We start from the raw sequence: 120,741 nt of genomic DNA on the forward strand, positions 1-120,741 counted from the left end.
TGGGGCACCAGAAAGATGATATTGCCCTCTACAGTAATAGGGAAGGAAGGGGGAAGATTCAGGGGAAAAGATAGTCTGTTTTGGATTTAATGAGTTGAAGATGTGTGCTGAATGTTTAGTTCCAGATGTGTGAAAGAAAATCTGAAATTGGAGGTTATTTGATGGTCACCTGCTCATGTTGGACAAGAGAGAATGCTCCAGAGGTACAAAGATAAGTTGAGGGGAGAAACTGAAGCTAGAAAGTAAAAATGGTGGGGAGCTTCCCATCTTCTAGAGAAGATAAGGAATGGGATCAAAGGTACATGTACAAGGGTTTGTCTTCATCTTTTGTGTTAAGACAGAAATGAAGGAGTTCTGAGGGAAGATATCTGAGTGATGTGAGATGAAAAGGAGGGATGGATGAAGGAACTTTCCTTTGTGAAGTATTAGGGAAAGTCCTTAGATGTCATGGGAGACTTAAGGATGGATAAAAAAGTTTGAAATAGACATATTGTATGAGATAGTTAATTAAATGGGGAGAAATAAAAGGATTATCTTGCTGCAGTGAGGGCCCCTTTTGAGGATATATAATTTTAAAAAATATCATTCCTTATTTAAGTCAATATTTTGTCCCTATAGTCACTAGTTGCTTCAATTATTTTGATGGGATCCTATTCCCATAAATCTTTTCCTTATCCTCAATCTTTTTTGTAAGCCCTTCCCTTTATTTGGGGTGACATATTTAATTTAATTTCTATTATTTAATTAGTTATCTATTAGTTACTTAGTTATCTGTTAGTACTGAATATAGAGTCAGGAAGATCTGAGTTAAATCTAGTCCCATATGCTTACTAGCTGTGGGACCTTTCCTAACTTCAGTTTCCTTATCGGTAAAATAGAAGTAATAACAGCACCCAACTCACAGGGTTCTTTAGAATTCAAAGAGATATGCAAAGAATTTTGCAAACCTTAAAACATTATTTAAATTTTAGCTATTATTACTATTTTGTCCCTTTTTTTTCCGTGTCAGTTAAGTAGGTAGACTTAATCACTGATTGGGCTTTGCCTCATTTGAACTAAGACCTGGCAAAAGACCTTACCTTAAAAAGACCAAGGTCTTCCACTACATCCAGGGCCATCTCCAGTCGTTCTGATCAACATAATTTATGGTTTCATTAGCACAGGTCAATAAGGCAAACTCAAGAAACAAGACAAAGGAGTTCATTAGCACCCCAAGGCAGCAAACAGTTGAAATACAACCAGCAAGGGGGCAGCTAGGTGGTGCAGTGGAGAGAACACCAGCCTTGAAGTCAGGAGGATCCAAGTTCAAATCTGGTCTCAGACACTTAACACTTCCTAGTTGTGTGACCCTGGGCAAGTCACTTAACCCCAGCCTCAAAAAAAAGGGGGGGGAAAAATACAGTGTTTTTTTTTTTTTTTTAAATTTTTTTAAATTTTTATTAAATAGACAGGAATAAACAGTATCCATATAAGGCCAAAGGTATGTTTATTGGTACCATTTAATAAAGAGATAGAATTTGTGTGGCCCCATTTTCAGACTGCTATCTCTTAAAAGCTAGCTGTGTAGAGATTTCTTTTTTTCTTAGAATTTGGCTGTGAAAAGGAGAGACCTAGGATGATAATATGAAGGTGAAGTGTCTGAGAATCATAATTCATAGTTACTTTGAAAGAATTCAAAGTCTTATAGTGACAAAAGACAGACTTTATTGATGAAAAAGCAGGCAGACCAAACTCTGAAAGAGATAATTAGACAAAATTTGGGAGAATTTTATATTCTGAAAATTTGGAACTTGTCTGCAAGCTAATAGTCTACAAGTTTGTAAAATGTAAAAGAGAGATAAGGAAGGAGTCAGGATTTTTTTTTTTTTTTTTTTTTTTTTTTGCAAGATACTGTTATTTAGGGAATAAGTCCAGATATAGCTTTTATAAAAAAGACAAGAAGTCTGGATGGAACTTTCATAGGTGATAAATAAGAGCAACAGATAAGAGGTTTTTGTATTCCATATTCCTTAGCTAGATGTGTAGTTTTGAGTAGACCCTGGGCTCTGACCTATCATTTCCTCCCCTTTCTGTCTTTGGGAGAGGATATTCTAGGGACAAGGAGACCCATCAAAGAAAAGGCAGGGTAAATTGAATGTTTCTGACCATGTTTGTAGATAGCATGGAAGAGCCAATTAATAAAGAGAGACCCAAGATTAAAGAGAGTATGGTGATATTGACAGACTAAGACACTGGGCTGAATTTAACAAAATAAAATTTAATAGAGGTAAATGAAAAGTCAGCTTTACAAATTCAAAATGGGAAAGATATGATTATAGCAAATTATCTGAAAAAAATATCAGGGGGCTTTGATGTGAGCTCAATATGAATCAGCTGAATGATATAGTAGCCAAGAAAGATGTGAATTTAGTTTTGTATTAATTAATGATTGAATAAATGGGAAAAAACTCCACTTATTAAGTATTTATTATATGCTAAGTCCTGTCAGACTGTATCTGGAGTATAGCATTTAGTTTTGTGGGCCATTTTTCAGGAATTACATTGATAAATTGGAAAAGATTCATACTTTAGTGCCATATTCTTGTATGTTTCCTCTCTATAGCCATTCTCTTAAATAAACTGGGATGCTCAGAGGGATAATTGAATCCTTATTTCCTCAGGATTCTAGGGGTTACCCTGAGGGGTTATAATTTCTAATACTATCACTTATGAACCCCTATTAATATGTTCCATATTAACAATTAGTTGGTAGACATCAATTAGCTTTTAGGAAGTAGTTAAAGTCCCAAAAGGTTAATGGGGTGAGCAGAAAGAAACTGAAGCACTGATAAAATTGATCCCTGGGTCAGGCAGGAAGAAGGCTCTGGTAGAGATCAGTTTAGTTCCATGGTCCCACTTTCTATGGAAGAAATCTATCTAGAATTCAAATTATTTCAAGTCCCTGAGACTTAATTTTCTCTATAAATCTACCTATAGCCCATGCCAAATTTTTGCAGAATCTTCTTGGGTCAGTCCATCACAACACTTTGTTTCATGGTGTCATTTCCCTTTCCCTTCTCTAAGGCCATGTGGTGTCTCTCCTAACCCCATTATGGCTTATGGTATCTCTCCTTTCAGACCCCACTTCTCTTTTAGGATGCTAAATCCCTTTTAGGATTTAACCTGCCAGCCAAGGGTATGCCCCAATTTTATAGTGTTCTCTTCTCATGGGTAATTGTTAAGTTCCACTGAAGAACTTGTCCTTTTCATCATTAATTATTAAAACCCCTTTTTATGCTCTCCCAATGTTGTCATATTTGCCATTCCTGATGCCTATAGTATTTCTTCATTTTTCTGTAACTTCTTCTCCTAAATATACATACCCTTTGCCAAAGAGAAAAGCCATTGTGAATTGTTCACAAGACTGAACCCCAATTTTTGGTGCTCTCCTAAAGCATATCACTTGGTGCTATAGCATTTGCTACATCAGCCACAGCATAAGGAATTCACTAAGAAAGTGTAGCAAACTTTGTACAAAACATTCCCCTATAAGCCTGAGACATACTCTTCTACAAATACACAGAACGTCTATGGAGAGATGTATACTAATAAAGTTCAGTAGTAATTTGGCATAAATGTAGATAACACATATGCAGAAGGGTACCTCCTGACTGGAAGGCCCTGGAAATTATTTTTTCCCTGCTTTGAGAGTACATTATAGAGCATGGAATCAATGATGAATAAATAATTCTTCTGAGCTGGCCTTTACCAGGGCACGGGATTCCTTTTTGTAAGGTCAATACACTTCTAGGCTGGGTCTCTCCACTATCTTTTCATCCTTTTCTGTTCAGCTTGTTTGAAAAAGGAAAAGATGCTTCCTATTATACTCCAAGCTTTGTAATGTTCATATGGTTGTTATCTGGGCATATTCATCTCAAAGTTGTGGCTATCTATGTCTCTTAATCAGAAAACCAAATAAGAAAGAGAGAGAAACAGCTTCCTGCCCTTTTTTCATCTAGTCTATAGAAAAAGAGAATGAGAGTTAAGATGGTTGCAGCTTTGAATGTATATCCAGTTCTGACTTTGGAGTCATCAGTTTTTTGAGGTTAGTTGGAAAATTTTTTATCATCATATAATATAACAGCCCCTCAGTCATGCCTTCCAAAAGAATGATTTCACCACAAGGCTACTTAAATTTCACTAAATTATGACTTGCCACTTTACACACACACATACATACATACATACATATATACATACATCTCTTCCCTTTGCTATCTCAGAAGCACTTAAAGATGTTTTTTCTGGCTTTTAAAGTTTGTTGCCTAATATCTTTAGAACTACAAAAGATTAGTAATTCCTCAGTTTAAAAAAAAAAGTAAATTTATGAAATTAGGTTTGCCAATTAAAGAGTAGTCATTTTGTTTGTACCCACTGGCTATATTTAAATACCAACAAACATTTATAAATCACCCTTTAATATATCATAGCCATGGGTAAGGGGCAGAAAGGTTAAATAAGATGCCCAAACAACCATGCTGTTGACAATTAGGAGTCAGTCAGTCAAATAGCATTTATTAAGTGCCTGTTATGTGCAACCCATTGTGCTAAGGCACTGGGGAAATAAAGCAAAAAATCATCACACTCTAGTGTGGAAACAATGTGAACACAGTATATACAAACAAACTATAAAAAGGATAAATTGATGAGAATTTCAGTTGAGAGGAACTAAGAATAAAGAGGACCCAGAAAGTTTCCTTGTAGAAGGTGGGAAATGAAGGGAGTCAGGGAAACTAGGAGGTAGAGGTGTGAGGAGGGAAAGCACAGGAATGGGGGTGGTTTAGGAGGATTAGCCAGTGGAAATGCCTGGAGTACAGAGTCAGAATGTCTTGTGGGAGGAACAACAACTGAGTCAGTGGATTGTAGATTATGTAGAGAAGACTGAGGAATAAAAGGCTAGAAAGGTAAGTCCGGTTATGGAGGACTTTAAAAGTTACACAGAGGATTTTGTTTTATCCTGGAGTTAATGGGGAGGTAACATGGTTAGTTCTTCACTTTAGGAAAGTTAGTTTTGCATGTGTTTACGAGTTGTATTAAAGTGAAGAGACACTTGAGGCAGAAAGTCCAGCCATCTGGTTATAGCAAGAGTTCAAGTGTGAGGTGATGAAGACTTGCACTAGGAGAAGGCAGTGTCAGGGGTAGCTTTGTTCTTTGTCCTTTGTTCTCGAAGAACATCATGACATCAGGGATGCCATGATATATGTGAGTGGGACTTAAGTCGCCTGCCTCACTTTCCCCTCCTGAGCCATCTGGGTCCAGAAGCCAGATACTGATCAGTATGATTGGAGATGGCCCTGAATGCAGTGAGGGACTTCGGACTTTTTAAAGGTAAGGTCTTCAACAGGAATCAGTCTGACTGAGGCTGCACCCATTCAAAGATGAAGGCTAGGGAGAAATTGATGCTTACTATAATTAAATGAAACTGAGATAGAGTACACTAGAATTAGCAAGAGAAAGGCATTTCCTCCTCCTTAGTAGTACCTCGGACCTGATGGGAATAAATATAGCTAACCTTGCTTTAGGGATCACTCTCACCAATTTGAGTAAGAGAGGGGTTGAGGATTCCCAGAGCTTTTAAAATTTCACACATACAGAGCCATTGTGCTGACTTCATTGTTGTAGGCCTATGAAACTTGGAATTATACCAGCACCATCCCAGGAAATTGAATCACTTCCACGTGAATTGTCTTGGGAAGAGTCTGTAGATCACCTGGCAGAATAAGATACCAGACACTGAGCTCCTTTCTCGAACTAAACTGCCAGGCGTTTAAACTACTGCCAAGACCACAGCTCTGTTGGGCTGGCCACATTGTCTGAATGTCAAATGTATGCTATTTATGGAAAGACTTATACAGAGCACGAACTCACAAGGTGGTCAGAAAAAGTAATATAAGAACATTCTCAAAGTCTCAAGAACTTTAGAACTGATTGAATAACATGGGAGGCACTGGCACAGGACTGCCCAGCATGAGGCAATGGGAATGTACAAGAGATAATATAGAGGTAGAAAAAGCAGGACTTGACCACTGATTGAATACAGTAAGGTGTACGTGAGAGAGAGCTGAGTCGAGGATGACACCTAGATTAGGAGTTTGGGTGAATAGGAGAATGATAGTGATGTTTCTGTAATCTCAGGGATATTATCCCATGGCTCCAAGTTGTCTTGATTATTTAGTTGTCTTTAAGTATATACTTTTTGACTCCAAGATGTCTGCTTTGGGAATACTATATCTTACTTTTAGATTATTTTAGTTTATAATCTGATTTTAATCATAAGAATGCTGATTTTATTGAGTTAGTTTATGAAGGCACAAGAAGGCTAATTGTATGGAATTAGGTTATGAAGCAATGTTGGCTCCATAAAGGTGCTTAACCCTAACAACTAACTTCTCTCTAAGCCATAAAATTAGTGAAACAGTCAGTAGATATTCCAGAATTGAACTATTAGCATATCAGTTGCTTCCATATAATTAACAGAGGTTTTTCTTGAAACTGAGATCAAGCAATAGAAATTAGTAACCTAAAATGTATAATCTCCCCCCAAAACTTTTACCTATATAAATACACTGTTCCCTACTACTTTGCTAACTTCTCTTGGAATTTAGTTAGCCAGTCAATGACAAAATAATAAAATCTTTGCCTCTTAACTTGAAGATACTCTAGGCCTACAAATTCCTTTTTTTCTCCCTGAGGCAATTGGAGTTACATGACTTGCCCAGGGTCAAACAGTCAGGAAGTGTTAAGTGTCTGAGATCAAATTTGAACTCTAGTCCTCTTGATTTCAGAGCTGATGCTCTATCCACTGCGCCACTTAGCAGCCCCTACAAATTCTTTTAGGACACCTGTGATACTGGACTAGAACTCAATATTGTGTATGGGAGGTGGAGATTCAGTTTCTAAACCTCAACAACAGTACCTTTGAAGATAATGAGTTCAGTTTTGGACATATGGAGTTTAACATGTTTATGGGACATCCAGTTTGATATTAGGACTAGACAAATAGATCTGAGTATCATCAGCATAAAGATGGTAATTGAAACTATGGGAAATGAAATAAGTAAAATTATAAAGAGAGAAAAAAAAGAGGTCCCATGACAGAATCTTCGGGTTTGCTCCTTTAGTTGGTATTTACCGGGTGTGTACTTTTCTTGGCTCTGAAGGAAAGAGGGTGGTGACTTTGCACAGCCCTCTCACTTAAATCCAATTCACTTGCAAATCATATCACCTTCTAGATGTCACGGTCTTCAGAGAAAGAACAAACAACATTCCACCAAGAATGCTCTCTTCAGATCTCAAACTAAATTACAAAGCAGCAGTCATCAACCATCTTGTACTGGTTTTAAAAAAATCCATGGACAGAACAGACTATATATAGAGTATCTGAAACAATGGAACTCAATAAGCCAAAAGAAAGATTAGGGGGGGAAACCCACCTCCGATATGTATAATAAAACTAGAAAAATTGTAGAATAGTCTGACAGAAATTAAACTTAGGCGAATACTTTGCATCATATTCTATATGGTTTCAGGCCCTCTAGGACTATCATAGTACTCCATACACTGCACCATTTTCTTCATTTATGTTGAGTCTTCTCCAAAAGCATGTAAGCTCCTTGAGGGTAAGGACTATTTTTATGTTTTTGTTTTCTTTCTAACATTTATCATAGTTTAACTCTTTAGTCTTAGAGAGCCTGAAACTCTCATTTTTTTTTTTTTTTTAAACTAATTTAAAATGGTTTTGATGACTGCGGCTTTGGAATTTAATTTGAGGACTGAAGTGCTATTCTCCTCCTTTGTCCCTATTGCTTTCTATTTCCCACGATTTTCTTTTATTTTTTCAAATGCATTTTATCAATTTTTATGAAGTAGATAAGTTCCTTTAAAAGTATAAATTAATTTTAGTGGTATTGACTTTATCATTCTTGGAGAAAACAATGAATGACTGACATGATCCAGATCAAACATTCCTCCAGTTTCTAAATATGCTCTTTATTTCTATAAGAAACAAATTAAAAATATTAAAGCATTCTACATGTTTTGGTAGAATGCTAAGATATTTTGCTTGTTTTATAATTATCTGAAATGAGCTTTCCTTTTCTATTGCTTCTTAGATTTTATTATAGGATAGTTAGTTTTTTGACTTTTTTTTTGCTGAGGCAATTAGGGTTAAGTGACTTGCCCAGGGTCAACAGCCAAGAAGTGTTAAGTATCTGAGGTCAAATTTGAACTCAGGTCCTCTGGACTTCAGGGCTGGTACTCTATCCACACTACTAACTAGCTGCCCCTTTTTAAGGATTTCTATTGAACTAAATGATATCTTTGCTGATTGTAGAGACACTTTATAATACATACTTTTAGATACTTATATTTTTTAAAACGGTCCTTATACCTTGATGGATTTTGAACATAAGATGGGTTTTGTACTTTGTTCTTCCTTTCATTCAGAAGTCTTAATTTTGTCTAGTTTTGGTAATCTTTGGAACTAAAGGAGAATTTGGAAGTAATCCACCTTGCCCTCATAAGACCTCTCAGAAGCGCAGTTTGTGGCCATGAGTCTTGGGAATAGTGAAATTACCTTGTTCAGTTTAATGCACACATAGGAGGTTTATACTAAATATTTGCTGTTGTTGTAAACAAATTTACATTAAGTATTTCTAGGTGAAATTAAGAGCAATGAATGTGGAAAACAAAATGGAGTCTATTTGAAAAACAAATTTTTAATGAATGAGAACAATTTTAGCACAAAAATCCACATCAATCTCATAATTAACCAATAAGTGCCAAGCTCTTCATCTACATAGAACAAATAACAAGGATATAAAATACATAGCTGCACAAGCATCAGTATCTACCTGGAATGTAAATTAAACTACATCCAGTTAGAAGGCAGGAAGTAGGAGCACAGTAATCTTTTAAAAATAAGGAAAACAGGAAAGACCATCTACTGAACTGTTTAAGGTCATGAGAATCTATATTCCCATCAAGATTATGTTATATCTTTCTTTTTTTTTTCCTCAGGGGGAGAAAGGAAAAGAGGGAATCTTTTTTTTTTTAAAGTTTTCCTTTCTGTCTTGATATCGTTTGATGGCTGAAAGAACAAACTATGGAAGGAAATCAAAAGTGGCAGCTAAGATAAACTGTTTGGGTTATAATGTCAAATGAGAGCAATAGAAACGGAAAGCCAAGAAAGGATACTGCAACAAAGAAAAATAATTATGACATCTTTGTCATTACCAGCAAGGGCTTCAAAACAAACTATTTCAAACAAGTGAGCCACATCTCTTAAAACAAAAAAAGTACTTTTATCACAATTAGAGCTTTTAAGCATACAAAAAGTTACTTTCATTAGAATACTAACTTAAAAATTAGGGATCTAGTATATTTTTAAAGCTGAATTTAGGGGTAAAGGAAGAATAGGACTAAAAATGAAAATAAGGAGAGAAGGAAAAGAGGTGCCAAATTGTATATCTAAGAATCTAGTTGTTTTAAAAAGTTCTTCTAGCACATTATCAATAATCTTAAGGGAAAATGTTATTAGATTGACAATGATGAAAAAGAAAGATGCCAAATGTTGGGGAGTATGTGTGGTTGGAAAGGCACACTAATGAACCATTGGTGGGTTGGTAAGTCATTCAAGCCATTCTGAAAAGTAATTTGGAAATACAGTAAAAAAGGTCACTTAACTGTGGACTTTAAATCACTACTAGGCTTACACCCAATTGTAGAACAAAGAAACAGGAAAAGGATTTATATGAACCAAAAAATTCTCTAGGAGCTTTTTATATTAACAAAGTACCAGAAACTAAGGGATGCCAATCAATTGGGAGACGGCTGAACAAATTATGATATATGACTATAATGATTGTAATACAACTGTGCCATGAAAGTGTCAGAAAAACCTGAGAGGGCTTTTGTGAGCTAATGAACTAACGAAGTGAACAGAATCAGAAGAACCATTAATACACTAACTACAACATCATAAAGAAAAACAATTGTGAAAGACTTAAGAATTGTAACTAATAGAATGACTAATAATTACTATAAGAGTGATAATGAATTATACTATCTACCTCTTGGTAGAAAGGCAATGGATTAGAGGCACAGAATAAGACATGCATGGCGAATGTATGGATTTATGTTGTCTGACTACAGCTATCTGTTTTAAGGAAGGGTATATTTTTACTTTTTTTTGAAGGGAGAGTATTATTATGGAAGCAGGGGAGAGTGAGATACCAAAAATTAGGAAGAGTTAATGAAACATTTAAAAATTACATATAAGAAAATAGAAGTTCAGAAGGGGACATAGACAGGATAGTTAGAAATAACATATAAAATTTAATATGTACTTTTAAAAAAACCAGCTGTCTGCATCAGAGATTCATAGTATCATGTACAATCTTCTTTTTCTTTTCTTTCTTTTTTTTTTTTTTTAACAAGGAAATGTCCATATGTGTTGCTGCTTTGTCAGATCCATAATAACAAAAAAATACTTTTATAAAGGGCTCTTTAAATGCCTGCCAAATTAAAATGCAATTATTTCCTTAAAGTTACTTAATTTAACTGTGTTAATGAAGGCATACATTTCTGATATAAGATAGTTGGAAGTTAACACATTTATTAAATACCTACTATGTGCAATACACTGCCCTAGGTGCAGAAATAAGTAGCAGCTTGAGCAGAGTAGTATTTTTTGAAGGTCAGGTAAACTATTCACCTTGTTTTTAAGTTCAGGTGACTGCTACTATATTGCCACTAGTAGAGGCATAAATCAATGACAATAACAGTGTTTTCAGAGGCAAGAATACCACCTTTAAAAATAATTTGACAAACTAAAATTATGACTTGAAAAAGTTGCCACAAGTGATACTTCTCCCCTGTGATACTGAATAAAGCTAGAGTGTTGGACAAAGACTGTACCACAATCATTAATCCCTGCATTTTGTTTCCAGCATGAATTCTCTGATCTTGAATACTAGATGCCTTTGTACTAGCTTTGCTCCACATTTATTACATTCATGAGATATGAATTTTCTGATGTCTAATGAGGTATGAGCTTAGAATGAAAGTCTTTCCACATTCTTTACATTCATAAGGTTTCTCTCCTGTGTGAATTCTTTGATGTTGAATAAGGTTTGAATATGCCCTGAAGATTTTCCCACATTCATAACACTCATAAGGTTTTTCTCCTGTATGAATTCTTAAATGTTTAATGAGGCCTGAACTCAGACTGAAGGCTTTTCCACATTTGTTACACTCATAAGGTTTCTCCCCAGTATGAATTCTCTGGTGATAAATAAGAGATGTGCGATCACTGAAGGCTTTCCCACATTCATTACACTCAAAAGATTTGTCTCCACTGTGAACTCTCTGATGATTAATAAGGTAAGAATTTAGAATGAAAGTTTTCCCACATTCCTTACATGAATAGGGTTTCTCTCCAGTGTGAATTTTCTGATGTTGAATTAGGTTTGAGGAGACATTGAAAGCTTTCCCACATTCACTACACTCATATGGTTTTTCTCCAGTGTGAATTCTCTGATGGCGAATTAGACTTGAACCCTGGCTGAAGGCTTTACCACAATCATTACACTCATATGGTTTTTCTCCAGTATGAACCCTCTGATGCTGAATAAGATTTGAAGATGCAATGAATGTTTTCCCACATTCATTACATTCATAGGGTTTTTCTCCTGTGTGAATTCTCTGGTGTCTAATGAGGCTTGAACTCTGTTTGAAGGCTTTCCCACATTCATTACATTTATAGACTTTTTCTGTGCGCTTTCTCTGACGTTTAACATAAGTTGAACTCTGCCTTAAGGACTTTCTGTATATTTTAGGTTTATAGGATTTCCCTTCTGAATGATTTTTCTGATGTATGATTGGGTCTGAATTCTGTTTAGATTTTTGGCCCATATTATCACACTGCTGAGATTTTTCTCCTGAAGAAATTCTAACAGGGTTAGAATTCAGATTGAGGTTTCTTCCAAATTCATTATATTTCTGGTCTTTATCTTCTTCAGAAGGATTTTGATCTATCACTGTCATTGATCTCAAATGTCTCGTCTGAGAAAGGAATTTACCTGCAGAAGACTGTAAATCATCCTTTGACCTGTCATCAGATTCATAGGCTTCTCTATATATGGGTCCATGGGGAACTTCCCCCATGAATCTTTCAAGTATCATATTCTGAGATTCCACTTCTTCAGAAATTTCCTGCTTTATCAACAGCTCCTTATTCTCAGTCCCAGTCTCAATCTGGGATAAGGAATCTGAAATAAGGAATAAAAAACCCACAATGTTTCTTGTTCTCTATTTCTAGGCAAAGGAATAAAGGAGATGGAAAAAGAATAATCTCCAGGATACATATTTCCCATGAGTGTCACTGGCATTAATAAACAAAGTTAATCAATTGATTGATTAATTAATAATAATCAGAGATTATTAGGGAAAGTATAGTTCCATTGGAGTAGGTAAGAAGAATGACCAGAGGTAAGACTGATCAAAGTTGAGAACTAATAATAAGCAGGAATATTAAAAACAATAAATATGGAAGGGAGAATAATAAGATGAGTAGGCTCTTAGATATCAATTTGTTCAACCCCACCTTATTTGTTGAAAAGGCAATTGAGGCCAACAGATATTAAAAGGCATATGTCCAAGTTTACAGATAAAGGCCATATGTGGAAGGCTTGTATTAAAATATGGGCACATTTTAAGAGGGACACTAGCAAACATGACAGTTATCTTGCTGTACAAGAAAAATCATATCAAGAAAGAAGAAAAAAAAAACTGAGAAGAAAAACAAAATGCCCAGAGAGAAGACCATGGGAGCTGAGTGGGGAACACAACTTAACATTTTCACTCTTTGTTGTTTGCTTGCATTTTCTTTTTAAAGAGAATCTTTTAAAATGAAATTCATTAAGTTAGGTATTTGGTCTCTGAAGTGTTCTTTTCAAATCAAGAAATCTAATTCTATATTATGCTAGATTAATACTATTTTTTTTTTTTAATAATTACTAGATTAGCAAATCAGTAGGTAAGGTTTTTAAATACATGTAGTCTAATGATCAGAAATGATCAGCAGGATGATTTCAGAGAGACTTGGAGAGACTTATATGAACTGATGCTGAGTGAAATGAGCAGAATCAGGAGATCATTATACACAGCAACAAGACTATATGAAGATTAATTTTGATGAATGTGGCTTTCTTCAACAATGAGACGATTCAAACCATTTCCACTTGTTCAGTGATGAAGAGAGCCATTTACACCCAGAGAGAGAACCGTGGGAATAGTGTGGAACACAACATAGCATTCTCACTCTCTCTGTTATTTGCTTGCATTTTGTTTTCTTTCTCAGTTTTTCTTTTTCTTTCTTCTTGATCTGATTTTTCTTGTGTAGCAAGATAACTATATAAATATGTTTACACATATTGGATTTAACATGTAGAAGGAGGGGAAAATTTGAAACAAAAGGTTTCACAGAGTCAATGTTGGAAAAATTACCCATGCATACTTTTTGGAAATAAAAAGCTTTAATAAAAAATTAAAAAAAAATTTTTTTTTCACTTACCTGAGCAGTCTCCTCTCATGATCTCTGTCTCTTTAGCTTCTTGCATGTCCAAGACCCATGCCTCTTCCTCTTGCTCCAAACAGGAGGTTACAGCAGGTTCACACGCTGGAAACCCTGTTTGTGAGGAAGGAAACAGGGCCTGGTGGTTTGTCCCAAGCTCAGCCTCAGCCCCTGCAAGGGACAGAAGGGATGAGAAAGGTACTATCCAAGGAGTCTATAACAGGCTGGACCTGCCTAAGCAAATGTCCAGAATAGACCTTTGGGTCCTGGGCCCAGAGTGCCTAAAGAAAATTTAGAAGAAGAGGTGCAAGGGAGAATTAAGGAAGACACCCATTCTCTACCTAACATAACCAGTCTTAGGGTTGGGAGAAGACAAATCTCCTGTCTGAATTCAGATATAATTAGGAATTTTTGATGCCAGAAACTAAACCAGAATAAAATGAGGCTTCTCTAGTCTAGGTTTATCCATAAAAGTAGAAAGTAAGAACCTCAAATTTGGATGGGGAAGAGACCTTACCCAGTGAGACTACGTTCTCATAATTCTCCAGCATCACGTCCTTGTAAAGGCCCCTTTGTGCAGGATTTAGAAGACTCCATTCCTCATGAGTGAAATTTACAGTCACATCTGTCAAAGTCACCAACACCTGAAATAATACATTCATGTTGCAGTCCCAGTCCTTGGCTCTGGGGATAGGGGAGGTGACATATTCAGTGGAATTGCAGAAAAGAGTTAGGGAAAAACATATCACATGGTACAAAATATGTACTATTCATAAACATTCATATATACATTCAGTATGTGTGTATTTATCACATGTGTGTATATATAAGAAGTGCAGAATATAATATACTATGGTAAAAATGTTTGCATGTGCATTGAAGCTAGGGGTATATGAATCTCAAACATGGTTGGAAGATAGGCCCAGGGAAATCAAAGGAGTAGATACGGACTTAAAAAAGTGCAAAGAAAAATGTACTAAATTCTGATGACAAATGATTTCATCGTGAAAGACAAGAGTCTAAAGAATCATATATAGATAACCAGGGAATATACTGATCAAATCTAATTTTTTTGAAAAGATGTATCTAAAAGTTGGAAGCAAAGGCAGTTAACAGTATGTCTACAAAAAGGAGGCTTGGTCTCATAAGAACAGAGTGAGGGATACTAGAATTTAGAATGAGCTGAGGGTAGGGATAGATACTAAAAACAATAAAAAATGTTTTTTAAAGCTACATTCGCTCCACAGGAATATCAAAGATGAGACATGAGTGGTGTTTAGGATGGGATGGTGATAATAATGGACAAATTCAAGAAGACAGAATTATTTCTCTCTGGTTTTGCCTCTTTTTTCCCTACTAAGGAAAATGACTAGAAAGGATAGTACAAAAATGATTAATAAAGAGTTGAAACCCATATGACAGATCAGTGATGAGAAATTAAGGGAGTTCCTACCTACCTTGGGCAAGTTCAAGGCATCTGTTCCAAATGAGAGTAATCAAAGAACCTGTGTCAATGATGGGTGAACTGTGCTCATAATCTTTGAGCAACCATGAAGAACTCACATTTATGAAACACTTTAAATTGAGACCTTAGAGAGATCGTCACTTTGCCCATAGTCATACAGCCAATAATAATCAGAACTGAGATTAAAATCTAGATTTTCCTAATTCTAATATTTTTAAATTAATTTTTTTTAAATCAGTAAAAATCCACCTTTCCAAACTCCTGAAATGAGAATCAAAACCAAATCAAAACCCTGGGATAAAAACATGCATAGTCAAGCAAAACAAATTTTTGCACTGGCCATGTCTTAAAAAACCCCCATAGTATGTATTTCTCTCTCTCTCTATCCCATTCTGCATTGAGTCCTTCATCTTTCTATCAGAAAGTGGGTAGTATGTTTCATTCTAAGTCCTGTGGAATTGTCCTTGGTCATTACACTGATAATCAGAGTTCCTAATTTATTTCAAAGTGGTTCTCCTTTACCATACTGATATTTTATAAATTGTTCTCTTGGCCCTGTTCACTTCACTCTGCATCAATACATTAAAAGTCACCTCAAGTTTCTGTGAAAACATTTCCTTCATTACTTCTTATGGTACAATTGATGGCACTTCTGTCAAATTTCCATTCTTTGCCATTTCAAAAAGAGCTATATGTTTTTGTATATCCTTAATTTATTTTGGTTAAACTAATCCCTCCAATTTTTCCTTCTTTCCTTTACCTATTTTCTTGTTGAGTGGCATATGAAATATATTTCTGTTTAACTGTGTTTTCTTCCTTCCTATGACTATTTTGGGTTACTAATGTTCAAGGGTTAGCTACTCCCCATTATGGCTTCTTCCTTGTTTATAGAGACTCCTTGTGCATTTCAATTATATAATTTTTCCTAACCTTTCTCTCAATTCCTCTCCCCCATGCATTTGTTTCACCCTTTCTTGAAAATATCAAAATTAACATTATCTCTAGTTTTTTCTACATGGATTCTATAATGTAATTGAGTTTATACTGTATTGATTTTATAACTGATCTATATATGCTTAAAGCCTTATCCTTGCTATATTCTTGAGTTAAGTTCAAGAATTTAGTTTTCCCTTCAGTTAGTTTAAAGGTATAATTAAGAGAAGTGATTATTTTTTATACTGGTAGCTCCTGGGCAATTTCCAAGCATCATAAGTTGCCATCGCTAAAACATATCCTCTGTCCTTGATAGTCCTTGTGAAATTTATCTCTTCTGAGGAGATAACAAATCTGGTAGTTTTGATCTAGCAAAGATACAAGATTGGTCCTCCCATAAAACAACGAACATTTCTTAACTGTCAGAGAGGGATATGATTAGCCTCACCTGAATGCCAGTCTGTTTTTCTTAGTGTTCCATCATTATCAAGACCTCCCTCTTCTCATCAGAGTCACTGGTTTTGTTGAGGTGGCCAGTCTCATCCACTTCATTAATAGTTATATGTGCCATTGTTAATAAACTGATTTTGTATACAGTATGTACCTCAGCTCACCTTTATTAAATTTATTGAAAATGTTCTTTTAAGATCATTGATTCATGACAGAACCATTTGTAGACTGTCTGTCAAATAAGTTATTCTATGTTATGATAGATGTAAAGATTGAGAAAGGACACGTGTATCACCTCCTAAATGCAAGCAATTTACCCTTGTTTAGTTCTTTATCATCTTGGTTTGTGTTTACCATTTTTTGTTACTCTTAACTTTTGTGCTTAAATTTCAAAGTTTCTGTGTAGTACTGGTCTTTTAATCAGAAATGCTCAGGAAAATCTTTTTTATTTCATTAATAACCCATTCTCTCCCTGTGGAATTATACTCAGTTTTACTGAGACAACTAATAGTATAGAGGATAGAGTGAACTATGGGCTTGGAATCAGGAAGACCTACATTCAAAACTTAGACATTTACTAACTCTGGGATACTGGACAAGTAATTTAACCGTTTGCCCCAAATTTCCTTAATGTAAAATGGGGAGAACTATCTTTCTTGGGTGTCATTGTGAGAATCAAAAAAGAGATTTGTTTAAAACAACAACAACAAACCATGGTATTTAGTACAGTGTCTGGCACATAGTAGGCACTATATAAAGGCTTACAAAGAACCCCCCTTCCCCAACCTCCAAGTTATTCTCAGATATATACCTATACCCTTTGTCTTCTTTATTATTATATTATATTTCTTTATATTATATATATTATATTATATTTCTTTATATTTGGTGGATGTTAAATTCCCCAGGGTCACACTGCTAAAATTTTAGTTGCTTGAAGTTCCCTTGCTCTCCCCTCCCCCCCTTGATCTGAAAGCTCTGAATTTTGGCTATGATGTTCCAGGGAGTTTTCATTTTTGGGTTCCCCCTCCCCACCCCTACCCCAGATAGTGACCAGTGGATTCTATCTATTTCTAAAGGCTCTGCATGCTTCTGTGTGTTGGTCTGGGCTGGAACTCTGGCTGCTTTCTTGGGAATGTTTGGTTATTCCCAAATAAGTATATCTTAGGCTGGGATCTACATGCTTTCAGTGCTCATGGAGTGATCTAGGGTAAGGTCTGATATTGAAAGTTCCTGACTTAGGTTTGGATTTGCGCAACAACAGACTGCTGCTGGACTCATTTGCTATCTATCTACTGAGTGAAAAATTCTGCTAGTTCAGAGTGGCAAAAATACAGGCTTCCATCTGGTCTGGGATTTGTGTCCTGGTTATTCTTTTGAAAGCTTCAAATGGAGCTACAAACTGAGAATGAGTCCACACTCTGTCTCTGAGATCAGAGCCACCTTCTTGTTGCTTCTAAATTCCTTCTTGCTTGGTATAATAAATAGGATCTGCAATCACTCCTCATCATGAGTTCAGGTCCCTTCCTTAATCCAAACTATTCTGTGACCTGGAACTGGGTAGTGGATGACAAACTGCTAGGGTTTACCTGTTCTTATATCCCATAAAATGTTATATTCAAGTGTGGATCTGGGACCCAGATGAGGTGCGGGAATGTTTCACAGCACACTCATAGTCAAATCCAATCCCTTATGCCTATAGATCTCTGTCTTCTTATGCTGATCTGGGATGGACAAATGCCTCTATTTCCCCCCTAACCTCCCAGCATGCCTTGGATTTCCCAATTAAAAATCAGTTAGGGAGCAGCTAGATGTTATAGTGAATAGAGCATCGGCCCTGAAGTCAGGAGGACCTGAGTTCAAATCTGGTCTCAGATACATTTAACACTAATAAGCTGTGTGACCCTGGGCAAGTCACTTAATCCCAACTGCCTAGCCCCGCCTCACCACAAAAAACAACAGTTGGGGGCATTTACTCCATTTAATTGGAGGCCCTTGGGAGGGAAGGAGGGAAATTGGCTGTATTTCTTCCTGCTATTCTGCCATCTTGACTCTGTCCCAAAAGTTCAGTAATTTTTTACTATACCACATCAAAGTGGTATAGTGGAGTGGAGATGGACAAATAACTCCAATTGCAAAATTTAGAAGGATAACTTATTAAGCCATGATATAAGCATGATGCCAATTTCTGGGGAAATATCAGGAAGTATTATTTAAAAGGTAGTTTATTATTACTTAAAGGGAAGAACTATTTTCTTTCCATGAGTCAGCATGGGTTAATCAAAAACAAGTCTCATACACGTATGGCTAATATATTGGTAGAACAGGGAAAGATATAGCCCTAGTATATCTGGTTCTTTCTTCTTCTTCTTCTTCTTTTTTTTTTTTTCCTGAGGCAATTGGGGTTAAGTGACTTACCCAGGGTCACACAGCCAGGAAGTGTTAAGCGTCTGAGGCCAGATTTGAACTCAAGTCCTCCTGACTTCAGGGCTGGTGCTCTATCCACTGCACCAACTAGCTGCCCCACATCTGGACTTCTATAAGATATGACAAAGTCTCATACAAGAATATTAGCTTCCATTAAAAACACATTTTGCTTTGAATTAGGGAGGTGAGAGTGATGTAAATTGTGTTCAGTGATATATACCACATTTTAGGAAACACAGAGAGATGATGGATTGTATCTCTAGGAGTGTGATCAGGTTGGGTAAGTCTTGAAGACTCCTGTCTTCAAGTCTTGTCAAAGCCATCACAAGGAAGAATATTAGATTCAGGGGGTAGGATTAGAAGCAATGAATGGAAGCTAGAGAGAGACATATTTAAGCTTAACATAAAGGTATATTTTTTTGTAATAAGAACAGGCCCAAAAAAGGATGAGATTTTTCAAGGGGTTGTGGATCACTGGAAGTCTTCAAGTAAAGGCTGAGATCCTGCTAAAGTGATTCCTGTTTAGGTTCAGATTATGCCTTTTGAGATTATGTGATGAGAAGAGGAACTTTTGAACAGTTTATTTTGCATGAGAGAGAGGAAGTTTTTTCCCTAGAGAGAGAATTTGGGATGCATGAGGAAAAAGCAGCTTTTTATTTTCCATAGAATGAGGAAGACATTCAAATAGCATCAAAGTAAAGGCATTTTCCCCTGTGTAATAATATTAAGATTGAAATAGAGCTTTTAAAGTTTATAAAGAATTTTATAAAGTCATCTCATTTCCAGCTCCATTATATGTACTACACATTATTCCCATTTTATAAATGAGAATGAAGTTCCAAGAGATTAAGGTATTTACCCAAAGTCACATAGCTGGATGTCCAGGGTAGGCCTTAAAATCAGAGAATTCTTGTCCAGTACTCTTCTTTGTGTTAGTAGTTCTCAAATTTTTTGGTTTTAGGACCCTTTACACTCCTAAAAATTACTGAGGATTTCTTTACAAAGTTACTGAGGATTTTGGAGAGCTTTTGCTTATTTGGATTATATCTATCAATATTTACTGCATTAGAAATGAAAATGTATTCCTGAAATATTAATTCATTTAAAAAACAATAATACTCCTATTATATATTAGCATAAATAATATTTTTATGCAACACAACTTTTCCAAAAGAAAAAATGAGTGAGTTTTTAAAAGTCTGGCTTCACAGAAGCCAGCTACATTCACCTATTTGATTCTGCATTCAATTTGTAGCAATATGATGTTTTGGTTAAAGTATGAGAAGAAAGTCTGGCTTCACACAAGTATGTAGTTGGAAAAGCGAGTGTTTTAATAGGCAAATAATGTCTTCATGTTTTTACAAAAATGGTTTTGACATCATGAACCCCTTCAAAGGGGTTCAAGGACTTTCAGGGTCTGCTACTCTAAGTCTTTCTGTAAATAGGGTATTTGTGGTTAATGACTTTCTGCCGATAATAAAGAAAAAATAATGCCCACCTAAAGTAAGCAATTAGTAGGGATGTTGGCTTTTAGAGACATGTAACAGGGGCATTCAAGAAAGCCTTCTGAGAAACTTTTCAGACCTGACAAACCCAACTCAAATGTCTTCTATTTTGTTTTGGTAAGTGACTTGCCCAGGACACACAGTAAGTGTCCTGACTCAGAGGCCACTGCTCTAAGTCACAATGAAGATACAGAAGAGAACTATAAATCAACCCAAATAAATGAAAAATATTAAGAAAAGTATTTATACAGGCTAAAAACACTGTGGAATAGTTGGAGAGACAGAAACACTAACATATTTTTGGTAGAGCTGTGAATTAGTCCAACCATTCTGGAACGCAATTTTGAACGATGTTCAAAAGGCCATTAAATTGCACATGTCCTTTGTTCAAGCTACTATCACTACTAGGAATATTCCTCAAAGAACTCAAGAGAAAGAAGGAAGTGAGACAAAGGTACAAAAATAACTGTAACAGTCCTGTTTCCTAAGAAAATAATTGGACTAAATTAATCTACTTATCCAGTGCCATATCAAATTATTATTATTTTACAACAAAAAATTATTGTATAGAGCTAGAAAAAAATCCTAACAAAATTCATTTGAAAGAACAAAAGGTCAAGAATATCAGGGAACAAATTAAAAAAAAAAGTCAGTGGAATAGATTAGGTACACAATACACAGTAGAAAATGACCACAGAAATCTAATGTTTGGTGAACACAAAGATCTAAGTGTTTGGGACAAGAACTCACTATGTGACAAAACTGCTGGGAAAATTGGAAGGCAATTTGGCAGAAACAAGGTATAGCTAACATCTCACATCATATACCAAGATTAGATTTGTATACCAAAATGTATACATGATTTTATATACAAAGGGAGATATCATAAGCAAATGAAGGGAACATGGATATTTTATCTGTCAGTTCTATGGATAAGGGAAGAATATGTGCCAAAACAAGTGATGGAGAGCATTATGGGAAGTAAAATGGATAATCTTGATTACATTAAATTAAAAAGGTTTTGTGCAAACATATCAAATGCAACCAAAATGAGAAGGAAAGCAGAAAACAGGGGAGTGAGCATTCATCAAATTAAAGAATAACTTTACAACTTATACTCTACAAATGTAAATGACTTTACATTTCACATTGCAATTAAAAAAAAAAAAAAAGAATGAGTTCACAGAAAGATTTATATGCAGAATGAAGTGAGAAAAACCAGAAGAAAAATTTATTTAACAACCAGAACACTGTGAAAACAATTGTGAAAGGCCCAAGAACTGACCAATGCACAACTGACAAGCCTTAAAATGAAGCTCTCCACTTTTGGGGCAAGAGGCAATAGACCATAGGTACAGGTATGACATAAACATTTCTTGAAACAAGCATTATTACACAAATACATTTTGTGTGACTCTTCCTTTGTTATAAGGAGGGCTTTTATGGGAGTGATGGTGGTGGAATGAAGAGAGATGAGGGTATAGTGAAAGTGATGCCAAAAAAAAAAAAAAAAAAAAAAAAAAAAAAAAAAAAAAAAAAACGACAAGAGAAGAAAGAAAAGCATTGTAGATAGGACACTAGAGAGTTTTCCGGGGGGGAAAGAGACAAACAAGGAAATATTAGTACTATTAAAAGAAATAAGCTGTATGTAACAGATTTGCAACTTCACATTCATTACAAATGTTTGTGTCTGATGATTAAAGCTAATGTACTAGAAATGATGATGCAAGTGGAAAAGGAAAAAGAAATGTCTTCGAATGATAAATGATGCAAGAATTGATGCTTCTAAGTAATTCACAAGACCAAATTAAAAAATCTTTAAGTAAAAAATAAATCCTTGAAGAACTTGAGCTAGAGATAAAAAATGGAAAGAAAATAATGAATTAAGTCATCAATATGGAGAATATAGTACTACCTTAGCACAGAAATAACCAATAACAGACTTAATGAATTACAGCTAATAACAAATGCAGTGGAAATAAAGATTCAGAAAACATTTGAATTATCCAAACAGTGGGAAAACATACAGATTCAAAAGACTGCCATAGAGATTATGTAAAGATGCAGTAATTTGAAGAATACTGATGTCCTAGAAAATTTAGAAAAATAAAACTATAAATCCAGTATTCCACAAGTTCTTTGTGGAAATATAGGAAAAAAGATAAATACAAATAAAGAATCCACAAAAATTCAACTGAAAAAGGTTCAGGATTCAACACATTTATAATTAGACCCTTATAAGAAAAAAATTTTCCAGGATGCCAGAAACATAAAAAATTACTTAACCAAGTTGGTTCATAGGAGACTTTTCAATAAGTACAAGGAAATGCAATAGAAATGGGATTATGATACACACAGAATCTAGTTACAGGGACATAAACCATATCCCCAAGAAAATTTTATATGAAGTATCAAGTCTGCTGTATTAAGGTCAAGAGACAGACATATGAGAAATATTTTTATTTTGAAGAAGTTACAGAAAGGCATATAAACTTCAAGAAAACCTTGAAGCAAAAGTTGTTTTCAAATAAAACAGGATGAACATTTAAAACTAATTTATACTTTTTTAATCATGACAAACTAGTTGCTACCAAAATGTGAGGGGTACAGAATATATTGCAGTACTTAAACTACAAAATATTTCAGAACACAAAAAGAGTGGAAAAGTAGGAGAAACATGAAGGAAAAAGGGAACAAAAAGAAGTTCATATTAAAGATATTAATTAACAGAGTTATTAGCATAAGCAGAGTAACTTTGATTAGACTGATTAACAACTAAAAAAGCTAAGCGTAAACAGACTAAATAACAAACAAAAAACAGGAAAAAAAGAAACTATATTTGATCTGACAGTGGTGGGGAGAAAAATTATAGATGGATGAAATTATTAAAGACAAAATTATGGCTTTGATAATACAATTTAGAAATTTAAAAATATTTTTGTGCAAGGAAAACTGGTAAAGTTAACTTGTGAAACACAATCTTTCAGATAAAATTTTAAGGGAAACATATAATATTATTAGGATGAAATAGAGACTTGTTCCTTAGATGAATGTAAGGAGAAGACCTGTTTAAAGAGAGAGAAATGACTATAGGAATGATCTCTGTAGGAAAATGTAATCAGACAGTTTACTTATATGTGATTTGGAGTTCTTAAGTTTATAACAGAGAAATATTAACTCAAATATCGTTTAGACACTCTGAAAGAAAAGCACTTTTACCTCAAGGTAAATTTAGCACAGTCACTGACTACTAGGAGGTTCCCTGAGAACTGTCAGGGAATTGATTTAGAAGAAATCAGAGAAGCAATAGAGAAAGCTGAGAGCAGGAGGACCAGAAGGACCAGTATGGAAGCATAGAAAGCTGTGAGATGACATAGCTAATTCTTAGGCTGACTTACAGGGAGCTAGCTGGGACTTGTTACTGTCTACCACCATTTACAGCCTAAGAATTGGGACATCTGGGCTGCCTGGTGGCCCCCTACTGCCCTTTCCAGTTTGAGAGGAAGAAATGAGGAAAGAAAGGCTTTACATCTGTTTTCTGTGAACATATGATGATTGCTTTTGTATGATCATCTGGCAAAATATTTTAGGTTTAAGAGATACCATTTCCAAACTCCACAAACTAAACTGCTGGTGTGGATGAGTCTGCCTAAACCTATGCTACACAAAGATAAAAAGATTTATGACAACAAACAACAAGGCCTCTAAAATTAGAAGAAAGAAAATGATTCAGAAAAACATTTGTAATAAATGTTAGAAAGGCCCGATATTCAGAAGCTGTTTAAAAAAAACAAAAAACCTATCTATAATATCATGACCTATATAAGATCCTACCTGTGAATCTCTAATTCCCTATGGATCAATGGTCCAAGAACATGTACAGATGATTTTCAAAGAAGGAAATATGAAATGTTAATGACCACATGAAAAAATAATCAATTACCCTAATAATCGATCTTAATATACTTTTGACTCACTAAAATGGCAACAACAACAACAACAAAACAGGAAGATGTAATATTGGCAGAAACTCATAGTTGGTGGGATTATAAATTATTATAAACATTTTATAAAAACAATCTGACAATGTACAAAAGTCACAAAATTAGTCATATTTTCTGACCTACCAATTCAATGCCAAAAAAAAAAAAAAAAAAAAAAAAAAGAACTTTTTGGAGAAAAAAAGTGCTTATCTATGTAAAAATATTAGCTCATTATATTTATTTACAATAGTGGGAAATGAAAAACTTAGATATACATGGAAAATGGCTCAAAAAATTATAGTACACTACTGTATTATTAGAAGAAACATGGCATAATGGATAGAAGGCTGGCCTTGGGAATTGGGAAAACTTAAGTCTTGAGCCTGAACAATACTGGCTGTAGCTATGAGCAAAGCATATAACTTCTAGGTTTATAAAGCAATTTTCTAGGACTTAAAAAGTTACAGATAAATTGCCAATCTTTATTAATGGAAAATTTCTGCATTGAATTTCTCCGATATGCCCAAAGTCCCAAACCTTTCAGAACAATACTGTAAAATGCTGTAAAAAAGGATGAATATAAATAAGAGAAAATGTGGAAAGATATGTTAAGTAATGTAAAGCAAGGACAGAAGTCATAACTCTATACAGTGACTACAACTCTATATTTAAAAAAAGAAAGAAAAAAAGCCTCCATTAGTAGAACTTCAGTTTTAGAAAGGAGAATAGTACAAAAGAATATTTGGCTGTCTAAATGTAATTTTCCTAACAGCTTTAGGAAAGAGCCCTTATTTTATGTTTATTTTTCCTGTTAGTTATTAAATTTATAATAATTTTAAAATTAAAAAATGAGTCTGAATAAAACTATCCAGATATAACTTAAGTCAGAAACTGTAGGGTATAACAGATATAATTAAGGGAAAAGAATTTCAGGGGAGGTGTCCAAAACTCCAGAGGATTGAAAAAGGAAGAGGCATAAAAATGGGACTAGTAGTTAAAGGTGATCACATACCAACGATCACAGGATGGGGAATGGACAAAGTGATTTAGACTGTGATGTAAATAGGCAAATATGATCTCATAGGTATCTCCTGAAACTTGATGGGGTGTGACTCATGACTTGAATATAACAATGGATGGGAACAATATGTTCAGAAGAGTAAAGCAGATAGAAGGCTGGCTGAATCAGAAAGATGCCCAGCTGTGTGAAAACCCCTCTGGGGAGGTGGTGAAGATCATGTGGATAAAGAAAAAGGCAATACAACCATGGAAGAACACAGAGAAAAAAAAAAAAGGATGACAAATTTCTAGTGGAGATCACAGAGCTGGCACAAAGAAGAGAATTTCTTTGAGTCAGCTGCTTTCTGAAGGTCTCTATCAGGGCTGAAGCCCTTCCATAGCTGTACCCTAGAGGTTACAGAACATATTAGTTGAGCAGAAGCACAGAAGGACAGTGATGGACATGATGTCCCACGGGGGTTACAGATATTCTACACAAATGAAAAGATGGAAGTAACATAGATCACTGAAAACATATAAAAGAAGAAACAGAGTTCTATAAGAACAAGTTCTATGAACTGGGACCAATAGTGTTAGAGGGAGAAACTTCCTAGCACAATACAACTAGAGAGACCTACAAATGGAAGGGGCTACCTGAGTAGATAAGTGAGTTCCCTGTCCCTGGAGGTCTTCAAAGTAAAGGTGATTACCTGTGAATAATGTTGTAGAGCAGCAAATCCAATTTTAGGTATGACTAGACTTTTACTCCTGGTTTTATGAGGCTGAGGGGAATGAAACTGGAAAGCAAAATGTGGGAAATGGGGAATGACAGAAACCTGGGAGCAGACTATATGGTTCTTCTCATCTTTGGATGAGAATCAGGGGTAAGGTACCTGGACAGAATAGCTATTGGACAATCAAGTTCCTGAGATAGGTAGGAAATGAGGGGTCACTGGGCACCCAGAAATTATGGAATCTCTGGTAGAAAGGCTCACCTGGGACCAGGCTGGCAGGAGCTCAGCTGCCATTACCTGGTCTCCCGGGGTCCCCTCAGAAGATGTGCAGGAACCTGGAGGGCAGGCAGAGCTGGGGGGGGAAAAAAGCAGTCATGATTGAGAAAGGCCTGCCCAGAATTCCCCTGATATCGCATGCCAGGATTCCACCACCCTCCCAACCAGAATTTCTGGGGAGTCACAGGGCCATTTAGGTCAAGCTGGTATCAAGTAATCATGAATGCCAACTCTGTGTGTGACAGATTATGCTTTTTATAACTGAGTATTACTTTTTTGTGGAAGGTACCCAGATGCATGTGGAATTATAATACACCATCAGGACTAGAGTGAACATTTCAGGTTTCACAATCACTCAACAGAATTGATTAAGAGCTAATTGTGTTCCACTGTGCTAAGCACTGGGGATACAAGACAACATGAAAATAACAATGTGCCAATATATAAGGCAATTTCAGAGGGAGTTCTGAGGGAGACTGGGAAGTCTCCTGCGGAAGGTGGGAATTGAGCTGAGTTTTGCAGGAAACTAGGTCAAGAGGGAGAAAATTCCAGACAGTAGGTATAATCAGTCTTTAAAGAGGTTGATGGAATGTCACATTTGAGGATTAGCAAGATGACCAGTGTAGCTAGATCACAGCAATTATAGAGAGAAATAAAGTATAAGGTATAAGAAGACCAAAAAGAAAGAGAAATTCCAGGTTGTAAAAGGACTTTATAAGCCAAGCAGAGGACTTTCTATTTAATCCTGGAGCCACTGGAATTTAGTGAGTAAGGAGGCAATGATCAAAGAGGTAAGGAGGGGGAAGGGTAGGCACAAAATAGGGGTCTTAAATGTCATGCCAAAGAGACTTAATTCTTCGGGTCAATGGTTCTCAGACATTTTACAGTAGTAGAACTCTTCCTTTTAAACACAATGGCAATCTTGCAGGATAATCTTTTAAAATGATTTTAAAATGGACTATACTAATGGAATTAAATAAAATAAGAATGATTTGAAGCAGAACATAAGATTTTGGAGCCTGGGTGGAGAGGGAAAGAGCAGAGCAGCCATCTAGGTCAGAGGTAAAATCAGGATGGATCTCAATGGAAGCTTTTTTGAGAAGAATTTGCCCTAAATTTAAAGATAGTATAAAAACGAGAGAAAAAATGTGGGCTGCCCAATGGAAGAAGAGACAAGAATGCTGCACTAACATCCTGATTATTCACAGGAGCCCAAAAGAAATGTATCAGATTTCCATTGTACTTTGCCTTCTCTATGTCTAGTTTAGTTGAATCAACTTACCTACCATTCACAAAAAGCCAATTTCTGGAGAGAGGTTAAGAGTATTCTATTCATTCAGATTGGAGAACCAGGAATAAGCAGCTTCACAGAAACTAGAGGAAATTCTACTTGCTCCAGAAAACTTTCCTTGATTTTTTGCTACATTTCTCATCAAACTCTACATTATATTTTGCTTTGTACATCTCTAATGCATAAAGTATATAAGATTGTATATTATGGCTCTACACTTTTATTTGAAAACAAAGTAGCTTCTTGAGGACAATGCCCAAGTCTTATCCAAATTGTGTCTCTTTCAGCACCTAGCAGTGCTCTATATAACTGTATACTCTATATACAATTTACTCTGACAGTTTCATATCATTGTTCTCTAAATTAGACTGTTTATTGCTTCCTGATCTTAGTCTGTCTTTCTGGCCTTTATACATTTACACATGTCATCAATCACAGCATGCCTGGAATATTCTCTGTCCAATGAAACCTGGCTCAGATGATATCTCATCATGGAATCTTCCCTTATTGTTCCATTAAGAACTGCTCCTTCTCTCTTTGGATTTCTCATGACTATTAGATATTACTTTAAGCCAGAAGTGTTAAACTCTTAACCATTTTAAGGCAGGCTCAGACTACACTAAAATATAATTAGGAAAATAAAAATAAATATTGAAAAACCCCCAAAAAAGTGAATTTGAGGTCTTGCAAGTCAATATAATCTATTTTTATTTAAGTTTGCCATCACTGCTATAAGATATATATATTTTTTTATATATCTTCCTTCCTACTTGACTGTAAACTTCTTTAGAGAAGGCATCGAGAGTTCTCTCTTTATGTCATTTGGCCTACCATGATATTCCATAAAAGATGTTTAATAATATTTATTGAGTTGGACTTGTCCCTGATAAAAAAAAATCTTGAGCCAATAATATACCAAGAAGTCCCATGAATTAATAATCAAGAAAACTTTAAGTTAAATTAGAGAGATATGGGAATATTTTTTTATAAAATAAAGCAAGAACAGATAAAAATTCTTTCAAGGTCAGCATAGGCAAAAACAGAGGGAAAAAAGGATGTTACACATTTTTATTACTAATTTATGATGCAATGACTTCATATCTTAAAGTTTAGTAAAGTCACTTAAGTTGCTTATATTCCTGCCTCTAGCTCATATGACTGAAGCTACATCTATAGAAGTAACTTACTAAATATACTATTTTCTGATAAAAAAAGAACTCTGTAACTTCCCAGGGAATCTACAACTCCCTCAGCCTTATAGGTCCTGTGCTTTTTGCCCTTACTTAGAAGGAGATAGCCAGGAAAGGAAAAGGCAGCTGGAGATCCTTGTCTAGGGTTTCTATCTTCAAAAGCTTACCAGGTAGAAACTTGTTTAGGAAGTACTCATGGATCAACAAAGAAGTTAAATTCATTTAAGTGAGGAAAAGAGCCTAAAACAAGTTAAAAATTTAAAGATTGAGACATTATAGTTAGTAAGTAACAGTATAGTTAGTAAGATTTAAGGGTTGTTGCCAAAGGAACAGTTTGCATCAAAAGATGAAATCTTAGTGGCCAACTCTCTAAGGAGAAGGAAAAGACTGCAAAAGGTTTTTCTTCTGTATCTGAGGCAGGTAGGAGAGAGTCAATGTAAACAGAATGACAAGTCAATTCAGCAGGGATAAAAAGCAACTTGCTATATACAGATCCAAATGGTTTGGATCTTTTAATTTCTAGTCTTCTACTACTAGGTGACCTAGTATTATGTAGTTCTAAGAAAATGTCTTCAAAGTGACAAGATCACTTTCCTAAATCTATCATAATAAATGATATGAAAAAATGGATTCCTAAATGTACTGCAGGTAAGTAAAAACAAAATTCTATGGAAACAGCATAAGATGAGAGTAATCCAGAAAGGGACAGAAAAATGTTTATTTGTACTTTGCAAATTTTAAAGTGCTATATAATTGCTAGCTTTTATTAGCTATTAATTCAAGAGGGATTTATAGCCCATGCCTGCTATATGTGAGGTTTTATATTAAACATAAGAAGGGGACAACAGCAGTTTAGGAAGAACCTAAATTTCACTGGTATCAGGTACACAAGGATAAAAAGAAATAAACATGACCTTTCTTCAGGAAGTTTATATTCTACTGGGCAAAGGGAGGTGAAATGTTAATGTGCCACTGAAATCTACCATCATCATATCACATCTGGAGTACTGTGCTCCATTTGAGGCATAACATTTATGAAGCATATTGATTCCTTTATTCGACAAATATTTATAAAACTGGAGAATATCCCAAGAAGGATTATCAGGATTGTGGAATGCAGAATAGTAGTAAAATGTGTTTTGTTTGACCTCGGGGACAAGGGTAGAGTGGGGGTAGGACAAGAAGCAAAGAAGAATTGCTGAAAAGCAACTTTCAGCTTGATGGAGGAAGAAGTTCCTAGTAATTAGAATTCTTCAAAAGTGCAATGGGCTGCCTGACAAAGGGTGATTATCACTTGTCATGTATGTTGTAAAAGATTCCTATTTAAGTGTGAGTTGGACAAGATGCCTTGGAGTACCTTTCCAAGTTTTACTCTATGAATACTAGATTCAGCAACATTAACTCCTGGATTCTACTTAGTTCCAAACAGTCTCTGGATGTTAAAACATTAAGTTCTATGGATTCTATAAGAGGGTTTGAATAAGCAATAGCTTCCACTCTGTGGGGAATTATAAGTTATATTCTTTCCCAAAAACTACTGGCCCACTATTGTTGCCTCTCTAATCAGAGGAGGTAGAAAGGGCCAAACAAATAGCAGATGCTCAGAAAATGAATGTTCAAGAAAAGTTCTCATTCACTTACCTTTCTGGATGTCTTTCCTCTCAGGTCCATGCATGATTACATCAGGTATAGTTAGACATTGGACATCGGGCTTGTGGAAAAGGAACTGGGGGCCTGATGGTTTGTGCTTAGGATATAATTATTGTTCTGAACTCAATCTTAACCTTTGCAGGAGGCAAATTGGAAGAGAACAATGTGCAGAGAAGCTTTGATTTCAGAAAGCCCAAGAAAATCCTACATGTAGTCCAGAAAGGGCCTCACAGTTTTGTTCTCTAGAAGAATAGCATCAGTTAATTGATGATTTTGGATAACATAGAGAAAGGAGAAGCACCTATGTGTATAAAAAAATTTACAGCAGCTCTTTCTATGGTGTCAAAGAATTAGAAAACAAGAGTATTGCTTATCAACTGGGGAATGGATGCACATGCTGTGGCACATGATTGTGATGTAATACTACTATGCTATAAGAAACAGTAGTTTCAGAAAAAACATGGCAAGATCTATGTGAATTGATGCAAAATAAAATGAGAAGAACCAGATCACTGCATAGCAAGAGCAATATTGAAATGATGATCAACTGCAAAAAACTTGGCTGCTCTGATCAGTACAATGATCCAAGACAATCTGAAAAAAACACAAAATTAAAATATACTATTCACCTCTAGAGAGAATTGATGAACTGAGTGCAAATCAATGCATATATTTTTCTTGCATTTTAAAAAAGAAATATGGAATTTTTTTTGTCTAATTTCAGAGGTATAACTGTTATCAAACTGTTTGCTTTTATGGTCTCTTCAGATGGAGTATTACAAGGCTCTTTAAGCTAGGGAAGTATCCTTAGTAGAAGTTTTTTTTCCCTCACTCCCTTGTTCATCTCTTTATTATCTTTTAACTGAATGACTATAATATCATTCTATTTGATGTCCTGGTCTGAAATGTTTCCTCTTTCCCAATCTGACTTCCAGACAGCTGTCAAAGTATTTTTCCCTAAATCCCAGATTACTCTATTTGATAATCTTCACAGACTTGCTATGACTTCTGGGATCAAATACAAACTCCTCTGTTTGGGATTTAAAGTCCTTTGAAACTTTTTTCTCACTTACCTTTCCACTCTAATTACACGTAATTACTTTCTTTTGTGAATTCTGGAGTTTAGCCAACTTGGCTTTGCTATTACTTACACAGAACACTGTTCTGCCTATTCTGTCTCCAGGACTTTGCACAGGCTATCCTCATGACTAAAATGAATTCCTGTCATCACCTTCATCTCTTGCATTATCTAGTTTCTTTCAAAGTTCAGCTCGAGGGGCACCTTCTATATCTTGTCTTTTCTAATTCTTCCTTTCTAGTACATCTCTCTCCCACCAATTATCTTGTTTTTATTTTGTATATATTTAGGATCATACATTGAGAGGTGGAAGAGGACTTTGGGGTTGCTGTGTCAAACCCTCTCCCTCATACAATTAAAGAAACAGATCCAGAAAGGCTAAGTGACTTGCTAAGGATCATACAACCTATAAGTGTCTTTAGTGTCTTCGGTTGGACCTGAATTGAGAACTTGATTGAGTCTAACCACTGTCAGAAGAGTCAAATTACAGTGCAATAGGATAAAAATATAATTGGGAAATGTTTACCAGAATAAATAAAATTACAATAAAACATAGTAATGTTATTTGTGGTTTTCTAACACAATACGCTGTGGGTAGGCATTTGTTTCTATGTGAGTTTAAAACCACTGCACTATAACATGTTTCTATGCAGACCTAACCATGTGATGACTCATTCTGAACCTACCCAGGCATGTCTGCCACAAGGGAGGTAGCTAAAGTCTTTCATGCTTGAACCTGCCAAAGCTGTGACCTCACTAGAACCCTTGGTCATATCCATGAAATGACAGGGTGTCAAAATAGAGCTTTAGTGGAAAACTCAATAAATCCTAGTGGGAAAATTGGATAACAGAGTAGAAAAAGTGAATTTAGTTTCCAGCTCACATCAGATCATAGGTGGGTAGTGGAGAAAGTACTAAATTAAGAATCAGGAGTCCTGAGTTCAAATATTGCCTTAGATCCACATCTGTGTGTCACTTAACCTCTATTTTTCTCAGTTTTCTTAACTGTAAAAGAAAGGGGATAATATGCAAAGTACTTTGCAAATCTTAAAGTGTTATATAGAAAGCATCACATAAAATGCTATATAAATGTGTTTCTATTTGAAAGTCACTTAACCTCCACCGGCCTCAGTTTCCCCAAATGTAAAAAGGATGAAGATAACACAAGCAGAATTTATACTAGATTGCCTTATGAAGTAATATAACAATGACTTACTAGCCGAAGTCACTTAATTCACTGCTTCGGTTTCCTCAACCATAAAATTACATAAAAATGTAATTGTGATTACAAATAAAGTCTCTGCTATGTAAATACTAGCTATAACTAAATGGGAAAAAGTTAGAAGTAAAAAAAATAACCCCAACTACAGAGAAAATCTATTGAACAAGAAGAAATTTTTGAGGAAAAGAACAAGATTACATTATTAAAGGGCTATATCGTGAACTGCTAGAAGAGAAAACGGTGACTACTAAGAACCCACAAGTTTTTTTCTGACAGGGCTATTTGAATGGCAGATCAAAAGATGCCAACAGACTTAGCCTTAAAGAGATTTCAAGGAAAGCATCAATAAGAGTCTTTCAAACTATCCCAGTAGACAAAACGAAGAGAAGAGATGAGGGTACAATAGGATGGAACCCAAGAATAGTTAGGAGCGTTTGATACCAAGTTGGCAGGTCTCTAGTGGAGTGCCCCAGGATCTGTGCTTGACCTTGCACAGTTTAATTAGGAGAAAGAAATAGACGAAGATGGGCTCCCCGCGTTTGCTGATGAATTACAGAGCCTGGAAGGTGAAACTCACACGCGAGAGCCAAACGAACCCTGCCAGGCCGGGACCTCGTCCCCAGAAGGACCCGTAACTGAAGGATGCATGCAAAGTCTCGCATTTTTGGTTACAGGATGGGAAGGGGCGGCTGAATAGCGCGAGGAAGAACTGGAGAGGTGGAAGAGGAATCCACAGGATGAAGGGGGCCGGCGGGCGGGGACATTCGTGTCGCCACGGCCCGTGGGGTTAGGCCACAGCCGGGGGGAGCGGGCGGCAGGCGCGTCCCCCTCAGGGTTCCATCCCCGGACGTTCTCCCCACCCCGCTCTGGCGCGCCCTCCGCTCCGCAGCCAGAGGCCCTCTCACCCCCAAGGCCTCGGGGCACTGGCTGGACTCACCCTTGGTTCCGGGGCGGCGCAGGAGGCGTAGACTTGGAGGCGGCTCGGCGGCAGGAGACGGTACTGCCGAACCCCAGCGCATCCGATACCCCTGCGGAGGTCGCCCTCCCCGGCCGGAAGTACTGCCCCGCTACCCCGCCCTCGGGAGCCGCCCAATCCGGGCCCTCTACTGGCCTCGGGCCGCTCTATCCTTTGGAGGAGTCACGGTCTCGGTGGCTCCCCGCGCTTGGAGCTCTTTCTCCCGGAGCAGGGGGTGGGGTAAGGCCGAGCGCCTTCCCCTGCTCGTCTTCGAGCCAGGACAAAGCGAGGCCCTACTAGGAGGACGGCATAGTTGCTTCCAAGCCAGTCTTGGGTTACGGAGGTTCCGCGCGTGTAGGCCCGCAGGCAGTGGGTGAGTCTGGGCGGGCGGGGCAGGTCAAGGAGCGCCTCTGCCCACGGGGTCTCCGGGCCCTGCTCGCAGGGAGCTCCGGACTGATTGGGGTGGGGGGAGGGGGAGGAGAAAGTCTTAGGCCGGGGAGATGCTCCTTTGGGCCGAGTATTGTGAGACCTGAACACCGGGCACGGTGTGGCGGGGGTGGTAGTGGAGGGGTAGGGAGTGGGGATGAGCGAGGCTTTAGCTCTGGAGCATCTGGGAAAGCTTCGTGGAGGCTGCTCTCCCCCTGTCCGCTGTGCCTCATTCTCAGCCCTGCATTTCCCTGCCCCCCTTAGAATTCCGATCCTCCTCTGGACTTGACTGGAGCACCGCCATTCTGTAAGGGGCCTTTCCGATTCCTTCCCTTCGGCCGCCGGGGTATACCTGTGTATGTACGTGTTGTCTCCCCCATAAAATGTGAGCTCCGTTTGCGTTCCCAGCTCCTAACACCTTACCTGGCATATAGTAGGTGCTTAATAAATGCTTTCTGAGTGACTGTGTGGATCTTTGTTACAGATGTTCTTAAAAGCTTTTTCTTTTTTTTTTAATTTGGGTTTACTGGCTAGATTTCTTAATTAAGGACCGAGCCTTAAACAAAGACCACTCTGATTCTCATTGGGTTTGGGTCCTAATTGAGCAATCATTTCTTCTTTGACCAGAAACCCTTGGGTCTTCCTTTCCCAGATGTATTTAGTTATTAAGGTTGTTGTTTTTTTTTTTTTGACTAGGATAAAGAGGGAATTCTTTGCCTCTATTGCTACCTAGCTTTAGTTACTGAATGGGTGCGGCCTCAGTCAAACTGAGACCTGAAGCTCTCTCTCACTGCGTCCAGGGCCGGGTCCAGTGGTCCTGATCTGTTGGTGACCTTTGGCCCCGATGGCTCTGGAGGGGACAGTGAGGCAGTGATCTTGCCCAGCCTCCCTCACTGACATCCCACTCACATATCATGGCAGCACCTCCCCATGCGGTGGTTCTGTTCCAGAAGGAAGGCCAGACAGCCGCCGCCTGTCTCGAGGCTCTCCCCTCATTAGTTCTGCGGTAGATGCTGCCAGAATGCCAGTAGTGGGCCAAAGCCCTAAATGATCTAAACCTTCCTGCTTTCAAAAGCCTTCAGTGGCTTCCCAATATCTATAAAATCCCATCTCCTCAGCCTGGGTCTAAAGACACTCCACCATCTAGTTCCAGCTCAGGTATTCAGCCCCATTTCATATCATCCCCCCATTATGTACTTGATTACTCAAAATTCGCTGGCCATTCCCTGAATGGGCAGTCAGAATCTCCATGCGGAATGCTGGAATGCTCTCCCTTCCCACCCTGGCACTCTGGATCCTTATTTTCCTTCAAGACTTATTTCAGGGACCTTTTCTTCCTTGTTTATCCATTTATCAGTCCATCATTTATTAAGTGCCTAGTGGTGGCTTGTCATTGTAATAAGCCAGCCCAGCTGTTAATGTTCTTTTCTTTTTCACATTGCCTTCTGTCTTATATTTATTTTTCTCCACACCTCCCCAGAAAGTAAGTTCCATGAGGGCAGAGACTTATTTTTTGTCTTTGTAATCCCAGTGCCTTGCATATTGTTTGCTCTTAATGCTTGTTAAATTAAGTTGGACTTTAAGGAGTTGGTAAGAGAGGAAGAGTTCAACAGGGTTGGGAAAGAGTGGAAGCTATTTCAGGCCGAGAGGACAATATGACTATAGAAAGGAAAGAGCTCAGCTCCTGTAGATGGTAAAGTAGTTCAGGGGAGTAGGAGCATAAACTAAGTATAACAACAAAATAAAGGCCAGGTGACCCAGTGAAGAGAGCACTAGACTTAAGAGTCAGAAAAGATCTGCCTTCAAATCCCACCTCTGATACTTCCTACCTTTGTGGCCCTGGGCAAGCCACTTATCCTTGGCCTACCTCAGCTTCATCTTCTCTAAAATGGAGATAATAATAATAGCAATTACCTCTCAGGGTTTGTGGGATTCTCCTCCAGGATCAATGAGAGAATATTTGTAAAGCATTTTGCAGACCTTAGTGTACTTCTGTATAAAATATATAGATAAGTGTGTGTGTGTGTGTGTGTGTGTGTGTGTGTGTGTGTGTGTGTGTATACATATATATGGAGTGCTAAAGAAATGCTAGAGTGTTCTGTAAATATGTAGGTAAGTATATATAGTGCTATAGAAATGCTGGACAGGTTATTGTCACAGCAAATCCATCATGGAGCCTGGAATCAGGAGAACCTGAGTTCAGATAGGATCTCAGATGTTTAGTAGCTGCGAGATCATGTTAACTGTTTTGTCTCAGTTTCCTCATCGTAAAATGAATTAGAGAAGGAAATGGCAAACCAAGAAAATCCCAAATGGGGTAGAGAAGAGCCAGATGTGACTAATCAATTAAACACTAAAAATAAGTGCTACTACTGTCTTTCTATCCAGGTTACTTACACCTTCTGAATCCAATTCTTAACGTGCCACAAGAAAATGGGATTTACACACATATATTGTATCTAGGTTATACTGTAATACATGTAACATGTATGGGATTGCCTGTCATCTAACGGGAGGGAGTAGAGGGAGGGAGGGGAAAATTTGGAAAAATGAATAATAATATATATAATATATTATTTATATATAATATATTATATATAAATATAATAATAAAAGAATATAAAATTACAAAAAAATCACTCATGCATATGTACTGTCAAAAAATTTATAATTATAAAATTAATTAAAAAAAGAATTTGCAAAGGTCAATGTTGAAAATTTATTCATTCATATGTTTTGAAAATAAAAAGCTTTAATTAAAAAAAATAAAAATAAGTGCTAGCTACTATATAATGCTACAAGGATTGATTGAAGGATATGACCATGTTTAGGCAGAATAATAGGAGACTTCAATGGACATTTGAAAACTAGCTTTAAGTATTTGAAGGTTCATTAAATAGAAAAGGAATTAGACTTTCTGCTTGGCACCAAAGGGTGAAACAAAGGATCCATGGGAAAAAATTAGGGAGAAGCAGATTTATTTAGTTTTATGTAAAAGGAAAAACTCTATGTTTTAAACTATCCAAAATTGGAAAGGGCTGCTGGGAAATGGTGCGTTCTTTGGAAGTGTTCATACTCTATTTGTTGGATGTCTGATAAAGGGAATTTTTTGTGGTTCAGGCATGGAAACTAGATCATCAAACTAGATGATCTCTAAAGGCCCTGTAAACTAAAAATTCTATATTTAACAGGAGTTAAGTGAAACCAGGATTGGCAATATGGCTTCACTGGTCAATAAACTAGTTTTTATTAAGTACCTACTATATATTCCTGACATTATATTAAGTTCTTGGGATACAAAGATACAAATAAAATAACTCTTGCCTTCATGGAGATTCCATTCTATTGGAGAGAAGAAAGACAGTATGTATGTAGTCATCATTATCATAATAGTTAACAATTACATGATACTTTTATTTTTTAATAGATTTTGAAATCTTTTGTTTTTATATGGCCTACTATTTTCCCCTGAATTTTTCTTTCCTCTCAGAACAATCCCTAATAACAGAATTTTTAAAAGAAAAGGAACAGAAAAAAAAAATTATCCAAATTGATCAAGGAGGAAAAAAATCTGACTTTATATGGATTGTTTCTCACTTATGGACCCCCAACTTCTCTAAATGAGTGGGGAAGGAGGTATATTCGTATATCTCTTCTTTGAGGTCAGATTTGTCTTTGCAACTTTACAATATTAATTTTGTTTCAAAAAGTAAATTTTTGGGGGTAATTTTGTTATTATTTCACCTAAATTTCCTATCCTAATTTCCCCAGAAGCTATTTTATATAACAATTTTTTTTTTTTTAACAAAGAAAAACAGGAAGACACAAATCAGCAAACTCAAATCAATACATTGAAAAAATATCTGGCAATATATTGTTTTCTCACCTGTGGACTCTATCTCTGCAAAGGAGCAGGAAGAGGTAAAGAGGTGTCTTCACTTATCTCTTCCTCTGGCCAGACTTGTTCTTTGTAATTTTGCAACATTCATTTACTATTATTTTGTATTTCATTTTCATTTACATTGTTGCAGTCATGTCTATTGTTTTTGTGGCTCTGCTTTTATTTATTTATTTTTTTCCTGAGGCTAGGGTTAAGTGACTTGCCCAGGGTCACACAGCTAGGAAGTGTTAAGTGTCTAAGACTAGATTTGAACTGGGTCCTCCTGAATTCAGGGCTGGTGCTCTATCCATTGCACCATCTAGCTGCCCCCTCTGCTTTTATTTTGGACCAATTCATGGCAGTCTCTGATTTTTTGTATTCATGCTACTTTTTATTTTTTGACAGCACAGTAATAATTTCATTCAGTTCACATATTATAATTTGTTTTCACATTCCTCAATTAGTGGGCCTCTACTTTGTTTTCAATTCTTTGCTGACACAAAAAGCGTTGTAAATAGCACTTTAAGATTGCAGATTGCTTTATATCTTTTATCTCATTTAATCTTAACAACAGACCTATAAAGTAGGTGCTGTTATTATCTTCATTTGACCTGTAGGAAAACTGAGAGAGCTTAAGTGTCTTGTCCATGGTCACATAGCTAGTAAGTGTTTGAGGGGATTTTGAACCTAGATTTTCCTGACACCCATGTCCAGTTATCTAACCACTAAAACCACCCTGCTTTCCTATTCTTGCACCTGTACAAAATAAGTATAATTTAACTTATTAAATTATAAGGGTAGGTCCTGATAGCTGGAAGTGCCAGAAAATACCTCAATTAAGGAGCAGGGTTTGAGTTTAGCCCTGAAGAAAGCTAAGGATTCTAAGAGCAAAGGTGAGAAGGGAGAATATTCCAAGCATGGAGGCATGAAGATGGGAGATGGAGAGTTATGAATGAGGAACAGCAAAAAGGCCAGTTTTATTGGACCTTAGCATGTGTAAAAGGAAGTAATTATTCAGTAAGGGAGTAAAGGCCAGACTGTAAAAGATTTTAAATGCCAAGCAGAAGAGTTCATATTTGATTCTAGAGCTAATAATGAACTGGTGTTCACGGAGCAGGGAAGTCACAGCCAAATCTGTGTCTTAGGAATATTATTTTGATAACTGTCTGGATTTGGGAGTGGTCTGCACAGAGATAAAAATTGAATAAAAAAATGATTTAGGGTTTGTAAAATGCTTTACATACATTAGCTCATATAATACCAGTCATAATGTGGTGTGGTGATTAACTATAAGTATTATCCCCATTTTATAAATGAAAAAAAACTTGCTGGAATATAAATAACTTTGATGATCCTCTGATAATATTAAGTGAGACTTAAACTGGGGGAATATTTCCTTGTTAAAGGGGTTTGCCGTGGTGATAGATGTCCAGCCCCAATATTTATTACAAGGTTTTGTTGTTGTTGTTGTTCTCCCAATAGCTTGTTAATTGAAAAAAAAAATTTGAATAAAAAAAAATATCTAGCTCAGCATCCAATTGAAAGAAAGATTCTCAATAGATAGTGAGATCCATTTATATATTTTTTTGGTCAGATTTAACTTTAGGGCTGGTGGTCTATCCACTACATCCAGTTAGCTGCCCTACCATCTATATTTCTTATAGAACATATCAATACCCAGACTATTATACAGAGCCACCTAAATTAGATTCACAATCAAAAGATATTGGCTTAATTATCCACATTTGAAAAAAAAAATTGAGTAAAGAAGGCCTATTGTACAGATTGTGATACACAATTAGATGAATAATGTATAGAATGGTCCTTCAATACATACATGGTGAATAGATATGGCCAATAGAATTTAATTGGAGGAGGAGAGCAGCCCAGATTCCCTTTTGGAAATTGTATAGTACTTTTACATGATCTCAAGATTTATTCAGTCATTCATTAAGCCATTTATTAAATGTCTACTATGTATTTTGTTAAGTGCCTGAAAGGCAAAAGATAGTCTTTGCCTTTGATTAAGGTTCTTCATGAAACATTTCTATAAGTTCAGTGTACTTCTAGTAAAAATTGCAAGTCACAGAATTTTATAGTTTTTGAATAATTAAAGTGGATCACTACCCAAACATCATTGGAAAGGTTAACGGTAGGGATGAGCAAGGAGCAATCTGTACCAACACAGAATCAGGCAAAAGGAGTGGCATTAGGCATATCTATAGATATGACTGGAAAAAGAGTGAATTGGCCAAAGGGTGAAAAGCAATGGAGTGCTTGCAAATTCCCATTGTTTACCTATACAGGGTCTGGGAGATCCAAGGACGTGAAATGTTTTCTTTGCATGTTAAGTAAAATATTATAGTGGAGGATTTTATAGAAGGATATGCATGAGATTTTACACAGATGAAAAAGGCATGGATGGGATTTGTAAATCTGTACCTCTTGAAACAATTACTTACTTTGAGGAGGTCATAAATCCATGGAAATAAGTCTAGAATTTCAGGGACTTATATGGGATAAACACAGGGATTAACTATCAGAATCAGAAATGCAAAAATGAGATTTTCTCCTTCCTGATACTCAGTCTAGCCAATTTTCCCACTATATATCATACTGTCATGGGAATGAATGAAATTGTCAGGGAGAAAGAATGAAGAATAATAATAAAATAATACCTGACATTTACATAATAGTTTAAGATTTGCAAAGAAAATTTATATTTATCTTTTTTGAGCTTCGCAATAAAATCTAAAGCAATTTATTATTAGCCCCCATTTTTACAATTGAGAAAACTGAGTCTAAAAGTGGTAAAATGATTTGTCTGGGATCACATAGTAATGGCCTACGTTGAGTTTTGAACTCAAACTAAAAATAGAGTCTTTTTCGATGTCCATTTTAAAAGGCTGGGAAGAGTACAGATAGCATGAGTCATTAGAAAAGTAGGAGGAGATTAATATGGTGTCTAGCCCATGAAGGAAAGAAAATTTCCAGTAGGTGGAAATGACCAATTGTATCATAAACAGCAGAGTTCAAAGAAAGATGAGTGAAAAAAAAAAAAGATAATTGGATTTTTGTGATATATTGTTGACCTCTGAGAGAGTGGTTTTCAATGAAGAAATGGTACTCAAAGCCAGATTGCAGGGATTGAAGAGGCATTGGGTACAAAGAAAATGTTTTTATTAGATGCTTCCTTTTTAAAATGATTTAGAAATGAAGGATAGAAAATTCCATCTAACTATGGAATGGAAAGGTTGAAGGAAAGAATTTTTCCTAGGATTCCAGAGACATGACCATATTACAAGGCAGATAGAAAGGGATATAAGACAATGATCCTGTGGAGTAGAATGCATGAGAGAAGGGATAATTATTAGAATAAGGAGGAGATAGAGAATGGAGAGAGGAGTTTTATATGTTTGAAAAATGGAGGCTTGGGAGTGGGGAATGGGGAAGAGAAAAGGAAAACTTTGGAGTCATTTGGGGAAATGAAATAAAAAATTATTGCCTACACTAGCATTTCACAAACTCTTTTTTAATTGGAAACCTGAGATTCTCCAATGTAGGGTTCTGTGAAGCAAAGTGTCTTGATGGACAGCAAACCTATCCATTTTACTTTAGTTGGTGGTGATATATATTTCAGTTAAGTGAATATTAGAGATTGGTCGAAAATTGATCATGTTTACTAATGGGCTCGATTGTTAGTTTTGTCAGCCAAGTGCATTAAAAAATAACTAATCTATATTTAGTTAGGATTTTTCTTTTGTAGCAGGGTTCAGTGTGGGCAATTTGGTAAAACTAGAAAGTCTGAATAAAGAGTTAGGAAAAACTAAATAACAGTCAAGAGTTTGAAAACAAAAAGTGTTTGCTAATGAAATAAATGTAAAAAAATCTATTCCCAAATACAAAATAAATGAAACTAATATAATATTGTTGTTCAGTTTGCCTGACTCTTTGTGACTCCCAAGTCCCTGGGATTTTTCTTGGCAAAGATATTGAAATGGTTTGCCATTTCCTTCTCCAGTGTATCCACATTTTCCAGATGAGTAATTGAAGCAGTTAGGGGTTAAATGACTTAACCAGAATCACACAATTAGTAAGTGTCAGAGGCTGTATTTGAAACGAGATGTTTTCTGATTTCCAAGTCTACTGGCAATTTCCACTTCTTTCTTTTGGTTCTGCTAATTCTGCATCACTTCATTGCAAATCCTCCCATGTTTCTTTGAATTCCTCATCTTTGTCATTTCTTATAGCTCAGTAATATTCCATTCTCCAGTCACCAAGTACATGCCTTTTTTTTAGTTTTTTGCAGGATGAAGACTGAGAAAAGAATATTGTTAATTGAGAGATCATTGATAACTTTGGAAGGAGGAGCATCAGTTTAATTATGATATTAGAACTTCACTTAATATTTTTTATTTTTTCCCAATTATGTGTAAAGATAGTTTTTCAGCCTTCTTTTTTTTGTAAGATTTTGAGTTGTAAAATTTTTTCCCCCATCTCCCTTCTCTCCTTCCTCTTCTACAGCAAAACAATCTGATATAGATTACATATGTACAATCATTTTAAACATATTTCCTTATTAGTTTGTTGTGAAAGAAAAATCAGAACAAAAGGAAAAAAGCCACAAGAAAGAAAAAAAAAAACAAAAAAAGGTAAAAAATCATAATGTTTTGATCTACATCCAGTTTTCCATAGTTTCTTTTCTCTGGATGTAGATGGCATTTTTCCATCCCAAGACTATTGGAATTGTCTTGAATCATTGTATTGCTGAGAAGAGCTAAATCTGTCAAAGGTGATCACCGGATGATGTTTACTGTTTACTGTGTACGGTTTTTTCTCTTATTTTCTACTTCACTTAGCATCAGTTCATGTAAGTCTTCCTAGGCTTTCTGAAATCAGCCTGATTATATAATATGTTCTTATGAATGTATAGTTGGTCATTATCACTTTTAATCACCATTTGTATTTTTTTCCCCCAGAGTTAATATCAAAAATTAGCAACTTCTCCCAAGTTTATAATCTTGGCTTTTTCTTAGATTCACTCTCCCTCTTCCTTGTATCCAATCAGTGACCAAATCTTGTTTTTTTCTATCTTTAAACATCTTTTCAATCTGACTCTTTGAATAATTTTTCATATATTTGATTCCATTCTCTCCTTTGAACTCCAGAATCACCTTATCAATTTCTTATTGGACATTTCAAACTGAATATCCTAGAGAAATCTTAGACTTAAGAATGTCTAAAACTGAACTCAATATCTTTCCCCAAAAAATCTTCCCTTTTGAAAACTTCTCTGTTTTCAGTCAAAGGGCACTACCATCCTTCTAGTGTTTTCAGATTATTATCCTCAAACTCCTTACTCTTTCTTATCTTTACATATGCAGTCAGTTTGACAAAATCTTACTCTTTTCTGCCTTCACAATGTCTCTCACATCTGACCCATTCTTTCCTTACACATTTTCTTAATCCAGTTTTTTATTACTTCTCACTTAGATTACTTCAGTTGGTCTCTTTGCCTCTAATCTGTCACCACTCCATTCCATCCTACACACTGCTACCAAAGTAATTTTCCTTATGCACAAACATTCCATTTTCTATTCCAGTGTCTTGGTTCTGGTCTTTTCCCATGATTCAAATGAAGTACCTCATTATCTCTGCCTCTTAGGGATCATCTTTTCCTTTAAATAGAGTTTCTACTTGAATTCTTGCTTATTCTCCTGACAATGCCCTTCCTTCTCCTTATTTAACTACTTTGTATATATTTGTATTTATACTATATAAGTGTACAAGCATGAATCTATTTGTTATCTCCTTTATAATGTAAGGTCCTTGTGAGTAGGAATGATTTCATTCTTTGTTTTCTTTATTTTTTTTTCTTGAGAGGCAATTGGGGTTAAGTGACTTGCCCAGGGTAATGCAATTAGTAAGTTAAGTGTCTGAGGGTGGATATGAACTCAGATTCTTCTGATTCTAGGGCTGGTTCTCTGTCACCTGTACTATTTAGCTGCTCCTATTCTTTGTTTTTGTATTTTCTATTGCCTGACACACAGCAGATGCTTAATAAATAATAGATCAGCTGATGACTCTTATCTTCTTCCTCTTATTTATTTATTTATTCATTTATTCATTCATTCATTCATTCATTCATTCATTCATTTATTCATTTATTTATTTATTTATTTATTTTTGTGGTGCCAATGCTTGACCATCTCTGGCTTAGCTTTCAGATCTCTGTTTCACTTTGTTTATTATCCTATACCCCACTTATGTGGTGCTTTAAGGTTTATAAAACACTTTATGTACATTATCTCATTTGGTTCTCCTGAAGAAAATATATTTAATCTTTATATAGGACAACCCTTCAAAAACTTATTAATAACTACTGGCAAGTTATGTAGTGAGTATCAGCCTCACAACAACCTATAGATATTTTCATCCATAGATAGATATTACATTTTATTGAAAGACTACCATCAAGATCCCCTTTAAAGCATCTTTTCTCTAGGCTAAATATTCCCAGTTCTTTCAAACAAATGAATAATTCATATTCTCATAATATCATTTTCCTCCTCTTATTTCATCTTCCCTCAGTCTCTCCTCATCTATACTGAATAAACATGGATTTAGTTTTTTTTCAGGTTTTTCATACACTAATACATGTGTATGAAAAACCTGAAAAAAAAACTAAATCCATGTTTATTCAGTATATAGAAGACCTGGGAAAATTGTGAAAGGATATAACGATTGAAAGTATTAATTCTATTCCTTGTTCCTCTTTGGGGGTGAGGATTTTAAATTCCTATCCCCTTCTAAAGTCTATTTTATCTCTTGATTTCCTCTTGAGAAAGGAGCTTATATTAATATCTATAGACCCTTTATATTCGAGAAATATATAAACACTCATGTCAGTAATAGAATGTTCTCTCTTATCTTTTATAGTCTCACACATACTTCAAAACCCAAAGTACTTTTTTATTTCTCCCCTACCAAAGAGTGGAAGTTCTTCCCTTTTCCAACCAAGCCTCCATGAGTTGGAATGTCACTGTGACTATAGTTGAAATTTTTCCCCTCTAGATCTTGGTGAACCCCCAGATGTGGCTATAAATCTTACACAGGAAGAATGGGTTCTTCTTGACCCTGCTTAGAGAGGACTCTGCAGGAATGTAATACTGGAGAAATATAGGAACATGATCTGGCTGGGTAAGCCCTCTCTTGAGAAACTCAGATCTGAATATCTTGGTGTTCATCTGATCTAGTGAATCAAAAAGGTATCTGAAAAACTGAGATGGGTTTGCAGTCAGTTCAAGTATCAACAATTCTTAATCCCATCTAGGTTGAGGCAATCAGTAATCACCGTGAGATAATAATAAATAGAAAAGTTCCTTGCAGTAGTCTTGTGAGTTTGGTTGTAATATTAGCTCAGTTTTATAGATGAAGCATTTCTTTTTCTTTTTTCTTTATTAAAGCTTTTTATTTTTAAAACACATGCATGGGTAATTTTTCAACATTAACTTTTGCAAAACCTTGTGTTCCAATTTTCTCCCCCTTCTCCCCACCCCCTCCCCTAGGTGGCAAGTAGTCCAATATATGTTAAACATGGTAGAAATATATGTTAAATCTTTTTTTTTTTTTTTTTTTTTTTTTGAGGCTGGGGTTAAGTGACTTGCCCAGGGTCATACAGCTAGGAAGTGTTAAGTGTCTGGGACCAGATTTGAACTCAGGTCCTCCTGATTTCAGGGCTGGTGCTCTATCCATTGCGCCACCTAGCTGCCCCCTATTAAATCTAATATATGCATACATATTTATACAATTATCTTACTGTACAAGAAAAATCAAATCAAACCAGAAAAAAAATGATAAAGAAAATGAAATGTAAGCAAACAGCAACAAAAAGAGTAAAAGTGCTAGGTTGTGAACCACATTTAGTTCTCACAGTCCTCTCTCTGGGTGTAGATGGCTCTCTTCACAAGACCATTGGAACTGGTCTGACTCATCTCATTGTTGAAGAGAGCCACATCCATATTGTATTGTTGTTGAAGTATATAATGATTTCCTGCTCCTGCTCATTTCACTTAGCATCAGTTCATTAACTCTCTCCATGCCTTTCTGAAATCATCCTGCTTATTGCTTTTTATAAAACAATATTCTATAACATTCATATGCCGTAACTTATTCAGCCTTTCTCCAAGTGATAGGCATCCACTCAGTTTCCAGTTTCTTGTCACTATAAAAAGGGCTGCCACAAACATTTTTGCACATGTGGATTCCTTTCCCTCCTTTAAGATCTCTTTGGTATATAAGCTCAGTAGAAAAACTGCTGGATCAAAGGGTTTGCATAGTTTGATAACTCTTTGGGCATAGTTCCAAATTGCTCTCCAGAATGGTTGGATCTATTCACAATTCCACCAACAATGTAATAGTTTCCCAGTTTTCCCACATCACCTCTAACATTCATCATTATCTTTTCCTGACATCTTAGCCAACCTGAGAGGTGTATAGTGCTTAGGTGAGGCATTTCTATTCCTTTTTCCTAGGTTTCAGGCATAGTCTGTACAGAACTGGAAATGGACAAGCTTCCTTAAATCTTTCTGAATTTAAATCTTTTCTTTGTCTCTAGAGGTGGTCATTTTTCATGTTAATCTTAGAAGGAAAAATAAGTTTGCATTATATTCCCTTGATTCTCACGTTGCCAATTCTTTCTTGTTCTACCAGTCCTCTAGGAAGCAGGTCTGAGAACACCTGTGAGCAGGTGCTGTAGTTTTCTTGTGGATTTTTCTAGTCTCATTTCTCTGGACGTTATTCTTCTTTTCACTGCCATACTCTTTATAGATCTAAGGGTTGGATCTAGGTTTAGGACAGCTTTATGAACTTGGTACAAACCAGAAATCTTTATTTTCTTTTCCACAGGTAGGATTTCCAATAAAAAACACCTGGTGTGATTTCTTGGCTGGAGTGAGGGGAAGAATCATGGATTTAAGGCAATTCAGGAACTTAAGGAAAAGGAGATCCTGAGGAAAGACTCACTCAGGTGAGCAATGGAAAACCCCTAGACAAATTATGTACTTGGATTTCAGCAGTGCATTTGATAAAATTTTTTATTCTGTCTTTGTGGACTTTGTAAAGAAAGCTAGACTAGAAAAGAGTACTGTTAGGGTATTCAAAGCTGTTTGAATGACCAGGTTAATGATTAGCTTTGAAGCAGGTTTCTGCTGGAGTGATTTAGAGATTAGTCTTTAGTCCTGGGCTCTTTCATATTTTTATCATGGACTTAAATAAAGATATATCAGTAAGATTGATAGGATAACAAGAAAAAATATTTTTTGTATCTTATTTGATAGAGTGATGTTCTAAGTATCTCCACAAATCAGGCCTATGTGTGATTTTAGTCTAATAATATGAATCACACAATCATATAGTTGGAAGGAACCCTAGAGGCCATTTAGTTTAACCCATACCTATATAGGAATCCTAAACAAATTGTCAGCTAGGCTTAGCTCTAGCAAAGGGAATCAGTGACCTCCTGATACATCAATTTTCATTTTTTGGATAGGTATGATCATTAGGAAGTTTTTCCTGATAACTAATCCTAAATCTGGTAAATAAGCTGCAAAGATTTGCTAACCATAGGACAGGACTACGAGGCCAAAAACATATCAAGGAAATCAGTTCCTTGATTCCAAATGGAATGGTGTGATGACCCATTCCTGAATCCCTTTTTCAGTTAACATCCTGTTAGCTTGATCTTGTCCATAGATGCTTTTAGCACTTTGATAGTAACCAACTGTGACAACTAGTTTTATCATAGCAAGTTAATACAACTGCATTTTGTATTCATTGTTTCAGACTGAAACCAGGACTAAGAATAAGGAATTGTCTCCAAAACAGGAAATTTCTGATGAGATGGGGTTCTACTGCTCAATATTAGAAAGATCTACAAGAGATACTTCCCAAAGACCAAAATTTGAGAAGCCAGTGAACATGAAAGCATATCAAAGGAAAACTATTGGTCTTCTGCAGGGAAGAGAATGGGAAAATTACTTTATTAGAAGAGAGTTTTCAGATCAGTGACAATGATCCACCACATACCCTACACAAGGGTGACAGGTCAGGAACATAATGAATTTGTGAGAAGCCTTGGTCTGGACTCAGACCCTGTTGGATATCTCAGAGTTTCTTCAGGAGTGACATTGCAGGAGTATGATAAAATAAATCAGATATTCAAACCAAATCCAGACCCAGTTAAATGCCAGAAAGACCTTATGGTAGAGAACTCCTGTAAATCTGGTGGATATCAGAAAGCATTCAGGCAAAGCTCCACTCTCAGTGAACTACAGGGAATTCATACTGTAGAGGATACCTGTCAGAAGTCTACAACCACTGATCATCAGAGAATTCACTCTACAGAGAAACCCTATGAATGCTGTGAATGTGGTAAACACTATGCCAGAAAGTCTTTGCTTAATAGACATAAACAAATTCATACTGGAGAAAACCTTTATGAATGTACTGAATGTGGGAAAACCTTCAGTCAAAGCTACAACCTCATTAGACATCAGAGAATTCACACAGGAGAGAAACCTTATGAGTGTAACGAATGTGAGAAAGCCTTCAGTGAGAGTTCAAGACTCATTAAACACCAGAGAATTCACACAGGAGAAAAACCTTATGAATGTAAAGAATGTGGGAAAACCTTTAATGATCCCTCAAACTTTATTCAACACCAGAGAGTTCATACTGGAGAGAAACCCTATGCATGTAATGCATGTGGGAAAGCTTTTAGTGATGCCTCAAATCTTATTCAACATCAAAAAATTCACACTGGAGAGAAACCCTATGAGTGCAATGAATGTGAGAAAGCCTTCAGTGAGAGTTCAAGGCTTATTAAACACCAGAGAATTCATACAGGAGAAAAACCCTATAAATGTAATGAATGTGGGAAAACGTTCAATGATCCGTCAAACTTTATTCAGCATCAGAGAGTTCATACTGGAGAGAAACCCTATGCATGTAATACATGTGGAAAAACCTTTAGTGATGCCTCAAATCTTATTCAACATCAAAAAATTCACACTGGAGAGAAACCCTATGAATGTGGTGAATGCGGAAAAGCTTTCATTCTGAATTCATCCCTCATCAGACACCAGAGAGTTCACACTGGAGAAAAACCATATAGATGTAATGAATGTGGGAAAGCTTTCAGTCAGGGTTCAAGCCTTAATAAACATCAAAGAATACATACAGGTGAAAGACCCTACAAATGTAATGAATGCGGGAAAACTTTCATCCAGAGTTCAGGCCTCATTCGCCACCAGAGAAGTCACACAGGAGAAAAACCATATGAATGTAATGAATGTGGGAAATCCTTCAGCCAGAATTCAGTCCTCATTAGACATCAGCGAATTCATGCGGCAAAAAACAAGGAGTCCACAAAATGGAATGGTTTACCTTGGGAGGCAAAGTACAGGGGGGAATAGGTGGCTTTGGAATTTGTTCCCACTATGATTGGGGACACAGTTTAAACATCAGATTTCATACTGGAGGAAACACATGTGAATGCAGATGATATGGGGACATCGTCATTTGCAGGAAACATGGGAATACCTTCTTTTGTATAGAAGTTAAGAAAGCCTTCATTTATGGAGTTCCTACACCAGGAAATTCACTGAGACTCCGAAGTTGTTTCTAGAAAGCCATTCAGTAAATGGAATCTCTTATTCAGCATCTTAAAATTAACACTTGAGTCACTATGTAAATGAAGTATACTCAAGGCTTTATAATATAAAGTACTTTATCCAGTTTTATTAAGCATCAAATAGTTATTCTGGAAAGACAACCTATGATAAATCTTCCAAGTAGTGAATTTTATTTAGCAATTTACACTTAGTGGCTGTTTTTTGCCTCCTAGAATATTGCATATATTGCCTGCCAGTAGGTGGTACCCTTCACATGAACTATAGAACAAATGTCTTGACTTTCAGTGTGGTTCTATTCCAATTTCCACAGATATCATAAATTTTCATTCTATTATGCATTTTAAAAATCATTCAAGTTATGAAGCCTTAATCAAACAATAGACTTTGATATTTTAGAGTAAACATTTTAAGCTCCCAAACCCTAAGATGTAATTGAATATATTTCTTCATTCTATCTCTGTTGTAATTTTTAGACTTCTTCCTCTTTTTTTTTTTTTAATCCCTGTACTTATATGCAGAAAAGATTTTTTCTCATTTCATTCTCATATTATGATGTCTAGAGGCAGTTAGGTATAGTACATTTAAATACTGGATCTGGAGTCAAGAAGACCCGAGTTCAAATCCAGCTTCAGGCATTTTCTGACTGGGAGATCTTAGGCAAGCTACTTATGCCTCAATGACAGCCTGTTTGTAAAATGAAAATAATAATTATACCTACCTCCCAGAATTGTGAAGATGTAATATTTGTAAAGTGCTTTGCAAACATCGAAGTGCTATAGAAATACTAGCTATTATTATTGGTGAATTGGTATGGATCTGGAAGAAAATCTTTAATAACATCAATTAACAAGCATTTATTAAGCACCTACTATGTGCTAGATACTCTGAAGAGGCACAGAGGGCATAAAAAATCAGTCTGTGCCTGTAAAGGAACTTTCTATTGGGAAGTACATAAATAAATATAAACAAAATAAATACAAGGGGATTTGAGGAAGGTCCTAGGAGTTGGAGGGGGGTGGCTATTATTTACATAATAGAGCTAGAGCTGACTTTTGAAGGAAACAAGTGATTCTAAGAGGAGGAAGTAAGGAGGGAGTAAATTCCAGACATAAGGTCAGCCCAGTATTACAGCATTGAGATGGGAAATATGGCATCATGTATAAGGAATAGCAAAGCCAATTTGGCTGGACCATAGCATGCAAGAAAGTGAGTAAAGCACAATAGGTCTAGAAAGGTGTATTGGAGCTGGGCTATGAAAAGTTTTAGGTGACTATTTAATTCTAGAGACAATTTTGGAGCCATTGGAGTGTATTAATGGAGAAGGGGGATAAAAAGGATTAGATTGATACTGTAGGGGAAATTACTTTGCAGCTGTGTAGAGAATGAATTGGAGAGAGAAGGACAGAAAGACTAATTAGAAGATTTTTGCAGTGGTTCACGTAAATAGTGATGAAGGCCTAAAGAAGGGGTTAGTAGAAATAAGGGATTTCTATGAGTTCTTTTGAAGGTGGAATTGAAAAAAGAAATAGCAACTAAAAGGATGGAGGATGCCCCAGGATCTGGTTCTTGTCCTGTGTTCACTCAATCAAGAAACATTTAACAAGTGCTATATGCCGGGTTCAGTACTGAGAATAAATAAAAAAACATTCTTCATCTTACAGGAGGGAACAACATGTGTATAGAAAATTAAAACATGCCAAGTAGTTTAAGATAATTTTGAGGGGAGGGTATACACAACTGGAGAAGATCAGAATAGGGTTTCTGTGGCAGTTGGTGCTGAAGTTTGTCTTGAAGGAATTCTGTGGCATGAAGGGAAGGAAAAACTATTTCATGTTTAATTTTTATTTCAAAGCCCATTGGTATGGGTTTGTCCTTATTGGTGGAGGTGAAGGCCCTGCCTTATATGAGATAGAAGAGGAGTTGGTAAGAGGTAAGAAAATCTACCTTTCACAGTTCCCTTTGGGGGCCTGTCCCCTTCAGAGCCCTCCAAACTTCCAAGTCTTCTTTGGGACTCCAAGTGTTGAGTCACTTTAGGTGCTTCTGGTTTTCAGTTTCAAAATGGAAGATGGCAGAGACCATTTCAGGTTGCTAAAGGAAAAGACTCTGGAAGAGCATAAGATAAGCTGGCAGTCTTCATCATATCTCTATTCACAGCTGGCTACACTAGAGACTTTGAGTTTTCACCTTAGGGGAAATCTAGGACACTCTTTTGGTTCAGCTGACTTTACTAAATATTGTCTAGTATGTATTCTCCTCTGCATACTTTTCCTGATTTCTTTAAAAATTTTTTTTTTTTTTTTTTTTTTTTTTTTACAATTAGGATAAATTAGGGTTTTTTTTTTTTTTTTTTGGCTATTCACTATGGATGTTCATTGTAAAACTTGTATTTAGCAGGAAAGTGATCAGGCTTTAAATATAGAGCTTAGTGTTTTCCTTTCCTTCCAAAATGACAAAACAATCTGATTTCACACCTGATCCCCTAGATAAACAGTTTTTAAGGGAGCAGACAGAAGAACTTATGCTCTGCTACCCCTTCTATTTTTGTGGAGAGTCAAGTGGCCTCCTACCCAAACTTGCTGCTTCTCCTGGGAGAGAATGAAAATCTCCCTTGGAGAAGAGTTGGGGGAAAACAGGCTAAAGATGTCTATTTTTGCCTCCCATTGGGTTTCTGCTGATTCCTAATCTTGCATTTCTGAGTGCCTACCAGATATCTTGAACTGGATGGTTTATAGAAATCTTAAACTCAATATATCCAAAACTGAACTGATAATTCCTTCCCTCTTCCCAATCCTCATTGTTGAAAATATCAAAAATTTCCCAGTCATCCAAGCTTGTAACTTGTCATTTTCAAATCCTTACTTTTTTTTCATCATTTCCACCCCATATCTGATCTGTTGCCAATGCCTATTGATTTTACTTTCCCAACATCTTTTGCATATGTTCCCTTCTCTGATGTTGCCACCATCCTGGTGTGACTCATTTCCTCATACCTGGACTGTTGTAACAGCTTGCTGGTTGGTCTTTTCCCAACTCTAGTCCAACCTTCACTCAGGTGTCCCAATTGTTTTCCAATCATGTTATCCACCCCCTACCAAAAGTTTCCTACCTTCAGGATCAAATATAAAATTCTCTGCTATTCAGAGCCTTTTAAAATCTTTTTCCTCTTTCCTTTCCAATTTAATTATACTTTACACTACCTCTCTCTCTCCTTCCCTACCCCCAGTGTATTCTTTGATCCAGAAAACTGATCCTGCTGGTCCTTGAAAAAGGATTCTTTATTGACTTTTCATTGCCTGTCCTCAGTATGTGGAATACTCTTCATCTCTGTTTCCTGGCTTCTTTGGCTTCCTTTAGCCTCAGCTAAAATTTTCCCTTCTTCAGAAAGCCTTTATCAATTCCTCTTGATTGTAGTGTCTTTTGATTATTTCCTATTTATCCTGTAGATAGCTTTTTTGTACATAGTTGTCAACATGTTTCCTCTTTTAATTTATGAACTCCTCAAGGACAAGGAACAGTCTTTTCCTATATATCTCTGGTGTTTAGTACAACCATCTAACATATAGTAGAGGTTGCCTGACACATTTCCTTGTGAGCAATGTACTATGATTATTCCCATTTTACAGATGAGGAAACAGGATCAGATGTCACATACCTGGTAAGGATATGAGGATTCTTCCTGACTTCAGCTCTATTCTATCTACTTTATTGGGTTCCCTATTAGATCTACAAAAGAATTTCTCACTGAGTAATGATTACCTTGACCTCTCATTCTTATGTGAATCATTTATAGGATTCTTTGTGGACCTAGCTAAGACTATAAGCTGTCTAGCTTCTAACTTTTCCTTGGTAGTTATAACTATTGATATAGCAGTAGTTAATGACATGACAAGTAGGGGTGAAAATCATACTTTCCATGTGTTGCAGAGAGACAAATTGAATGGATAATTGTGTGTAATTTTGCTGTGGATTATCTAATCCACTTTAAGTTTTCATAATGTTGATGAAATATTTGGATGTGCTTTTTTGAAAAAGTTTATGCATTCCGCTTTTGACTGACAAAGGAATAATATGTCACAGAGAAGTATATCTTCTGGAGGAGACCAAATGTCATGGAAAAAACATGCAAAAAATTTGCAAACAGTAACCAAAAGTTGAATGAGAAAGTGATTATGACACTAGATATCTCCCTAAACAACAGGAAAGGGAATTCAGCAGAAGAAATGAACCACAGCTGCCATGAAGTAGATTATTTTCAACTGTATTGATGGCTACTGATATCAGAGGAAAGTAAATTAGTGACAGAATCCAAGGTTCAAGGTTTTAATGATATGAAGGCTACTAAGAATGGTTGTAGTAATGCTGCTGGTTTTCTGAGGGAGTATTTGGCACAGGTATCTGATCTTAGTGGTTAACATTTTCCAACTTATGACTACCAGAAATCTCAGATGATTCCCATGTACTCTGTCTGTCTGGATAAGCTGCACTTACCGACAAGTCTCTCTAGGAAAGTCAGGTATTCAGATGTAGAATCACACTGGAAACTTGCCCTGGGTGTGTGGATCATAGCAATTCACATGGTAATCAGCTAAGTCTATGTGTATGTAGATTGTAGAAAAAAATCAATTCTAGGACATCTAGATAGGGCTGTACCACTGTTTAGTAGTAGGAATGATTAGGAGACCTGTCTTACACAACTTACTGACTCAATGATTTTCTCAAGTGTTGTAGATATTGGTGAAAGTAAAATAAAATTGTGTTTGCTGCATCTACTGGTTGAGCATATAAGTAGTCTGTGATGCACCTAATTTTTGGATTGGATGCTAATGGAGTACAAAGTACCTTTTGAATCTTCTAAGATGTAAGTGCAAATTTGGCTGCAAAGAACTAGGTTCTTTTCTAGCCTCTCTCTGCACTTGTTCCCCAATTAAGTTAATTTTCCCTAATGGACTTGATTGATGCAGTGTGATAAGAGTTTTATACTGTGCTTCCCTTGACAACTTCTGATTGTATTGACATAACTTCCTGGTTACCTATCCCCTTACCTAAGGAAATAAAAATTTCCATTATCATAGGGTCAACACCTTTCAGGCCTACTAGATGCTATACCTGCTAACCATGTACATGTCCATAGAGAGACAGCAGGGGCCTTGTCTACTGAAGCTAAGTGCTTTTGTAGCTCTGTACAATATCTTTGCTATGTTAGGGCTAAGGATACATTTTGTCAATTATTCAATGATTTAATAATGCTCCTTTTTGTTCCAACATAAAATCTGAAACTAATAGGGTGACAGTCATGCTGTTCCTCCTAAAATTCTCATTGTATAAGTAAGTCCAGACCACTAAAGTTAATTTTTGAGATGAGTGAGTATGTATGAGTATGAGCTTTGTATTGGAAGAGATTTTCCTGGGAAAGGAAAATCATGATACCACAGGCACAAGTCTTCTTCACAAAAGGCTAGTAAGAATCTAGGTGCAGACCTAGGCAAGTATAAAACGAAATAGTTGTTGAAAGTGACTTTGGCTTCATTTATGCAGTGAAATACTTTTGTATATCTAAATGGCTTCATTAGGGCCATAGAGTAAAGAGAGTACTAATGATTGTATCTGGGAATGCTTAAAATATTCTAATTTCGCGACAGTAGCAGGAATTGGCTGCAGGACAGTCTCCTCCTCTGTCACTTACCATGTATTTTGGTCTCTTTGTAGCTTGTATTAACTGGTCACAGTTCACATCTCTTCTGACAAATCCTTACCATATCTATCTTATCTTTTTTTTTCCCCATGCTGACCCTAGTGTTCCTCCTATCTCCCACCCTTTTTTTTTCTTTTCTAAGCAAATCCCCCCCCCCAGCTCCTTTAGCCAATCCTCATAATAGCAATTTCAAGCCCCCCCCCCCTTTTTCTAAATAACACTTGGATAGGAAAAATTGAGCTTCATAAAAGAACCCTGCATGCAAGTTGGTTTTTGTAAAAAACTGAAGCTTTGATCCATTGAAAAGTATACTCAGCTTGCTGGGACAAGGAAGCTGAGACCTAGGAGATAGTATTGTAGCCAAATCATTGGGGAGGGAGCAACATTTCCACTTCTATGCTTGAGAATCTCGATATTGATTTAGGAGTTTGATATTTACAATCAGGCATGGGTGGGAGAGGAAAATGTTGACGACAGTAGGTAGAGTATAATCTGGATAACCTGGAAATCCAATTAGGTATTGAATTGTTCTAAAATAGTCTACCTTACCATTAACATGAATGTTTAATAAGAAACTACAGTTTCCAAGATTAAATTCGAGTTTGCTTAAACTCTTTGAGCTCATAGGGCTTGGTTTCATTCCACATTTGTGTTTCTGTTGCTGTTATGCCATTGTAATTTGTCTTTGCAAGAAAACAAAATTGTGGAACCTGCTGGGCATTTGTACGATGTAAACATACTGGCCAAAAACAAAACAAAACTAAAACTGAAGGAATGACTAATATTGTCCAAAGCTGACTGTTGTAAACACTTGTGACCCAAAAGGATGTGCCTAATCATTGTGGTGATGCTAGCTAGCAAAATCAGGATAATCTTGCAGGTGGAACTGAGAAGTTTATCCCTGGAGGAAGATGGGCTGGAGAATGAGCTGACTGGAGGGAGATGGAAACCAACTCGGTTTATTCCATAGCTATTTCAGCTTTACATAGAGCATGAAATTATACCTGGACCTTGTCCTTTGGGAATCAAGTCAGCACGTCTCTGCTTCATTTCCTCATTGGTTTTGCACATTGTTGGAAGGGTCTCATGGAGAATGTGCTGAGCCCAGAGCCTGCTTCTCACAGCAGCAAGAAAGTTGTAAGCTTTGACCTGGACTCGTGGCTTAGACACTGTTCGAGTCTTCTACAGGATAATATAAATTCAACCAAATATGAATGAACCTTCAGTACTTATGATACACCTGAGGATGTTGTATCTTCCAGGATAGCTGGAGTGTCCAAACTATGACTATGTAGATCTCTAGCATGTATGTCACGTGAAACAAGTAGTAAGATGAGCTCATGTAAAACACTGAAACAGAGCCTGCTAGGTTCCTGTTTACCTTGTCAACATGTTGCTTCTGAAACAAACACTAGTAAAGGGAGAGATGGGATGAGTTATTGTGATTCCAGACCTCAGGATACTCTGATACATGTTCATATCCTGAAATCAGCAGATTGCAAGCCTTGGTATGTGGAAAACACCTTTAGAACTGTTCTATTAGTGTTCAAGCAGATGTGTAATATTAATAGACTGGAAGTCTATACTGTATGCACTCAGCAGTGACTTATAGTTACTTGTGAATGAGAGTATAAAGGAGTCAAAAACTCCTTGACTTTGATCAATTGTAACCAACTTTGAAGTGGCAATGACCCTAGCTGTCAGAATTCTAATTATGGAAACTTCCACTGTGGTTGCCTCTTCACTTCTGTTCATGTGTCCAGGGATATATATAAACCTGTAGCTTAAAACAATAAGATGAAAATTACAACTTTGGAGCTTTGTCCCAAGTTCAGTAGTAGTTGGTATTTTAAATATACTATCTTGCCCAAAGAAACAACAACAACAACAATTGTCTATATTTTATAGTGCTTTAAGGTTTGTAAAGCACTTTATACTTTATCTCATTTGATCCTCACAACAACCTTGTGAGGTAGGCATTACAAGTATTATTGCCATTTTACAGATGAAAAACAGACTTAAGAGCAGTTAAGTAAATTCTCCATGGCAAAGCCACACAGTTATGGCCAGAAGTGGGCCTCAAAGCCAAGTTTACTGACTCCAAATCCAGCACTCTGTCCATTAAGCCATTTGCTTCTCAATCTGTTGCTGACTTACATGGAGGATATTTGAATTGAACATACAATTACTTAGATTGTTGTCCTCTAGTATTTACAAAGGAAGTATGGAACTACTACATGGAATGGATTGGGAAAAAAAAAAAAAGCCCAAGGCCTAAACAAAAAACCCATTATCTTTTGTTGATAAGGAGATTTCAGCAACATGGATTTCAACAGCTGTAATTACCATTTAAGACTATGGAAGATCTATTGCTGCCTTCAAGAAACCCTGGTCAATAAATTCTGGTGAAAGCATCACTAAATGGCTCATGTCCATGGTCCAAGGTATATCAAGATTATGTGGAGAGTGTAAAGAAGATGGTATATAGCTGAAACCTGAATAGAAATGCCTATGGCTACTTGCATGCATTTGCTTAGAACACTGCATATAATGATATTGGGGGTGGATTAATCCTGTATTACTTTATTTTAATGTTAAGGAAAATAAAGTGCAATAGAGTTCAATGTTTTCTTATTTAAATATGGAAGACCCCAAAATGCTACATATTAAGGTCATCTATTACAGTCAGAATAGCTCCTTCATGCTTAGATCCTCTAAGGAGAAAACTGGCTTGTATTCTGACACAAAGGATACTGTCTTCCTTGGGTACATATCCAGAATGTTACACAGCCTTCTGAGATATTTCTGAGAGCATTTCTACACTTCTGGTGATAAATGTGAGAATGAATGCCAATAGGAGGAAAGTGGAAAAAATTCTTGGGGGAAAATGGAAGGATTTAGGGGTGGTACATAAAATAATTTCACCACTACTAATGATTCAAAAACAAGAAGAATGTAGCTAAGATTTTTAGCTACTGAAGGATTGGAAGAAGCAAGGAGAATTGGTTTCCTCTGAAGGGCTTTCATGAGCAAATTGAGAGAAAACTTCCCATATACCAGGTACGAAAGAGCAGTAGCTTTGACATGGGATGAAAAGTAGTAGAAGGCTCCAGTAATACACCAATGTGTGGAGTATGAGATCTTTATATAAGGAAATAAGAGCAATAGACATCTTGGGAAGCAATTTATGACCATAATGAAAGAAGATAAATAGCTTGTTTAAAAAAATGTATACATCAGAGAAGAATTGTAAATGAAGGACCCCCATATGAGAGAGATTAAATTATGAATTCTTGATGTAGATTACAAAGTTTACAAAAGTAGTAGAGGAGAATTGAACTTTTTGGGCATCTGCAGCTTTCATGCCTTGCTAGTAATTTCAAGTAGAGAAAATTACAAAGAGTTTATTCCAATCAATAAAGAGAAACTGATAAGGGAATTGCAAACTACTGACATTTCATCAAGTATCTAGCCAGTTTTAAAGTTTATAATTGATGAAGGCGACTCTGGTTCTGATGGGCATTCAACGTATTAAGTTTTTCATAGTTAAAAATAGGATTTGTAGGTTTCTAGATGGAAAGCTCACAGAATGAAATTGATAACACAGTAACACATGTTTTCACTGAGTGATAGGGATTATAATGAAAAATGTGAGAACTCTGGGGAATGATCCAGATGTCACAATGAATTATTGTATTCTGAGTGATGGGAAAAACAAAAACAAAAACATACAAACTCTAGTTATATGTAGGATAGCCCACATCCCACACAGGTATTTTAGTTCAGTTTTAACAACTTAAAAAGCCACTTTAAAACTTTAAAAAAATAGCTTTAAAATCCTTTTATCCCATTCTACTTTGGGTAGAGTAACTCTTCAAGTTTGTAAAATGTTTATGATTGTGTGGAAACAAATTATCAGCAACCAAAAGTTCTCTTTGTGAGCTTAGAATAAATTTGGAATTGAAAAACATTGACTTTGGGCCTGTGGACTCAGGTGGGCTATTTCTAAACTATTCTGAGATAGAGGGGTATGTGTGTAAATATGTAGTGGTCCTTCAGATTTAAATAAAATCATAGGAGTCATGCTTCATGCCTCAGGCTAGAAAAACCTCTAAAATTTAGACATCAGCAAGGGTATGCAAATATGTAAGGATATTAGTTTTCTTTTATGCTCAATTTCCCATCTGCAATTTTGTTATTTTAATCATTGATGTCTGGAAATACTAATTGGCCTATTAGTAGCATTAGATTGTTCTTGAAGACTAACTGCTATAATCTATAGGCAAAGATAAATTTTTAAAAAGGGATTTTTTTTTTTTGAGAAAAGATTCTATTTTCTTCTTATCTCCACTATCCAAAAAGTGGTCAAGTCCTATCATTTCTCCCTTTATAACATCTCTCCTTGCCCTTTTTGTCCTCTGAGCATTCTAGTGCAAGCCTTTCTTGTCTTGTATCTACCACTAGTTGAACTTCTTGCTTCAGATCTCTCCCTACTTTAAATCTATCTTCCTGTCAAATTGACTTCAAAACACAGACCTGATCTATCCCTCTACTGTATAAACTCCAATGGTTTCCTATCCTATCGTCTCCAGGATCAAATATAAAATCTGCCTTCATAAACTGCCCCCTTCCTACTAAGAATTCTTATTACCTTACTCCTCCCTTTGTACCAGACACTAATCTCCTTGCTCTTCCTCTCACAAATCACTCCATTTTTTCAATCCTTCAAGTCTCAGCTAAAACCTCACTTGTAAGAGGCCTTTCCCACTCCTTAATCACTTAATTCCTTAATTCACTTTGAGATAACCTTTAGCTTGCCTGGTTATCTTGTTTGTGCACAGTTGATTGTACTTGGTTTCCCTCATAGGACTTCTAGAGGGCAATCTACTTTTTTTAATCTTTTGTTTTCCCAGTGCTTAGTACAGTACCTGGCACATAATTGGTGCTTGAAATTAGAGACTTCTCACTAGTTCAAAATAAAGGCAGCTGTGATTTAGAAGAAAGTTCAGTAAATTAGAGCATATAAAGACTTGGGGTCAACTTAAATTTACCTCCTATGTGCCAAGTGCTAGGTATACAAGGATAAAACAGTCACTGCCCTCAAAGATCCTGTCTCTTTGCCACTGACTAGTGTAACTATGGGCAAATTACACCACCTCTTGGGACTGTTTTCTTTCTTGCAAAGTTGACTGAATTTTCTAAAGTAGATCTTAATCTGAGATCCAGAGACCTAAAAAGAGCCTATTGAATAGTTTTTTAGGGCATTTATGAAATTGCATAATTGTGTTGAAAACTATTTCAATATTATTGATTTCCTTTGTAATTCTATATATTTCATTTTACTCACTTAAAAATATTATACTGAGAAGGGGCCTCCAGGATTCAACATACAAAGGGGACCAGATCATATAAAAGTTTAAGAACTCTGATTCTAAATCTGTCTAAGATCTTTTCATCGCTAACATTCTGTGATTTGGAGTAGTAATGGAAGCCTATCAGCAGTTGAAGTTTGTGTGGGTGATAAGGAACAATGACAAAGAGGGAAAAGATCTATTGAACGGACAGTGGGATGTTAGACAAGATACTGAGACAAATATGAAAGTTTTGAAGGATGATGGCAGGAAATGGGGGAAAAAGAATGTATATAAATCAGGTGCTGAAAAGGTCAGGCCACTAAGGAATTTTTGTGACTAAACTCTTGCCTGGTATTAGTGATAAGATCAATAAAGGAAAGAAAGAATGGGCATTTCAGATCAGTTATTTGGGTACAATGGAAATGGCAGAAGGGAAGGAAGTATTTAAGAATTGGGTAACTTAAAATCTCTGGACCCTAGAAACTACATAGACTGTGATTAAGAGGCCTCCTTAAGTTGGTTATGCTTTAAAAATCACTTTGTAAATTAGTGAAGGAAGGAATCTTGGGCAATGTCAACTGCATAGTTTCTGAGGAGCTCATAGCTCAGGAAGCCAAGACAAAATCCTTGATATCTTAAGAAATTGATTTGTTTAGGTGTTGTGACTGCACTGTAATCCTTGCTCCTGAGAAGCCTGAGACTGTTGGACTAACAAAGCTTGAGCATTTTCTGTTAGTCGGACTAAATCAGATCTGGTGTGCACATTAAATCTGGCTCCAATATGGTGAAACCTCTGGAGTGTTGTATCAGGAGGCTGACTAAAACCACTAGGTTGTAAACATAACAGATCTGTTACCAATCTATAGTGGGATTAGATACTGAGGGGCAACTGCATTTTCAGCAAGATAGGGGGAACCAATCTGCCCTATCTACTTCTCTCCCTTTAATGATATGGAAGGATAAGAAGCTTATTGTTGAGCTTAGATTTTAAAAAGGCATGAATAAAAGATGGAAAGGACAGATGACTGAAGGTGACAAAAAAAAGATGTAAGCTATAGTCAAGGATAATTAGAACCTAGAACAAAGTCTTGGGATAAATACTAAGAAAAAATTATGCTAGACAAGAAGAAAAAGGTATGAGTACTCTTTGAGGCAAATAGAAAGATAATGACCATAAAGAGAGGATATGATTATTCAACTTCAATTTTCTTAATAATGAGATTATTATTATTAATTATTTAAGATTGTTATTACACAATCATGCAGAATGCATTTTAGAATGAAAGACTGGGGGAAAATGGTTGGCAATTAATTGGAAATCAGGATATAAGAAGTTGAACATTTCTTGTTGACCTTAGTGAATTTGGATTGATTTGTTTTAACTAATCACATCTTGTAAGAATATAGGTGATTAATTTGTAATTGCCAATCATCTTTTAGGAATCATGAAGTATGGATGGAGTGCTATGGGAATGGAGATGGGAAAATTGGCAAATTTTCAAAAGAAAGATTGTTCAAACTATGAACCTAACATTTATTTCCAATAGAATTCTAGAATGGATTATCAAAGAGATAGTTCATGGGGTCTCAGAAAGCAAGGATCCATTAATTAAGGACAAAACATGTCAGGCTAACAATTTTTTTTTCTTTTGCTAGGGCCATTAGATTGATAAATCAAAGAAATGTCATAACTTATAACTTTAATTCAATAAGGTATGTACAAATGCTTTTCACAATAGTCTTGTGATCAAGATGAAGAACACTGAACACTAACAAAATCAGATGGATTTAGAAGAGGATGAATGACAGAAGTAAGAGAGTGACGTCAATCCCTATGTGACTTTGACAAATTACATTAATCTCTCTGGACCTCCTATGTAACATACAGGGATTGGGCTAGATGAACTTTAAAATTCTTTCCCGATCTTATCAATGATTCTCAAGGGAGGTGACTCATAGAATGCAATAGGATTCTTTCTTTCATTAAGGTGAATTTAATATTTTAATCACTTGAATGGAAGTAGAGTTAGCACAGTTATCTTTGTATTTTAAAGCTGAGAGGGTCAGATAATTCATCAAACAACAGAATTCTTATCCAAAAATTTTTCTATAGATTGAGAAAATGAAGCACATGTAACAGAATTAAATTGACTAAAGCTTTACTAGATGAAAAGAAATCAAATGCATAGTACAAAATATGGGAGGCACAGTACAAAGATCATATGGAAAAGCAAAAAAAGCTTGTGGTATATTGCAAGCTCAGTATGTGTCAACAGCATGACATAATAGCTGGAAAAACTAGATTTAGTTTGTGCCCCAGAACACATGCCCCCAGAAAAGCCACTCTGTTGTATCCAAGTCTGGGTACCACATTTAGAAAGAACATGAGCACAGAGGAAACACAGCCAGGATGGTGGGGGTACCATATTTATTTAGCTAACTAGAGATGGTGAGCCTGAAAAATGAGACATGACAAGGAATATGACTATCTTCAAGAATTTGAAATATCGGTGTTTAGAGGAAAGATTAAATGTATTTTGCTTGGCCCCAAAGTTATAAATATTTCAGTTCAATATAAGGCAAAACTTCCAAATTTCCTTTGAGAGGTTTATGACCTCTGGAGCTCTTCAAATAAAGGTTGAGGGAACATTTGCTATTTTTGTAGGGATTTCTGCCTAAGATAAAAGAGTGGCATAGCTAATCTTTGAAATCTTTAATATATCCATTATATGTCTTCCTTCTTAGTTTGAAAGATGATGCCTTACATCAAATGATGCATGAACATCAAATATGTACTAATTTTATTAACAACTCTCATTTAAGTAGTTTTGACTGCAAGCCCATTTACTACTCTTTCTACAGTTTCACACTGCTTCTCAGTCAATAAAGTGGGAAAATACATAAGGATAAAAAAAAAGTAAAAAATCTTCAAGAAGTTTGCAAAAATGAATAAGGAATAAAGACTATCCTGTACTATTTGAAAAGTTGTAAATTTGATAAATACTTGATTTAGTCAGGAGTATCCTTGGCATTGCTAACAAATGTTTAAAGTGCTCAAAATAAGGTGAGACAAAAAGGAAGCAAAAAAATGCTTATGGAGGTTAAAACCACACTTTACACACACACACACACACACACACACACACACACACACACACACACACACACACACACAATGCCAAAATATGCTTAATAAGTTTAGGTGGATAGGTCATTAAGCAAACTGGCATTAGGCTAATTGGTTTTAGGCAAAATGGCTTCGGGTACATTGATCTGATAGGTTGAGGTAAGACTTAGGAAGGAACATATGATAACATAGAAGAAAATACGATTTTAGGCAAATTAGTTATTAGGCTAATTGGCTTTTAGACAAATTGATCAGCTTCCCTAACAACTTAGTTTGTTGGCAGGTGGCAACAAAAGAATGAGAATTTGAGGAGAAAAAAAGAAAACCGCTTAAATATCTCCTATTTACAAACCTGAATCACAGGACTCCTTTTTCCTCTCTTGATAGTACTTCAAATGCCTCATGGAATGAAAGAAAAGATCTTAGAGCTAAAGAGGAAGAAAGACACTGAATTTCTTTCCTGAATGTCTTCTGGCAGCTGAAAGAAGTTTTTGACCTACAACAATAAATGAGGCTCACAGAGTTGAAGAACCGGAAGAGTCATCTGATACAAAGTTAAGCAATTCTTTCATGTGTTGGCACTACTACAAATATCTTCAAATACAAACTGCCAAAATAGTTAAATGAGTATCTGATACAACAGAATAACACACACAAACAATTTAAGTAGAATAAACTGTTGTCTTCATGATGTTATTGAAAAATGTCACATCTTTCTCCTTGTGTACAAGGATAAAAGATAATATACAATTGACTAAGGAGGAAAGCTATCTAATTGAAGTCTAGAAAAAGGGTTAACAAATGTTCTTTAAAATACTGGATTCAGTTAGATATAGTGTTTCCCTAAAATTACCTAATTTACCTTAGTTAATTAAGTTTTTTCAAAATATAAAACAATGTTTGAAATTCATGCTGAAAAAAATGTGTGAACTGGACCAGAAGGCTACCCTTTGAAAGTTAAGAACTTTCACAAATGTGAAGCCTGTAGTTCAAATTTATGTCTGCCAGCACCATACAATCATTCAGTAGCAGAAAACATCAGTCATACATGTAGTGTTGTAGTGTTTGAGAAGGTAAAAAAAACCCTCTTGGAAGAGCCAAGGTTACCAGGATGTGAACCCTTTAAGTTTAGTTCCTATGGCAGAAACCATATTACTATCAATTGCAGCATACTTATATCACATAGACAACATTTTAGAAAAGCAAAAGGATCTTTCTTATAAGAGCTTAATTTGTAAAGCGAATGAAAAATGCTGTTACTAAAAGTACATCATAGAGTTTTTCCTCTTCAGAGTAATTTTTCTAATGGTGAATAAGATTGAAGTGCTGGATAAAGACTTGATCACAATTATTATTATGATAAAAGTTCTGTGGTTCTTTTACAACCATATATATGGCTTGTTGCCAATGTGCCAATTTATTGAAGCTTAGAAATGGAAGAAATGTGTACTGAAGGCTCTCTATAAAGGTGTTTTCTTTCACAAGGTATCTCCAGAGTGGATTCTCTGGTGTCTAATGAGGTAAGACTTCAAAATGAAAGTTTTCTCACATTTTATGCATTCATAAGGTTTCTCTCCAGAGTGGATTCTTTGATGTTGAATAAGATTTGAAGATGCACTAAAGGTTTTTCCACACTGATTACACTCATAAGGTTTTTCTCCAGTGTGAATCCTCTGGTGTGTAATGAGGCTTGAACTCTGGCTGAAAGCTTTCCCACATTCATTACACACATAAGGTTTTTCTCCAGTGTGAATTCTCTGGTGGTGAATAAGTGATGTTCGGTCACTACAGGCTTTTCCACATTCATTACACTGATATGGTTTCTCTCCAGTATGAATTCTCTGGTGTCTAAAAAGGCAAGATTTTAGAATAAAGGCCTTTCCACATTCATTACACTCATAGGGCTTTTCCCCTGTGTGAATTTTTTGATGCTTAATTAGGATGGAACTCTGGCTGAAGCATTTTCCACATTCATTACACAGATAAGGTTTCTCTCCAGTGTGAATTCTCTGATGATGAATAAGGGATGTTCGATCACTACAGGCTTTTCCACATTCATTGCACTGGTAGGGTTTTTCACCAGTGTGAAATCGCTTATGCTGGATAAGGTTACCTTCCTGGCTGAAGGCCTTCCCGCATTCAGTACACTCATAGGGTTTCTCACCAGTGTGAAGTCTTTGATGAAGAATAAAAGCAGTGCTCCGAGTAAAGGCTTTCCCACATTCAGTACATTCAAATGGTTTCTCACCTGTGTGAAGTCTCTGATGTCGAATAAGGTTTCCCTTCAAACTGAAGGCACTTCCACATTCATTACACTCAAATGGTCTCTCTCCAGTATGAAGTCTCTGATGTCGAATAAGGTTTCCTTTTAAGCTAAAGGATTTCCCACATTCTGTACACTGATAAGGTTTCTCTAAAGTGGGGATCTTATGGTTCTGAATAAGAGATATCTGTGTGTTAAAAGTATTTGCACATTCATTAAATTCACAGGGTTTTTCTCCATTGAACAATTTTTCCTTCTTGATGAGGAGTGATGTCTGGTTGAAAGTTTCTTCACTGGCATCACACTCATTGGATTCCTCTCTGCTATGAATTCTCTGAAGTTCAATGAGGCTTGAATTCTGAGTAAATGCTTTCCAATATACTTTAGCTTTACAGGGATTTTCTTCTGTTTGTTCTTTCTGATATGTAATTAGATCTGAATTTTGTTCAAATATTTGGTTCATGTCATCAAATTGCTGGGGTTTCCCTTGTGAAGAAACTCTTTGATATCTTACAGGGTTCATGCTCAAACTAAGATTTTCCCCAAATTCACTACATTCCTGACCTCTTTCCAATATGAGGGATTTTTCATGGACTACTGGCATTGGTTTGAAGCCTTTCTTCTGGGAAAGGAATGTCCTCAGGTTCTTCCCTGCAGGAGATCCCCACATTTCCTTTAACTTGTCCTCATTTTCAACAGCTTCTCCAAATATGGGTCCCTGAGGCACAAGTCCTCTAAGTCTGTGCAATATTAGATTCTGGCACTTCATCTCATCAGAAATTTCTTGCTTTGGAGATAACTCCTCACTCTCAGTCTGGGTTTCACAATCTGAAACTGTGAAAAAAAAATTAATTATCATCTACTTTATTTTGAGATCAAGGACATTTTGTGGGGAATAAATAAGATGATTACATAAAAATCTTCTAGAGAGATATGCTGTTGACAAATCTCAATACTAGCCTCATAGAATGGAGAGGTATATTTAAAGATGTGTAAGTAAGATTATCCACTGGGTGGTCTATCCTAGATACTTTGTGAACAAGATACTCGCATCACTGTACCTTAATATAAACACATCTATCTAATGTTTAATAAATGTATATTAATTGAATTGAACTGAAGATTTATAAGATACATGAGACTAAGGGAAAAAACAAATTTCAGACAGGGACAGGTCTAGAACTATAATCAAGACCATGTGATAATATGTATATCTATGTTAGAGTAACTCACTTGGGAAAATCTGAAAGGCAACTTAAGAACTGAGTTTTCATTGTTGGAAAAGCTGAATATGACTGTGGAATTCTCTCTCCCTTCAAGTCCCCTTTCCTCTGGGCTTCTATTCATCACCCAACTTCCTATTCACAGGAACAAAACACAGAAATCTGTCTGATAATAGAACATATTGATTTAGACCAAGTAGAGCTCAGGAGGCCATGAAGAGAAGGCAGAAGAAATGACATCAAATTTAAATTTGCTTCTTTGCAATTTCTACCCATTGCTCCTCCTTTTTTTCAAGATCAAATAGAACAAGTCTAATCTCTACATAAAAGGACTTCAAATACTTGAAGAGAGCTATCATGACTCCTTTGAGTCATCTTCTCTAGGCTAAACATTCTCTGTTACTTCAACTGATCTATATATGCAGTGAATTCATGGTCTCTCAGTTCATCAATTATTTTATTTCTCATGATTTCTCTTTCATCCTACCTAAGCTACCTATGGGGAGCATTCACATCTTAGATTTCAGAATCTCCTCAATTTGTATTACTTCCATAACTCTGAACTCTGAAACTCTCTTCATCATAATCTTTATCATTCCATCTCTTCCTGTCTCCCTCTTCTAAAACCTGTTCTTTGTTTTCATTGTGATTTAGTCCCTCTAGCATTTCCTGTTCTACAAGTCCATCATCCTGCTTTGGCCTCATTTCATTCTCAATCTTGATTCAATATGATAATTAGTTCCACTATGTATTCTCATCTAACTTTAATATTCTTGTCTTGCCCTTTATATTGTGCTAATTAATTCTCTATTCTGAGCCATTTCTATCAGCTGCTTTTTCTGTTTTTACTCCCTAGCTGTTCAATGTTACATGATAATGATGAGTCATCATGCTGACTGGGTCCCACCAGACTGATGTTATTTAATCTCATTTGCTTTTCTCTGCTGCATGGCAGTCTTTTAAAAAGACATCTCTATTCTTTAAAATGAATACCCAAAGATAAGTTTTCATTCTCCCTCCCCCTCCTTCTCTCTTTCTCTCCTTCTTGTGCTCCTTACCTCCCTTTCTCCCTCTCCTTACTCCCTCCCATTACATTCATCCTATAGGTTCAATTATTTACCTGCAGATACCTCAACTCTTTACATCCAGTTTCACTAATCTAGGCCTACATCAATTGCCTGCTGAATATCTTCACCTGTATAAATTAATAGCAACTCAAATTCAACATGTCCAGAACTATCCTCTCCCCTAAACTTGCCTTTCTTCCAAATTTCTTTCTGCTGAGGGAACTACCATCTAATTCCTAGTACTTCTAGATTTATAGTCTCAGCATCATCCTTGATTCTTCCTTTTCTTTGATCCTTTTTATATTCAATCAGGGTCAAAATTCTGTTAAAACTACCTCCACAGTATCTCTCTGACCTTTCTCTTTCTTTGCACTCACATGGTCATCACCTTAATGCAGACTCGAATCACCTTTTGCATGTTTATTAGCTGAACTGCACACTTATCCTTTACCTATCACTCAAAATATTTAGTTCACTTTAGTTCACAGATCAAAAGATCACTTCAAAGAGATTTAGGTACATTTTCTAATTTTATTCTGTTAACAACTCAACAAGGAAACTACTATGAGTATTATCATCCTTAATTTTCATAGGAGATTCTGAAAACAGGTCATTTGCTAGTCATACTCTGGGGGCAGAGGATGGGATTTGAACCCAAATTTCTGTTGTGTTGACTGTAATACTGTAAATACTTCCTAACTGATCTTTTGTCTTGTTTCCCTTGTCTCCTATGCATAATCCATATATTTTTCAGTCACTATGCATTCATTAAATTCTTATCATGTACCAGGAGCTATAATAATAAGTGTTGGGGATATAAAGAAAGGCAAAAACACTGTTGCTGCTTCTAAAGAGCTTACATTCTAATGGAGGAGGAAACAGGTAAATAATTATGTACATATAAGAAACATACAGAACAACTGGAAGGAATGGAAGGAATAGGAAAAGATCCTGAAGGAGGGGCATTTGAGCTGAGCCTTGAAGGATGCCAAGAGAGCTGAAAATCATCTATGGTTAAGCTCTGACCCTATTCCCCCCTACTAAAAAGTCTGCATTGGTTCTCTGATGCTTCCACAAAAGAAAATGACAATTCACAAGCCTAGCTTTTAAAGGCCTTCTACAACCATCCTCTAACCTACCTCTCCTTTCTATTTTAATATTACATCCTTTCAAACCCTCTGTGATCCATACTGTATTGCTAACAGTTCCCTGAACACAACATTCTGCCTTGTCTTTGGGCATTTACATAAGGTGGCTAATTCTATCCATACCGTGACTGTATGCTGTCCACACAGCTCCTTTTTGAATCCTTGTCTTCCTTTAAAGTTCAGCTCTGATACTAATTCCTCTGTGAAGTTTTCCTTTATTTTCCAAGTTTTTATTTAGTGCACTGCTGCTCCTCAAATCACTCCCAAAAAGATTATAAACTGTCCTTGAGGGGTTTTGTCTGTTAATCACTGTACTAGTTTACTGCTTTGCACAGTTCAAATATTTGTTGAAATGAATCAAAGATAGATGTTTCTTCTGGAGAAGAGGAAAGTTCAAGGCCAAGATAATTGTTTTCAAATTATTTATGTGCATTTCATATGTAAGATAAAATTAGACTTATTTTATGTGCTTCCTGACTGAACAATGGAGCTTTTTAGCTCCATTAAATTTCAGTTTAATAGAAGGAAAAATTAATAATTTTTGTTTGTTAACAATGGTTGTTTGAAAATAGAATGGGTTGCCTAGGGAGATAATGAGTTCAGTGTTGCTTAGGGCATACAAACAGAACGTAATTTTTTGGTAAGAGTACATACCAAAAAAAAAAAAATCTCCAGTAGATACCCTACATTCTGAAGGCAATCATGGAATCAATTTTCAAGATACTTCAAAGGGAAGAATGAAAAAACCCTGGGTAATATCATGATCAAAAAAATGCAACAGAGAAGATATCAGCAATTCATGTTGCTCATGCCTATTTTATCATATTCATCAAGTCTGTCTGAGAGCTGAGTCATATATTGACTGTGTCTTGTATCAACATAGAGGAAGGACACCAGCAGGCGTTTCACAAGGGATATTCTGTAACACAATTGGTTGAAAAGTATAGAAAAGACAATATCCTTCAGAGGTTGTTTGTGAGTTACAAAAAAGCATGTGACATGGTGATGTAAAACTCAGACATAATGCCTCCCATTTACAAAGATTTCTACTACTGGTGACCCAAAGGACAATAAAAGAGATACAGAATGGGATTATAAGTAGACTGCAATGATTTGTACTTGAGTACAAGAAATGGAATGAAAATCACCATTCAGGAGATGTCTGAAAAAGAGATAAGTTGATCATTTAGTGAGTAGTGAGTAGGAAAAACTGCTATACTAGTGCTCTTAAAATGTTTTTGAAAATGTTAAAACAAAGAAAAAAAAGAAAGGAACCCTCCCCCCCCAAAAAAAAGCAACCCAGAAGACCACCAGAACATTGGGTTTAAGAATATGTGAGGATATATCTGAGGATGTGGAATATGAATAACATAAGAGGAAAAGGCTTGAATATACTATGATTGATATCAATAGAAAGAATATCTTAATCACTGAGGATAAGGCTGACAATACTGAATTTAAGGAGAAGCAAGGGGAGGTAAAACAAAATAAATACAACTACAAAAGACAGTGAATACAAAACAATGAAATTGTCCTATAAGAGTACTTTAGGATCCAAGAACCTAGGATGATGATCAAAAAAATAAAGATAATATAAAGGGTTTTTTGTAAGTTTATGTTGGAGGGGCAAGTGGAAAACAACACACAGAGGATTGTACTTCATGAAATGATAGGATAATGGAAAAAAAGCGAAAGTACCAAATGTTATTTGATTGTTTTTGTTTTTGGTTATGGAGAATGATCTTTGAACAGTCTTTAAAATTTTTTTTTGAAAGACTATCAGACAGGTAGATAATGGGAAATAGTACTTCTGGATTTCAGAAAGCAATTGATAAAGACTTTTTGCACTTTTAATGTTCAAGAAGATATGAACTAGATAATGTCAAAATTAAGTACTTTCAGAATTGGCTAAATGACTAAACCCAAAAAATACTCCTGATTAGGTTAATGCCATCTCAAGAGAAGTGACACAGGGATCTATTTGTTTTTGAATTGAAGTTCATGTAAAAGAAGGTAACCAGGATAGTGAAGGAACTAGAGGCTATGCCATATGAGCAGCTGAAGGAATTGGGGAGATTTAGCCTGAAAAGATAATTTGGGAAAGAAGAAATAATTTGTTGAGATATTCAAAGGATATGTCACTGGGAAGAAGAGGATGGGAAAGGGAATAGCATTTATATGTTTTCTACTATGTGCCAGGCACTGTGCTAAGTCCTTTGACAAATATTGTTTCATTTGATTCTCACAATAACCCTTTGAGGTAAGTGCTATTATTATTCCCATTTTACAGTAAAAGAAACTGAGGCAAATAAGTCACAAAACTAATAAGTGATACTGAATTTGAATTAAGATTTTCCTGATTCCAGATACAATGTTCTATCCATTGGGTCACTGAGTTGCCTCAAAAAAGAAATTTGACTTTTTCTTCATGGCCCCAGAGAACAGAACAAAGAAAAATGGATGGAAGTTGAAATGAGACAAATTTAAGCCTGATGTAAGGAAAACCCATTAAAACTGTCTAAAAATTGAATGAGTTGCCTAGGGTGATAGTTAGCTCTACCTTGTTGAAAGGCTTCAAAGAGCTGCAGATCACTCAGGCATTACTGTAATTACTGTTCTCTGAGGTCACTTTCAACTCTGACATTTTCATTCTGTAATGTGGATTAATGAATATAAGGCCTTGTATCTAGAAGGAAAGTCAGACTTGAACAGTGTGCTAGTTCTTTCCTTGTAGCTGCCAGCCAGAGCCATATGGATTCAAAGTACTTAGATCCATGTTTTTTCTAGGATGCTCCTGACCCTAAGAAAGTCATGAAAAGAAGAGAATCAGGGAATGACTGATGCTGCTAAACTTATTTTACTGATATACCAAATAAAGAATTCCCAAAAGTATGAGTTATTTTAGCAGAGTAAATGAGCAGGGATTGGATGACAATCCTGTTGTGGATTTTACCTATATAGGGCAAGCTTTCTATTGTTCAGGGATTTATAAACTACATCTTTTTGCCAAGGCAATCTGCCATTCCATGTCCAGTGAATCCAGTAACTATGTATAATACATTGTTGAGCACACAGGAGACGTGTAGGAAATATGTATTCAAAGACTGAATGAAACAAAGGTTCTCACTCACCTAAGCAGTCACCTTTTAAGACTTTTTTCTCTTCATCTCCTTGTGCGTCCAGGACCCATGGCTCTTCCCCTCGTTCCAGCTGACATATCATATCAGGCTTAGTCACTTGAAATCCTGCTCGTGGAGAAGGAAACTGGACCTGGTGGATTGCCCTGCATACACAGACCTTTCCCAAATTCATTCTCAGCCTCTGGTTAAACAGAGGTTAACTAGAATGTCAAAGGCAGGGTACATGAAGATTATGACAGGAAGGACCTGAGTGCCCTCTGAAGGTGCCTAATGAATCTATTCCCTTGAGAATTCATAGAGCATAAGTATGTTACTGATTGGAGCACAAAAGAACAATTAATTAGCTTATGTGTCCTGTTCACTTTAGCTGGGCAAGAAATTTACATTTCTGGGGATGTCCATAGACTCTGGTAAGAGTTCTGGGCCTAAGGTAGGGTTTCTTACAAGTTTAGAGAAAAGAGAAAAGTCAATTTTTTAAAAAGCTCAAGAAAATTACCCATTTTCATTGTATGCATCAGGCACCTTCCTTAGACCAAGGAATAGAAATATTGTATCTCTCAGCCTGGATTAGAAACTTAAATTAATTCTTTAGGATGTTAAATATTTAATTTAAATATTTCCTATAAAACAGATAATTATAAGTTTGCTATAATAGTTTTTATTTGAAAATTTGGGGCTACCACTTTAAAAATTATGAAAATGTATAGGATGATTTAAAAATGTAGCTTCAATATATCAGTATAAGTCAACTATCAAGAATTTGCTGTATGTCTGAAACCCCATAATGTAGTTAGTTTTAATTTATAAGTAAAGGATAAATAAAATGTAACTGTTAGGGAATATGGGAATTAATCAAGCTTTAAGCTGTGGTTGATAAAATTTTGCTATTTGAGGTTAAAAACTCAAGTCCATAATTAACTATTGTTTTGAGTTTTGATTACAGGAGTGTTTATCTGAATGATCATGAAATCAGTAGTAGAAAATGGTATAAGTCACAGTCTGAGAATTGCAACAGATAAGATGCTTGTCTGTGGGAAAAGTCAAAGGGATAATCTTGGGATGGGCTAAGGTTGACTCAGTTTTTCCATTGTGCTTTCTCCTTTCTGAACAGGAAATTTCTCGATCTGATTAATCCTGATCCTAGCCTTTTATATTTTATGACTACATGACCAGCCTGGAATCAAACAGAACTAAGAGAGTCTTTTTCCCTTGTTTGGTATATATCAAGTCAGTCTGTGCTCTTGAAGGAATAAATTTTGACACTGCTATAACTATATTCCATTTTTTCCTTTCACAGAGCATTTCTATAATTTGGGCAAGAGAGCAGTAGAAGTTTTATAATTACAATACTAAATCTATTAGTAAATAGGTTGATATTAGGACATCTCTAAATTACCATAATAAGAGAGGCATGAAAAATCTTACAACTTTAATCTGTATTTGTGGCCAAATTATAATATAGGAATGATAACTTCTTAAAGAGGGAAATTAAAGTAATAAGACAAAGATATAATGGAAATTTTTTTCTAGTTAAATGGAATAGTAAATTTTGAGAAAGAAATAGAATAAGACTTGTTTTCTTTAAGAACTTTACACATATTTTTATGACTGACTTTCAAAGGTATATAGTATGGAAAGTCAGGTTTGGATATATTTTAATAAGAAGGTCTCAAAATTGGAGTAAGGAGTTTACATATAAAATTGCATTGATAATTATAAAGAAATTATTTCCCTATTTTCAAATATTTGATCATTTTAAAAGACAGAACAGTTCATTTTGCAGTTAGATCCTTATGGATTTTTTTTGAACTATTTTGATTTATAAAAAAGCCAAATCTGAATTCTAAGAAAGCCTTACCCAGTGAGACAATGTTGCCATAATTCTCCAGCATCACATCCCTGTAGAGACTCCTCTGATCAGGGCCCAAAAGATGCCACTCTTCCTGGGTGAGATTCACAGCTACATCCACAAATGTCACAAGGGCCTGAAACAAGAAATTCCTGCTGCAGCTCCAGAGAGGCTTTTAAAGTTTAGCACTAATGAGAGGAGAAGAATCTTAAGCAAGATGGCATAACAGCTAAGCATGTATATGTGATTGAGAAGTAGGATGAGAAAGATCTATAGAAACAATATGGGCAGTGGCAGACAACTGGAAATTGAGGTAATACCCACTGATTGGGAAATGGCCAAATAAGATAAGGTATATGATTGTAATGGGATATAATTGTACTATAAGAAATGATGAGGAGGATGCTTTCAGAAAAACTTAAATGAACTGATGTACAGTGAATAGAACCAGGAGGACACTGTACTTTGTAATGGCAATATTGAACAATGATCAGCTGTAAATGTACTGTCTTAGTAATACAATGATCCAAGTCAATTCCTTTTTATTTTCGTTTTTATTTTTATTTTTGCTAAGGCAATTGGGGGTAAGTGACTTACCCAGGGTCACATAGCTAGGAAGTATTAAGTGTCTGAGGCCACATTTGGCCTCAGGTCCTCCTGGCTTCAGGACTGGTGCTCTATCCACTGCGCCATCTAGCTGCCCCTATCCAAGACAATTCTAAAGGAAAAATGCTATCTACCTCCAGAGAAAGGATCCATGTACACTGAATGCAGATTAAAGCAAACTTTTTAAATTTTATTTTTCTTGTGCCTAATTTTTTTTTTTGGCAACATGCCTAATATGGAAACCTATTTGGTATGACTGCAATTGCTATCTCAAGAAGGGGGGAAAAGGAAGGAGAAAGGAGGGATTTAAATTTAAACCAATGTTATTGATTAGTGTGAAAATATGTTTAACATATATGCATATGCATAACATATCAGATTACTTGCTGTCTTGGGGAGAGAGGGAAGGAGAAGAATTTGAACTCTTATAAAAAAATGAATGTTGAAAATTATTTTTACAAGGAAAAACCAATGTCAAAAATTATTTTAAATGTTATTGGGGAAAAAAGTATTAAGAAAAGAAATAACACAGATAGGCAATAATATATGTGCTTTTGCATGTAAGCTGTTTGTAGGCACTGGTGCATATATAAGCATCTTCACACATGTTAATTATGGAAATATGTGTGATACAATGTGCAAAAAATTTGCTTAAATGTATATCTATCTATCTATCTATCTATCTATCTATCTATCTATCTATCTATCTATATTTTTCATATCTAATAGTTTTTATTTACCAGATATATGCATGGGTAATTTTACAACATTGACAATTGCCAAACCATTTGTTCCAATTTTTCCCCTCCTTCTCCCCACCCCCCCCAGATGGCAGGCTGACCAATATATGTTAAATATGTTAGAGTATAAATTAAATACAATATATGTATACATGTCCAAACATTTGTTTTGCTGAACAAAAAGAATCGGATTTTGAAATAGAGTACATTTAGCCTGTGAAGGAAATCCAAAATGCAGGTGCACAAAATTAGAGGGATTGGAAATTCTATGTAGTGGTTCATATTCATCTCCCAGAATTCTTTTGCTGAGAGTAGCTGGTTCAGTTTATTACTGCGCTATTGGAACTGATTTGGTTCATCTCATTGTTGGAGAGGGCCACGTTCATCAGAATTGATCATCATACAGTATTGTTGTTGAAGTATATAATGATCTTAAATGTATATTAATCAGAGAGAAGTGTATGTGAAAATCTGTGTAAAAGTGTATGTTTGCATGTATCTTAATTATAGGGATAAGGGAATTCCCTTGCACAGATAAGGTATGAAATGTAGCAGTGATAGGTAACTGGAGGGAGAGAGCTCACCTTTGGCTCAGCTGGCATGAACTTGGATGTCATCATGTGACCTCAATTCTCTTCTGGGTGTTCAGCAAAAACTTACTAAAGGGAGAAAAAGGAGAGAAATAGAGAGGAGTTCTGTTTTATAGTCCCCAATCTTTCCCTCAAGAGTTTACAGGGTGATTTACCAACTTGACTGTTGTTAGTTTTAACTAAAAGTTCTAATTTTTTAAAAATTAATTTTATAATTATAACTTTTTTTTTGACAGTACATATGCATGGGTAATTTTTTACAACATTATCCCTTGTACTCCCTTCTGTTCCGAATTTTCCCCTCCTTCCCTCCACCCCCTCCCTTAGATGGCAGGCATTCTCATACCTATTAAATATATTATAGTATATCCTAGATACAATATATGTGTGCAGAACTGAATTTTTTTTGGTTGCACAGGAAGAATTGGATTCAGAAGATAAAAATTACTTGGGAAGAAAAGCAAAACTGCAAACAGTTTACACTCATTTCCCAGTGTTCCTTCTCTGGGTGTAGCTGATTCTGTCCATCATTGATCAATTGGATCTGAATTAGATCTTCTCTATGTTGAAGATATCCACTTCCATCAGAATACATCCTCATACAGTATCATTGTTGAAGTGTATACTGATCTCCTGGTTCTGCTCATTTCACTTAGCATCAGTTCATGTAAGTCTAAGAGTTCTAATTGTGATAGAATATACACCAATTGTAAGTCTGATATACTACACATGCCTGCTATGGGTTTGCATAATTGTATCTAACATATAAAATTAGAGGGAATACATATGGAATGCTTAGGAGAAAATAAATATATTAGCTTGGTGACAATGAAAAATTCAAGTCCATTTTGACCTCTTCTATGTGGAAGTCCCTTAAAAAATTCTTAATTGATTTTTTGTATTCATTTCATCCCTTTGCTACCACCCTGATATAAATCTTCATTATCAATTTCCCCAGACTATTACAATGATGTACTAACAGGTCTTTTCATATCCAATAAATCCTTTATAATACACTAGGATAATATTATTTATGTGCCTATGGACATATCACTCCTCTGTTCCAATTTTCAGTGGCTCTCCACTACTTGCCAAGTAAGGCTCAAATTCCTTTGCAAGGCAAAGTCTTATATATTTTGATGTCACTCTACTTTTCCAGCCTTCTTATATTACACTGCTTCACGTATCTTATAGTCCAGTCATATGGGAGTGCTCTATGCCCACCATGAACATGTACCCTTTCTCCCTGATCTTCTTGCTCCTGCCCTTCACACATGACAAAATCATTGTTCACTGTACCACTCACCCAATGCCCCAGGCTTACAATCCAAGAGTATCATCTCTAATTCCTGACTATCTCTTACCTCTGCTTCCAACATCCAAATTGCTGCCAAGACCTGTCAGTTTCACCTTTGCAGCATATCTCAAATATGACCTACTTCTCTCCTTTGACAAAACTACCCTCTAGTGCAGGGTCACTGAAGACAAAAATCTTCTTTTTGGTGTTCAAAACCCTACATAACTTAGGCTCCAACCCCATTTTGCATTTCCAGTCTTCTTATACCTTACAGAATTCCTCTCCATCTCTACTCTTCAATCTAGTGACATGGGCTTCTTTGCTGTTTCTCAAACAAGACTCCAGGCTTCAGGACTTAGGGCAATTCTCATTCCTGGAAAGTTCTCCCTTCTTACCTTTACCTCCTGATTTTCTTCAAGCCTTACCTCAAATCCTTATAGCATGCTTTCTCTTCCATTAGACTGTGAGCCCTTAAATGACAGGGAATATCTTTTGGCCTTTTGTTGTATCTCAGCACTAAGCACAGTGCCAGGAACATATAAATGATCATTGACTGGCTGAATTGTAGAATTTGTGTAAGGAAAGGAGTAAAGCATAAGGCAGAAAGAGGCCAGATTGTAAATGATTTTATATTTGGTCATGGAAGTAAATGGAGTTTATAAATTAAAGGTAGGGGTGGTTCATGTGTATGATCTGTTCATATGTGAACATTAGGAAAACCATTTTGGCAGCTGAATAAAAAATAGACTAGCTTGGGAAGAGGCCATCAAAGCATTTGGCATACCTCCAAGAGAGAGATAAAGAGGCTCCAAACCAGGGTGGTGGCTTTATGAATGAAGAGGAGACATGTGAGAAATGTTACAAAGGTAAAAGATGACAAAATTTGGCAATAGACTGGATATGTAGGGTAAGTATAAATGAAGAGTTGAAGATTATGCAGGGTTGTGAATCTGGGTGACTGGAAGGATGGTAATATCATCAATAATAACAGGAAAGTTGTAAAGAGAGGCAAAGTGCTATGCTCTGTTTTGGACATGTGGAGTATGTGATATCTATGGGACATCTGAGATGTCCAAAAGGTAGATAGTGAAAGATAGGAATTCGGAAAAGAGACTAAGGTTGAAATTAGAAATCATTTGCATCGAGGTAATAATTGAGCCTGCAATAGCTGATAAAAGTACTAAGCATGATAGTATAAAGAAAAGAGAAGTCTGAGAACAGTCCCTGGGGACAGCCAAAGTTAGTGGACATAAAATGATGCAGATCCATCAAAAAGACTCAAATGGAGTGAGTGGTTACACAGTTACAAGGCTATTTAACATAACCATTCAGTATTCAGGATTTGTGTCTGTGCATTACTTTGAATGCATCCCACAAATTTTGAAATGTAGTATCTGTAATATCAATTGATAATGATAAGGTAATTCACTACTATTTCTTTAATTGCTGATTTAATTGTTTAATATTTTTTTTTTAGTTTTTATGTAGATCTACAACTTTTATTCACTGTACTTTTATTTCCTACTAACCTACGAAATCTGTGATTTTCTCTAGTTACTTGTTTTCCTGTGTGGAACAGCAAACTATCAATTTCTGGTGATTTACAGATATGTTAGAAGATACTGGGTTGTTTTTTCCTTTGAGTTTTTTTCAATTAGAGATATCCTGGGGCAGTGAATAAATACTGCACTTGGAATTGAAGCCTGGGTTCAACTCCTGCTAACACTTAGTGGCAGGGTAGATAAGTAACAGACCAGAAATTCTCCTGTGAGAAATGCAATCTACTGAGGAAATCACAGACCCACTGATTCACTTATAGTGTATTATTAACTAATATTAAGTTTATGGTACCCTGAAGTCTACATATTTTTTCTAATCAAATTATTGTCTAATTACATCTACCTGATTTTAAACTGTGAAGGAAGTTTCTGAAATTAAGTACAAGACATTTTTGTTTATTTTGATTAAATTCCATCTGAGATCCAGGTTTATTTTCTGGCATTTCCAGATCTTTTTGGATTCTATCATCTAATGTATTAATTAAACCTCCAAGTTTTGTAAATTTTTGCAAATTTGAGAAGTAGTGGCATTTATGTTTTATTCAAGTTCACTCTCCTCTGAGCCCCTTCCCTGATGATACTAAATAACTCTTAATGGCTATCTTTGAGTTTTAGTTAGTCAATCAAAAAAAATCCATCTAACTCTATTATTGTCTAGTGCAATCTCTCCAACCACCTCAAACTGTTTGTCAAACAAACTAAACTACATCTCCCTTCTTGCATCCTTCGTTATTATTGCCATTCTTCAAGTCACCTGGCCTCTCAACCTCCCTGACTACTTACTCTCTCACCCACATCTGATCTGTTGCCAAAAATTGTCAATTTTACCTCTTGAATATATCTTCTGCTTGTACCTTCTGTACATGTCTTCAAAAATTTCCAATTGATAGGTTGTTGGGTTTTTTTAGGAGGGTCAAAAGGGAAGATTCAAATGGGGGGAGGGAACATTATTTATATGCATACATATGTATATGGAGAGAGAGAGAGAGAGAGAGAGAGAGAGAGAGAGAGAGAGAGAGAGAGAGAGAGAGAGAGAGAGAGAAATAAAAAAGACCAAAAAAAGTTTTTTAAAAATGGCTTTTGAGCCATTCAGAGAACTGTGTTTCCTAGTGGGTATTCTAGTATAATTTTAGTAAAAAAGGATTGTTTGTTTAAACCCAATCTCAGAATGATCCGTTGCTCCAGATGCAAACTATTGATTGACTGATACAAAATCTTTTTGCATTTTCAGGATTTCCTATGCCTCATAGGATTTCCCCTAAATCTACTCTCCCCAAATCTATGCTGCAGATTATCTATCCTATTATCCACTTGCTTTCTTTTTCTTTATCACAAATGGAATGGGGGCAGCTAAGTGGTGCAGTGGATAGAGCACCAAACCTGAAGTCAGAAGGACCTGAGTTCAAATCTGGCCTCAAACACTTTAATACTTCCTAGCTGTGTGACCCTGGGCAAGTCACTTAACTCCAATTGCCTCAGCAAAAAACAAAAATAAAAACAAAAACAAACAAAACGCAAATGGAATAGTTATTTCCTCCAAAAGATCCCATCATTTCTACCCCAATAATCAATTCTTTTTCATTGATGAGAACTGGGTCCAGAAAATAAATTCATTGCATTATTTCTCCCACCTTTTGAAAGATGAAATTATCAGTAAGGCAAACCTTTAAGGAAGCCAACTGTTCTCTCTTACAAAAAGAGAATTCTACCAAATATTAGGATGACTGGAACTCTATTATTTCAATGTTTCTCTGCATTTTCCCCTCTCCTGTTCACCATCACTACTCAATCCCTTCATGAAAACCTAGTAAGCTCTTTCCTTACACTTATTCATTTCTTGCAATATAAGACTTATTATCCTTAGACTTATTAATTTCATGTAATATAAGAAGATGTTTCTTTTTCTGTCTTGTCAGTTGAATGCTCCCTTTCTGTTTCTCTCCTTTGGTTCCTGAATATTCCTTATAGGAATGTATTTTCTGAAAATATAAGATAACATGGTCTCTACTTCCCCTACCCCTTGGCTTTTATTGATCTTGTTCCTTCTGAATAAAGTATACTCTTTTTCAAACCCATATCCCTACCACAGCTCTCACCTGACTACATATCAATGAAAACTAAAAGGTTAAATTTGCTTCCTTTCATTAAGATGTCTAATTCAACTTATTTAAAGAGGACCTGTAAAGAATTTTTTGTGGAAGAATCCTTTGATAGTCAGTCTGGTGAAATCTGCCTTCTTGGGATAATGTTTTTAAATGGCATAAGATAAAATGTATAGTATTAAAAAAGAAATCAATTATAATGAAATGCAGTTATTAACATATTAAAAGAAAAAAACAACAACAAGCTCACCTATCCCAAGTTATGAGTTCCTGATCTAGAGAAGAACAACCAGGATGGGTTTGATTGAGTTAGATAAAGGACATGTGGTTGTGCCATGTAAGGATTCATTGAAGGAAATGGTGATGTTAAACCTGGAGAAAAAATGATAAGATAGTTATCATGTGATACTAAATATTAAAAAGGCTGGATTAGATTTATTCTGCTTAGCCCCTGAATGTAGAATTAGAAGTTTCAAAGGGGCTGATTTAGGCTTGATGTCCTACCAATTAGATCTCTCCAAAATGAAACAGGTAGTTTCAGGATTCTTAGTCTCTTCTTCATAAAATGGGACATTTGTACTGCTTATCTCCTAAGACAGTTGTGAGGAAAATATGATTTCATCAGTCTTAATGTGCTTCAGAAATGAAAGATAGCAGATTTATGGATATCTGGGCAATGAGGGAGCAGAGGGAAGGGACTAAAAAACCATGAGAACTCTAGTCTTGAGCTCTGGTCATCTTCAAGTCTAGTAATTAAGTGTTCAGGATAGGCAACTCTTTGGTAGTGAAATAGATGAGTCAATGTACAATTTAGACTCATGTATTTATTCTGGCAAAGAATTCCATGTACTGACTTTAAAGTTGTCCAAGATAGGGCTTGAGCCAGATCTCCCCAACTCAGAGTCCAGCTTTCTTTCTATTAAGCCTCTCACAAGAGTGATGGGAAATTTCAATTAACCAGGAATCTGCAGCAAAGCAGAGAAGTTAATCATTGCTTGGCTTGTCCTAATAATTTCATTCTTCAAAAAGTGAAGGAACTAAAAAAAAAGGAAATTCTATTTTGTATTTGATTCTTATCAATGAAAAGGAAGATGTTGAGTTGAAAATGATAGGAATGATGAGGGAAATACCTATTCTCTCATTGATGATATTCTGGTGAGAAAGCTGGGAATAATCTGATATACAAACTAGAGTTTATGGAGAACAAAATCCAAAAAATCCAAAAAAAATATGGGTAGGATTCTGTGGACAAAAGTTACCAGGCAAGTAAGTCTAAGAGGAGTGGGAAGAATATTTCAAGAATGAAAGATTGAGGATACAAAAACATGAACAATTCTGATCATAGGAAATTAATAAGTTGTTTAAAAAGATTGAAGGGAATGCTAATCAAGCCACATTTTCAAAAGACATGACCAGAAGATGGAAGCAAAAACAGAGACAGGAGAGAAGGCAGTTAAGGACAGAATATTGGGGAACATGAAAATTAAACAGTTGTTAAGAGGAAGGGAAACAAATATTTATTAAGCCAACTGTACAAAGCTTCTGAATCTACTGGTAACTTTATGTCTTTTTTTTTTTTTTTTTTTTTTTTTTTTTTTAAATGAGTAGATGGGTCTTTCCGGAGAACACACTTTCTACCTTTTTTATGCAGATTTTCATTCCAGTTTCCCCTAGACTAAGGCTGCCTTTGCTCTGGAAACAGGTCCAGTCAACTGAGGAGTCTTTGCTTTCCCTTTCTGACTCTCACCAGTCCAAAAGATTGAACTGGTATATATGTAGGCTGAACCTTAGGTATTCTTATTCATAAAAAAATTAAATTCACATTCAGATGAGACAACGGCTAAAATAGCTAAAATAATATCAGAGCCCAAACAGAAAGTTTGAATGCAGATAGAAGCATACTTAAAAACAACATCAACAAACTTTGTTTTTCTCATTTTTTCTGTTTTCTTTCACAATATAACTAATGTCAAGACATACTTTGCATTAGTGTGCATGTATCACCTATGGCAAATTGCTTATCTTCTCAATAAGAAGGCCGGGGAAGGAGGAAAAGAACTAGGAAGTCAAAATTTTTTTAAATGTTAAGATTTTTTTTACATGTAGTTGGGAAAAAGAATAAAATATCTGTAATAAAAAAGAAATGGTACCTTAAAAAATATGACAAAGAGGAAGGAAATGGAACAAGATGAAAATCCTGAAGTCAACTTTCCACAATGAGGAAAAAAATGTCAAAAGGACCTCTGTTCTTCTGTGGACACAGGTAAGGAAGGGAAACTCAATCCAATGAAGAAATAGCTAAATAGATTCTGATGATTTGTTTTGAGAAGAGTCACACTCTTAATTTCTAACTTCTTGGTGTTGAAAGGATCTAAGTAGTTCTTAAGTCATACAAAATAGCCTTTTATTTCACTTGAAGAGAGACCTGACAACTAGGTATAATAAGTTTGTATTCAATAAATAAATGAATGTAAATGCTGTCTCACCCACCTAAGCAGTTACCTTCTCATGCTCTCTCCCTTCATCTTCCTTGATGTTCAGATGTGTCCAGGACCCACAGTTCTCTTCACTATTTCTGAGAAATCACACCAGGTTTGAATATTTGAAATCCTGCTTGTGGGAGAGAGAACGAAATATAGTAACTTGTCCTGGGTATACAGAGCTCAGTTCTAGTCACTATGTCTTCAAAGGACAGAGAAGGGTCTCATGTCAGGAAGGTTGAGAGAAGTCCCAAGGGTCTTTTGTTTGGGGCCTCAGGACTATATTACTAGTATTCTTTAAGAACTTTTCCCACCTGAAAGCAATTATATTATATATTATGCCATCATCTATAATAGAAGGATCAATTCAGGCTTACACACAAGGTCCTGACCAGATAAAAATGTAATTGCAAAATGCTTAACAAAATAAATAAAAGCCACAATATAACACTGATGACATTAATTTGTGGTTTTCTAAGTTAATATGTAGCCAGCAGGAATTTCTTTCTTTTAAAATTTTATAGCACTGTTTTAGAGTTACTCTTTCAACCTTCTTACAGACTTTAAATTGGCATATAGTATTCTTTCTTCTATTCTTAGTTTTTATCCTTGGAAACTTCAATATACACATTAACAACTCCTCTAACACCATAAATATACTATCCTTTTACCTTTTTGATTCCCGAAGCATACACTGGCATAATCATACTCCACCGGGATACTTAATAGAACTTCACCTTCAGATTTTGGAATTCTGTTCTCAGGCCATAATCTCAAATTTTTCTGTCTCTGTTCCAATAACCCCATTCTTCAGATCAATAGCCCGTTACCCTCGCTTTTTCTTTCTCACTTCACTTGTCCCCAAATCCAGCCAGGACTCCTATCTTACTGATTCACATGTCACCAATCTAGAATTCTTTACCCTTAATGAACCTTCACCCAATCCTCAAATCAATTCTAGGTAATTTCCAACATCCTATTTCATTTATTCACTCAAAAAGCATTTATAAAGAGCTTGCTGTGCTAAACACAGGCATTGTGCCTGATGGGGACTTCTCAATTCTTGATCCAAGGGAGCAGAGACTGCTGGAGGTCACTACTCCTCTGTAATCCTCTCCTTGGAAACCTTTTCCTCTTTCAAGGATCCAAAATACAACGTTAGCCCCCCTCTCCCCCGTTAGAGAGACTAATGATGGTCAGCTTCTCATCGACTGCCCTCTTCTGCTTCTCGGCATCATTCCTTTTTCTTTCTCCCCACCTACGGGGAAAGGGACTGACCAGAGCTAACCCATCTACTTGTGCTTACGTCCATACCTTCTCATCTCCAGGCTCTCATGCCCTCTCTCTTGGGCATCCTTCCGGACTACCTCACGGTTGTACAGAAAGGAGAGCACTTAATCAACGATGAAGTCGAATACAATGTAAAGGCCAGGCCGAGGAATGACACCTGCCATTCAAGGCCTGCTGATGTGGGGCCACCCTCCCGGTCCTGACACATCTCTTCACTAGGATAAGAGGAAGAGCGCTCACCTCTAACCTCCGCCTGGAGACTGTGAGGAAGAGGAGCGGACCCGAAGGGTGGCGGGGCTGGGGCTCCCCCTCCACTTCGAAGTCCCGCAGATAGGATACAAGGAGGCGTCGGCCACTAAACGAACCTGTAGGGTCCGGACCTGGAAACCCCTCCCCACCGGAGAAGCCGCTTCACCCGGACCGGAAGTAACGCTGCGACTCTCACCCCCACCGAGAAATCCATCCAATCCAAGCTCCAGGCTGGCCCAAAACCTCTCTATGCTGTGCGGAGCATCAGCGAGCTCTCGCTAGTCGCCCTACGTTCCCTTCCGGTCGTGGAAACAAAAACGGCTCCTTGCCCAGTCCCGCCCCTCCCTCATCCCCGCCTCTCCTTTCCCCCTCCCAGTGACAGGACGCGGAGCCGACCGTTCGGCCGAGGGCGAGCCTGTGACCGATGAGCTGTCTGTGTCGGGGACAGAGGGCCTCGCCCCTGGTCAGTCACTTCCAGCTCGCAGCTCCGGGCTCCCACTGCGAAGCGGCTCGTGGTCAGGATTCACAAGGTGAGTCCTCGGGACTCCTGGGTCCCTTCCACCCGCTGTGTCCCCTCCCCCACCCTCGTAAGGTCCCCGCCCCCTCCTCCTCCCCTCTGCCAAGCATTCCCGCCCCCTCTCCTCCTCCATTGGGTCCCCGCCCCCATCTTCCTCCTCTCTCTTCAAGGTCCCCGCCTCTACCCCTCCCCCACTGGATCAGTTGTCCCTTTCGCACTCAACCCCGAGTCCTGGAGTGCCTTTTCCCTTCTTTACCTTCTCCCAGCCTCGGGGTCTCCTCCCTAGTTTCCTTCTGCAGGGTCTCCTCCTTCCAGTCCCTCTTCGAACTATGAAACAGTAACTACTAAAGGGGACTAACTATGCATAATGCCCCTGTGACCTCTTCTCCCCACGTATTCCCCTATCCCAATGTCTCTTACCCAACTAAAAGCTATTATGGATGGATCACTGTTTTATTTTTTAATAACTGAATATAGTCAGAAGTCTGTCACATCCTGCGTATAGAATCAAATTACAGATTCCGTTAATGGAATGTCATTAATTTCAAATCCATTAATAATATATGTCGGGGCAGCGAGGTGGCGCAGTGGATGGAGCACCAGCCTTGAATTCAGGAGGACCCGAGTTCAAATCTGGTCTCAGACACTTAACACTTCCTAGCTGTGTGACCCTGGGCAAGTCACTTAACCCCAGCCTCAGGGGAAAAAAATAAATGTCGTTGATCGCAAAATGTAGTTAATGGCAGATTGGTTGGTGAGCTGTCAAATCAGATCAAATCAGCGTCCTGAATAAGAAAATAAAAGTGTGCACCGGAGACTTACATAATCAAACTTGAGCAGAGATCAGGAAGCTGACAATGCTGATCTGGGTAAGACATAAAATGAAATCCAAATTGAAATGTGTGGAAAACATTTGGGCTGCTAAAGATATTCCAGGCAACAGATGTTCAGGAAAGCTGCTAATTTTCCAACGTTCTTTCCTGCAAATCGGGGCTCGTGATTGTGGGGAGATCTGGCAGCTTGATGCACTATTGATGCGTGGTTACTTTGTCGTGAAGCCTAGGCTTTGAATAAAATCAGTTCTCCATCACCAATGAAAAATTATGCTGTAAAATGTTATCAGTATTTGGAAACTTAGAACATTTGGAGTGAAGAAGACTCATTCTTTCTTGTTTTCCTATCCATCATTACTCCTTGATTATTTGGAAAGAGCTGAGACTGGCAAATAATGATGTAGTTGCAGATGCTTCAGCATCTGCTGAGAAATGTTGGTATTAGAAGCTTTTCAGCATCATTCTCTTGTTTTATAATAAAAACCAAATAAATGGCATTGACCTTCATTTGTATTAGGGAAACAGGTTTGAATGGAAATATATGTTAGAAGTAAGAATGAAATTTTTACTTTTCATTCCATATGAAAATTATGAGACATAATGGCTTATTAATATAATGTAGATTGTGAAAATGTAATATATTATACCTAAGTTGTAGTTGTGGCTTAAAAATTAATTTAAAAGTATAGATTTCTATTTCTGTATTAATGCCAGCTTTCTATCTCTGTTCATAATCAAAATATGTGTCAAAGAGCTTTCCTTTTTGTTGTTGCAATTTTAAAGCATATTATGAATTTGCAACAGATTGTTACAATGAAATATTAACAGGGAATAAGTACTATTAGGTATTCTTAAAACAAAATTGTAACAGCTTTTAAATTGTTAAGTGTAAATTTTAATTTTGTTATATGTATTTGTAACATCTTGACTTAGTTGTTTTAAATAATGCCACTTTGATGAAGAAAGAATTTACTTTGGAAAACCCCCCCAAAACAAATACTGTTGTTTTTTACAGTTTCTTTCTGGACAAAAAACAAAAACAAAAACAAAATAACTTTATAAAATTATTAAATATTCACAATTGTATTAAAAGATTTGCTGTGATTTTTGGTCAACCTGTTTATATGTAATATATTTATATGTAATATATCTATAATAAAATATGTAAATACTTTTTAGCCAAAAATATTAAAGCCCTCCTCAAACATTGCTGACAAATTTCTTTTATTATGTTGAAACAATATTAAAAACAAATAATACTCAATACTTAATTATTTAAATTTTAATTGTTCTTGAACATATGAATATTTTTGGACAGTAATACACATTTAGAAATAAAGATTTTGCTGGGTTTTTTGTTTGTTTTTGTTCAGTGATTTTTCAGCCTTCTGCCATTTTTAAGGATAAAGATCTCTCACCTCCATGCTATTCTATTAAAGCTTTTATAAAATAAAAACTCTGAATGAGTATATATATGATACAATATAACTAGAAGAGCAAACTGCAGTAAATAGCACATAATATCCCAATCAGAATTGAATGCAGGAAAAATGTAATGTTTGCAACCTTGATGATTACTTACTTACTAGGTATATACTTCTAATTGGCTAATGGGTATGTTGACCTTGACTGGTCTTGTATTATAAGATATTGTCAGTTTTATGCACTAAGTACTTCTTTTCTGAATTCATTTTTCACAAAGTTTATACTACCATAAGACTAACATTTATGGAAGATGAATTATTGTTTATCAGCAAGATATAGATAAATGATAGACCTTTCAGTTCTAGCAGTCATGATGCTTGGCGTTTCTAGTCTTAAAGAACTGAAATGAACTTGTAATTATATAAGACTTCTGTGTCACAGCTTTGATATACAGTGCAGAATTTCTTAATCTTTTTGTGTGTATCATGGATACTTTTGGCAATCTGATAAAACCTATGTACTCTTGAGAATGTTGTTATTCAATGCATGAGATAAAATGTATAAAGTTACAAAGGAAATCAACTATATTGAAATAAAGATTTAAAAGTTTTTTCTCTAAATTTTTGGACCCCCTGCTATCCATAGACATGCTGCTTGCCCATGGAACTCAGGTTAAGAACTACTGCTCTCTAATCTTGAAGAAATAATGCTTATTATTTTCTTAAGGCATTGTAAATTTATTAATTTTGTTTCATTAAACTACATTTTTTAATTGAAAAATATCTTAGGACTCTGAAAGCCCTTTTAGCTATTATATTAATTTATGATCCCCTTTCCTTTGTGATTCTAGGATTCTTCCATTTTGTACTTCAAGCCCATGAAGAACCCAGGCTATAATAGAATTAGGGTCTGACTTTGCTATAAGCCCTTTTTATCCTCCAGCCAAAGAAATGCTATATCTCAGTGTGCCTTCACCAAATGTTTCCTGAAATCTCCTACTGTATAATGATCCTGAGCTTCAGAGATATCTGACTTTTGCCTTCAAGGAATTTGTGGCTCAGTAGAGGAAGTAGAAGACAAGGTTACACTTACATGTAATATGAAGCAGACATTGTCATTGTAAAAGAGAAGTGTAAAAGTTCCATAAAGAGAGGGATAATTTCATCTAAGGGAATTAGGAAAGGTTTCAAGGAAGATAGAATTTCTGTAAAGTGGGGTCAGGCACAAGGCTGAGATGATGAAGGCAGGAAAGTAGTCAGGTTTGGTAGGATGAAAGATATAGTAAAAGGAATAGTTTTAGATAAGGCTAGAGATAAAGCTGGTGTCAGATTATGGAGGAGGTTGATTGTTATTGGGGAGTAAGGAGCCATTAAAATATTTCATATTATAATATACTGGAGAGGATAATGTAACATTTTATATAAAATGAATTGGGAAAAGGTATATATATGTGTGTGTGTACATATATATATATATATATATATATATATATATATATATATATATATATATATATATATATCTAGAGAGAGAGAGAGAGAAAGAGAGAGAGAGAGAGAGAGAGAGAGGTAGAGAGAAAGAGAGAGAGGAGGGAGGGAGAGGGAGAGGGACAGACAGAGAGAAACAGAGATAGAGACAGGCAGACTTGAATCTATGGGGATAGAACAAAAATGAAAAATGACAGATATTGTAGAGGTAGAAACTTGGAACTGGTTGAGGGAAGAGAAGACTACATTTTTGACAACTGCTTTTGACACAACCACAACTAAGGTTGATTACTTTTTTTGGACCTATAATTTCAGGAAATGGGAGAAGGGTGGGGTTAACATACCCCTTTCCCCTTCTGGTGCTTCCAGGCCCTTGCTTTGTCATTATCTGCCATGATTCTTCCTTTGAAGTTCATAGACATCCCAATGTCACTTTCTTATAATTGTTGTCATTGCCCCCTATTGATCTCAAGAACATTGTTCCATCTTTCTCAGTGATTTTGGTACTAGGTTCACTATCTTACTCTCTACTATATAATTTCCCATCATTCTTAGAGATCTTAGTTGTCATTTTAATTTTTTTTCTAATACCTTAGATTTACAGCTCTTCAAATCTCTCAACTTCTTTAATTTCCACTTTTATTTTAGCTATCTACCATTCTATCTTACTTTCACATAAAACTAGTATTAAAATCTTGATCTCTGAAATCTCACTCTCTGACCAGCACTCTCTTCTTGATTCCTTCCAAACTTCCAAACACTTTCATAGAGAAGGGAGAGCTCTCATTCCTTGGTTCTTTTTTTTTCAATCCATTGCCCTTGTTCTGCCTTCACTTTCTTCCCTAGTCAGTTTTCAACTAGTGATTTTCACCATACATTTTCTTTTACCTTGATTTTTTGACCTTCTTGATCTTCTGCTATTCCTGAGCTGGTAGCTACTAGTCCTAGGTCACTCCCATCATCTATTTTCTGTATTCCTATTCTCAAACAGCTAAATAAACACCTCTAGAGAAACCGTGCTGGATCATTAACACTATACTGTGTCACCCAGCATCTCTTCCATCAAAGAATCTTTCATCAGGGAAAGGGAAGGAGGGAAGTAAATATTTATTAAGAAACTACTGTGTACCAGACATAGTTCTAAGCATTTTAAAAATCTTAACTCATTTGATTAGAATCATTCATGATTCCTTGAAAGATATAACAATTGAAATGACCTTGATAAATGACCCTGAAATCATAAAAATCAGGTGAGTGATAATTTATACAAGGAGGTAGATATATGTTCACCAAAGATAGTTACTACAATGATGGAGGAGAATCCAGCATGGAATCCAAATCAAAGATGTATTCCCTGTGGATGGTGAGAACATAGAAATGGTTTGGATAAAACATTGTGATGGTTTCTTTAAGTCCTGAAATATTGTAGAATTTTCTGGATGGGATCTCAAACCACTCAAAAGAGTTTGATTTGGTCGTCTTTATAGGAAAGATGAAGTAGATAAAGAATGTTTTTTTGTAATGTCTGGGCCATTTTTCCAGAGGATCTCTGGATGGGTCTTGGTCTTTTGGTGGAGAAGTGATGAAGGAAGGAGAGCTACCATGAGACTGGTCAAAGATGGACCCTGCAGTCTGGAATCTGGAGTCTCGAGTCTTCTCTTGTGTCTGTGTCTGAGACCCTTCTTTGTCTGTGGCTGAGACTCCCAGTTCCCAGTCCTCTCACCCTTTAAATACGATTACATCACTACAGCAACTTAGCATGAGCCAACTGTAGCCATTACATCTATATACACTAAGTATATGCCAAGTAGAGTGATTACATCATTACATCACATTAAGTATATCACACTGAGTAGGTGCTTAACTATAAGCACCCTGCTGTCCTTGATCCAAGTATACCTTTCTAGAGTTCTGGCCTTTTACATCTTTTTCCCAGATTGTAATTTGAAATTTGATGGACAAACTATTGAGATACAGGCATTCAACATATTATGTATCTGGGATGGATGATTTGGGCCTCAAATTAAATAGGAAGAGGGAAATAGTCTGGATTATCTTTAGGAAACTGAAGAACTACTTTAATGATCCCAATCTTCTAGGAGCAAAGGCTTATCTCTTTCATACCAACATTCTGTCATATATACCTGAAAGACATGGAATATATTAGTTTCTGAATAACTGAAAAATAAGATGAAGATGAGTAGATGAAAAATGAGTAGATGTCATGAAGAGGTACAATGGTAAGTATATATCTGTAGTATCACCAGGGAGGAACTTCTAATAGAAGAAGAAGGATTGGTCCTCCAAAGGTGAGGGATGGGAGATGGATCATCCGTGTTCTGTCTGGTAATCTTATGATATCAGGAGAAATTAAGGAAGGACCCTAACATATTAGGTGAATCCTGCTTGAAAATTTATGGGAGAATAGGCAAGAGAAATACAGATGAATTTGTGATCTGCATCATTGAAGGAAAGCCCAGTTTATGAGATCACAGTTCCATTTTGAATATCAAATAGATATTGTGGAATGAATACTGGACATGGAAACAGAAGGCTTATATTTTTTTCTGGCTCTGCCTTTTGTGACCTTTGGTAAGTCACTTAACATTTCCAAACCTCATCATCTCATCTTTAAAAAGCCATTTTTTTTAAACCTGTAATTCATGGAATTATTATTTAGAAATTTAAAAAACATTAAAAAAATTCATTAAAAAGTTTTTTTGATTCTAAATCCTCTTCCTCCAAGTTCTCTCTTACCCATTGAGAAGACAAGCAATAAATGTAATACCCATTATAAAAATTCATAGGATTATTTTGAGGATCAGATGAAAATATCATTACAATTCTTTGTAAACTTTGAAGTATTGTTTCAGTGTAAACAATGATATTCCTCATAGAACCTGTTCCAAAGCTTTCTTTCTTAGGGCTTTTCCCATAGCCTATCCTTGCTTTCTTTAATTAGATAATTTCGCCTTCTTTCTTGAAGAGATTGACGTCATCTTATGTGAATTCCTTAAACTCTTCTGCTTTTCCTATTTTCATCAAAGATTCAGAATTTTTGAATGGAAAAAGAATCTCAGAAATCATTTAATGTACCCCATAACTGAGAGAGAATTCCCTCAACATTATCCATGTATGTATCTTAAATGATAGGGAGCTACTGTCTCAGCTAAGTCCAGTTTTGGATAGTTTTAATTGTTAATTGTTGTTGTTCTGTGTGTGTGTGTGTGTGTGTGTGTGTTTCCTAAATCTACTTCTCTGTCTCTTCAACTTTTACTTACTGGTTCTAATTCATCTCTTTGATATTGAGCAAAACAAGCTAGCTTTGCTTCCTCTTCCTCATGATAGGTCTTTTTAGACTTAATTGTTTAAATCTTTTTTCTCCAGGTTAAATATCTCTATTTTCTTCAATCTTTTTTTTTTTTTTTTCATGCAGTATGATCTCTAGTCTTCTCACTGGTAAAAACTGACAAATATTTACATAATGCTATATATGTACACATATGCACACAGTAAAAATTAACATTTACCCATTACTGTATATGTACATACATGCATACCCACATAATGCTGTATGTGTGCATATACTTGGCATTGTGCTAAGTGCTTTACAAATGTTATCTTATTTGATCCTTAAACAACTCTGAGATAGGTGCTATTATTATCCTCATTTTACAGTTGCAAAAACTGGGGCAGATTGATTTTAAGTAACTTCTCTAGTGTCACAAACTTAATAAGCATCTGGGGTAAGATTTGAACTTATTTCTTGACTCTTGGTTTGGTGTGCTACCCATTTAGCCATCTAGCTACTTTGATCTCTCCAAGGTATTTATTCTCATGTTTACCAGCATCCTTTCTAAAATATGGCACCTATAACTCAATTTAGTATTCCAAAAATATGCTTCAAATCACATAATTTATGATTAAACTAGCCTTTTTGGCTGTCATGCTACAGTGCTGTTAGATAATATTGAGTTTGCAGTTCATTAAAATCCCCAGACTTTTTTCAAATGAAGCATTGAACATGCACATAGATCTAGCTATACTCATATAGTTTGTGCCCAACTACAGGATTTTACATTTATCCCAATTATACCCCATTCAGCCCATCTTTCTAACCATTCATTGTTCTTTGAAATATACTAGAGATTAAGGAGAAATGCTGCAAGACTGCAACACAAACACTGTAATAGATTTTTTTTTTTTTAAGTGAAAGAGGTAGAGTTTTTAATTCAATGAACCTGATTTTGGTTCCTGGGAAAATTCTCTAATTAAAAAAAAAGAATTGTGAGCACTTGAGAAAGGGTTATGATAGACTCCACTTTCTTTTTTGATAGGGTTATTAGACTGATAGATCAAGGGAATGCCATAGACATAGTAGATAGACATTTTTCAACAAGGCATTTGACAATTTTTTGAATTCAGTTCACTTTTTTTTTTTTTTTTTTTTTTTTTTTTGGTGTGGACAAGATACAAGATAGAATGTGAACTAGTTGATAATAGAGTTGGGTTACTTTGAGACTGATTGAATAACAAGGACTAGATTAAAGAAAAAGTAACTGATTGATTAGTGTCAGTTTAAAGAAGAAGGTCTTCAGGAATATTCCTGAGATTTTTAGGAGAGAATTCCTGAACAGGCATAGGTTAGAATATTTGTACTCTGAGATTCCAGGATTCTTTTAAATTTGTCTAGTAGGCTTTAGGTGGCACAGTAGATATGATCTTAGATACTTACTGGCTGTGTGATCCTGGGCAAATCATTTTACCTCTCTCAGCTTCAGTTCCTCATTTATAATATAGGGATAATAATATCACCAACTCCCAGGGTTATTGTGAGGATCAAATGAAATAATATTTCTAAAGCATTTTGCAAACCATAAGGCAGTAGGTAATGTTATAACTATTACTACTACTATTATTTTCCAGCTAAAATGGGCTTCTAGCCATCCATTATTCTTGCTTTTTGTCTTTCTGTATTCCCTTTTTATGCTCATACTCTCACCCTTTCCTTGGACAGATTCTTTCCCCTTATCTTACCTGTTGAAATCCTCTTTTTTTCAGGTACTACCTCTTCCAAGAGATAATCTCCTGCTCCTTTCCCATCTTCACAGCTTGTGGACAGGATGGAAAGACATGGGCTAGTAAAGTTAGGTGGGTTTGGAGCTTGTTAATTAGTTGAATCCAAAAGGTAGTAATTACTAATTTAATATCATCTTGTAAAGAGATCTATAGAGGAGTGCTCCAGGGATCTCTAGAAAAAGATACTCTATTTCTAAAGAAAACATTACTGATTATTCATATGGCCTGGTCTTTAGTCAATTCATATTCTGGAATTCCTCCTTTGGATATATTCCAGAGTGTTGGACTTAGAGTCACCAAGACCTTAATTAGAAACCTGTTTTAGAAATCTGTGCAATTCCAAATAAGTTTATCCTTTCTTAATTTCCATTTTTTTATCTGTGGAGTTAATAATATCACCTTCCTCACAGGGTTGTTTTAAACACAGGAACAAACATTTATTAAGCACTTACTATGTGCCAGGTATTGAGCTAAGTGCTTATTTGAGACTCACAATAATCCTGGGAGATGAATGATTTCCAATTTACAGTTGAGGAAACAAAGTCAGAAATTAAATGTATTAAGTATCCTAGGAGAATATAATATGAGCTATGTTGTTGCTATTATTCAGTTATGTTTGATTTTTAGTGACCTCATTTGGGGTTTTCTTGACAAAGACTCTGGAATGGTTTGCCATTTTCTTCTTCAATTTATTTTACTGTTGAGAAACTGAGGCAAACAGTGACTTGCCCATAGTCACCCAGCTAGCGAGTGTCTGAGACAGATTTGAACTTAGGTCTCTCTGACTTCAAACCCTGTGTCCTGTGGAGCTACCTGCATGAGATCAAAGAGATAGCTTATGTAAAGTATTTGCACACTGTAAAGCATTATACAAATACTGTTATTCCAGTTTACTACTGTTTTTCCTAAAATGCCTATTATTCTAGCTTCTGTTATTTGAATTCTATTTATTCACTGGTGAATTAGCTATATATTTTCTGCCTACAAAATAGGTGGAACTCAGAGGAGGAATTAGGGTAGTTAGGTGATGCAGTGGGTAAAAATCTGGACCTGGAATCAGGAAGACCTGAACTTAAATCAGGCCTCAGACATTCACTATCTGGTTGAATTTAGACAAGCCACTTAACCCTGTCTGCTTCAGTTTCTTCATCTGTAAAATAAAATTCCAAAGGGGTCACAAAGAGCCAGTCACAACCTGAACAATAACAGAGAGGGATCTTGCTAATAGCTTCCATCTACAATCATAATAAAAATAGGAACTCAGATTTATAGTGCTTTAAGTTTTAAGAATAATATAATAAGATAATAAGATAGAAGTAATGAACTCATATTTGTATACTGCTTTTGTTATTCATATGTCAGCCCCATTTTGTGGATGGAAATTAGCTTCAGAGAGATGAAATCGTATGACTAAAGCTAGTGACCTAGGTTCTTCTAGCTCACAAGTACAATGCTCTTTCCATTTTACCATGCTGTTTCAGATATAGTTATATTTGATGAGAGATATATATTTTCAGCATGCATTAGGCTCTGAAATGTGTATTGGATGAATGAATGAAGCTATCACAACTGATTTTCTATGCTTAAATTTTGTTAATTTTACCTCCACACAGCTTTTGTATCTGTTTTCCCCTTCTTTTCCTCTGGACTTTTACAATTGTTTTCCAATTAGCTTCTCTACATTGTTTCTCTGCTCTCCAATCTAAACTTTCACAGTTTTCAGTGATTTTTCTATTTTCCTAATTTTCTGATCATGTCACCCTTTCCCCCACTTAATAAACTCTAGTAGCTCTCTATTGCTTCTAGAATCAAATATAGGATTCCCTTGTTTATCATTTAAATTTCTTCATATCCTGATTGGAACCATTCTCTCATTATTGCATCTTATTCTCAACTACATACACACTATAGTATAGCAACATTGCCTGTAATTTTCCTCATATGGTTCATTCCACTTCCTGCTTCCTTGTTTTTGCACTTGTTGCCTGAAAATGCCTAAAACGTACACTCTCCTCATCTCCATCTTTCAAGATTTGTAGTTTTCTCAATGCTCACTTTAAATATTGCCTCCTACATAAGGCCTTTTTTATTCTATTAACTTAGTAACATCTTCCCCTCATGCCAATTCCCCCCAATTTTGTATTCCCCCATATTTTGTACGTACTTATATATGTATACATTTGATCTCTGATAGGATGTATGCTTCTATAAGGAAGGGATTGTTTCATTCTTGTCTTGTATTCCCAGCATCAATGTTTGTAACAAAATAGGTATTATCTATTAAATGTTCGTTGATTAATTGATTGATTTCATAGTAACCAAGGTCTAAAAGGGTTCCTAGTTTCCCACTGATGAAGAGGATTCTGGAATCTCAAGGTTAGGTAGAAGGGAAACCACCATCCAGGATTGGTCTCACTCATGTTAAGGACCATGCCTAAGGGCAAAACCTAGAAAATGTGTAAAGGATTAAAGGGGACTGTACCATTAAGGGACAGGTCAATTCTCTGAAAGCTCCCACAGCTTGAATCATAACACACTTGAAGGAATTGCAAATCAATGCTGCTTGTAAATTGGGAATGAAATAAATCGGAGGCAAGAGCAAGAGGGAAGAGAAGGGAGGTCAAAGAATGCAACTGCCTCTCAGACTCCTTGTATTGTTATCATCCTCTCACATGAAGGGATCTGTTCTGCTGGTCAAAATTCTCCAGTAGCCACTAGCAGGTAGCTTCTGTAATACCTAGCAGCCACTAGTATGTAGCTCCCATAACAATTTCCTTCTTTTCCCTCAGTTGTATCTATCAAAGGAGCATCTGAGAGACCAGGTGATGGCAGATGAGTTTCTTCCATCCAGGTCTCAGGTAAGTTTTCTGTTCTGAGATCCCATTGTTGCTGTCTCTACAATAGGCTCAGCCATGTTTCCTTGCTAGAGTTTTTCTAGCCAACTACTCTCCTGCACTTCCCACTTCAACACCAGGGATATGAATCTATATTCCTTGCCTTGGGAGCCTAGTAGAGTGAGGGACTCCAAGGAAAAAGCTCATTGGCTCTCTAGGCCCAGGATCTCTAGGTCCAGGACTTCTTAAACTTTTTGCACTTGTGACCCTTTTTTATCTGAGAAATTTTTATGTGATCCTAGGTATATAGGTATATAAAATAGGTATACAAATCAAACATTTACTAATAATAAACATAATTTCATAACTCCCACCTACAGTTATGAGATCCCATATGAGATCACAAACCACAGTTGAAGAAACTCAGCCATCATAAATATGTTTACTGACTTTGCACATCTGGGCTGTAGGGTCTCCTCTTTGACTTATCAAATTGGAAAAAAGTTTCTCAATCATGTGCTCTTCTTGTTTGGGGAATGGAGAAAATCACTTTTTTTTTTAAAACCCTTCCCTTTCTCTTTTTTTCTAAATCCATTGTTTCCTGGCCCTTTCTTGAGAATCCCTCAAAGTGCATATGCAAACACACATTTATATATGTACACATATTTTCACACTTTCATAGTCTGTTTCATAGTCAGACTTTCTGTACTACCTCTGCATTGGATCACCTTCCAGTGACTACCTAGCTGTCTCAAAGTGTACCAAAGGGCTTCCTTGGGAAGTAGTGAGTTCCTAGACCTCTTTCCCTAGAAGTCTTGCAGCAAATGCTTGACAACTATTTTTTTCCCTTATATTGCATTGGAGACTCTTGTTTAGGAATATGCCTCAGCACTCTCTGCCAAACCTGACCTTCTATGATCATGTGATTCATTGCAGGGCCAAACACTGGGGTTTTCTCAAGGCTGCTGCAGGAACGTGTTTCAGGCATCTATGATGTTTGAAGATGTGGCTGTGTATCTTACCCGAGAAGAGTGGAGCCATCTTGGTCCTGCTCAGAGAAACCTTTATAGGGATGTGATGCTGGAGAATTATGGGAATGTGGTCTCTCTGGGTAAGGCTCCTCTCCCTAGATCTGAATACTTTAGCTTTTTGTTTTGTGAGGGCATGAAAATTTTTATTATGTTTGAGCTTCAGATTTCTACATTCTACAGGGACTACAGATTTCTAATTCTTTTGAGGTTCACAGGTAGCATAATTCTATTTCCCTTTCCAAAATTACAGACTTGATAGATAGAGAGAATTAGGAAAAGAGATTCCCTACTTCTACCTAAATCTGTACTTTTTGATGCCTCTCAGTTCTTTGTAAGAAACTCAGACTTCTTCCTGATTTAGGATGAGGCATATCATCTGGGATCTAAGATGAAATTTTGTGCATTGTAAGAGTGCATACCACATAATTAATTAATTGCCCCATGTATCTAGATCACCAGTTCCCATTTTCTCTGGGAACACATTTCTAAGATCTACTTCAGAAATTTCTTAAGACTTTTTTAGGCTCTACTGTCATGGCCTTTTTTCTCTTCTCACTTACTTGAAAACCCAGGGCCTGGAACTGAGCTTGGGACAGCTCTGTGTGTCCAGAACAAATCACCGGGCCCCGTTTCCTTCCCCATGCACAGGATTTCCAGTATCCAAACCAAATGTGATCTCCCAGCTAGAAAGAGGGGAAGAGCCATGGATCCTAGACTTTCAGGAAGCTGAAGGGAGAGAAATGCTGAGAGGCGACTGTTCAGGTGAGTGAGTTATCTTCATTAAGTCATTGAATATACATACATGCATTGATCATCTGTTGGGTGCTTAGTGGTTAGGTCCACATGGTGGGTTAGCTTTTTATTCCAGAGATATAAAAGAACAAATTATTTTGTTGTATTCTTTTCTTCATAGCAGAAAACCTTTCGAATAATAGATATAATTTGGAATGAAGTAACTGTCTGGTTCTTGCTCATTCCTACTCTCTGACCTCTGTTCCAGGGTTGTAGAAATTTAACAGATCATTATTTGGTCTTCCTTCCTTCCTTCCGTCCCTCTTTCCCTTCCTTCTCTCCCTCTCCCCCTCTCTCCCTCTCCCCCTGCCTCCTTCCCTCCCTACCTTCTTCTCTCCTTCCCTTCCTTCTATCTTCACTTTTCCCTCCTTCCTTTCCTCTTCCCTCCCTCATTTCATATATATTGACTGTACCTGTGATTTTCATTTGTTTAGGGAATTTTCATTGACATAAACTTTCACTGATGCACATAAGAAATTCAAATGACAGGAAATTTGTTACTCCACAAGATAACCCATTGTATTTTGAGCTTGTCATTATTATCAGAAAGTGTTTCCTTATGCAGAGCTGAAATCTGGTCCAATGCAACTTTTACCCAGTCATTCATTCACGTTCCAAAATATTTATTAAATGCTTACTATATGTCAAGCACTGGAAATACAAAGATAAAAACAACAATAGTTCTTCTCCTATGGGGTCTTAAGTTTCTAAAGAAAATGTTAATGTTTATTCTCTAGAATCAAAACAATTAATTCTAATCCTTCTTCCATGTAATAATTCTTTAGGTATGTGTAGAGAATAATTATGTTGTTCCTAAGTCCAGACTGAACTTTTCTATTTCCTTCAGTTTATACTTATATGGCATGGTTCATGAAATCTCTTCACCATCCTGTTGACCTTTATTTGGACACATTCTAGTTCCTAAAATAGAGGTCTAAAGGGCAGAAATGCAGTAGTAATGAAACTAAATTTCCTTGTATTGAACATGACTTAAGTAAATATAGTGAAAAACTACATTTGCTTTTTTGGCAGCCACATCACATTATTGATTTATATTGGGCTTGGAGTCTATGAAAATCTTCATTGTTTTTCCCATGAACTACTTTCCAGTCAACTGGTTCCATGCTATACTTGTGCAACTTATGCTTTTTTTTTTTTTTTTTTTTTTTTTACTCAATTGAAGGACTCAATACTTTAAAAAAAAAATAATCTCAATAGCTTCAATCCACTATTCCAATCTTTTGAAATTTTTTTGGGATTTCAGTTTAATCAAGCAAGCAAATAAGCAAGAATTTGTACTGGGAATACAAAGAAAAGGCAAAACCACCTCCTTTCCTCAAGAAGCTTATATTCTAACATTGGAAACAAGATATACATAAATAGGCATACGCAAGATACAGGGTAGATGGTAGGTAAGCTTAGAAAGGATCATAATTCAGTCATTTATTTCCCTCCAGCTTTATGTTTTCAACAATCACCACAGTCTATCCTTTCATTGCAGTTAGTGATAAAAATATGTGGGCCCCTAATGTGAAGCATCAAGCTGTCTGCTATCCTAGGTTTGGGGTAGAGGGTGTGTAGTTTTGGCTCCTGTTTCCATCTTTTGCTGCTGCCAGCTGTTTTTTTTTTTTTTTTTGGTGCCTAGTTTTGCCACCAGTCCCTTTTGATATTCCTGCTCCATTTTATTCTAATTTTTTATGAGCCTTGTTCAGTCTGGTATTTAGTGATACTATTCTCATGGTCTATATCATTCTTTAGTATTTTTTCTTGTTCAAAGTTTCTACTGCTTTATCTTTACATATCCTTTAAAATCTTTACCTGTTAGATATGTCTTTTTACCATAAAATCATAGATTTAGAGGTGAAAGGGACATCTGAGGCTGAGCCTCTCATTTTACAGATTAGAAAACTGAGACCAAGGGAAACTAAGGGATTTGCTCAAAGTCACACAGGCACCAAGTATTAGTTGTGGAATCTGAACCTAGGGCCTCCTCTTGGCTTTGGCATTTTCTTCTTTCTTCATTCACTGACAATTATATTATCAGAATTTCATAAAAATATATTCCCCTTGTGCCATATTTTCTTTTAGAATCTCTGGTTGTGGTATATGTTCTCTGTATTATCTGGAATATGTCTGCTTATAGCCTAGACTACAGTCTGATCAGGCTCTATTATTAGTAAATAAAAACAAAACAGCTTGATCATGCATTGGATAGAATGTCCAGCTTGGAGTCAGGAAGACTCATCTTTTTGAGTTTTAATTTGTCCTCAAGACACTTATTAGCTGTGACCCTAGGCAAGTCAGTTAATCCTGTTTGTCTCTTGTTTCTTCTGTCAAATGAGCTGGTGAAATGAATGGCAAATTACTTCAGTATCTTTACCAGGAAAACTCCAAATGTGGTCATGAAGCTTCAGACATGACTGAAATTACTGAACAACAGCAAACAAAAATAAGCCCTCTGCTGACATGGTTATTTTTCTCTCCAGGACTGAGTGGGTTCTGTATCACCAATAATTTCTTTCTCCTTGATTGATGGATAATTACATCAACAACAAACATTTATTAAATACCTACTTTGTGCCAGGTACTGTTATAAATACGAGGAAAATAGAGTCAAAAACAATATTTATCCTCACACATCTATAGTCATATGAAAAAATGCTCCAAATCACAATCAATTAGAGCTCACAATCTAATGTGAATAAGGAAGGAAATAAATGGAAAGGAGGTCAGTGCTATTATCATTTTTATTTTATAGTTGAGGAAAGAAACCAAGGCAAACAGAAGTTAAGTGGCTTTTTATTTCTTTATTTATTTTTTGCTGAAGCAATTTGGGTTAAGTGACTTGCCTAGGGTCACACAACTAGGAAGTGTTAAGTGTCTGAGGTCAGATTTGAACTCAGATCCTCCTGACTTCAGGGCTGGTGCCAGCTAGCTGCCCCCGTTAAATGGCTTTTCCAGGGTCACATAGCTAGTAAGTTTCTGACATTGTATTTGAACTCAAGTCTTCCTGATTTGGCCATATCCATTGTCCCACTTGGCTGCTTCTGGACCAAACATGTATAAATAAGATAACTACAATAACAATTAGCATTTATACAGACTTTACTATATGGCAGGTACTGGTTAAATGCTTTATAATTATTATCTCATTTGAGTCATAAGAGCCTTGGTAGGTGTTATTATGATCTCTGTTTTATAGATGAGGAAACTGCGGTGAATCAAGCTTTAAGTTATTTGCCCAGAGTCACACAGCTGGTATCTGAAGCTGAATTTGAACTCAGATTTTCCTGACTTCAGACTCAGAGAAAACTAGCATTTTAACTAAGACTTGAAAGAAACTAGAAAGCCAGGAGTTGAAGATTGATGAACAGTGAAAATGGGAATGATAAAAAGGGAAATCTGCTAAAGAAGATTCCTCTTAGCTGAGAAAAAGACCACCTCTTCACTTGAGACAGGGGTGAAGGATGAGATAGTAAGGAAAGGCCATCTGAGTGATTTAAGATGAGAAGAAAAGATGTGAAAGCTTTTGGCAAATGTCCTGATTTTTTTCTTCTTCTTAATTTTATCTATCTATCTATCTATCTATCTATTTTATTTTATTTTATTTTTTTTTGCCCTGACCTTTTTCAGTGAAGTATGAGGCAGGATTCTCAGCTGAAAGGGTAAAGGGAAGTTGAGCTATAAGAGATTTGAGGAGGGAGGAAAAGCTCTTGGAGTAATGGGACCGTAAATTAAATCATTGCCTTGCAGCAGTGAGGCCCAGTTGAGGATATGTAACATAAATTTGTAGTGAATGGAGTATATGAATAAAAGTACAACTGTAGCTGGAAAGGATAGCCAGAGAACCTTATTTTGTTAGAAGGGAGCCAGGTTTTAGTGAATGGCAACAGGTAGAGAAAGGAAAATGAGAAAGGAAAAGGTTTAGGATTAAAGGTTAGCTTTTGTGTAGAAAGAATAGATAGATCTTGAGTGGAATATTGAGTTAGGCTGAGAGAATGGGAACAAGGGATCAGTCAGATCAGGAATTAGGAATGGCTTTTTATAGTAACAACTCAGGATTTTATATTACTGAAATGGGGAGGCCAGTCAATACAGTTTTGTGATTTTCTCCAGTTTTATCAACACTGTAGGAATAGGAGTGTATGAATATATCAATAGGAGTGTAGGCAGTAGTTAATGAAAATATTCCAAGGCTGGGGTTTAGTATAAGACTGGTAATATGATAAGGGAGCAAAGGAATTGAGAGAAGAGGATAGTGTGGAGATGAACTGCTTTATCAAGGGGTGAATGTAGCTAGTGCAGGAGTTATGGTCTGGAAAAAAACTGAAAGGTGGAAGGATTGGGGGTCATTGTGAGAATGATGAGTAGAGTAGGGGCTGTAAAATCAGAAAGGAATTTCAGAGTCCAGGATTGTGGGGTTTGCCTTAGTTTCTTCATTTGTTAAATGAGCTAGAGAAAGAAATGGCAAACTACTTCAGTATCTTTGCTGAGAAAACTCCAAATGGGGTCACAAAGAGTCATATGTGACAGAAAGATGATTGAACAACAGCAGCTAAGAGGTGATGAGGGCCTGAATTATAGTGGTTGCTACTACTATTTATAGTGGTTACTACTACTATTTGCTATTCTAGCAAATATCCCAGAGACTTGACTGATTCACATGTATTGCTAGCTCTATGGCCTTGGTCGCATGAGAATGGAAGTTAGTGAAATAGTTGGTTTTGCAAAGTTAGTAACAGTAATTTAGTGAATTACATAAGGAGAATAACTCCCCTTTAATTCCAGTTAGTATGCTCAGGAGCTTTTTCTTTTTCTTTGGGCATCAACCCAGACTATCAGGTTCTCAGACAAAGTGATTAAGGACAAGTTTTGAGTGTCCCCTATTGGCTTCTTTTCTCTGCTTGCCATGGCTGCTTTGCAATCAACTCTTTTTCTTATTCTCTCTTTCTAAATGACTTGCCTTACCTGTTGCCCAGCATAATTACAAGGGGATGTTATTTGTTTTCCCATTTATAAAAATGGGAAAAGGAAGGATGAAGAGGAAAATTTATCTATATTTTGATTAGTATTTGTTGATCAATTGATATCCACTTAACATATATGAAGTTATTTTCGCATATCTGAGAAGGCAGAAAGGAATGTCTGAGCATTTGAAATAAATATATAAAATCAGAGTGCTTTTCTTTATACCTTGTCCTCCTTACTTTCTGGGTTATTTGTCCCATAGACCCCAAGATTTTATCTCTTTCTTGTTGATCTTTAATATTTCTATTTTGTATTTATTATTTTAGATTGTGAATTGAAGACTGAGGAAAATGTGTTGTCTCCAAATCAGGAAATTTCTGAAGAACCACAATGGACAATACTGGAAAGACTCACAGGGAATGTTTCCCAAGGATCCAAATGGGGAGAAGTCTGTGAATACGAAGGAAGACCAAAGGAAAATTGGGGATCTTCTGTAGGGAGGAAGCTCCTTTCTCATGAGGGAGGTTTCAGGACAGTTCCAGTGATCCACCAGTTATCTCCAATAGGAATGAGAGGTCAAGAATTTAATGAATTTGGAAAAAACTTCAGGCTGACTTCTAACTCTGTTCGAATTCAGAGAGATCCTTCAGGAGGAAGACTATCGCAATGGGATGAAATGGGCCAAAGATTCAAACAAAATTCAGATTTAATTAACTATCAGAAAAACCATACAAAAGAGAAATCTTGTGATAATTCTCTATATTGGAAACAATTTGGACAGAGCTCAAATCTTATTGAGCATCAAAAAATTCACGCTAGAGAGGAAACTTATGAGTGTAATGAATATGGAAAACACTTTATCAGAAGGTCTTTGCTTATACAACATCAGGGAATTCATACAGGAGCAAAAACATATGAGTGTAGTGAATGTGGAAATACCTACAGTAAAAAATCTCTCCTTAATGATCATCAAAAAATTCACAATGCAGGGAAACACTACCAGTGCAATGTATGTGGAAAAGCCTATAATAAGAAGTCTACATTTGTTGATCATCAAAAAATTCACACTGGAGAAAAACCCTATGAATGTAGTGAATGTCATAAATGCTTTATCAGAAAATCTTTGCTTATTCGACATCAGAGAATTCACACAGGAGAGAAACCTTATGAATGTACTGAATGTGGGAAAGCCTGCAGTCAAAAGTCTGCCCTTCTTGATCATCAAAGGCTTCATACAGGTGAAAAACCCTATGAGTGCAGTGAATGTGGCAAGCACTATATCAGAAAGGCCTTGCTTATTGAACACCAGAGAATTCATACAGGAGAAAAACCCTATAAATGTAATGAATGTGGGAAAGCCTATAGAAAGAAATCTACTCTTGTGGATCACCAGAGACTTCATACTGGAGAGCGATCCTATGAATGTAATGAATGTGGCAAAATCTTCACCCAAAGCCTAAATTTCATTCAGCATCAGAGAATTCACACAGGAGAGAAACCCTATCAGTGTAGTGATTGTGGAAAACCATTTAGTCATAGATCTGCTCTTATTCAACATCAGAGAATTCATACTGGAGAGAAACCTTATGAGTGTAATGAATGTGGTAAGGCCTACTGGAGGAAGTCTACCCTTATTGATCATCAAAGACTTCATACTGGAGAGATACCTTATAAATGTAGTACATGTGGGAAGGCTTTTAGACACAGACCATCTTTTATTGAACATCAGAAGTTACATAATGGAGGCAAACACCACGAATGTAATGAGTGCAAAAAACAATTCAGTACACGGGCATCCCTTATTCAACATCAGAGACTTCATACTGGAGAAAAACCTCATGAATGTAACGAATGTGGAAAAGCTTTCAGTCAGAAGTCTACACTTATTGATCACCAGAGACGTCACAGTGGGGAGAAACCTTATGAATGTAGTGAATGTGGCAAGTGCTTTATCAGAAGAGCTTTCCTTATTCAGCACCAGAGAGTACACACAGGAGAGAAACCATATGAGTGTAAAGAATGTGGGAAAGCCTATAGAAAGAAGTCTACTCTTACAAGTCACCAGAAAATTCACAATGAAAAGAAACAAGAGTTAATTAATATTGAAAAGCCCTTAGTCTTGAAGCCTGCCCTTACTGATCAGCAGTGACTTCATATTTCAGAGAAGTCCCAAGAATTTAACAATGTAAATGGCTTATTCAAAGGACTTATTCATCAGAGAATTTATGTAAAAAATATTACAAAAACAATTAATGTAGAAAATGCTTATAAATGTTTGCTTATTCAGCATCATAGAATTCACACTGGAGAGAATGGTTATGGAATGTGAGAAAATGTTCAATCAGAATTTACAACCTCATTAGACATAAAATAATTCTCACAGGAGAGACATCTAGCATATGAGAGAAACCCTATATATATATATATATATCTGTATGATGAGAAATCCTTAAGTGAATCTTCCATCTCTCATCAACTATCGAAAATTTAGAATGGAGAGAACCATTTGAGGGTAGTGAATGTGTGAGGCTTAAAAGCCTTCAGTCATAAACCTTCCATTGTTTCAACATCATAGAATTCTTACTGGAAAGGAATATTCTTATGAATGCTGTGAATCTGGGGAAACTTTCAGGTCCAAGCTATCCTTCAGGACTTTCATAGGTTTGTGGTTAATTCTGCTCTTTCAAACTAACACTTTCATACCTTCTCATTTATGTTCTTTCATAAATCTTCCAAAGAATAGTCACCCACTGTACTGGAGGTTTTCCTATGATTCTTTTTTTATCTTCAAGATACCAAATGTGCCACTCAGTGTGTCTCTCCTTTGTGTCTCATTTTCTCTACCTGACCAACTTGCCTCCATTTCCAGGCATATGTCTTCCATAATATTGGTTATACTTTTTCTCTATATAAATCATGATTAACAACCTGCTGTTACTATAAGTTCATTACTTTTGTGATTCACTTGTAGTTTGGAATCTAATTAGAATTTGAAACCACATGGTGTCTGAAATAATGGCTTTTTAAGAAATGTATTTTTGTAATGGGAAGCAGTTGGGGTTTATTGAAAACAATGTGCAATTTTCAAATGTATTCCAGTCCAGTAAGATCCCCTCCTGCTACTTAAATACACATGCACACACATAAATGTATTATGTATACATTTATATCTCTCTGTATGGGTGTATGTGTGTGTGTGTGTGTATGGGTGTGTGTATATATATATATATATATGTATATATATATACACGCATATACACACATATGTGTGTGTGTATATATATATATACATATATATACATATATGTATGTATATACACACCCACATCCATCCCCACACACATAAAATCACACACTGAAATAAGAAAAAAATTGGACTAACTTGATGTTTTGTTCTTTTCACTGCATGTCACAATCTGTTTAGTATTATTTATAATCCCCTTTGTTTTGGGAGTTTAAATGATTAAGTCAATTTCTTTTGTCATTATTGTAGATTTCGCTGAGGAAGTTTTATAATAGTATGGAGGCTTAGTTAATAGAAACATGCTATAACTGTAATGATTATGAAAAAGTCTGTTTTCACTCAAAATTCAATGTCATAAGATTCACAATAAAGAAAAACTCAGTGAGTATAGGGAATTCAGAAAAACTTTCAGCCACTGTATAAGTTTAATTCCATGTTAGCATTTATACAAGTGAGAACTCCTAATGAATGTGGTACAGTCTATGTTCTCAGAGTCTTTATTATTGAACAACAAAGAAATAATTGAAGAAACCTTATGAATGAAATAAATATGAGAAAGCTCTTAGATCAATTTTTATTAAATATGAAAAAACTACAAATAGGAAATACATGAATGTGATGATTTTAGTCAAGAGCTTTATCCAGTTCTTCATTATATTTGACTAAGTAATATTGGAGAGAAATCCTGTGACAAAGATGAGATTCATGATTAGTATAATGGTTAAACAGTATCATAGACACTCAGAATTGGAAGAAATCTCAAAGGGCATCTGGTTCAACAAATGACAAGAATCCCCTCTATAACATCCTTGACAAATGATCATCCAGTCTCACCCTGGAGCTCTCCTGTAGTAGGAAACTGATGATTTCCTGAGCTACACATCTGCTTTCTGGCCATTCTAATTACTAGGAAGTTTTTACTTATATCCAACATAAACATTTGAAGCTTCCTACTATTGATTTTAATTTTGCTTTCTTAAATAAAAAACAAATCTAATTCTTCTTCCACATAACAAATTTTCAAATAATCAAATACCTGTTCCTTTTTCCTACTCTGCTGATAGGAGTTTTTTGAACTCATATCATATCTCAAGTTCCCTTACCATATTGTCCATATTTTTCTGAATATTTGTCAGTATCTTTTCTAAAAGTTGGCATCTAGGACTAAATGTAGTATTACAAATGAGACATGACTACAGAGGACAGTGAGACTATCACATCCTTCCTTTTGGGTACATCAGTACCCAAAGATAGCATTAACTTTTTTTTTGGAGGAGAGCATCTGTATGATGATATTGATTCATATTTAGTTTTCATTCCATTCATAGTTATCTAGATGCTTCTCCCTAATTCTGTACTCTTAAAGTTGATTATTTAAACCCAAATATGCTGTTGTTAAGTCATTTCAGTTGTGTTTGACTTTTCATGACCCCGTTTGGAGTTATCTTAGCAAAGTTGGCTAGCCATTTCCTTTAGCTCATTTTACAGATGAGGAAACAGGATTAAGTGAATTGTTCAGAATCATAAAGCTAGTCAGTGTCTGAGGCTAGATTTGAACTGAGGAAGATGAGTTTTCTTGACTTTAGAGTAGACTCTCTTCACTTGCCCCCTGATTGACCTTGAACTCAAGTATAGGACTTTACATTTATCCCTATTAAATTTCATCTTATAAGATTTGACCAATTATTCATATCTCAGATATTTTTTGGAATCTAGTTCTGTCATTCATTAGATTCCAGTTTTGGGTCAACTGCACTTTACCGGCCCAATCATCCAGCCAGTTCCAAATCTACATTGTTGTACTATCATTGAGCCAATCCACATCTCTCTGCCTTGTTCACAACAATATCATAATCATTTTTGTTAAATGTCTTGGTCAAATACAAGTGTATCATGTCTGCTGCATCCCTTTGATCTATCAAATTAGTCCTGTAAAGAAAAAAAAAAAGGAAATAAGATTAATGTGCTCTAGCTTGTTTAGAATGAACACATACTAATAGTGATCACTGGTTCTATTTTCTTAGTTCTCACAAAGATTCCCCTTAAAAATGCTCAGTAGCATTTTGCTAGGAAATTAAACTGTTACCAATGTATTAAAATGGAAAAAGACCTGGATTTGGAGTAAGAGAAACAATGGTTACATTCCAAATCTTTTACTTACTACTTTTGTGATTTTGGGTAAGTTTAATTTTAGGTTCAGTTTCTTCAATTATAAAATTAGGGTATTGTGCTCTATAGCCTCTTTTGAGTCTTAAATCTATTGACCTATGACCTTGTTTTTACTTGAGAAAGGAATTATAAGGCTTGAGGAAGTTACTTAGTGACTTAGTGATTTTAAAGACTAGTTTTCTTATCCCATTCATTGGTTCTTTAAATCCATAAATTTCAATGAAGAATAGAATTTAAAATACCTGATTAGTACCTGATCTGTTGTGCTATTGAGTTATAGGGTTGTGTGTGTGGGAGGAGGGTGTGTGTGTCAGCCATTTGGGAAAGTTTTTATTGCCAGTTTGGGGTCAGTTTTGGAGCAAAAGTAGTTAGATTTATGAACAGAATCATAGACTTAGATCAGGAAATGATCTTCGCTCCAAGCCATGATTATACACATTGTAATACCGGATAAACTGAGGCAAGATAGATATTAGAGAGATTTTAAAATTTTGTTAATTGGAGAGTTTAATTGACTGGACAGGACTCTCGTCTCAAAGTATCCAGTGATTAATGGGAGAATGCCAAACCCTTTTATGTCTTTCAAACAAAGAAAAGAAGAGTGGGGAAAAGAAGTTTGGTTCTGTCAGGATGGGGAGAGGCAATAAAGTCTTACTAAAAAGCCAGAGTCAGGATGTTTGAATAAACAGAAGTAAGGATATCAATTGAAATATCAGGGATGGTCTTATCTCTCTTTTAAAAAATTTTTTATTTGTTAATTTTATAATTATAATTTTTTTTGACTACATATGCATGGGTAATTTTTTTTACAACATTATCCCTTGTATTCATTTTTCCAAGTTTTCCCCTCCTTCCCTCTACTCCCTCCCCTAGATGACAGGCAATTCCATATATAATAAATGTGTTACAGTATAACCTAGATACAATACATGTGTGTAAAACCAAATTTCTTATTGCACGGTAAGAATTGGATTCCGGGGGGCAGTTAGGTGGCCCTAAATTCAGGAGGACCCGATTTCAAATCTGGTTTCAGACACTAAACACTTCTTAGCTGTGTGACCCTGGGCAAGTCACTTAACCCCAGCCTCAGGGGGGGAAAAAAAAAGAATTGGATTGCGAAGGTATAAGTAACCTGGGTAGATAGACAGTAGTGATAATAGTTTACATTCATTTCCCAGTGTTCCTTCTCTGGGTGTAGCTGTTTTTGTCCATCATTGATCAACTGGAACTGAATTGGATCTTCTCTCTATGTTGAAGATATCCACTTCAATTAGAATATATCTTCATACAATATCATTGTTGAAGTGTATAGTGATCTCCTGGTTCTGCTCACTTCACTCAGCATCAGTTCATGTAAGTCTCTTCAGGCCTCTCTGTATTCCTCCTGTTGGTCATTTCTTACAGAGCAATAATATTCCATAACCTTCATATACCATAGTTTACCCAACCATTCTCCAATTGATGGGCATCCATTCATTTTCCAGTTTCTAACCACTATGAAAAAGGCTGCCACAAACATTTTGGCACATACAGGTCCCTTTCCCTTCTTTAGTATTTCTTTGGGATATAAGCCCAGTAGTAGTACTGCTGGGTCAAAGGGTATGCACAATTTGATAACTTTTTGGGCATAGTTCCAGATTGCTCTCCAGAATGTTGGATTCTTTCACAACTCCACCAACAATGCATCAGTGTCCCAGTTTTCCCACATCCCCTCCAACATTCATCATTATTTGTTCCTGTCATCTTAGCCAATCTGACAGGTGTGTAGTGGTATCTCAGAGTTGTCTTAATTTGCATTTCTCTGATCAGTAGTGATTTGGAACACTTTCATATGAGTGGATATAGTTTCAATTTCATCATCTGAAAATTGTCTGTTCATATCCTTTGGATGTCATATCTCTTGGAATATTTTAGAGGGACAGTGTCACAAATTCTTTGAAGGCAAAGGGAGCTAGGAGCCAGGATGTCTGTCTTCTCCCATTGACAATTTATAACCTTAGAGCAAATGGTCCTCAGTCTTAATGAACCAGAGGGGTTTTACAACTAAGGGGATTGAGGCAGAACAGTTAAGGAAACAGAACAATTCAGGGAAACTCAGGACAATAAGGGAAAACTAGTGCAGAGAAACTGAGGTAGAACAGCTCAAGGAGACTTTGGCATAACAACATGAGGAACTGAAGCCCAGAGAATTGCCCCAAGATTGCCAGTAAGTAGCAGAGCTGGGATTTGAGCCTATCAGCACTCTTCACTGTACTATGCTACATTTAATTTATTAATCCTGAATATAATTCATTGTGCTAGAACCTCCTGATATAAAGATCAGTCATGACTTAATTCCTGTCCCCAGAAGTTGCAAGTTAGATTGTGAAAAGTTTTGCAATGCCAAAATAGCTGGTATTTTCTAGAATTTTAAAGTTTATGGAATATTTTACATATAGTGTCTTTTCAGGGGAGCCCTATGAGGCAGGTAGGGCCATATTACTATTCCTATTTTATAGGTGATGTAGTTAGGAGAACTCAAGAGAAGTTTGTCTTTGATCACACACTTAGTGTCAGAGATGGAATTTAAATTATCAGGCATTTGTTAAGCACCTATTATATTATATTCACTATTATATATAGAAATACAAAAGTAACAGTCTGCCTTCAAGCTTACAATCAACTAGTTTGAACCCAGGTCTGTTTCATCTGATGCCAAATACTCTTTCTACTATACTACATTGCTGAAATTCAAAGAATCATTCATTCAACCATAAATATCAAGCATCCTCTTTGTACAAGGTATAACTCCCTATTCTCAAGGAATTTATATTTTGGAGTTACTTCTAAGGCATGGAGTCAAAATTAAATGATCCACATGCTTATAAAATATTCTCCTTGCTTTTACCACATTAAGAGAATAAAAAAATGATATTTGTGCAGAAAGCTGGATAAACATAAAATTATTTCCTTTCTGAATATTTTCTAGAAAGTGTAGGAATTCTTCATCTTTATTATGTCCCTAGTCCTTTTGGCAGTCTAGTGAAACCTATAAACATTTTTTTAGAATAATGTTTTTTTTAAAATAATGGAAGGGAATGATAAGTTTTAGCTAGCAATTAGTAAAAAATTATACATAGACTCCTAAAGTTTGAGAATTCCTGCCCTCATAGCTGATAGTTAAATAATCAATCACCATTTTTATAGTGCCTACTTTGTGTCAGGCACCGTGCTAAGTGCTATTGCAGAGAATTAGTGTAGACAGATCACAAATGGCAACTGGGGAAGAAACTTCAGGATTGTATCAAATGGAATACATAAGGAGAGAAGCTTTAGTGACATAAAATTAAAAAAACTAGAAATAACATCTGCTGGTAATATTAGCTTCTTTTGAAATGCCTTAGAATAAAACATCTTGAAAAGAAATAAATAGAAAATATAAAACATTCTGAACAATGACTACATATCTGATCTAGCTACCTTTAATGTCAAGACTTGGAAGAGATTGCAAATAAAGATAGAGAAATGAAATGAATAGAGATAAAGGTAAGGTGGTGGGGAGAAAATAGAGAGAGACAGATACAGAAATATATATGGAGAGAGAGAGAGAGAGAGAGAGAGAAAGAGAGAGAGAGAGAGAGAGAGAGAGAGAGAGAGAGAGAGAGAGAGAGAGAGAGAGAGAGAGAGAGGCAGAGAGAGAGAGACAGAGACAGAGAGAGAGAGAGAGAGAGAGAGGCAGAGAGAGACAGAGAGAGAGAGAGAGAGAAAGAGAGAGAGACAGAGAGAGACAGAGAGAGACAGAGAGAGACAGAGAAAGAGAGAGAGAATCAGAGACAGAGAGAGAGAGAAGAGAGACAGAAAGAAGAGACAGAGACAGAGAAAGGAGAGAGACAGAAAGAGAGAAGAGAGAGACAGAAAGACAGACAGAGACAAAGAGAAACAGAGAGACAGAGTCAGAGATAGAGACAGAGAATGAAAAGATTGGTTATAGTGATTAGAAGGGGAATAACAGTTCAGAATCATGGATGATGATGATCTAACTCATCCTTGTAGATTAGCATTGTCTGGAAATATGGGATATGGAATTGATGTGAATGAGGATGATAATGAGAATCAACATGGATTTTGAAATTCCCACATATAAGGACAGAGGTAGAGGTGGAAAGTAAAACTGTGAAACCATAAAATGACCTCTTTATGAAAGGAAGGAAAGTGAACCGGACACTGATACTTTGCTTCAACAAGGATTTGAATTGGGTGATTTGTTTCAGAATAATGATGGCAAAAGGAAGTCCTAGAAGTGACAGAGTTGATTGAGAAGTAGGAACTCTTTACTTCTTGGTATTTTTTTATTTAAATTTTTTTTGGAGATCTTTTGGTTATTATATTTTATGGTATAGTTTTTATGTTTTGGAAACCATCTTGCTTTCATGATATAGGTACCACATGAGATCATGATTATTTCTTTTCTATTGACTAATATTTTATTTAGCATTTTTACTAATCATTCATGAAATTGGTTTCTGATTTTTAATGTTATTTAAATCTTTTTTTTTTTAACAATTTACTCCATAAGAAGATATTTCATCTTTCTGTACAATTATGAATAAATTTTTCACCAAAGGCATTATTTGGTTATTGTGAAGACTGAGTTAGCATCCTGGATACCTTAGAATCAGCCGGAGTCAGGATAAGCAAAAGTCCTTGGTCTTTAAGGGTAGAAGAGAACAGGATGGATGCAGGACCTTCCTTCTCTTCCTCTACTGCCAAAGTGACCCTGATTTGTCTTACTCCACAATTCCTTCCCACAATTCTCTGTATACACCAAAAGATTGAACCAGCACAGAATAGTGGGAAGGGCCATTTTCCAAGCATATGCTAATAGAGTATTGTCCAATTGGTAGTTAGCCTTAGTGCATCAACTCAGAGTTTCAGCCCTTTACAAGTTATTGGAAAGATTGAAAAAATTCTGTGAAACAATCTGTACCAGTTTTTATTTATTTTATATTGTGTAATAAGACTTTGGTTACTTGTCTTATTTGTTCCTCTAAGATTGATCTATTTAGATTATTCATTTTCTGTTGTTTCAGTTGTTGGCGGCTTATATTTTTGTACATAATCCTCTATTTCCTTTAAATTCTTTGATTTGTTAGCCTATCACTATGTATAACATTCCCTAATAATATTCTGGATTTCTTTTGCATTTTAAAAGTATTATCTATTCTACATATGAAGAAAGAGACTTAGAGAGATTCATTAATTTGTGAAGAGTCACACAGGTAGTAGTGTTGGACCCAGGATTTGAACCTAGGTCTGTTGACTCCAAACAACATACTTTCCATTGTACCATCATGTCTTCCACTTGCTTTAACATCTCCTTTTCTATTTGTATTTTTGTTCCTCCCATTTTCATGTTAACTTTACTAATACTAGGGCCTTTTAATGTCTTTTTTTTTTTTTTTAATTGCTGAGACTCAGGCCTCAGGGCTGGTACTTTATCCCCTGCACCATCTAACTACCTGATTCTTTCCATAGAGTTAACAACTGCGTTTAAAGAAATTCAACTGTTCTTACACTTTATATTTTGTTTATTTTATCCTTTTCCCCCTTTCCTTTGAATTACTACTTTGGTTTTTTTTCTCACAAGCTTAGTTAATTTATCTTCTCTTTTTTGGTTAATGTAAACATCAAATGACATAAATTTTCCCCTAAAGGACTGTTTTTGTACATCCTATAAATTTGCATATAAATTATTATACATTAAGTGATCTATTGTCAAGGAATGGCTGGGAAAACTATGGCATATGAAAATAATACAATATTATTGTGCAATAAATGGTAAATATGAGTTCAGAGAAATATGGCAAAGACTTTTTAAAAATTTTATTCATGGGGAGCAAATAAGCAGAACTAAAAGAACAATATAAATAATGATTAAAAGAATGGATATGAAAAGATTATGGATAGGAAATTGAATTCTTTCATCTAGAAAACAGATAATGGAATAGACATTCTTCTTCACAATAATAAGGTAAAGGACTACTTGGGCAGAATATTATATATATGTTATCAGATATAGTCAATACATTTTATGTTTTGTTTAACTGCTATTTGTTATAAAGGAGAGAACTTACTGATGGTGTTGAGATGGGATTAGAAAAAAACAAAAGGCTTGAATAAAACATGTAAAAAAATCTTATTTTTCTTCTTTAACTTTACCATTGATTAATAAGAAGTTTTAAAAATTTATGTGTAGTTTATTAATTTCCCCCCAATATCATAGCTGTTTAATTCTTATTTTATTGTCTTATGATCTGAAAATATACTGGACAATTTTTACTTTTTTTGAATGTAGATGGGTTTCTGTCACCTATATGTAAGGTGCTGTTCTAGAAGCTGGGGCTAAAAAAGCAACAAAAAGGAAACAATCTTTTTTTCTCAAGAAACTTATATTTTACTTGGAATGTGAGGCACAACTTGAACACAAAACGATATTCCTATAAGTGGATGGGTATTCTCCTGGAATGATCTGCCTTAAGTAGTTGCATGGTCTGCTATATCTGTTAAAGCCACCAGGTGACACTCAAAGCTTGCTGTATCTGCTTGCAAGTTAATTGTTAACTGCCTGCTATTGTGTCAGGCATTGTGCTAAGTGCTAGTGACAAAAATAAAAATAAAAAACAATATCTGCTTTCAAGAAAGTCATAGTCTAATAGAGAATACATACCATGGAAGGCATAGAAGACATTGTGTACAAATGAATGAAGATGGGACATAAAATGTTTTGTGTAAAGAATAGTAAAAAAGGTTAGTGTGGTTGAATTATGGAGTGTGTGATGAAAGGGGTTTATGTATAATAAACTAGAAAGGTAGGTTGGAGCCATATTATGAAGACTTAAACACCAAACAGTGAAGTGTTATTTACACACAATAAAGAGCCATAGAAGTTTATTTAGTAAGGGAATGAAATGATATCTGCATTTTAAGAAATCACTTTGGCAGCTGTGGAGGTTATATTAAAGAAACAGGAGATTTGAGGCTGGGAGACTATTTAGGAAGCCATTGCAATAGTCCAGGTAAGAGGTGATGATGGCCTGAACTAGGGTCAATATCACTTGTGTAGAGGGAATGGATTGATGGATGCTAGAGATGTGACAATTTGCATTGGCAAGTCTTGATAGCTGATATGTGATCAATTAATGGAGTGAAGTAGAATAAAAAATTGAAGATGATTTTAAGGTTGCAAACTTAGGTAACTGGAAAGATATAGATATATGTCCTTGATAGATATAGTTAAAACAGGATAGAGCTAGGTGCCCTGCTTGTTTTTAACTTGCCACATGTATTCATATGAATAATTTAATCTTGTTAAAACTCTTGACTGCTTTTTGCCAGCTATGTAAGATTCGGTACTGAAGGATCTTGGGTGCTTTGGATGTGACAAAGTAATCCTTTATTAGTCATTCAGCAGACATACTGCTGAATCAGTGAACCTTTAAAAGGGAGGTCACCCATATTCAATTCCTTTTCTCTTCCTATTTTTAGAGTGAAGATTTTGTCAGTGCTATTCTATCCCTGGATTGAAGGAGAAGGCTGAGAGTGAAAGCAATGAGGTTCAAGATGAGCTTGATCCAGGGTGACTGGTCATTTCTTCTGCTTTATGTTTGTTTTTTTTAATTGTTGCCTAATCATAGGTGATGCTGAACAGTGATCCTGAGATGGATGGGTCAAAATCTTTAAGACAAGCCCACAAATTTGAGCTATTGGAAATCCTGTGTCCATTAGTCAGAATCTGGTAGAAAAGGAGTTTTTGGATCAGAAAAGACAACAGCAGAGAAGAGAATGACTCCAAGCCTTGTTTGCCAGATAGATCATCTCCCTTGAAGGATATTTCTTGAAGTCAACTGTGAGATACCTATTTAGAAATCCTATGAAATGCATAATTTTTAATGTTTAAATTTTGACTTCCCAGAAGAGCATAAGTGCAATTATAAGTGATTGATTTTTAAAAGTCTTTTCTGTGTGTATTTGTGTAAGCTTTTTGTAGCAAACATTTCTTTTGTATGTTCAAAGTAAATAATTGTTTCATAGTTGATTCATACTGCATATTGAATACAGCTCTATTCCTCCCCTTGAGAAGTCATTAGACATCAGCCAATACAGAGTTAATGATGGTTAGCATTTGTATAGCACTTTAGGAAATTTAAATGAAATGAGAGTACTAGAGGAAAAAAGTGGAAAAGAAATGAGAACTATAGAAAAAAGAATTGGAAAGGAAATTAATGGCTTGGCACAAGAAATAAAAAAATAGTGGTGAAGCAAAAAAAAAATTGAAAATTAGAATAGATTAAATGGAAACCAATGGCTTCATGACACAAACAAAAATATTAAAACTAAGTTTACAGACTGAAAAAATAGAAGAAAATGTAAAATATCTCATAGTAAAAACACCTTATCTGAAAAATAGATTGAAAAGTAATTTGAGTCATTGGATTATCTGAATGTCATGGCCAAAAAAACAGCTTCGATGCAAGAAATCTTAAAAGAAAATTGCCCCAATTTTTTTTAGAACTGGAAAGCAAAGTAGAACTAGAATCATTGTTCACTTCCTGAAAGAAATTCCCCAAATAAAAATTCCAAAGAACATCATAGCAGAGTTTAATTTCTAGGTCAAAGAAAATATTGCAAGTATCTAGAAAGAATTCAAGTCATCAACAGGAAATATAAAAAGGTAAACATGATTGGATAATGATAGAGGACTAGATAAATATTATATTGCTTACATTCAGATACGGGGAGAATTGATACATATACCCCTTTGAACACTAATACCATCAGAAGCTATGAAGGCCTTTCACTAGGTAAGTCCTGGTAATATTTTTGTTATGTGTTGATGATTTTTAGAGAAAAATGGAAGTATAGGGAGAAGAGGAAGGTTAGGGAAATTAGGCCCTATAATCAGGATTTATAATTTGACATTTATACAAAAAGAGGGAGAAGACAAAACAGCTGACACTTAAACCTCTCTCTCATTTGAACTAGTCAAGGGAAGGAAAAATACATACACACAAATGGGTATAGAGATATATTTCACTCAAAAAGGAATTAGGAAGGAAGAAGGAAAAGAAAATTAGAAATTAGAAGAAATGTATGTTAAAAGAAGGATTAGTCCTAAGCAAAACAAACTCTGACAAAGGAAGATCAAAAGTTTTTGTTGCTCTTTTTGATACATCAAAGAATGGTAATTTAAGAGGGTGGCCATAAATTGGAGAATGACTAGATAAGTTATAGTGTATAAATGTAATAAGATACTATTGTGTTGTAAGAAATGATAGCGTGGTTGAAATCTGGGAAAGCTTGTATGAATAATTTTTACAATAAATATATGGTAAAGGCAAACAAATTTTGAAAGAATTATGAATTCTTACATAGTGACCAACCGTGATTCCAGAGAGTTAATGATGAAATATATTCTATCTATCTCCTGATAAAGAGGTGAAGGACTCAGAGTGCATAATGAGAGAATTTTTTTTTTAGATGTTATGTGGACACTTGGTTTGATTGATTACATATAAACATACATACATACATATATATATATATATATATACATATATTTTGTTTTCATTTGGGAAGGGCATTAGCAAGGAGGACGAGAAGGCAAATCTTTGCTGATTGAAACAAATAAAATATAATTTTAAAGTATTATGTTTATTTTTAATTTTTATTTTCAGTTCCAAATTCTTTCCTTCCCTCTACTCTGTTCCTATTCATTGAGTTGGTAAGAAATATGATATCCTTAGATAGAAATTTATGTAACTCATTTCCACATTGGGTATGGTGCAAAAAAAGGCAAGAAAAATAAAGAAAATGGGAAAAATATGCTTCAATATGTGCTCAGACTTCATCAGTTTTCTCTCAGAGGTGGATAGTATTTTTCTTATTGAGTTCTTTAGAATTGTTTTGAATCATTTTATTGATCAGAGAGGCTAAGACTTCTATAGTTGATTATTGTTACAGTATTGCTGTTATTTTATATAATGTTCTCATAGTTCTGTTTACTTCCACTTTGTATCAGCTTCTACCCAGGTTTTTCTGAAACCACCCCCTTTATTAATTCTTATTGAGCAGTAGTAACAACTAGTTCACCCATTTCCTGACTTATGAGCATTTTCTCAATTTCCAACTCTTTGTCACTGCAATTACTATAAATACTTTTGGTACATGTAAGTCCTTTTCCTTTGTTCCCTTTAGGACATATATTTAATAGTAGTATTGCTGAGTTAAAGGGAGGCATGGATTTATAACACTTTGGACATAGTTCCAAATTGTTCTCTAAAATGATTCACAACTCTACCAATAGTGCTTTAATGTCCCTATTTTTCCACATTTCCTTTTTTTTCTGTCAGTTATTTTAATGTGCATTCATCTAATTACTAGTGATTTAAAGCATTTTTTTTCATATAACTACTGATAGCTTTGATTTCTTTGCCTGAAAACTGCCTGTTCATTCCTTGGACCATTTATAAATTTTTATCAATTCTTATTTTTCTATAAATTTAGCTCAGTTTTCTATATATTTGAGAAATTAAGCCCATATCCAAGAAACTTGTAACTCCCTTTTCCAGTTTTTTGCATTTCTTCTAATTTTGACTGCATTTGGTTTTGTTTGTGGAAATCCTCTTAAATTTAATTTTTAAAATTAATTTTATAATTATAATTTTTTTTGACTACATATGCATGGGTAATTTTTTTTTTACAACATTATCCTTTGTACTCACTTCTTTTCCGAATTTTTCCCTCCCTCTCTCTACCCCCTCCCCTAGATGACAGGCAAT

At 35.8% G+C, this 120,741-nt stretch overlaps 3 protein-coding genes across 7 annotated transcripts; 2 read left to right on the top strand and 1 right to left on the bottom strand.

The window, feature by feature from the left end:
• Window positions 1–8,736: 8,736 nt before the first annotated feature.
• On the bottom strand, window positions 8,737–85,708 carry LOC141546737 (uncharacterized). The gene is made up of 12 exons (XM_074274783.1): window positions 85,537–85,708; window positions 84,017–84,136; window positions 81,777–81,898; window positions 76,563–76,637; window positions 74,642–74,768; window positions 72,775–72,888; window positions 65,424–67,039; window positions 33,753–33,937; window positions 26,370–26,460; window positions 14,130–14,256; window positions 13,613–13,783; window positions 8,737–12,308 (listed from the first exon to the last, which is right to left on the bottom strand). Exons 4-12 carry the CDS (start codon window positions 76,596–76,598, stop codon window positions 11,053–11,055), a joined length of 3,723 nt encoding a protein of 1,240 aa, XP_074130884.1. The 5' UTR covers window positions 76,599–76,637; window positions 81,777–81,898; window positions 84,017–84,136; window positions 85,537–85,708; the 3' UTR covers window positions 8,737–11,052.
• On the top strand, window positions 33,928–58,085 carry LOC141539179 (uncharacterized). 3 transcript variants are annotated; one of them, XM_074261527.1, is made up of 3 exons: window positions 33,928–34,143; window positions 46,984–47,104; window positions 47,920–58,085. In XM_074261527.1, exon 3 carries the CDS (start codon window positions 48,147–48,149, stop codon window positions 49,548–49,550), a length of 1,404 nt encoding a protein of 467 aa, XP_074117628.1. In that variant the 5' UTR covers window positions 33,928–34,143; window positions 46,984–47,104; window positions 47,920–48,146; the 3' UTR covers window positions 49,551–58,085. The 3 variants fall into 3 exon arrangements, with proteins under 3 accessions (XP_074117628.1, XP_074117648.1, XP_074117639.1); XM_074261547.1 differs by lacking the exon at window positions 33,928–34,143 and adding an exon at window positions 34,534–34,552; XM_074261538.1 differs by lacking the exon at window positions 33,928–34,143 and adding an exon at window positions 34,538–34,556.
• Window positions 85,709–85,856: 148 nt separating the features above from the next.
• LOC141539167 (uncharacterized) lies at window positions 85,857–108,320 on the top strand. Of its 3 annotated transcripts, XM_074261503.1 has the most exons (6): window positions 85,857–86,075; window positions 94,869–94,958; window positions 97,676–97,744; window positions 98,657–98,831; window positions 99,400–99,513; window positions 104,838–108,320. In XM_074261503.1, the coding sequence occupies exons 3-6, from the start codon at window positions 97,712–97,714 to the stop codon at window positions 106,658–106,660; spliced, it is 2,145 nt and encodes a 714-aa protein (XP_074117604.1). In that variant the 5' UTR covers window positions 85,857–86,075; window positions 94,869–94,958; window positions 97,676–97,711; the 3' UTR covers window positions 106,661–108,320. The 3 variants fall into 3 exon arrangements, with proteins under 3 accessions (XP_074117604.1, XP_074117596.1, XP_074117614.1); XM_074261495.1 differs by lacking the exon at window positions 94,869–94,958; XM_074261513.1 differs by lacking the exons at window positions 85,857–86,075; window positions 94,869–94,958; window positions 97,676–97,744 and having other exon boundaries at window positions 98,694–98,831; window positions 99,324–99,513.
• Window positions 108,321–120,741: the final 12,421 nt, after the last annotated feature.

The sequence above is a fragment of the Sminthopsis crassicaudata genome, chromosome 1 (assembly GCF_048593235.1).
Source record: "Sminthopsis crassicaudata isolate SCR6 chromosome 1, ASM4859323v1, whole genome shotgun sequence".
NCBI lineage: Eukaryota > Metazoa > Chordata > Mammalia > Dasyuromorphia > Dasyuridae > Sminthopsis > Sminthopsis crassicaudata.

Coding starts and splice junctions, on each gene's coding strand:
- LOC141539179 (XM_074261527.1), top strand. CDS start 48,147: ATGATCCACCACATACCCTACACAAGGGTGACAGGTCAGGAACATAAT.
- LOC141539167 (XM_074261503.1), top strand. CDS start 97,712: ATGGCAGATGAGTTTCTTCCATCCAGGTCTCAG. Junction 97,745..98,656: donor TTCTTCCATCCAGGTCTCAG/GTAAGTTTTCTG, acceptor GATTCATTGCAG/GGCCAAACACTGGGGTTTTC. Junction 98,832..99,399: donor TGGGAATGTGGTCTCTCTGG/GTAAGGCTCCTC, acceptor CCCCATGCACAG/GATTTCCAGTATCCAAACCA.
- LOC141546737 (XM_074274783.1), bottom strand. CDS start 76,598: ATGATGACATCCAAGTTCATGCCAGCTGAGCCAAAG. Junction 67,040..72,774: donor CTTAAAAGGTGACTGCTTAG/GTGAGTGAGAAC, acceptor TTTTTTTCACAG/TTTCAGATTGTGAAACCCAG. Junction 14,257..26,369: donor TCCTGCCAGCCTGGTCCCAG/GTGAGCCTTTCT, acceptor GTATTATTTCAG/GTGTTGGTGACTTTGACAGA.